Source organism: Vulpes lagopus, chromosome 2 (genome assembly GCF_018345385.1).
Source record: "Vulpes lagopus strain Blue_001 chromosome 2, ASM1834538v1, whole genome shotgun sequence".
NCBI classification, from domain to species: Eukaryota; Metazoa; Chordata; class Mammalia; order Carnivora; family Canidae; genus Vulpes; species Vulpes lagopus.
In genome coordinates, this window is record NC_054825.1 from 112,395,884 (window position 1) to 112,540,062 (window position 144,179).

The window sequence follows — 144,179 nt, forward strand, 5'->3', positions numbered from 1 at the left end:
TTTCTGGGCAGGCTCCAGTTTGGAAAGTGCCCCCCAAGAAGGCTCCAGACAGTCCTCAATTTTGCACCCAGTGCAGGAAGGGGGGACCTTATTCTTATTCTGGTGCGTTACTCTGAGGTCAAGTAGCTTGAGTCATGGTGTGGTTGCCACACCTGTTAACAGGAAAGGTGGCTGAAGTGGCTGGCACTGTCCCCCTCTTCAGACCACACACGTGGCCATAGGCCTGGAAGCCACAGCAGCAGGTGCACTGGCGGCCACTCCAAGTCTGCCCTCGGCCACCATGTCCCCCAGAACCCTGTTCCATCTTGTGCCCTCTGACCCCACTCTGCTCTCTCAGCCAGTCTCTGGTCTCTTGGTAAACTCACAATTGTCCAGGGGATTGGTGCTGTTTTGGGTTGACCTCCCATAGCACCTCCATGCCCTCCAGCACTGCCACCCTCCAGCTGCAAAGCACAAAACCTGACAAACCAAAGGCCAGTTCTCGTATTATCCAAAGGCGTGTCTTGGTTTCCGGGATTGGCTCCACTTTCTGACATGTGGATTTAGACATAACATAAAACTCACTTTCCTGAAAGGCTCTTTATCCAATATATTTTGGGGACGTCTGCTGAATTGGGTGCTTGGTGTGGTGGCAGAGATAGAGAGATCTATAAGACAGCCTTCAGAGGGCTCACAGCATGGTCAGGTCGGACCTTAGTGTCCACTTTCAGCAAGTCACAGGTTCCAGAACCTTCTGAGCAAGTGGATAGCAGCAATGACATATATGGCCTGTTGCAGATGAAAAGAAAGCAAGAAACACCATGCTGTGTTTGGAATTTTAAGGACAGGCTGTCAGGATCCCCGCTGTTTGAAGTAGTGGACTGCAGTAGGAGATGGAGAGAATTGCTCATCCTCGCAGCACGAACCTAAGCCAGGGGGTAGAGGGTGGTGGGAGCCAGGGGGTGGAGGTGCTACGGGGTTAGTGTGAAGAGAGTCCCTGGTGGCCTGTGTTAGGTGACCACTGAGCAAAGACCCGAAGGACGTGGAGAAGCAGGCCATGAAGAAGAGACCCGAGACCTCTGGATGGGTCTGTAAGTCCAGGCTCCACTGACACGGCAACGCTGCTTCCACGTACCTCTCACTGACCAGTGCTGGTCCTACAGCCGCACTCAGTCTGCACGCCGACTCCCCACTTCTCCCCTGGGATGCACAGGCCAAGCCACGAGACGATGGATGGGGAATTCTAATGCTATTACGGGAAGAAGCAATAGATGGTAACAGCAATCCCGTCTATCATGGCCCGTTTGAGATCCCCACTGGATGGACGATACGGGGCCGCACAGATGGCTTGGCCAAACTGCTGCCAGCAGGGCCCCCTGGGGAGCCTGTCAGGCCTCATGAGTCTGTGCGAGGGTCTCCTTCCTTGGGGACCCAGGGTCACAGGAGGCACCGTGGTGCTGCCAGGGGGTGATGGTCTGAAACCTGGGCCCACTCACCTGATGCCCAGTATCCTTCCCAAATTCCAGAATCGGCACAGATACATCCAAAAATGCCTCATAAAGCACCTTAGTATATGGGTTTCCAGCCTGCCTCCCTGGACCCCATGAGGCACGAAGCCGTGCCTGCTAGCTGCGAGTGCCTCTGGGTGTGCAGAACACGCTCACGCTTCCTTTTCCTTCAGGAGTTCCCTTGCAACACACGCGTGGCCCCTCCCTTATTTCTCTGAACAGAAATGCTCTTGGCTTGCCTGCGTGTGGATCCCCTCCTGGGAAACTCCTCACGGGTCGTGTGACCTCATGAACAGCTTCATTGTCTGGGTCATGGGGGAAGGTCGGGGAAAGGTCTCCTCCCCCTGCCCTGGGAGCCAGGCACATGGGGGTCAGCTGGCAGGTCAAGGCCCAGGTTTATTCTACGTCATACCCTTGACTCGGCACATCTCTGGGTGCACAGCCCTGTGACTCCTGGGGTCCCATGCATCCTTGAGGCCCCGTGCCCAGCAGAGAGGGGCAGAGGTGATGTTGCTGAACGTGAGCCCAAGAAACGAAGGACAGGAGTGTGTGGCAGGGGCACTGCTGACATCCACCTCACTCCCTCACTCAGCTCTTTCTGTAAAACCCTTCATTGACCCACATATTGATGCATCTGCTCTGGCACCCCTGACTGACCCTGAGAAACAGGGTCTCAAAGCTCCAGGTGTTGTCCACCTCTGGTCAGGACCAGCACCAAGAAATGAGAACCTGGGGACCTGGGGTGTCTGCATCTGAGCAATTGTCTCTGCTACCCACCCCCTTCATCAGTGGGTCCTGGGCCTGGTTTGGAACAGGAGAAAAGAAGAGTGGGTGAGGGCACCCTGCAAGGAAAAGGAGGTGGATCTTTGTACTCCAAGGGATTGGATCCTGAGCCAAAGTCAGCCAAGAGCCCAAGGTCACAGGACCCAACTGTGTAGAACTCCATCCCCGCTTCACCCACCCAGGTCCTGTGCGTGCTGGTCCCCCCTCCACCTGCCCAGGTCCTGTGTGTGCTTAGACGCCCTCCATATGCCCAGGTCCTATGTGTGCTGGGCCCTCCTGCACCCACCCAGGTCCTGTGCATGCTGGGCCCTCCTCCACCTGCCCGGGTCCTGAGACTATTCTTCTTCTGAAGGAGGCTGCTCTTTTGTGAGCCAGGGCGCGGCCCTCCTAAGAGAGCATCTTCTGTGTCTCCATTCAGTGAACATGTGGAGCAGTCTCAGAGATTTCCCCCTCCCAGGGAAGCATCAGGAGAGGTCAGAGGCTGGATGAGCACAGCTTTGCCTGCCTCAGAGCCAGAGCCAGTGAAGGGGCCATTGGAGGGCCTGAGAACAGCCAGGCCATGCTCCTGGAGCCAGGCCTGGTTAGGGCCCAAAGCTGTGAGCCCTGCTGCCGAGAGATAATGCTGCGTCTTCCAGGCATGCAAGGGAGCAGATAAGAGATGACATTGCCCCCGACAACTGCAGTGCATGTGTGCATGTGGTCCCTTGGATTTCCAGTGGGTTTCCTTGTTCTCACTATTTTTCTTATGACCTTAAGACTGCCTCTTTGTCAAGAAGTTCAGGCAGCCCCATGGCAACAGAGACCACTGCATAAATACATGATGGTGTCATTTGTTGGGGACCCTGTCTCTCTGCTTAACAGCAGGACAGCAGCCCGTGCCAGCTCTTGGGTAGAGGTGGGCTTTGGGCCCCAGCTATCAGGGCTCCTGTCCTGTAAGGGGGTGCTGGGGAAAAGGGCCCCCAGCTGCTCTGGGCCTTGTTAGGCCTCCTTGGGTCCCGCTAAGCTGCCGGGGAGCACCCTGGAGACCCTTGCCCCTTCTACTATGGCGAATTCCCCACTTACAGACAAAGGAAGCCTCGCTCCGGATTCTCACTGTGGCCTTGTCGCTGGGGGCTGTGACGTGTAGTCGGGGGCCCTGCAGACTTCGCATCCTGACCCTCCGCTGCAGGACACAGGCTGACATCATGATGTGGAGGGTGCCTGCCTCGAGGTGAGCCAGCGCGCCTGCGTTCTTTAAGTAAAGGGTAAACAAAGATGCTTCCTTAGACCAAACCATGCCAAGTAAACATGTATGTGTTTGCTTCCTTTGTTTGTAATCCAGGGCTTTGGTCCCATGGAGATCAAAGTGCTTCCTCGCCAGACCCCAGGTCCAGTCTTGAAATTGAAGGAAAGAGCCTCAAAGTGCACCACCTGCTTAGTTGCTTCTACTTGGGTTTGTCACCACCCCCACCCAAATCGCTGCGGGCAGAGGGAACCCTGGAGCCAGGCTTCACCCAGCACCGGGCAGCAGACTCTCCACCCCCATCTGTACAGCTGTGTCCCCACCACCTAAGGCTCCACCTGAACTCAGCCTCAAGTGTCTCACCCAAAATCCAGCCTCTGAGCACCTGGACCCTCCATGGAGCAGAATGCTATGTATCCCAGCAAAGCAGGTAGGTGTGACAGGACAGGACACGGTGGTGGCTGCTCAGCCACTCACCAGATCAGCCCGAAGGAGATCACATATGCAATGCTGAGCCTGGCACTGAGCAGCTGATGTGCAGACCTCCCCTGGCTGTGCTGGCAGCAGGTGGCACCTGCATGAGTGTCCCAAGGAGAACTGATGAATCCACCCAAACACGATTGAAGGGGACAGGGCAGTGGGCATAACACCTTTCGTGAAGTGGGCAGGGGCAACAAGGCCTCCCACATGGAGGGGAGGACGCACCTGTCTGCCCACGACCCAGCCCACCTTGTGGCCGTGAGACACCTGGCGCAGGATCCCGATGGGACAGGCTGAGCTCCTAGAGGGACACAGGGTGGTCTCGGCCTCAGTGGGCTCAGCCCGGGCAGGCTGCAGCTCCATCCTGGGCCCAGAAAGGTACTTCAACACAGGAAGCCACAGCAGCAACAGTGGACTGAGCACATGGGCTGCTGCTCCGCCAGGTGAACAATATGCTCACGTCTGGTGCCCAAACCCGCCAGGGCCCGGCTCCTATGTCTTGTCCTCACTGGGTGGTTCATGGCTGCTTCCCATCCTGTTCCCCCACCATCCCCTGCCCTGGGCTCACCTGAGGACTGCCCACCAGCCGGCGGCCCAGCCGCACACTCCCCGCAGCCACCCCTGCTGAGCGCCCTGGTTCCGCAAGGGCAGTGGGCCCCCATCCAGTGGTACATCAGTCCCCGCAGCTGCCTGGTGAGTAAATCATTGTCACCATTTCTGCTCCTAGAGGCGAGGGGCTGGGGCTCAGAGATCAGATGATGGATTCAAAGTGATTTCCAGGAGAAGGGAGCAGGTGGTGTGGCCGGGGCACCTCCCCAGAGCGAGGGGAGGACTTGGCTCTGAGTGGCCGCAGAGGTGGACAGTTTCCTGGGTTTGAGAGGCCGCTTCCAGGCTGAGCCATCACACATGTCTGGGCGTCAGGAGTGGCTTCATGGTCAAGGCAGTGTTTGCACGAGGGCCCGGACACTCCAGCGGAGTGTCCAGCGCAGGCAGAGAGCTCCTGCGTTCCCTGCGTGTGACCCCTCGTACCTGTGGTTGCGTCCAGCTTGCTAACATTCTGGTGAGAATTTTTCCCTCTGAATTTACAAGGGATGTTAGCATGGACTTTTCTTTTCACGTCTTCATCAGGGTGCTACCGTATGGAGCGAGCTGGAAAGCTCATCTTCTTCTTTTATTTTCTGGAAGAGTTTTTGGAGCCTTGGCGATTTCTCCTCTTTAAATGTTTCATTCAATTCTTTGGACCTGGCATTTCTCTCTGAGAAGATTTTTAATGGCTAATTTAATTTTTTTAACTTGTTATAGATCCTTTTGAATTTTCTATTTCTTCTTAAGTTTCTAGGGACTTGTCCACTTCAAGTCGTTGGGTTTGTTGGCATAAAGCTGTTTGCAGTCTTCCCTTGTAATCTTTTTAATTTCTGAGCCGTCAGTGGCAATTTCCTCTCCTTCGTTCATGGTTTCGGTGATCTGCGTCTTTCCTCACTTACTCTGTTTAATCTAGCTTGAGGTTTGCCAATTTTGCTGGTTTTCAGACAAATGGCTTTTGATTTCATTGATTTTCTCTTGTTTTCCTGTTTCAGTGTCACTGACTTTCACGCCAGTATTTATGATTTAATTTCTTCCGCTTGCCTCGGATTTAGTTTGCTCTTATTTTCCAAGATTCTCTTTGCGAACACTTAGGTTATTGATTTCATTTTTTTCTTTTTTTCTAAGATAAGCATTTAAAGCTATGAGTATCCTTCTAAGCTTTACCGTAGTTGCATCTGATATATTTCTGACTCGTTCTGCTTGCATTTTCACATGTAGATCCTCATCTCAGCTTAGGATGGGGTTTCATCTTGATAAACCTGCCATAAGCTGAAAACACTGGTAAGTCGCAAATGCATTTCCAACACCTAACCTAACATCCTAGGTTGGCCGAGCCACCCTCTGACATGCTCGGAGCATGTACATCAGCCCACGATCGGGCATCAGCCCATGGTCGGCCAAAGCCATCTCACTCGAAGCCCATCTTATGACATCTTGAACAGCTTACTGAGTGCTGTACTGAAAGTGAACACCAGTGTGGTTCTCGGGCTGTCACTGTGTCACCTGTTTTCCCTCGTGATTGCCTGACTGACAGGTGCTAAGGCCCTGGGGCCACTGGCCAGCATCACAAGAGGACCTGTTGCTAGCCCGGGACAAGATCCAGATTCAAAATTCCAGTACAGTTTGTACCGAAATACAAACATCATGAAGTCAAAAAATCATCCGTTAGAACATCGTCAGTTGGAGACCATCCCATGTAGTCCCCATCCCAAACTCCCCTGTGAATGGCATTCTGCTTTGGGGGAAAGGGGGTGTTTTCTCTGGGGCGTTCCTCCTCAGAGAGCGTCATGAATACAAACTAACAGTGAGAGATCCCAGAGTCGCTGGTGTTAGGAGTTCCGCCTCTGTTATAATTAGGATCTTCCCTCATTTTCCAACACCTCCCGGCTCCCTGCATACCCCAACCCCAAATCTGGTAACAGACAAAGTGCCGGGCACCATCCACTGAAGGCCCAGCTGGGACAAAATCCTTGTAAGGTGACCAACCACCTGCTTGAGAGGGGAGCGGGGTAAGTATTGGAGGCTTACCCGGGTTCAAACCTGGATCTAGAACCACGTTCAACACCAAGACTTCACCTTGCTCCCACACAGGATGAGCACCCAGGGAGCAGAGAGAAATCCCAGGCGTGTGCCTCATGAGGCCCCCCAATATCGCGGGGAGGAAGCCCGGCCTCGGCCCTGCTGAAGTCCATATGTTTCAGCTCAGGGAGATGCATGGGCTCCCGGTGCCCCGTGAGCGGGGGCGACTCTGGCAGCGGAGCCTGTGGCCTGCTCCCTCCGTGCTGCGCGTCCCAGCAGGAGGCGAGGCGTCTCGGGTGAACAGGCCCCCTGGCAGGCTCCGGCGGTGGGGCAGGCAGGGACGGCGGCGAGGACAGCTGTGGTCTCCCGGGAAGGCTTGCTGGCCACCTTTCGAGTCCCCATCACAAGCCTCGTCTGTGACATTTAGATGCCTCTTGCTGGCTCACGATGAGCTCTCCTGTGAGCATGCTTGTTGCCTGGTCAGAGGTAGCGAATGATTCATATTTCATCCTAAAAGAAAGAAGAAAATGCTTTTGCAAGTGTATTTGCGCTGTGATTAATTGTAACAATATATCTTTTGAAATGACCAAAAAAAAAAAAAATTGATAACACAGGGACACACAGCTCATGGGCAGGCTGATTCTAGCCAGCATCATAAATCAGCTGGGCGCCTGCCTTTGGGGGAAGTCAGGTTACTGTAGCTTTGGCTAATGACATGAGGGCTCCGGCTCCTGCCTCGGGGGTTCCAGCATGAGTAGAAAAGTGGAAAGAAGTCAGGCAGGCCCTGTCCACGGGACTTGGTCCTACGGAAGGAGGGCAACCGGATAAAGCCTGGCAAGCCCCTACCGTGGGAGAGGCCGAGACACACAGTGAGGCAAGGACCGACCTCATGGGTAGAGTCCGGGGGGACCCTTTCTCGGCAGCCGAGCCCAAGGTTGAAGTGGCAAGTGTCAGGCTCTGTACATTGAGAAGGAGATGGCCCAGCCTCCCCACTCCCCGCGACAGTGGCCAGCCTGGGTCAGCCTGAGCCACAGGTGGCCATCGCAGAGGAAGAGGAGGGCAGACAATGAAGTCACTTCCAGGCTCACATTTGGATGAAGCCTTGCAGGAAGAATGTGCCAGAAAGGCTCTGCGCCGCCTCGCCACCCGCCTCTCCTTCAGAGACTGCTCTCGCTCCTGGCTCACCAGGCCCTTCGGGGTTCTGGCTCTGTGTGGACAAACCTCTCCAGCTTGACCCCCGGGCACAGATCCAAGGTCCTCCTGCATCGCCCACACAGCACGGCCACAGCGGAGAACCTCCCGCGCTCGCCTGCCCTGGGGGACCCAGGAGTTACACACGCAGGGCATCAAAAGATGGCAATGGCTCAGTTGACACAGGGGGTCTGCCCTGAGCCCTGGGGAGTGGGACCTCCCTGTGCCCGCCACCCTCGCCCCTCCAGCCCCGGCCACCCACGGCCCACCAGGTGCAGGGTAAAGCCCGCACAGCCCCGGCCTCCTGCGCCGGCCCCTCAGCCAGAGCGAGTGGTGGTCAGTGACCAGGATGGAGCACTTGTTTGTCATTTGGGGTCTTACCTGTTCGGCTGCCAGGCCCCCAGCAGGTGGGGAGATGGGGAACCTGGAAGGACTGGCCAGTAGACAGTGGGCGTGTGTGGGCGAAGTGGTAGGAAGGGGCAGGTGCTGGGGCTGACAAGGAGGCCGGGGCTCTGAGGCTGTGGGAGGCCACATGAGGGATGCCGGAAACGGAACATGCTCCCAGGTACTACCTCCATGTACTCCTCCCCATCCTCCTCCCCACCCTCCTCCTCCTTCTTCCCCCTTTCCCTCCTCCCCATCCTCCTCTCCACCCTCCTCCTTCTTCCCCCTTTCCCTCCTCCTCCTCCTTCTCCTCCTCGCCCTCCTCTTCCCCTGCTCCTCCTCCGTCTCCCGAATAGCTCTTCATCATTCCTGTTTGTATGTCTGAGGCTTTGCCTCAGGGAAGAAAAAGTCATTTTCTTGACTTTTGAGATCTTGAATACTTTTGTACTTGTATGACTAAGGCATTAGTCTGAAAGCTGAAACGCTTTTGATTTATAAGATCTAGGCTCTGTTGAGTGAGAAAAGGTTTTTCTTGGAATTCTGAGGGCCGTACTTTGAGTATAAATAGTGAGGTCAGAGCCATGAGGTTGCATCAGGAAGCAGAGCAGCGGGAATAAAGGCGATGCCTTGTCAGCTGTGCTCCTTCCTAGAGAAGGGGGAGAAGCTAGCAGGTGGGCTCTGAGGGGGAGCCTGGGGGTGCTCCTGCTTCTGACCCCCCGCTAGGACCAAAGCCCTGGGGGCAGGGCCAGGGGCTCCAGGGAACACAACATTCACCTGGCTCCTCAAGGTGGGGTCCCAGAAACTATGAGCCTATGAGGGAGAAGTTGGATCCAGCCTGGGCCCTGAGAGGGAGATTAACAGGGTGGGTGGGGGTGCTGCAGGGGAGCACCCCAGGGAGCCAGCGGGGAAGTGAGGGGAAGAGCTGACAGTTCTCACCTCCCAGGACGTCTCCAGAAGGTGGCAAAACTTCCATGTCCAGATGGGAAGCAGACGGTGATAGGAGCAGGATAGGACCATACAGGAGCCCCAGGGCCCTCCCCCCGTGGAGCCAGTGTTGGAGGACCAGTGCTGGGACCTGCAAGCTGTCCACCTCTCAAGGCATTTCATCAGTGCTCTCCCCAGAGTCCACCCTAGTGCCCCAAGAGCTGGGGTGCCCCCCTACACCGCACAGAACAGGGTGGGGTCCCGAAGCAGCCCCTGAAGGGGCACCAGCAGCCTCTCCCTGGACCCCCACTTCTTCGTCCACAGGGCTGTGGGTCAAACGCCCTCCTTCCCTCTGCCTGTTGGAACTGGTGCCAGTTCTGCACCGTGTTTTGCAATAACAAAACCCACAGCCATTTGAACAGCACTGAGGTTCTGTGTCGGGAGCCAGGGCCTTTCCATGACCCCGTGTTCTCTGCTTGGTTTTCTTTCATATATTTTTTAGTAACTGGAGCCAAATTTCAATGAAGACAAATGATGAAAAATACACCATCTAACATTTGCCATCTTTGAAAAATAATTCCAGCCCTCCTTATTTATCTTGAGCGTGGACCTCTTCGCTTTCTGTGTTTTTCTGGCATTCTGATTGCCCTGAACTCTCCTTTCCCTTTATGGCTGAAAAAGAGAAAAGTTTTCCAGACTCTCCTACAGGATGAGGGGAACATAAGGCCGCTTATATTACAAACTAGATATCTTTTGCCTTCCTAAGTCTTTAGAAATGACTGCGCCCAAGACGGGCTGTGGTGGAGTGATTCTAAGTTGCACATTTTCTGCATGTTCAGGTGATACAAAACACAGCCCGAAGACAGTCCGTGCATGTGTGTTAGTTATCTATTGTTGTGGAACAAATCACCCCAAAACTTCATGGCTTCAAACAATGATAAGCATGCATTAGCTTTCCCAGTTTCTGGAGGTCAGGTATTTAGGAGCAACTTGATGCGGTGGCCCTCACCTGGGGTTTATCATGAGGCTTGAGGGCTGTAGTCATGGGATGGGTGTCCTGGGATTGAAAGACCCGCTTCCAAGATGGCACACTTAAAGGGTTCTGGACCTACCTGCAATGTGTGTGTGGTGGAGGGACCCCCACACCACCACCAACAAGCAATTCTCCAACACCTGCCGAGTGTCCTACAATTCAACCCAATTCTAACACTACCCAGAGGGAGCGTCAGATGCCACAGGCTAAGGGCTCAGTCACACAAGACTTCCCCCCACAATGCCTTCAGACCCCAGCCCCAGGTACAGATGATCACCTGTGTTTCTGACTGGCTGGCTCCAGAGTGGAGGCTCCCACAACCCTTACCTCGGATTTGCTTAACTTGCTAAAGCAGCTCACAGAACTCAGAGAAACATCTACTAGTTTATTAAAGGATATGATCAAGGGTAAAGATGGACATCCAGGTGGAAGAAATGTACAGGATGAGGCCTACGGGAAGGGGGGCAGGCTCCCATACCTTCTCTGGGTGTGCCACTCTCCCTGAATCTGCAAGAGAAACCCAGAAGCTCTCCAGACCCCGCACTACTGGCACTTTAAGGAGGCTTCCTCACATAGGCATGATGGGCCATTAACTCCATTTCCTGCCCTTGTGTCCCCTCTGGAAAATGAGATTGGGGCTGAAGACTCCAAGCTTCTAACCATGGGTGCTCTTTCTGGTGACCACACCTCATCCAGGAGCCATCCAGAGTTGCCTTAGTGAAATAAGAGATGCTTCTAGAACTCTTATCTCTATGAGATTCCAAGGATTTTAGGGTTCCTATGCCAGGGAGAGGGGTAGATATCAATACACATTTTTTACTGTCTGGCACTCACTCTTATGGCTGACAAGCAGTGCTGGCTGTTGGCAGGAGGCCTCTCCACATTGGCATCTCCACGGCACTACTTGAGAGTCCTCACACATGGCAGCTGCTTTCCCCTGGGCACCTGATCCAAGAGACCAAGGTGGGGCTCAGCATTCTTCATGATCTACCTTCCAAAGACACAGACTATTACTCCCCTACACTGTGTAGATCATCCCCATTGAGGCCATCCTCAATTCAGTGTGAGAGGAGGCTCTACAGGGCATGGATTCCAGAAGATAGAACCACCGGGGATCACCCTGGAAACTGCCCCCTACAAGGGTTCATTATTCAAAGATGTAGTGCATAGATAAAAAAAATAGTCTGTATAAATAACTACCATCATTTTTATTCATGATGGCCACACATTCAAGTCTTGGTTTGTGCTTTCATTTTCCACCTGCCTACTATAACGACAAAAACAACCTTCCCTTCCCTTTTAAACTCAACCATCATTTGGGAATTAAAAATGTTGATGTCTTTCTGGGATCTGGGATCTCAGATTTATACCAAATGGTGTCATAGTTTTACATGAATCCACAGAATCCAACACAGCTAGGAAAATGCAGAAGGATCCTCCATGGTGCCAACGGGTCATTGCTGGGTGGGGAAGGAGGAGCATGGGAATAAGAGAGAGTTGATTCAACCACCAGAAAGGGATCTGAGACTTCAGAGAAGCCGAGATTGGCTCAGGTGGTGGTCCAATTCTGAGAAGTAGCAAGAACTGTGATTCCAACTCATATAATAGTTAACAACAAATACCCACACTATACCAGGTACCATGTCAAGGACTTTGGGTATATTCACTCATTGCATCCTTGCAATGACTAATGACCTTGAAGTACATGCCATCATCACTTCCATTTTACAGACAGGGAAACTCAGGTACAGAGAGGTCAAAGGTCTCACGGAAGGTATGTGCTAGCAAATTTAGGGTTTGGATTCGGGCTGCTTACACACCCACAATCCTAGGTCTTTCAGCTTGTGGCACCTGAAACCTGGAAATAAGGAATGCAGAGGATATATACCCATGACATCAACAGTAGGTGAGGTCATAATTGCATGGAACTCCCAGGGCTTCTCAGTCCTCACAGTTTGTACACCCAGAAGTCAGAACATCCCAGCCAGAAATTGGGCAAGACCAGCCCAGGGCAGGAGAGGAGACACAGAGGCAGAACCCAGTTGTCACCATGGTGTCTTCCTTCTTGTCTTAAGAAGAGCCCATCCACACCATAATGGCCTAACATCAAATTCTGATAAAGCAAACCTCATAAAGTTCTGCTGCACTGCTGGTGCATAATCCAGCTACATCACACTTAGAAAACATCTCATTTTATTCCGGCTACAACTGGATTTTGTTTCCTGCTCCAGTGTTGAGCCTATGGAATGTTTCAACGAGATGAGTGAGACCATGGACACAACAGCATGAGGTTGTTTTGATCAAAACAACTGTTGAAGGCCTGGGATCTGAAGACAGACAGCCAACGGCCATATCTCCACTCTGGCATGTCCCAGCCTGGTGACACAGCAAAGAAGTTCCCTATCCTTCCCAGCCTGGGACTTCATCATCTGTAAAGTAGGGATAATAATAGAAGCCAGTGTGTAGGCTTGTGGTGAGGATTCAGTCCGTTAGAACACTTAGAACAACGCTTGACGTGCAAAATAAACACTCAGCAAGTGTGAGCAGTGACAGCATTTCATCGAGTCTCAAGCAGTCATCATTCCTATGACACATACTATCGTGGGTGCCATTAAAAAAGAAGAAAGAACAAACACTGGCAATTAAGCAATGCCACTCCATCAGCTGTAAGACACATCCCAATTCTGGAGATAGCAGATTGGGAGAAAATGTATGTGTTAGCATTGGTGAGACACAGCATCGTTGCTCTGAATCCATCTGCCAGAGGAACGAGGGTGGCAGATGCTGGCCCCACACCCTGGGCCGCTGAATGATGGCATAGGAGGTGTTTGGGAACATTCTAGAACATAACAGGACGGTGGTGCTGGGTGTGAGATGGTAGGAGGGACATGGAAAATAGAGTCTCACCTTCACGTGGTCACGCACTTGCTGAGGTGGTAAAGTCCGGTGACGAGAGCGGAAGGAAGAACCACGGTTGATGGTTTAGATGCGGACCTTAATTCCATTTAGTCTCACAGAAACTATTCGTCACAGTCTGTATACAAGGTCAAGCTCTCTGGATGAGAATGAGGCACCATTTCTGCCCTCAAGGAATTTTCATTTCAGCAAGAGATAAACACATAAATAAGGAGCTTGCAAGACTCACAATAATAGCAGTCTCTGGGATGTAAGGGGATTTTACCCAGTGTGGGAATCCTAGTAGAACTCAGGCATAACGCAGGTCTATTATTATTAAGAACCTGGTATTGGCCACTTGCTGTGTTTTATGATGATCCAGCCCCTGGCCTTGTCTTATTTCTCTGTCCCTATGTATCCTTTGCCCGAGCTTCCCCAAATTATTTATTCTTGTCTTGTTATAGTCCATGTATTTAGGTAAGCCTCTTTAACTCTTCCCTAGAACAATGTGGAGTATCAATACATAAGAAAACAAAATAACATATGCCACATGCATTATTTCAAGGTTTTTAAGGCTAGAAAAATTGTTTCTGTGTTACTAGCACTTCTATCTGTAAGAGCAAAGTGGTGGAGGGGTGGGGTGGGTAGAAAAACCTAGAAACAGGGAGAAGGAAATGTGCTGTGAGCCTCGAGTCCGTATTGCTTGCTAACAAGCTGCGACAATTGATTACTTCCTTGGGCTCTGTGGTCAGAGCTGACCTCCTGCCTCATGGGCTGTCCTTTCATGGCATTCTTTTAAGGGGTCTGCAGGGAAATTGAGAAGGCTGACCCCCTCCTCTGCGGCTTCACAACACAGGGGTCTCAGCTGTAAGACACACATGACATCATTTTGTCACAATCTGCTGGCAGCCAAACTGCAAGTGTGAGTGAATGTGGAGGAGAAAGACCCTTCAAGTAGGGGATAGCACAATCCTGCTGTCATATTTGTCATCTGCTTTGGGAGACAGTGGGAGGGCATATCAGTGGGCTAGAATCAGGTGAACACAGAGAATGAAAATAGTGATTTTCTCCTCTTGACATTCCTTTCAGTACTCTTGATAAATCATTTTTCTTAAAAAAAAAAAAAAAAGTTTTTCCCCCGAGACATAGTCTGTTGAAGTACTGTGTACCTGGCGCTCAGGCTTCTGGCTAAGGGTGTGCTGGTGAGCAGATGGTAGGGACGGGTATGGAGGAGAGCTGAGGGAGAGAAGGGAACAGGACTGCCCTTGGAGTGGGGCTACATGGTAGGCCCAGGAAAGAAGTAAGGGTCCACTTGTCACTAGTGTAGTGCAAAACCAATGTGACTTTTGTGATGGACCAGTTTGCACAGTGCTTTAATAGAGGTCACTTTTTAAAAAAATTATTTATTCATGAGAGAGATGGAGAGAGAGAGGCAGAGACACAGGCAGAGGGAGAAGCAGGCTCCATGCAGGGACTCAATCCCATGACCCCGGGGATCACTCCCTGAGCTGAAGGCAGATGCTCAACCGCTGAGCCACCCAGGCATCCCTGTAGAGGTCACTTCTGAAGGAGCCTCAATCAACCACAATAAGAAGGGCATGATCAAACAGGGGTTTGCAAGAGAAGGTTAGCTTCTGAAAATGCTGAGTCACACATGGGTCACACAGACTCTTTCAAAAGGAGCTCTCCTCCTCCACCTCTTCTATGGGGCCATTCAATACGCATGGATGCCCTCAAAATGGCCCAAGGTAAGGAGTATCTCTAGAGACTCTGGCTTGATAGGATTGAGAAAAATGAGAAAAGACAAGAGGCCTAAGGAAAATAGGGTTACAGTCAGTGCTGAAGTCTTTAACAATGACAACTATCCTATGCCAGCTATGTGCTGTGTACTTTAGAGGTGCAAAAATACACCTGCAAAGGTGGCTGATCCTCAAATCACTAGTTGGAAAAAGTTTATACTGATAAAACATTAGAAATCAATCATCACGATCACCACTATAATCACCACCATCACCATCATCATCACCATCACCACCATCATCATTACTGTCACCACCATCTTCATCAGCATCATCTTCATCACCATCATCACCATCACCATCATCATCACCATCACCATCATCATCACCACCATCATCATCATCACTGTCACCATCATCTTCATCACCATCATCTTCATCACCATCACCTCCATCCTTACCACCACCAGGACCCCACAGGGCTGAGCACCTCCTGTTGCCAGCCACTGTAGCATCTGGGCTTCACAAAGACCCAATACCTTCAACCTGACCTTTCATAGATAAGATGACAATGGCAAGGGAAGTCCACTACTGGACCAATATCACCAGCTGGTAGACATCATCAGATCTGGGACTTGAGCCAGGGTGGGCTCACTCCAGAGCCTGTGTTCCTCGCCATTCTGCTTCCCTTCTCTCTAGCATGCAGTGCCCTCAGGGGAGCTCCTTGCTCAGAGCTGGCAAAAAGAAAGCAACAGTAACAGTAGAAAACCTTTTTCTCCAAATATATAAATGGTGTACATCTACGGTGTTTTTTATTTGACCAATTCTTTAATTTTGGGCCAAAAAAAAAAATCAGTGTGCATCTAAACTATTTTTTAAAATCCTACCTTCTGATTTCCTAAGTGGCATGCACAAAGCTGAAATCAAAATCAATGAAACAATTCATAAAATACTTGAGAAAGATGAAAACAATCAGCTCTGACAAGCCTGGAATTCAAGATGCATTCGCCTGGGTCGCCTGCATAACACCATCCCACATAAATCATCCTCCTGTTCTGCCATCGTGGGCTTATCAGGGGCATCCTTGCCCCATAATTCATCCTGGACCCATCAGGTTTACCTTTGGAAAAGTAATTAAGCACCACCCAGCTAAAAGAGATAAAGATTTAGAATGCATTAGACATGGAGATTAGAATGTAAACACAGAAATCTCAATTAACCTTCTAATCTGTAGGTCAGAAGGAGGGTCTCTGAGCTACAAGGAAAATACAATGCCCATTTCCTGGAGACCCCAGCCAGCTGGGGACAGAATTCAGGTCACAGTGATTAGTTTTAATAACAGAAGGAAACTAAAGGTGCGGTGCATCTCTGAAGGCCAGTGAGATGCGCTGGGAGAGAGCCCTCTGGCCAGCTGCAACCTTGAGTCTGAGTCTGGCAGTAATTGCTTCTAGATGGAAGGAAGCACTGGGGGACGATGATGTCACCCAGCAGTGGCGCACGCTGAGCCTCCGAGAGTGCACAAGGGCGTGGTGCGGTTGCACCTCAAGCTGCACGGCCTGCCTGGCCGGGGCCATGGGAGGACAGAGGGTTGGCGGGCTTTCGGCTTCCAGCCTGTGCACGTACCCTGGGCAGCCAGGGAGGTCAGGGGTATCACAACGGCTTTCTCAAGGTCTGAGGGACGCTGGAGGACACACGGCCTCCTAGTAGGACTCAGGGCAGCCTTGGCACCTCCCTTTGCTGCAGCTCCTCCTTCCCCCCCGACCGAGCCAATCTTCTGAACAGAAGGTGAAAATTGTGGCCAACGCCTGAGGTTGGCTTGGAAATGTAGAGTCAAAAAAACAAAAACAAAACAAAACAAAACAAAAAAACACAAAAAAAACCCATCTTACATTTCCAGCTGTTTTTATGGAACTATGACCTATTTCTGTTCCTCTGTCCTTGAGGTGACCTCCCCCAGGAGAGCCCAGCAGGAGGCAGTCTATGTCTGTCCCCATCACTCACACCTGTGGCCTCAGCCCAGCTGGGAGGCTCTTTTCTGGGACCACGACCTGAGCTCTCTGCTGAAGTGAATTTCCACCATGTTCCTAAGCTTCGGTGACATCGTATTCACAGGTGCTAGCTGAGTAGTGTCCCTCCTGGAACCTCAGAGTGTGGCCTCTTGGTAATTAGGGTCATCACAGATTTAACTGGTCATAGTGGAGCGAAGAGGCCTCAGATCACACACGACTGGTGCTTTCATAAGAAAAGGGGGACAGACGCACATGGCAGACACGCACTGATGTGTCGACGCGGAGCAGAGCATTGGCTGCCACCTCTGGAAGCAGAAAGAGGCGAGGAAGGACTGTCTTCTTGACGGTGCTCTGTCACTCGCTGAATTCAGGGAACGTGTGCCCGTCCTGCCACCAAGGTGCCAAGACGGCTGTGGGAGTCACATCTCTCCCAGGCAGGGTCGCGATTTCCCACTCCACCGTGTCCTGAGCGCCTGTGGGGGTTAGATACGGAGGAGACGTAAGGGTGGCTGGGACTGCTTGTGTCACCTCGGGTCACCATGGCGGGAGGAGAACGTATGTGTTGTCGGCAGTGACAACAACATGAGCAGAAAGTGCTAATAAACACCACCAGTGAGCGAATGCTCAGCCCAGAGCCGAGGGGTCTGCGGGGGACCCCCGAACCGCAGAGGGCGTGACCGGTGCAGCCGTACAAGCGCTGTGGAAAGCCATGTCATCTGGGAGCAGCGAATGTTCCCCCAATCCCAGCAACCAGCGCACTGCCTGATGCCCCTGTGAGCCTTGCTCCTCGGAGGTGACTCCACAGACACGTGGGCCCTGTGGCGGGGGAAGCGCAGCCACTCACGCCCGGCGTTTGAGGGCTCTTGCCCAGGCGCGTGTCTTGAAAGGTGGCCGGGGCTCCACGGGGAGGGAACACAGGCAGGTGGCTGCCGGTGCAGGTGCAGACGTCAGGGCTGGAGTGCTTCCAAGAGACACGAGGAATGAAAAAGGGACGAGCAGGGACCCCGAGTCCTACTTCAGAATGCTTCCTGGGCCCGGCCTGCCTGCCCCCCACAGGGTCTCTGTCGGGGGCCCGCACGCGCCCTGAGTGTGCAGAGCTCCGTAACTCCTTGAGGAGGCAGGCCTGACCCGCAGCCATGAGGATACACACAGCTGGGGCACACCTGTTCCAGGCCCCTTGCCCCTCAGGGGGTCACACAAGCACAGCCCCTCCCCGTTGCCCCTGACCAGACTCTTCCCATTGAGTGACAACCTCAGGACCGCTGGTATCTGGGCCTCCATGTCTCTCAATGGCCTAATTCCCTTAGCCTCTCTGGTGGTTAATTTTATGTGTCGGCTTGCGTAGACGATGGGACCCAGTGATGGGTCAAACAGCAGTCCAGACGCCATGGGAATGTAGTCTTTCAACGTGATTAACATTTAAATCAGTGAAGTGAAGCAGATTGCTGCCTGTAATGTGGGTGGGCCTCATCCAATCAGTTGAAGGCCTTAACAGAAAAAGAAGTGAAGCGGCCAAAGGAGGGCTTCCGCAGACTCTAGGTGCAGCATCAGCGCCTCCCGGCCGATAGCGAGCCCGCCCACCCAGCAGAGTTCAGACTCACCAAGCACTCAGTCGCTTGTGTCAACTCCTTAAAATCTCCCTCTCCCTGTCCATACACACGGCGGGTTGTTCTGTTTCCCTGGGGAACCCTGACAATACGGTCTCCCGGCATTCATTTCCCCTCAGCACTGGCTCCCCTGGATGGTTTGGGGTGAAACTACTTCCCGTCTCTCTATTTGTTCAGCTGTAAAATGGGAATAATGTCTGCCTCACAGGCTAAGTAAGACGGAAGACACCACCGTACTCTGTGATCGACTCTCTCTGCAAAGCTACTATGTTCAACTTTCGACTTTGCCAGAACAAATGAGGGGCTGCGTTGACTTCCTTTGGGGTAGGGCCCAGGGACCTGCGGCTGCCTCCGGCAGCCTGGGGGCTGCTCTGCCCTGCTCCCCGCCACCTCCAGACCTGACACGCTCACGTCCTATTACTACCTGCCCCCCGGTATTGGCTCATTTCAAATCTGGAGAGACATTACTGCAGAAAGTCTTGTGTTCAAATAAAAACATTTCATAAAATGTAAATGAATAAAGCTCACAAAAGCACTTTGGAAAGTGCTGGTTGGAGGGCCCAGTTGAGGAGAGGAAGAAGGGAAGCGGGAACCCCATCAGCCTTGCCCCAAACTCCCACGGCAGCCCCGCGGGGTTCCACGGCACTGCCTTGGGGGAGCACAGTGTGCGAACCAGCCACCGGACCCGCAGGCGAAGGGCGAGGAGCCCGAGGCCCTCCAGCTAGCACAGGGTCACAGCGCTCACGTGCTAGGGCCGCAGACTGGCCCCCCATCACGGAGCCACCGTCAGCAGGACCCCGGCAAGTCTGATGTGCCCCACTTCGGTGCCTCCCCAGAAGAGGACGGGCATCAGCCCCCCCACGCGTGCCACCCCCGCTCCACCCCCATCTCTGGATGGTACCCAGCCCATCATGCCAACCGGAAGGTGTTCTGAGCCAACTCTCAACACAAGGAGAAAGCAGCCGGTTCACCCCTGAAGCCTCTCCTCCTGCTTTTCCCCGAGCTGCAGAGCTCGCTTGCAGGGAGCATCGCTAACCAGGTCACAGCACAAGATTTACAATCACAACAGTCTCAGCTCTACTACTTGTTGGCTCTCGGAGCATTGACACATCGCACAACCCCCTGCCTGCTAGTGTCCTCAGCCACACAGTCAGTGCACTCGTGATCCGTGTCTGCGTGTCACATGAGGACATTGACCACGGTCTCTGTCAGGAGCCCACTTGCGCCCTGAATGCAGTGGCAGCTGCTCAGCACCTGCGACCCTTCGTGCTGTCCCTCCTTCCCCTCTCTGGAGTCCCTGAGTTTATCCGCTCTTCCTCCCTGTTACCTGCCATTTCTTATTCTCTGCTATCTTGGCGGCCTGATCCTCCTGCAGCGTGCTCCTCCGGCAGCGTGCTCCTCCATCCCGGGCCAAGGCAAACGCTCTGTGACCGAGGGCCCTGGCTTCTAGCTGCTCCCCAGTCATTCTACCCCCTCACCATTCTAGACTTTCAAATGGCTCCTCGTCATCTACTGGTTAAAAGACCACTGCCCCACCAGGTATCTAAGAATTTCTAGAACTGGATTTGACCCTAGAGACCAAACCTACGTTTCCTTCTCCCCGACATTAACGCCTCCCCCACTATGCCAGCCTGTTTCCTCGGGAGCAGCCCCCTCCCCAATCCATGCCCATTCCCTGGCCTCCAGAGTCTGCTCTCGCTGATGTCCCTCCCACCTGACTGTAGACGGCTCCAGAGGAGGCCTCACCTGCCTTGCTTCAGAACCGTGATTTAGTCCCCAAAAAATGGGCCAACATCCAAATTCAAAATTGGTTCCTATCAGCAGCTAGCAGAGAACAGGGAAGGAATTCCAGTTCACTTTTCCAACAAGTGTCCTTTTCTATCCTGGCCAGTCCCTGCTCATCCTGAAGCCTCCTAGGGCCCCTGCCTCCAAACTCCTTCCAGAGACGCCAGCTGATCCCCAGGCAGGCACTTCTCCTTCCCTGCGAATTTGTCCACATCCCGAGCCACCCTGCCCCAGCCTGGAGTGACCAGGAATACCTGCCCTGGACCCACTAGAGGGCTGGTGGCCCTGAACCTGCTGATGCTTCTCGCTCTGCAGGTGGTGGGAGGTCCCTGGAAACTGGCTTCTATCACTACATAAGAAATTATCATGGATAATTTGCAGTAGATAAAATTCTCCACCTCATTACGAGTTTATTGTGTGTAATATCCCATAATTTCACACTGTCTTAAGATCACTTAACTGCTTCTTGCTCATGTCTTACGTTCCCAAGCCCATGACAAACTCCTGAGAGGAGCAGGATGGTCTTGTTTCTCTGAAGGCCCCTTCACAGCTTCGCCCTGCGCATCCCAGGGCTCCATCAATACCCACCGAATAGAACAAAAGAATGCAGTCTGCACTGCAGTCAGGCAGGAGGCATACCTCCTCTCCACCATGCCGTGCAACTTTATGAGATTTCCCTTTAAATCACATTATGGCGAGGCACAAATTATTTCCAGACCACAGAAGGATTCTGGCGCAATGTAACGGTGACCAGAATATGCTTTGTGATTCCTCTCGCTGTGGGATTCTCAGACTGTCATTAAACACATGAAACACGGTGCAATTCAGTGTGGCCCCAGACATCTGCTAAGAATCACACGCAGGAGTGTGAGTTATATCGGGTACCATCAGAGCGCACGTTGCGTGCACACACCGAGAGCAGGTTCTCAAGCAGCCCCGCCAACATCTGGTGTTGGAATGTGGCTTCTCCCCGGATGAGTAGGTTTTAAATACCAAGCTATGTTAGGTGCCTTGTGGGAGACAGGGCTATTGCAAATTAGAATTTTCTTCAAGGTCACTGTTGCGTTATGTATCATAGGCACTCAACAAATATGTCGCAGGAACATGTATAACTATCAAACATCTCAAATCAGTCACCTGCTCATGCTTATTATTTTAAAATACAGTCTTTCCAACATTCTTTTAAGGGAAGCTGATGTTATGCAATTAGATACAACATGACACAGTATCATGCGGATGTTTTCTGGGGAAAATTTTAACATGGTATAAAAGGAAAACATTCTGATTTGGCATAAGAGAGCAACGGATCCTTAAAATGATGTCTATCCTCCATTCTAAAGGCAAGTCCATGCATCTCTCTCCGAGTTTCTTGAGGTCAGTAAGCAAGGTTGTCGAAATAATTTTGGAAAAAGTGAATCGGCCCAGGAGGACCAAAACATCAAGAAAAGACTGAGTGGCCTTGCTCATTTGCTGGGATCGGCGGTGGGTCGGGAGGGGTGTGGAGAAATCATGAAGGAGAGAGTGGGCGTTCCAAGAATGTGCTCTAGGCTCCGTGTGCGAACAGGGAATACAGTCCTTGTGCAAGCGTGACCCTTGGGTGTGGGAGGCCGGCCTGTGCAGCGGGGAGGACAGGGAGCGAGAAGGGAGTCTCTTTGAGCTGCTGGAGGGAAGAGGACACAGGTTCTTAGGACTGAGCTGGCCCTCCCTCTTTGTCTTTTCAATGTAGTAAAACATTTCCCAAATATCTCAGTGTTTGATGAATTTGATCAAAATTCTTTACAAAACGGGGTCCCCATTGTTTACCCGACTTCCTGAGCCAGTGGCACGGCAGTCCCAGAGGCTGTTTGTTTAGGGGGTTGTCTGACACTCTTCAGCTCAGCCTCATAGCAGTCGCCGTGGGTTGGAAACCCACCGTGGTTTCTCATGCCTGATGTTTACCTGTTGACCCACAGACTGATCAGAGGAGTCCCAGAAGCTCCTCATCAAAAAACTTTGTTTGAGACGTAAGATGAGGCTTCTGTGCAGTTACATCTGTGTCAGTAAAAGCATAAGACTAGACTAGTATGGGCATTTTCAACAAAGATTTGTACAATATTTAAGAAAACTTTTAAAAATTAGAATGTTTGCTGCCCATATCGTTGGTGGCTTGATGTACTGTGGTGTTTCAAAACATTTTTAACAACCTGTCTACTTTTTTTTTTTTTTGTATGAACTTGCCAATGGCACTTAACCCTGAGTCCTAAGGAACTGTGGGTAAAATGGGAAAGCTTGCCCTCGGGTTCTAGGAGCTCCCGGGCTCGTGCTGCCCCATGCACAGAGTGGGATGTGCCCATCACTCCCTCGGGGAGGACTCGAGAGCCACAAACCCTCCTCTCCAGCTCCTGGACCTCCTGAGGATTTGTGGATCTTCTCCAACATAGGCAATGCTGAGGTGAGTCTTCCCAGCCCTCAGAGAGCCTCTCAGCACTGTGGTCCATCTAATCACAGAGATTTCCTGCAGGATGTTGCATGTTTCCAGTCTTGATTTCACAAATAGTTCACAATTGAGAAGGTTTTGTATTTTTATCAAGTTCAGATTTTATAGTTTAATTTTCCACTGTGTCCTTCTGCTTCTGGCACCATCCCCCCGCCTCCCCCGGCTAGTTATATTTTCCCAGATGCAGTGAGGACTCAGGAGAGAGTTAAGGGTTTAGCAGACCTCTGTTAGATGCTGTATCATCAGTTCCATCAGGAATACATTAAAAAAAAAAAAAAGAAAGAAAGAATTGTATTACACCTCCTCACTGTTGCCCTTATTTTTCCATGTAGACATTTCCTACCTCATTTTTATTATTTGGACACAGGGCTCTTCACATGCATAGTGATTGCCTTGATCATTCAGATGATTGATAATCAATTTTGAGGAAAAAGCCCCAGAGTGGACCCCAATGCTTCTCAGTTGGCATTATAATTCCTTCAGCCAGCTCTGAATTCACCTAAGTGTATTATTTCTAACCTCCTTCCTCCTCCTTATCTTTAAGGGTCATGAGTACCTGACCTGTTTCCCCACCTGGTAAGAGATCATACTCAGGATATAATGCAACCTTGGGGTGGCATTTTCTCCTGAGTAAGCCAATGCCTTTTTCTTTCTTCCCCGGGCATTCCCCAAACATCTTTTTACATCTAGACTAAAACTATCCACCAGTAACTAGCCAGTTCCCAGTTCATGTGTCTCCAAAATGACCCTCACCCAGTTTTGAAAATGAGAACATCACTCCATCCTGTTCCTCCTGGTATCTCCCTTGTTCTCAAGATCCCACCAAGATTTCCTCCAAGTGTCTCTCAATCTCATTTCCAAGATCCTTTAGATCATATGAGTCAGACAGCTCATATTCTCTTGTGGAAAGCAGGTGTTCTCATATTATTTTCTGACTATTTGGGATTTCAGTTCCCACAAGTTTACTCTGTCCTTTCTGTCTGAACACCATTTTCATATAAAGGAAGTAGAAAATAAAGTATAAACTGAGTCATTCTGGTTTCTTCTCCATCTGTTAACATTATACCATCTGCTCCTTGTTTCTTGCACCAAACAAAATGAAGCAAAACAAAAAGCCTGAGATGATTCTGGACTAAAGCATCATGGCCCTAAAATCAGACAAAAGGAAGATGACAGCAACTGAGGGATTTGTGGATTCCTAAGGGCAGAATATAGACTAGGGTGCTGGCTTAGACACAAGGAGGGCCTGCTGTTGCTCCCCAGCCCTTTCCCAGACTTGTACAGCCACCAGGTACTCCTAAGAGCAAATGAAAATGCCCCTCAAGGGGCACATTGTTGGGAAATCCCACCCAGTCCCCACTCCTTTATTCCATAAAAAATGTAAGCTGTCAACTTGTGAGTGGGTAGGAAGCCCCATAGGGCCTAAGTCCAAGCAAAGATTTGCTGTATCCAAGTGAAAAACCACTGCCTCTGTGAAATTACTAAAAAATTTCCAAAAGGTGTAACTGGTCAGCTGACAGGTTACATAGAAAAGAATTATAATAATATACTCAATCCAGGGGCACCTGGGTGGCTCAGTCAGTTAGGCATCTGACTTGATTTCGGCTCAGGTCATGATCTCAGGGTTGTGAGATCAAACCCTGGGTCAGGCTCTGTGCTGAGTGTGGATCTTGCTTGAGATTCTCTCTGTCTCCCTCTGCTCCTCCCCTTCTCATGTGCACTTTCTCTAAATAAATAAACACTTTTTAAAAATCTTTAAAAACTGTATACTCAATCCAAAAGTAGGCACACAAAAGAGGTGTGGGGGGGAAGAAAGGACAAATAGGACAAGTAAAAAGCATTAAGAAAGAGGACAGATTTAAGCCCAACCACATCCATAATCATTCAAAACTGAATGGTCTAAATGTTCCAATTAAAGTCAGAGACTATCAGACTAGATTAAAGAGAGTTAAGGCCACCAGTATCCTGCTTATCAGAAACCTGACTTGGAAAGCATCTTGGCAGCATCTCATATAGTTGGACATTATCTTCCTACAGTATGGCATTTCACACCTCAGCAATTATCCATGGGAAATGAGAACATATGTCCACACAAGTTCTGTATATAAATATATAAAGCAGTTTTATCCACAACAGGCAAAAACTAGAAAACATTGGAATGTCCAAAAGTTACTGAGTGGGAAAACGAATTGTGACATTCTTTTCAACATTGTACTTGAAGTCTTTGCCTATGTGATTAGACAAGAAAAGTAAATAAAAAGGTATATAGACTGGGAAGAAAGAAATAAAGCTGTCATTGTTTGCAGATGTGATCATCTATGCACAAAATCCAAAAGAATCAACAAATTCCTAGAACTAATCAGGAATCATAGAAAGTTTGTAGGACATAAAGCTAATGCACAAATCAATCACTTTTCTACATATCAACAATGCACAAGTGGAATTTGAAACTGAAGACACATTACCATTTACATTAACACCTCCAAAATGAAATACTTAGGTATTTCATTGATGTTTAGGTAACAAAAAATGGTCAGTATCTGTATGAGGAAAGCTACAATACTCTAATGAAAGAAATTAAAAAAGAACTAATTAAATATTGAGATGTTCTATTTTCATGGAAAGAAAAATTTAGTGTTGTCAAGATGTCAGTTCTTCCCAAACTGACCTATAGGTTCAGTGCAATCCCAATAAAAAAAAAAAAAAAAACAGCAAGTTATTTGTAGATATCAAAAAGCTAATTTAAAAATCTGTACGGAGAGGCAAAAGATTCAGAATAGCCAACACAATATAGAAGAAGAACGAAGTAGGAGAACTGACACTATTCAATGTTAGGACTTCCTATAAGGCTACAGTAAACACAACAGTGTGGTGTTGTAAAAGAATAGGCAAATATATCAATAGAACAGAATAGAATCCTTAAATAGACCCAAATAAATATAGACAACTGATCTTTGACAAAGGACAAAGGCAATACAACGGAACACATAGTGTTTTCAATAAATAGTGCTGGGTCAACTGAATATCCACATGTCAAAAAAGAAGAAAGAAAGAAAGAAAAAGAAAGAAAGAAAGAAAGAAAGAAAGAAAGAAAGAAAGAAAGAAAGAAAGAAAGAAAGAAAGAAAGAAACCTAGACATAGGCTTTACACTCTTTGCAAAAGTTAACTCAAAATCAATCACAGACCTACATGTAAAATATTAAACTATAAAACTCCTAGAAGATAACATAGTAGAAAATCTTGATGACCCTGGTATGGCCATGACTTTGTAAATAAAACACAAAAAGCACAATCTACAAAATAAATAATGGGCAAGACAGATTTCATTAAATTGAAACCTTCTGCTCTGTGAAATATACTGTCAAGAGAATGAGAAAACAAGCCACAGACTGGGGGAAAATATTTGTAAAAGGCACATCTGACAAAGGACTGCTATCCAAAATATATGAAGAACTCTTAAAATTCAACAATAAGAAAACAACCCAATTGAAAAATGGACCCAAGGCATTTCACTAAAGGTAATACAGATAGAAAATACACATATGAACAGATGCTTCATATCATGCGCCATTAGGGAAATGTAAGTTAAAAACAAAAGTGAGGAACACCTGGGTGGCTCACTGGTTGAGTGTCTGTCTTCAGCTCAGGGCGTGATCCTGGAGTCCCGGGGTCTAGTCCTGCATCAGGCTCCCTGCGGGAAGCCTGCTTCTCTCTCTGCCTGTGTCTCTGCCTCTCTCTGTGTGTCTCTCATGAATAAATAAATAAAATCTTTAAGAATATAAATCAATGAATCTATCAATAAATCAAAAGTGACATACTACTACACACCTATTAAAATAGCCAAAATCTAGAATACTCACAACACCAAGTGCTGATGAGGATACACAGCAGCAGGAACTCTCACTCATTGCTGGTGGGAATGCAAAAAGGTGCAGCCCCTTTGAAGACATTTTGGTTATCTCTTACAAAACAAAACATACTCTTACCATACCATCTACCAATTATACTTTTTTGGTGTTTACCCAAAGGAGTTGAAAACTTATGGCTACACAAAAACTTGCATGTGGATGTTTATAGCAGCTTTATTTCAACATTACCCAAACTTGGAAGCAATCAAGATATTCTTGATATAGTAGATGAATGGATAAATAAATCAATACATTCAGAGATTGGAATATTATTAAGTGCTGAAAAGAAATGAGCTATCAAGTCATGAAAAGACAGGGACGAACATTAAATACATCTTACGAAGTGAAAGAAACCAATCTGAAAAGTCTACATACTGTATGATTCCAACTGGGTGACATTCCAGAAAAGACAAAACTATATAGAGGCCATAAAAAGATCAGTGGTTACTTCAAGTTAGGTGGGAGGAATGAATGAGCAGAGTACGGAGGATTTTTAGGGCAGTGAGATGACTCTGTACAATGCTATGATGGTGGATAAATATCATCATACACTTGTCCAAATCCACAAAATGTACAAAAATGTACCCCAAGGTCAACTATGGACTTCGTTTGGGTGGTTGAGATGTGTCAGCGGTGGTTCATCAATTGCAATAAATGCACCACCCTAGTGGGAGTTGTTGCTGGTGGGGGAGGCTGTGCCTGTGGGGGGTAGACAGTGTATGGGAAATCATTGCACTTTCCTCTCAACTTTGCTATGAATTTAAAACTGCTCTGAAAAAATAGTCTTAATATATTTAATGTGATCTATTTTTTACTATCTTGCAGGTATTCAATAAACATCTTTTCTTGATTAACTATGTGATGGTCATTTGAAGGCACTAATCTTTCAAATTAGTATGTGCATGTTTCTTACTTTACCTTCCTCTGTGCAACAATCTTTCTGCAGAGAACTAAAAAAATCGAACTTTTGTCCGTGGCTCTTACCACCTGAGCCTCCTGAGGTAGTGTCCCCTTGGAATGAAAGCTGGGAATAAGAAGCAGCCTTTAATCACTTAGAAACTGTGTTTCTAGAAATTCTAGTCCTGAATATATTCACTGCCATTGGCTTCAGTGTGAAGTCAGGCTTGAGTAAGGATAAAAAGGAATCCTGTGGGTCACCCTGGAAGTTGTAGTTGCTAAGAGACCCATATCTGGGTATCCGGTGCTAGAGAAGCTGTCAATCACCTCAGGTGATACCTGATAACATGCCAGATGCCTTCACTCTCACCTGGGATATTCCCTTTTCCCTTCACCCGTCCTTCCTCAAATGACTTATCTATAGAAAAACTCTACTAACTCAAAGAGATAAACAAATAGAAGGAACTTAAGGAAGCAAGAAGCATCTGTTTTATACATATCAGCTATTCCAAGGTCAAACTTGATGGTCTGGCTTGTATGCTTTTAGAGAGAGAGAGAGAGAGACAATTTTTAAATGTCATCTGAGTTCCCAGACTCACGGATAAGCAGAGGTCTCAAAAAGTCCCTAAAGAAAGGTCAGTGCCTGCCACTTTCAGATAAAAAGTAAGGTACTGCCAAAATGCATCGTGTGGTTTAGAGAGATAATTTCCGAGGGAAGGCAATCAGGATCACATAGGGTATTCCCTATTTCCCCCTTCAAACCAGAAGATTTTTGTATAACTAATCACTCCTGACTAGAGCAGACATGCTCTTCTTCATACAGGGCCCGCCAGCTGCGTATCTGGTCTACCTCATTTCACAATATCATTTTCAAAGAAGAAGGAAAAAAAAAGTCCCAGACAGACCACAGAAGAAGTCAGTTCAATTTCAATCTCTATTTTCTTTGGACTGAAAAATCCATGATTCTAAAATCAACCCGATATTGTAGACAAGTGCTTTTCGCTAATTCTAGGCAATTTTCTGCTCACACAAAGCAAAAAAAAAAAAAAAAAAAAAAAAAGGGCGGGGGGGGGTTGGTGGTGGAGCGGGGATGCCTGGGTGGCTCAGTGGTTCAGCGTCAGCCTTCAGCTCCGGGTGTGATTCTGGAGTCCTGGGATCGAGTACTGCATCGGGCTCCCTGCATGGAGCCTGCTTCTCCTCTGCCTGTGTCTCTGCCTCTCTCTCTCTCTCTCTCTCTGTCTCTCATGAATAAATAAATAAGATCTTAAAAAAAAAAAAAAAAAAAGGAAGGCAAGCCTTATAAATTGACTGTGGCTGCATACACACTCTCCTAGGTCAGTGAGTGCATGCCAGAACTCAGGCAACAGTTACTCCCAATCTCCTCAATCCACAGTCTTCCTCACAATGACTGGCTCCCAGGAAACCAGTGCTTTGTGGCCCTTGAAGTCAGAGAGGGATGTAGCACTCACGAGTCATGGACTGCCAGCAGGAGCACACTGTGCCCTGAGGAGGTAAGCGCTCCAGACCAAAGTCCAGTCCCCCCACGCACCGCAGTGTGTTTTCCACTGGACGGTAGGTTTGCAACATGAGGCGGTGGAAATTGCTGTGCATCAGCTGTCTGGCCGCAGGTAACAGTGAGTCTCTGTGCTCAGCCTCCTCATCACAAAATAGGAGGCATCTGTCTATCCCACAGAGTTTGTACAAGAGGGTTTGGGGAAATAGGGCATAGAGCCTGTGATACGTACATGTTGAATGGATTATAGTTGAGTATAGATCAAACACCAATCACATTCATATTTGTATATGAGACTCTTGCTGTAGCAGATTCAAATAAAGCTTTTGTGGTTCCACAGACCTGGCCACCAGCCCAGTTGTGATAGTCATTACATGAGCATTCTCGGAAAAGCAAACTAACCTTTGTGTGTCTTATTTCTCCTTGTATAAAATGAGAATAACGACACCCACCATACTGGGGTTGGGAAAATTAAGTTTGATGATGAATGTAAAGCTTCAACATGGTACCTACCAAAGAGTAAAGGCCCTATGAATATGTGCTAGAATTAGAGGAGGACTGAGTTCTATCTGTAAGTACAGGTGTAGATACCCATACATAATCATAGTAACAGAATGAGACCCCAAAGTGGTGCTATTATGGGGCAGGACTCCATCTCTCAGGGAAGGTGGGAGAATCTGGGTCACCTGCCCGCTGGGCTGGTCGGTCCTCCAAGAGAGGCAGTTTACCCAGTACATTTCAAAGACAGAAAAATCTCTGAAAAATCTGAGCCATGACTTTCATCTCCAACAATATTGTGGATAAAATAAGCTGAACATACTACATAGTGACATCTAGAAATGCTGAATAAAATATGTTAATCATCCTCTTAAATATGTAAGAAGCAAATTCCACAGAGGTGGGAAGGAAGGCGCCTGGAGACCAGAGGGAGGTCTTGCGGCAGTCCTGGGGGTTGCTGTGCCAGGGAACCGTGCTCTTGGAGTCAGAGGCATCTGGGAGGGTGGGAATTAAAACCAAAACCCTAACAGAAGTGTGGGACCCTCGAAGAGTTCCCCTCAGTAAAAGCAGACTTAGAAAAATTCCTTTTTGCAAAGGGAGATGGCAAACGAGCTTATCTCTTTCCATGGGTTCTGATACAGGGACAAAAAAGGTTCCCCTGAAAGTTCCTTACCACAGGCCTGTTCTCACCTGGGGCTGGGGCTCAGATTTTGACTGTTTGACATGAATAACCAGCAGCCACACTTAATGAGGGACGTTCTTCATAAAAGAAATGCCAGCTGGTAATGAGAAGGAAGCGTGGAATGAGAAAGTCAGCTTTCTATAACACTATGGGAATTACTGATTCAAGCAAGGGCTACTGATTGTTAATAAAACCATTAGGTATAAGACTGAAGGAACCAGGAATCCACAGAGCCATCGTCCTCTCTAGTCAGATGGGGTGAGGAGGGTGTCGGGGAATAATGCCCAGCACCTGGACAGGGGCAGAGCACAACCACGAGTCCTGTGGACCATGCTGAGCACTGAGTCTTGTCCCCACCTCCAGGGATCTAATCCCCTGGGATGGGGGTAGGTGTATCTTTGTTGCTTCACAATTTGCTATTGATTAGGATATTTTCTAACTCTGTAAGGACAGATGTTAAGCTATAGAAATCGATTCAATGCCGATGATTCTTTTCTCATAGCAATGCAAATGATTTTTTTTTTTTTTCTGGTAGAGATGCAAAAGAAGCCTCTCTGGTAAAAAAGATACCCCTCACTTTACAGTTCCATCATCCTACAGGGCGTCCACCTGGGCTGTACCTTACTTAGCAATCTTACTATAACGTTATTTCTTTCAAAGACTATAGATACTTCTGTCTTTTCTATAGTCCTTTGAACAAAGAATATCAGACTCCTTGTTTCCTTATTAATGAGCTAAACAAATCTTTGTCACTTACTTTATATTTGTAAGAGTCATGTGTTTGGTTTTTGGAAAATTATATTTGACAAAGTGTAATTTTACGATGGAAACATCAAACAATCATCATCTTAATCCATCTTAAGTCATTCTTAGCATCCTGAATGATCCAGACCTTATGTGTACCTGGATTTGACATATCCTCAACAAATACGTATGCATTTTTGATGTGCCCTAAACAGATTTTGGAAGTAAACTCCAGTTTGAAGATAAAATGGGGACTATGTCAGATTAATTGGGTTTTAAGGACATAATGATCACATGCAGTTCCTGGCTCTGGATGAGATCCTGTTTTAAAGACACCAACTGCAAATAACATTTTGGAACAGTGGAGAAAATTCGAGATGGACAGTGCATGTGAAAAGATGAAAATGTCATTCTGTGGAAAGGTAGAGACAATTAAGCAAGAAGAGTTGTGTACATAATAAACCTATTACATTTATTATATTACATTATTTCATTATTTTATTATCTATCATTATATTATATCATCATAATTATATTACACATCATAATAAAATATTAAATAATATTATATAATTATATAATAATACAGATAACATAATATAATTATTATATTATAGTGTAATCATAATAACAAAAATATAATTCATGGCATAATAATTATCAATAAATGTTATTATGATCTTAATTTAATACAAAAAAGACAGAGAGAATGCACACCAAGAATACAGGTTGAGAGATAAAAAGGGACAATAGAAGGGGCTCAGTCAGTTAAGTATTTGACTCTTCATTTCAGCTCAGGTTGTGATCTCAGGGTCTGTGCTCAGCATGGCATCTGCTTGAGGTTCTCTCTCTCTCTCCCTCTGCCCACCCCCCGACAGGCACACATTCTCTCTCTAAAATAAATAAATAAATCTTTTTTTTAAATTTTTATTTATTTATGATAGTCACAGAGAGAGAGAGAGAGAGAGAGAGAGAGAGAGGCAGAGACACAGGCAGAGGGAGAAGCAGGCTCCATGCACCGGGAGCCCGACGTGGGATTCGATCCCAGGTCTCCAGGATTGCGCCCTGGGCCAAAGGCAAGCGCCAAACCACTGCGCCACCCAGGGATCCCCATCAGTCTTTTTTTTAAAAGGATGTTGGAAGAAGACAGATTATATATACTGAGATAATAGTAATAGTGGTGACTTCAGGACGGTAGAAATATAATATTTTCATTTTCTCATGTCTTATCTCATTTTCTATTTCTAAATAGATTTTTACTGTTGTAATAATAAATGTTTTAAAGATAAATTAAGAAACACAAAAACATTGATACTGAAAACTTTCAAGCTGAAAATTTTGTAAGATTATCTAAGGTTAATAAGACGATCTAAAATATCTAAGGATGATACCTCTGGGTCTTGTGGCAAAAGCAATCACAGGATTTTCTGGGTGGACACATCCTTACCAAACCTGCACAGACTTTCCTCAGATACATCCTCACAGGAGAGGGGCTCACAATCCAAAGTCATGAACAGACAGAGTTTTTAAAAGACACAAAAAAAAAATCTTAAAGCTGGAGAGAGAGTAATATACCTACATCAATAAAATAGTGATTGTCTCATTTACAATGATGGTTGTCAGAATAATTGATGAAAAGAACTGAAAATACATAAGTGTCATCATAGAATTCTAGGTTCTACCAAGCATCTTACAAGAGTGATAACAAAGTAAAGACATGCTCAAAAAAATAAAGACGAGCATTTGGGGCTATGAAAAGTGGGTGGAGAGTAGTCTGCAGGTGTGAGAGGTGGCTGGGGGGAAATGAAAAGGGTTTTTTGATGGCACTTAGCTTTGCTAACTTCAAAATGCACATTAATATTTTAAGAGTAAAAAGTTTTTTATTTTTATGGAAAATACATCTCCAGAGCAGTGCAAACATTAAAAAGAAATATAGAAAACTCAATCAAGCAAATTAGAAAAGAGGGAAAAAAACATGGGATCAGGGGTAGACGAAAAGCAAATAAGGAATAAATATAAACCCAAAATAAGATGATAGAAATACAGCCAAGTTTTTAGGAATTAAAAACGTGAATGTTCTACACTCATCAGTTGAAAGAGACTCTCATAACGGATTTTTGTTAAAAAAAAGAACAACAAATATAGCTATAGACTACAATAAATGCTCAAAAACATGAAAACACAGGTTGGAAATAAAATGCTAAGGGTGCCTGGTTGACTCATGTGGTTAAGCATCTCCCTTTGGCTCAGGTCAAGATCTCAGGGTCCTCCGATGGAGCCCTGCATCGGGCTCCCTGCTTGGTGGAGAGTCTGCTTCTTCTTCTCCCTCTCCCTTCCCTCTCATGCATGCTCTCTCTCTTAAATATAAAATATTTTTTAAAAAACTTAAAAAATACATATCAGTTAAATAATAAATAAGAAAGCCAGTCTAGCTATATTATTATCATAAAAAAACAGAAAATGCAGAATTTAAAGCAGTAGACGTTATTAAGGATAAATAGGGCATTATTATATCCATAATAATAAATATGTAAAACCTAAAATTATTTGTACATAATAATTTAGCATGAGAATTTTTAAAGCAGAAATTTGAAGAATTCAAGCAGAAGTGGAACCAGTCTAGAATCCTACTTGTTCATATTATGATATATAATTAGTATATATTCTATTATGTATTAGTTACATTATTTTCTATACTTTTCCATGGGCCTGAAATAATCACAACAAAGCAATCACGATTTTGGAAAGCGAGTGAGCAGGTGCATTCTACTCAGAATCGCGCGTGGCCCACATGGGGTGCCTCCAGGACACCTCAGCGCAACCAAGCCCCTCCTATAGGGGGCTGACAGGGTGGGGCAACTTCACCTCTCAGTGGGATCATTTATAGAGATGCCCCCAGATCAGGGTTGCATTTGATTCCCTAATGGGCATCTGCCCTTAAGAATTCTCCCTTCTGGGATCCCTGGGTGGCTCAGCGGTTTAGCGCCTGCCTTTGGTCCAGAGCGCGATCCTGGAGTCCTGGGATCGAGTCCTGCATTGGGCTCCCAGCGTGAAGCCTGCTTCTCCCTCTGCCTGTGTCTCTGCCTCCCTTTCTCTCTCTCTGTGTGTCTATCATCAACCAATAAATAAATAAATCTTAAAAAAAAAAAAAAAAAGGAATCCTTCCTTCTGGCCTTTGTACTGAGCCAGGCTTTCAAAACACCTTCAGATCACCTTGAAACTGTGACCCTCAAGAAGGAAAAAGAGTAAGAACACAACCAAGGAAAAAGCCAAGTTTAGACTTAGCAACTGGGATCTTCAGACCACTTCCTAAAGGAATTCTGGGCTTGCAGGTCATGCCCTGGGGAGATGGACGGTGCCTCGGAGCCCCCACCTGGCAGAGCCAACCAGCCCGCCCCATCCGTACTTCAGCACTGGTCTTCCTGCAGCTGAAAGCTGCTTTTTATTCCTTTCTTTTCATGGCAAAGCTGCCTTGAGATACAAGCAAAAGCCTTTGTTAATAATCTCCCCACTCCCCAGTCTCCATCAGGGATTACTTCCACCCTGGGGTCCGACAGAGGGACTTAACTGAGCCTCCTGGGGGCTGCAGAGCAGGACCGTCCAATGATTTCCTCTGTTCCCAACAAGAGAAAAAAAGAAATATAACAAAATCACACTTCTCCTTTTTTTTTGCCTGACAGAAAACATAGGTTTTAGATGGCCTAGTTTCAATTACTCATGCATCCTTGAAATCCGCCTAGACACCATTCACCGTTCCTGACTTCCCAGAGTTAAAACAAAAACAAAACGCTTTTAAATGAGTTCTTTCTTACTGTAGTATTATTTTGTAATAAACTGCATGATTGCACGATTGCAGGCATTAAGCAGAGGCTCGCCATGCACACGCCTGGAAGAGCCCAGGCCGCACGGTTGAGTCAGCCCCAGCATCTGGCCAGGTGACTGTGGGGCCTTTGCGGGGGACACAGTGGTCCTGAGGGGAGGCTCATCCTGATGTTACTGTAGTATCTACAGTTACCTTAGATGTTCTTCATTATAAACCCTGCTGGCAACTACACGGATTTCCTCTCTATCACACTCTTTGGGCTCTTGAGAAAAACAAATTCAATTTAAATTATAAATTAATGTTTATTATAAATACACATAAAGTATAGAAAATTTAAAAGAATATGGGAACCCCCACAATAACATGAGCTCTTAGAGGCAGTTATGATAGATGTATTTCTTAGATATATTTATCTATTTCTTAAAACATCTTCAAGCCCGTTTTCCCCTTCACGAAGCTGGGACGCTGCTCACTGGAGCTGTTTCTGTGTGTCGAGTGTCACATCCTCTGGTGACAGGGAGGCTGCACTGCCTGCTGTTGGTGAAGGGGGTCAAGGCCAGTGGCCAGGCCTCGGTCAGCGAGTTCCAGAGCAAGGGATGCCTGTCACTTCCATCGAAACCTTTACAACCTTAGTGCCATGACCGCATTCCCGCCCTTCTGCAGGGGAGACTAGGGGAGTTAAAAAGCTTAATTTTTAAAAATGGGGCAGAGGGAAGACTGTGAATTCCTAAGGTCACCTGGATCTCCAACGGGACCTACTGACACCCTAAGTAACGTGTCAAGGGGGAGCTGCTGTCAGCCGGGTACCTGTGGACGGTCACTGGACAGACATATGATATATAGAAAAGCCTGCGGAAACTTCCGCTGCTCTAAACACTAAGCTTTGGAGCATGTTCGTTACCGCAGCACATCTAACCCATCCTGACTACAACAACTGGAAATACATGATGTGTCTGGATGGTCAAACATACTTTAACAAAATATATGCATCCTGCTGTATTTGAAGTCCCATAAGACCACTCACATTTCCTCCTATCTTTTCTAGTCGTGGCTTAGCAGAAGCACCTGGAGCCCAGGTAACCATTTCTCCTGTAGGCAGACGGCAGTGTGCGCGCTTTAATCACTTCCCTAAAGCCAATCCACCTTTCCACTATACCCACTGTTGCTAATTGTAGTCCCCTCTGACCCGAAGCTCCTTTTCCCATAAGGCTGGGCTAGGGGCTAGGATCTAAGGATGGAAGCCGATAATGGTGGAGCCCAACCTAAGCTCTGCTGCCAGCCAAGTGACCACACCCCCAGCAGGCGGGCCCCATGACTGTCCATCTTTTGCAGGAACATGAGCAGTCCCTTTGCATGAGTCATCAGATTAGGAGGGCATTCGGGGCCAGCATGCTATGAGGATCTGCCAGGAGGCCAGTGCACTCTGCACCCCAGGTACCAGCACGCTCGTCTTGTGGGGCTGTCCATGCTCACAGGACTGATGCCTAGAGTTGGGGCAGAAGAAGAAAAGCCCTGGCTGCCAAGGATTGCTGTGCACCTACTTTGTTCTCTCAAATCACTTCATAAGTCCCCTGCTGGGCCTCAGAGCAGTTTTAATGTCTGATAATTGAGAAAACACACAGTAACAAAGTGATGGTGAGCTCGTGTGCTCACTTACATGAAATGTGCCCCCACAGGGGTTTGGGGGAGCTCGTAGGGAGGTGCATCCCTGGTTGACCAGTGTCAGGGTCGGGCCCGGGGGAATGGCTGAGGGTCACCAGGGCATCCATCCTAGAGGTCAGCATGGTCATTTCATAGGTGCTTTGCCTCCAGCCCATGCTCACGGCCCTCCACTGGAGGGGGCGCTTGGGTCCAGCCCAGGAGGTGGTACAACATCTGGGGGACAATCAAGGTCTGAGCAAGCCTGCATTTTCCTACTCAAGACAGGTGTTGGTTAAGGGTGAACTGCCCCCAGGCCCTAATGTCCACCTAACCTGGGATATAAATTGAGACTAAATTGATCCCCAAGCCTGAGAGCAGACCTGGTGTCATGATGGACAGGACTCTGTTTGCTTCCTGTAGGTTCTCAGGCCATGCTGGCCAGCATCAGGGCTGGGTCAAGGGTGAGCTCAGGGTCAGGGTCACAGCTAGGGTCAGAGCCAGGTGAGGGCTGGGATCAGGGTCAGGGCCAGGGTCAGGGTCAGGTCAAAGCTAGGATCAAGGTCAGGCCTGGGGTCAGGGATAGGGCTAGAGTCAGGGCCAGGTCAAGGCTGGGATCAGGGTCAAGGCCAGGTTAGGCCTGAAATCAGGGTCAGAGCTAGGATCAGAGACAAGGCAGGGGTAAGTGCCAGACTGAGAGCCAAGGTCAAGGTCAGGGTCTGGGTCATGGTCATTTTTAGGACCAGGTTTGGAATGGAGGAAAAGAGAGTGCAGAGCCTGGTGTATTTGGGGTTCATGGGGCACCCCTGTCAGGTCAGGTACTCAGCCAGGCAGGCCAACCAGCTGAGCCAAGAGAAAGCGCTGGATGCCCTCAGTCCTTGCGGCCACCTGGGTGACTCAGGCACCCGCTGAACCACTGACAGGGCGGGCTCTCCAGAGCAAACATCACCAGTGGGAGGAGGAAGTCGTTCAGCAGTGTCTGCTTGTCTGTTCAGAAGGTGGAGAAAGAAGTGCCGTGGGTGGCCAGAAACAACAAGAACCCTATTATACGCCACTCGTATTCCTTCCTTGAAGATCCTGCAAACGTAGGGAAGGAAGGTGGCACTGCTCCATGGCCACGGGGGCCTGAGAGGTGGGGAGCGGTGCTCGGGCCCATCCTCCTCTCCTGCCACCCCGACAGAGCCGCCGGCACCCTGGAGGGCCGCGGGAGTGCCACACAGGTGGGACCCTACCCACCTGGCCCCCCACAGGACAATGGGGCCGTTCTGCAATCCATGGGCCCCTCATCCCTCCAGGGGCCTTTCTACCCAGCAGACGACAGTCCTGGTTTCCTTTCAGGTTTGTGTTTGGGGGTTTTCCCACACTGTTGTGGCCACGAGGTGCTCTGAGCCAGTCCGCAGGCACCCTAACTGGGACACCCACTGCCGTGGCCCTCGTCTGGGACCAAAGCTCCGTCCAGGGGCACCGTCCTCCCTCACGCCCAGCCTCACTGAGTGGAGAGATAGGAAAGGCCCTGTGGGTAATTTAAGAAGGAGAAATGTTCACTTTAGATAAAACATGGCAAACCTTTCTCAGCTGAGTGAGAGTGAAAATACACCCCACCCTAAATCAAATACAAACACAGCAGCCAGGCGTGAGGCTTGTGGGGTGCACCAGAGCCCGGATGGGGCATTCCCATGGGGTGGCTTTCCATCCTCACCCAGGCTGACCTTGAACCCGGGCCTATAGGGCCCAATGACCCTGGCCTCGTGCCTGGGCACGAGCAGGTGCACTGTCAGCCGTGCTCTGAGTCACACTGAGGGCTGCACCCATGGGTGTCCGCCGCAGGGAGCCACAGGGAGCAAGAGCTCGGGCAGCGACACCTGAGACGCCCAGCCAACCTCCTCCCACGCCCCCACCCAGCTCCTCCTGTCCTGCTCGCACAGCCTCACGCCACGGCATCCTGTGGTTCAGCTTTTGAACTATTTTTCAGAACAGAGCTACATTCTGAATAAATTTTATCAACAATTAGAGAAAGTTCAAGCAAAATGAATACACTTTCAAGTTGCCGGCAGCTTTGAAAATTTCAAGCAAATGATCATATTTTTTCCCTGAAGAATGTGCCCCAGGAACCCAAGCAAACAGGGTGGCACTGGCGACCCCAAGGTGCTTACTACGTCTTACACCAGATCCTCGGTGGGCAATGCCTGACTTGCTGTGACCGGACAGCGGGGTCATGGGCTGCCCACTGCTCTTCTCGGCTCGATCACGTTTTCCCTATAATGGGCACCATAGAGATTATTGAGATTGTGCAAATTTTCATCAAAGTGATATTTGTGCAAAATACACAGTCTGAACAAAAGAATGACTTTTCCATGCTCCCTTTTCAGAGACATGGCGTCGAGTGAAGTCAGGTCAGAGGGCCCATTAGAGGAAGTGTCACATCTCCAATCCCTCGTATTCCAGTTGGGAAAAGTGGGTGGTCCCCAGGCCTTGTGTCCACGGCCATGTGGGTGGGGGCCTAGGCCATGCTACAGCTCGGCCACCCCGCCCCTGCCCTTCCTCTGCCCCCTGCTCCCCCAACGTGCAGGCATGGCACGGGGGGCCCTCCTGGCTTTCCCCGTACGATGTGCTGGTTTGAAGGCAAAGCACCATCCAAGTCCTGGCTGGTGGAAATGGAGTTAACATCAGCCAGAAGCCACTCACACTGGTTCAAAGCCATTGACCCGGGGCCACCCCGCTCCTCCCACTCCCAGGCAGGTGGGGAGGGACCTCTGAGCTTCGGCCCCTTGCACCGTGCCAGCATGTCCAGCTTTGGATGCACAGTGTGGGCAGAAAGCGGTGGGAGATGGACAACCTTGAGCTGATGTGATGTCCCTGGAGGATGCAGGCAGGGCCTCTGAAGCTACTGGTCTCCCCAGGTCACACCCATCGGCTGGGGTCCCCGGAGGAGGGGCTATTCCACCCCGGAGCTAAGTGGAGGACCTGGGACAGGGGTTGGCAACCATGGCCCCAGACTCTGCAGGTCCAGTCTCCAGTAAAAAATAGGTTTTATATTTCTTTAGGTTTCTGTGGAATGATAAGGAAGGAGGTGCAGGGCGCAGACTGCACAAAACTCAGCATTCTGGGCCGTGGGAGGCACCTGTTTTCCTTCATTGAACCTGGTCTTCCTGTTTCCTCCATCCACGTGGGGATGAGCAGGCTGTGTCTCTCTAAAGTTGAACGTGCTGATCCCGCTTGATTTCCTAGCAGGTGGCCTGGAAGGTCTTAGACTTTTAAGAGATTGAAAAATCAAAAGAAGAGTATTTCTTGATACATAAAACTTGTAAAAAAAAAAATACAAATTTCAGTGTCCAGAAATAAAGTTTTATTGGAACTCAGCTTCACCCCTTTGGCGTGGATTGTGTTTATGTGTTCGTGGGCACGTGGCAGTGGTGGAACTGCAAACAACAGGCTGGAAGGGGTGTAGCGGGGACCCCGAGGCCCAGCCAGCCCCATGGTTTGCTTGGTGCCAGGATGGGAGTCTGCAGCCCCCTGCCCTGCTGAAGCACCTCTGCTCGGGTTGTCTGCTGAGTCTTTGATCTTGTTACAGTTGTGACTGATTTCTGCTAAATAATTTGATTTTTTCTTTTCTTTTTTCATTTTATATTTTTAAAAGATTTTACTTATTTATTCATGAGAGACACACAGAGAAGGGCAGAGGCAGAGAGACACAGGCAGAGGGAGAAGCAGGCTCCATGCAGGGAGCCCCATGTGGGACTTGATCCCAGGACTCCAGGATCACGCCCTATGCCGAAAGCAGGCACCAAACCACTGAGCCACTCAGGCATCCCCTCTTTTTTCATTTTAAAAGTAATTCATCTTTGGGGCACCTGGGTGGCTGAGTCAGTTAAGCATCCGACTCTTGGTTTTGGCTCAGGTCTGTGATCTCAGGGTCGTGGGATTGAGTTCCGTGTCAGGCTCCATGCTTATTGGGGAGTCTGCCTGAGATTCTCTCTCTGCCCCCCAGCCTCTCTCTATCCCAAATAAATGAATAAACCTTTTTTTTAACCTTTTTAAAAATAAAATAAAATTTAAAAATAAAATAAAATTCAGCAGCTGTTTAAAAAACAATAATAATAATTTAACAGAATTCCTCCACTAAACCTCAAATGTTTAACTAGCCCGGCCTCACATTCTTGGGAAGGGCGGGAATAATAATAGTTGTATTTATTTTCTTTTTTTATAAAAAAGTAAAACTACAAAAACCTTAAGTGATCTTATTTCTCTTCAAAGAGCAAAACAGCTTTGCAGGCAGACTTTGGGGCCAGCTCTGAAGGAAGTCATAAAAAGCATTTATTTATTCCCCAAACATATCCCATACCTCTGGGCCTTTGCTCCTGCTGTAACCCAACCTGGAGGGCCCTCCCTCCCCGCCCGCTCTGTGCTGGCCTGGCTCATGGGTTGTCTGCACCAGCGAGCTGCCCGGGCTTCCCCACACCCAACTGGGGTCCCTGAGTCACAGGGTGCTGCCCCACTTTGTCCCCTTTCATTTCTTAAATCTTACTGTGCAAGGAATGCTTGGTAATTAAACAAAAGGCTGCCTGGCTTCAAGTAGAATTGTCTTTCAAATTTATCTTTTCCTCAGATTTCTAGTGAAGGAAACCAGAAGCGGCACTGATGAGGCTGTGCCAGATGATGGGGCGAGGGACGGGGAGCCAGGGCTTTTGCAGCGTGTTCCTGTGTGCTAGTGCACATACATATGTACACGCACACGTGTGCGCTCCAGTCTGACTCCCTACGGGGGGACCAAAGGGCCGCAGGTGGCCAGCCTGCCCTGGGCTCGGGTTCCTGGAGCAGGGTCGTGGGAGAGTTGGAGTCAGGTGGTGGCCAGCACAGAAGCAGCCACGTCCTGCGTGTACACATGCCACCTTCCAAGCACGTAACACAGCAGCAAGGCCACCGTTACACGCCCCATGGGAGGGGGCAGGCAGGAATCCTTTCCCAAGCCACCGAAACAGGCAGAAGAGGATTAAGAGGAAACCTGGCACTTGGGTGCTAGGGAAGGTTCCCACAATCCATGGGTTCTCCTATGATGCATGGTGGTGGCACACAAGAGCCTGCACACACGTGGAGAGCTCCCCCTTCCATGCCGGGCGCTGTGGGTGTGCCGAGTGGCAGGCACAGCCTTTCCAGGCGCCGTGGTGGGGCGGCCAAGTCCCTCCTGGGGATGACAGGGCCAGGTGTTCCTACACACAAGGCACCCCCCATTTCCAAGCTATCAGAGCTTTTCAAACCTTGTTTCGAATCCTTTGTCAAATGTGGTGAAGGATGAACTTCCCAGGTCGTGAGCCCTCCACCCCGCCCCTGAGGAACCAAGGAGCAAGCGAGAAGGGATTTTCCAACATGTCTTTCACGCTTCTTAAAATTAAAGTACATTCTAAAAAATAAAAGACATTGAGGTCACAAAGTAAGAAAAATGTAACTGTCTGTGGTCAACACCAAACTGCAGACTTGGCGCTGTTTAGGGGACATGCTCTTACGACGTACATACAGTGTTTTCTGAGAAAGCCCCTGACCCCAGCCTGACCTATGAACTTGCTGTGTTTCATTTTATTTCATGACACACACACTTGTTAGTGGCTTTGCAGTTGCGGATCAACTGATGGGAGCAGACAAAACTGCTCTGACCATTTGAGGTGGACAAACGTGACAATGATGGCCAGCCTTCTCTCTCTGGCTCTCGGGAGTGTCAGCTGTAGGTCGCTGCTGACACGCTGATAACAAAGGTCACTGGTCTTCTCTGTATAAAGAACATATGTCTGCATTTTATTTAACAACCTGAAAAATAGGGACAAACGTGACCACTATTCTTAAAATTATCTAGAGCATCTCCCTGGAAGATGACCTTTCTGTACAGTCCAGAGACTGGACGACAGAATGGCGCCTGCCAATTTGCCAGCAGGTTCCACCAACTCAAGAGAATCTAATGATGCTCCCTACCTCTACTTTTTCTGGTCAACGTATCAACTTTATAATTTTCATGCAACAAAATGCATTCGTGTGTAAGTGTGGAGTTTGATAGGTTTGGGCAAAGTCTTCACCTGGGTAACCACCACGATCAAGATATTCTGGAAAGTTCCTTGTTCCTCTTTGCCATGGGGTCCACACGTCACCACTGGTCTCATTTCTCTCACCGTAAGTTAGCTTTGCCTGCTCTGGAATCACATCACTGGAATCACACAGCAAACACTCTTCTGTGTCTGGCTTGTTTTGTGCAGCAAAACGTTTCTGAAATTGACTCATGTATCTGTTAATGGTTACTTCTCCTTATTGATGAACAAGCTTTCATTGTAAAGGTACACAATACACTGTCTGTGTGTTCCTCTCTTCTCGGACCATTGGGTTGTTTCCAGTTGGGAACTATCATAAAGTTGCTGTTAACATTTGTTTACAGAGTTTGTGTGGACGTATGTTTTCGTTTCTCTTGAGCAACCCACTAGGGGTAGGATTGTTGAATGTTTAATCTCATGAGAAGTAGATAAGCCCTTTCCCAAAGTGGTTGTGATGTTTTATATGCTCAGTAGTAGCATGTGAGTCCCACCTCTTCACCAGTGTTTGGAACTGCCTGCTTTTTTTTTTTTAATTTTTATTTTTTTATTTTTTTATTTTAGTTCTAGTGGGTGTGAGGTGGTATTTCACTGTGGTTTTAATTATCATTTCCCTGATAGCCAGTGATGTCAAGTACCTTTCATGTGCTTACAGACCATTCATAGACCTTCTTGTGAAGTTTCTGCTTAGATCGTTCGTCTGCTTATTATAGGGTTATTTGTCTTATTTTATTATTGATTTATTGGAGTTTTGATATATTTTGGTTACAAATCCTTTTCTTGGATAGATGTATTGCCAGTATTTCTTCAAATCTGTGACTTGACTTTTCATCTGAATAGTGCCTTTTGAAGAGTAAGTTTTTAATTTAAATGAAGTCAAATTCACCAATTCTTTTCTTTTAGGTTTAGTGAATTTTGTGTCCTACGGAAGTGTCAGCCTCTTCAATCTTGTAAAAAAAAAAATGTTTTCTTTAAACATTTTATGTAATTAGCTTTACATTTAGGTTTTTGACTCTTTTCAAGTTAATCTTTGTGTTTGGCATGAGGTGATGGCCAAGAAGACATGTGGAGATCTGGTTGTTCCAACAAGAGTGGTTGAAAAGAAACTATCCATCCATTGAAGTACCAGGACATCTTTATGTTAACCATATACATGCGGTGTATTTATTCTCTTCTATTAATCTATATTAATATCTCTGTTCACTAACAATATACGATTTGACTACAGCCGATTTGTAGTCAATCTTGAAATCAGGTAACGTGAGTCCTCCAACTTTGTTCTTTATCAAACTTGCTTTGGATAGTCTAAGTCCTTTGTGAGGTTTTTTTAATCATATAGATCCAACTTTTCAATTTCCACCAAAAATGCTTGATATTGTTTTGATTAGGATTGCATTGGTTATACAGATAAATCTGGGTAGAATTAACATCATAACATTATTGATTCTTTCAATCCATGAATATTGTATATTTCTATTTATTGAGGCTTTCTTTAATTTCTGTTAACAATGTTTTATAGTTTTCAGGGTGCAAGTTTTGTATACCTTTCATTACATTTATTCAAAACTACTTTATGTTTTTTTTTATAAATTTATTTTTTGTTGGCGTTCAATTTGCCAACATATAGAATAACACCCAGTGCTCATCCCATCAAGTGCCCCCCTCAGTGCCCGTCACCCAGCCACCCCCACCCCCTGCCCACCTCCCTTTCTACCACCCCTAGTTCGTTTCCCAGAGTTAGGAGTCTCTCATGTTCTGTCTCCCTTTCTGATATTTCCCACTTATTTTTTCTGTTTTCCCCTTTTGATACTATTATAAAATAGAAATATTTTTGTTTTATTTTCCAACCATTTATTTTAAGTGTATAGAAATAAATTAAATTTTTATATCTTGGTCTTGTGTCCTATGACATTATTAATTTCATTTATTGATTCCAATAGATTTTTGTGTGTATGGATTCATTAGGCTTTTTTATATACAGGATCATCTCATCTGAGAAAAAAAAAGACAGTTTTGTTTATTCTATGTATGCCTTCCATTTCTTGATTTTGCATTGACTAATATTTCCAGAATAATGTTCAATAGAAGTGGTAGGGACAAACATTCTTGCCTTGCTCCAGTCTTAGTGAAAAAGAATTAAATCTTTTACCATTAAATAGGATGTTCAGTACGAATACCCTTTAATAGGTTAGAGATGTTTCATTTATTTTTAGCTCAGAATTTTTGTCATGAATGGATTGTTGAAGGGTTACAAACATCTTTTTTGCATCTATTGAGATAATTATATGATTTTTCTCCTTTATCTTATGAAATAGTGAATTACATTGTTTAAATTTTTTATCAAGGTGTAATTTACATACAATAAAACTCACTCTGTTTTCGGTGTAAAGTTCTGTGATTTTGACAGACATACAGACGTGTAACTACTACCACAATCCAGAGAGAACCAAAAGAAATGCCCTCCTACTCCTTTTGTAATCAGCACCTTTCCCCCACTGGTTCCTCCAGCAACCCCTCAACCATGTGCTCTTCTCTAGCTTTTCCATTTCCCACCTATCCATATCCTATGCATAGAATCACACAGTGCACAGAGTTTGGCTACATTGACCTACCACAATGCATATGAAATGTATATTGTTGTGTACATTCCTGTCATTGCTGAGTAGAGTTCCATTTTATGGAGATACCAAATTTATCATTAACTAGTTGGGATCATTTTGTTTGTTTCCAGTTCACTGATTGATTTTTGAATGTTAGATCAGTCTTGAATTCCTGAGGTTGTCTCCATTTAGCATTATCCTTTTTATATACTGCTAAATTTTATTATCTAATATTTTCTAAATATTTTTACAAATATATTCATGAGGAATATATTCTTGTAGCTTTCTCATATGGTTATCAGTGATATGCTGACCTCATCAAACAAATTGGAAAATGCTTCTTCCTCTTTAATTTTCTTAAATTGATTGTGGAATTGATATTACTTTTACTCAGAAATCTGATGGAATTTTGAGGACTAACGTGAAGCCACCTGGGCCTAGAGTTTTCTTTGTGAGAAGGTTTATCGTTACGGATTTTATTTATTTAATAGATTTTAGTTCTTCGGGGCTTTTTAAATCTTTTCTTGACTTAGCTTTGAAAATTGTGTCTTTTAAGGGATTTACCCATTTTTATATTGTTATCATGGTAAAAAAAGACATGAAATTTACCATATTAACCATTTTTAAACACATAGTTCAATGATGTTCAGTATATTCATATTGTTGTACAGCAGATCTCTAGAACTTTTTCATCTTGTAACACTGAAACTCTCTACTAGTTAAACACTAATTTGCCTCCTTTCTCCTGGCCCCCAGCCCCTCATGACCAGCTTTCTTCTTTCAGTTTCTCTGATCTTGACTCCTTTAGATATTCCATATGCGTGGAACCATACGGTATTTGTCCCTTCTTAACTGGCTTATTTGGCTCAGTATAATGTCCTTCAGGTTCATCTGTGTTATAATGGGTGGGATTATATACATCACATTTGGTTTCTCCACTTATCAGTTGGTGAATACTTGGGTCACTTCTGCCTCTTGGTTATTGTGAATAATGCTGTGACCACATGGGTGTGTAAATCTCCCTCCAAGATCCTGCTTCAAATCCTTTTGAATTAGAGACCCAGAAGTTGGATTTCCATAATAGCAATTCAATTTTAATCTTTTAGGAAACTTCAAAACTGTTTTCCATAAAGTCTGTCCCATTTTCCTTGTTACTGTGCCAGGCTTCCAACTTCTCCGCATCCTCTTCAACACTTACTACTCTATGTCCTCTGCCAGTAGCTAGCATTGTAGGTGTGAGGTACCATTTCACTGTGGTGTGGATTTGCATTTCCCTGGTGATCAGTGATGTTGAGCATCTTAGCATGTGCTTATTGAGTATTTGTAGATCTTCTTTGGAGAAATGTCTACTCAAGTGTTTTGTTCATTTTGTAATTGGGTTATTTTGTTAAATTGTAGACATGGATGGTGGCAAATGAGACTTATGAATGAAATGTTTGAATATATTTTCAGTTTCATAGTTCATATTCAGTTTCATATTTCACAGTTTCATAAATGATAAAAGACCAAGAATATAGCACTCACTCATTCTTTGTTTCATTTATCACTCTTATTCATTAAATTATTCAGTGATTTTGTAATAATCATGTATTTACTGAGACTCTTCTATGAGCAGGAGTTGTTGTAGATAATATAGATGTTTTTGTAAACAAGACTGATGTGATCCTTCAAACAACATATTTAGAGTCAAGAAAGAAAAAAAAAAGAGAACAAAAAGGAAGTTGCTCTTTTCATATCCCAGACCCCAGATCTTAATGTTGGATTCCTTCTTGCTGGAGCACCTAAGGCCAATCCCCTTCCCTCTCTCTCCCTCCTCCCCACCCCTCCCTCCCTCTCCCTCTTTGCATCCCTTCCCCACTATAGAAAGGACACAGCAAACAGATGACCATCTGCAAACCATGAAGCGGGCCCTTACCAGACACCAACTCTGCAGGCACCCAAGCCTGGACTTCTGGCCGCCAGAACTTGGATCACCTGAGACACCTAATGAACTGGAAACACCTCACTACCTTATTAAGCAAAGCCACAAAGATATGAGTTTTCATACGGCTTAGGTTGAAATTAAATTTTTCAGCACCAAATCCCTACCCTGTGGCCAGCAATTAAATGGATCAAAGTAACACAGCCTGGTCTCTTGCCAGCCGCCCAGGCTCCCCTCCCTCCCAGCCTCTGTTCCCCCTGAGAGAGCACTGAGCACCATCCTGGAAACTATGCAGGACTCCTTCCCTTCTTCCCTCCTCAGTCACCAGGCCCCGCGAGGGTGGCTGGTCACCTCCTGTGTCCAGCTGTCAGGAGCTGAATTGCCAGGCCCTGGGCCATGTGATTATGAAGCAGGTGACCAGGGTCTGAGCACGGTCACAGGTGTGCATACTCTCAAACCTTGGCCTCCCAGGTGCGGGGTGCGCAGTAGGGCTGTCAAGGTGCTGGCCACATCCCAAGCATCCTGACCTAGATCACCCCACAGGTGTTTACACGCAGGACAGATGAGGGGCTTGTATCTACGATGTCAGGATTTGGGAAGACTGGAAGACCGCCTGGCTGGGGTCCTGGCGCCACCGCTTCCTGCCCCAGGGAGGCTGGCAAGTCCCCTCACCTTTTCCTTTTCTTTTCCCTGCCTCTGTTCTCTCTGCCGAGGAGTGGGGTCCACGTTCTTTCCGTCAGCCTGCCGTGGGCACGACACAGGGAACACGCCTTGGCTTGGCACAGCGCTGCCTCAACCATTCCCCGCACGCGCCAGCTCTACCCGTCCCTGTCACCTCTGAGGTGCTCCGGGTCTCCGGCCTGCCTCTTTGGGGCACAATGGGGATGTGATCACAATGGTCAAAGACAAGAAACAAGCGGCGGTGCTATTTTCCCTGGAGTCTGGAAGCGACACAAGGCGGGAAGAAGAGAGCGGAAGGGAAATGCAGAGGTCAGGGCCTGCCAACAGCCGCCCAGGAAAGTGGGGTGTCCCCCCGCCCCCGTGTGCACCTGCCTTCCCACGGCTGTGCCCACACGTCCAGGGAGCCTCATCGTCCATGCAAGTCCATCCACCCGCAACATGAACGGTGACTAAGGCTTTGGGCGAGATGACAGTGCAGCCCGACGGCAGCAAGCACGCCGTCCACGCCGGAGGACCCGCCGCCAGCGGCCTCGCAGAAAAACCCCTGCGGGAGAGTCAGGAAGGGCATCTGCAGACGGTGGCACGTTGGAAGTGCTCAGTGTTCCCTGGGCCTTGTGGGCCTGTGGTGGACATACGGACATATGGACATACAGACCGTAGCTAGGGACCCACAGCTCGCCATCTCCAACTGGACAGAGGCCACCAGGTCATGGTCAACGCCCACACCCTGCTCTGACCAGCTCTCTGTGGCTCGCTTTTTGCTTTTTCTTTCTCTTTCCTTCCTTCCTCCCCTCCCTCCCTCCCTACCCCTGCTTCCCCCTCCCCCTGCCCTCCCTCCTCCCCTCCCTCTCGCCCCCTCTCCCTTCCCCCATTTTTCCTTCATCTTCATCTTCCCCACCAGGTTCTGGACATCACACCAGCACCACCCCATCCCTCTTGGGAGCTTCAGTGTCTGACTCTGGTCAGATCTAACTGCTCAGAATCACCGGGACTCCTTTGATGTTTGAAAGAAACACCAAAAACCCAATTAAGAGAAAGCTGAATGTCACCATTTCCGTGTGGTTTGTGAGAGCGAGGTGTGTGGAACGGACAAGAGCAGAGGAGAGATTTCTAGGAAGGAGAATGATCTTTGGCTGAGGAAACACTAACAGACCTTCAGTCACAGGAAAGAAAAGTCTTAGACGAGTTTGGAAAACAGAGGGTTAAATAATGAATGTACACAATTTATGTATTTGTGTGCCTAATGTGCACACAGGTGTTAGTAAATATGTAATGTCTGCCGATAGAGCGTGGAGGCAAGAAGTCCCAGGGTGGGGACAGACCGCGAGGCCTCGGGCAGTGAGGGTGGCATCTGACCTCAGGGTCCCCCACCTGTTCCCTCCTCCATCTGCCTCAAGCCAGTGATGCAGCACATGGCCACAGGATGGGCCCGTGGAGACAGTGACTGGTCCCAAAGGCCACTGGGGGTGACGCACAGCCAGGAAGGAGAAGCCAGCATATCTCAGTTACCTGCAGAGATGCAGGAGATGGCTGCCCGCAGCCTCACGAGTGGGTCCTGAGCGGGATGGTGATGTCAGAGGACGGTGTGCATGGGGACAGAGTGGTCTGACTCCGATCTGCTCCCAGGGGCACGGACCACCAGACCCCCACCTCAGGAGCAGCACCGGCCCCTCTGCCCACGCAGGTGTCAGCCAGTGGTGCTGAGCCCCTCTGTGGGTGTCCAGGGCCGCAGACGGCAGGTGCTCCACCAGGCCGGGCTTCAGACCTGGCTCAGAGAAGGGCCTGAGGCCTCGATGGATGGATGAAAGCTCTGTAGCACATGCACCAGGGGAGAAATCTGGCGTCCCACTAGGCTCACATCTGGCAGGTGTCGCACTCTCAGCCTTCCTGTCCGAGCTTCGAGGGTTCCGAGGAGGAAGAGGTGGGTCTGGCCAGCACCCCTGAGCCCCCCACCAGCGAGGCACCTCATCATCCCTGTTCCCGGCCAGGGGGCTGTGCAGCTCTTCCCCAGGCTCCGGCAGGCAGGCGGCCAGGCCCCACCAGTGGGCATGCATCTTTTCTGGTTCAAAAGTACAGAGGTGACTCTGGAGTGGCCAGAGGGGAGCGCTAACCATCTCTGCTGGAGCTGGACTTGCAAACCGGGGAGATGTGAGCCGGGGCTGCCAGGAAGACCCTCGGGGTGCAGAGAGCCATGGGGCCTGCGAGAGGATGAGAGAACGAAGGGCGTCCCAGAGGCCCAAGAGACCCTCCCCTGCAACGATGCTCTCATGCCGGCCTCCCTTTGCTTCCCTGGGACCAGGCTGAGCTGGGTGTCATTCTGTGCAACTCAAAGCGTCCCACCCAGGATGGGAGGCTCAGGAAGCCAAGTAAACCAAGAGCAGTTTGGTTTTCTGAAAGCAAGTGTGTGTGACAAGGGCCTTAGGGGAAGTGCGCTGCCCACTGTGGTTAATGCCCTGTGGCCCTGCAAAGAGTCGGGGTAACACTGGAAGCCCCAGGCCCCTCCCAGCCCTTCCTCACTCCGGTGGCCCGATCCACTGCTGACAACCACTGAGGGACATGACACCTCCAATGTCCCCCCTCAGCCAGACCCCGAGGGGCAGCAAAGGGCCCCCGTCGAGCAGAAGTGAGCCCAACGGGGTGTCCACCAGCCCTGGGCGGGGGGGTCTCTCCAGGATGGCTTCGTCTAAAGATCTGCTTGACAGTGTTGAGACCAAGGGAAACCTGCAGCCACCTAGGAGTACGAGCCCTCCCACTTTGCCCACGGATCCCATCAGGGCAGGAAGGTGGCATCTATGGGAGAGCTCTGGGGCAGCGATCTGGGGCTGGGCAGTTGGACCCAGAAAGCAGGGACCTGGCAGTGCTCAGGGGCAGCTTCCTGGACATCTTGCCCCTGAGGGAAAGACAGACAGCCTCCCTGCCACTGTTCTGATGGTTCAGGCCACTCACCGATGTCAGTGGTTGGATGGTGGGGGGCCCTTCCCTGTGACTTTGGAGCCGCCCAAGCTGTTGGTGGGAGGATGGAAGGCACCTTCTGGAAACAGTGGCTCAGGTGCTGTTGTTTGCCAGGGACCATCGCAGGACAGGCCGAGAAGAGGAGGCAGCAGGACAGTGAGCCGTGAGCTGTCGGTGCAGGTGGGTGTCTTGAGCACCAGCTCTGTGCCAGGTGAACCCTGTGGATCCCCACAGCAGCCCTGCATGACCGGAAGATTGGCCGCATTTCACTGGTCAGGAAGCTGGTGCTTCACGAAGCCTGTGGTTCTCACTCATGACCCCGGAGGGTGGGTTCACACCACGTGGGACATGGAGTCTGGGCCCCGTCCCTGCCCACCCTGGGCCACCCTTGCCTTCAGTGTTTGGACCGGCCGTGGCTGTGGAAAAGACCTCATGAGGTCGGTAGCCTTGGCCCCAGCCAGACAAGCTCCCAGCGCATCCAAGGCACCTCGCTGCAGGCCGGGCGGCTCGCTCTCTCTCCAGCCCCATCACTTCTTACAGAGCGTCAGGCAGAGACATTGGGCCGAAACCAGGGGCTCCTCCGAACGAGGTACAAGTGATGCCAAATAAGCACGAGGCAATGCTCACGTTAGCCAGTGAACAGGCTCCCTGGCCCGTCCCCCACCTGAGTCTCGGGGTGCCCCCACCCCAGGTGCTGAGCTGGGAAGGCCTCTCCCACCTGCACCGACCGAGGCACAGCAATGCCAGGCTCCCTGAGCACCTGCTCTGTGACCCCGGGCAGCACGAACCCACGTCTACTCCATTCATCTATGGGCGCCGGAAGCTCTGGGCCTTTGCGGGGTGTGTGTGCGCAGTGCACGCTCCCTGGGGATGCACACACGGGGATGCTGCTTCCCTGGAGGGGCGGGAGCCCCTGCCACAGCCCTGAGGTCAGAGCGAGGCTGCACCCGGCCGTGGCGGATACAATTACCTTTTGTCCTGATGCACAGAATGATTGAATGAATGAGCCCGAGGACTTGCTCCCAAACACGCACACGCCAGGACGCCCCATCCAAAAGGCCTGCCCCAGTCACCTCTTGATGGCTGGATTCTTTCTGAGACCCTCAGTAAGAACTGAAATGGGCCCAGGTGACATAATATCCCCTGTGCCCTGAGGCGGGCATCCTTTCTCAAGGCGACGGAGAGATGGCTCTGCAGGGGCTCCTGCTCCACACTGAGCTACTGTGGACATGAGACACCCTCTCTGAGCCTCATCTGTGACGGCGACAGCAGCCTCCTCTGTGCAGTGGGACGTGTGGACCTGAGGAAGAGACAAAGAAGGGCTGAGATGTGCCGGCAGTCACATCGGCTGTCCCGCCTCCAGAAGAGCACCCTGTGAGCTGGGCTCTGCTGGGTGATGGGGTCGAGAGACCAAGCAGACTCTGCAGCTCCCCTCCCTGCACACAGGTGCTGGGTGCAGTCCAGAGCACCTGCTCTCAGGGTGCAGACGGAGGGCTGCAGAGAGGGTGAGGAAACACCACCACTGGGGCGACACGGGGCTCATGTCTTGAGAGGCCTCGGTGCCCCAAGGGTCACCTGGAAAAGAAGGGGAGGATTCATGGGAAAAACAAATAGAAAAAACAAAGGGCAGGGGTTGGAAAGTACAAGAATGTTCTAGAAACTGCATAGTCTAGCTGGACACGGTGTGGGCACCGCTGTTATCTCCGGGAACGTGGCACGAGGGTGGCCTGAGGAATGCCAGGAGGGACCAGGGGTGCTCCAGGAAGACATGGTGGCAAAGGCCAAACAGCAAAGGGCGTCTGGGAGTCCAGAAAGGGAAGGACTGCAGTCCTGGCCATTGATCCTGGTGGGACCTGAGAAAAGCCCAGGTCCCATGTGGTTCAATCTTTTTTTTTTTTTTTTTTTGGTATATTTTTTATTGGAGTTCGATTTGCCAACATATAGCATAACACTGAGTGCTCATCCCCGTCAAGTGCCCCCCTCAGTGCCCACCACCCAGTCACCCCAACCCCCTGCCCGCCTCCCTTTCCACTACCCCTTGCTGGTTTCCCAGAGTTAGGAGTCTTTGTTTAGAGTCACATTCAAGTTACAAAGGCTGGCTGCTGCGAAAGTTTTCAAGTGCATGAGCGGTGGATTTTTGTCTTTCTCGGTCTCCTGCCTCCTCCTGCTCCCGCCAACACACACAACACACCCGGGCGGAAATACAAGCCAGATTCCCACCAGCACTCCTTAAAATTCTTGGTTGACATCTCTGCCACTCCCCAAAATTCCACACTCACAGCAACTGCTAAAAAACCTTTATTTTTCTTTCTGCTCTTGGAACTCCTCACAGGTCATGGTGTGGCCACGACGCCCCCCACGTCACGCTCTGCTTGCCCCTCTGGCGGCTGCAGGGCCAGGGCCGACAGGCTGCCCCAAGCACGTTGCCCTGTGTTGCAGGATCCGAGGACCTTAAAGCTAGCACAGCGTGGGGACTCCCTTCAAGAAAAAGAACAAAAATACGGACCCAGAGGGAAGTACGGATGAGAAAAAATGTTTAGAATAGAAATCACAACACATTATAACTATTCAAAAGCTGGCAAATGCAATAAGCATAACGAGAGAAAAACGCACCCTTTTTGCTAATTAAGTGCCTAATGATGACTAGGGTTTTGAAGAACTTCCTGCAGAGAGAGCACAGAGATCATTAAGTCTTTCTTCCGCCCAGCTCTGAATTGGCTTCTTCTCTGTCTTAGAGAGCTTGTCACCTGACCGCATCCTGCGCCAGCAGGCTGTGGGCATGTCCCCGTGGGGGGCTCTGCATGGCGCTGGCCCGGGTCCACCTGGGGTCCCTCAGCCAGGCCTGCCCCGGGAGCCTGCAGCCGTGGCTCCAACCCTCACAATGGCCTGGAAGCTTTTCCAGATGTCCAGGCCTGGTCCCCCCCATGGAGGCGGCCTCTAGGATTTGAATGTCCATGGCTTAAACCATGAACCTTGGGAGCCAAGGGTCCAGCAAGGCCAACCTGCTCCCCAGGAGCCAAAAGGAGCATATGAGCTTAGAGACACATCGGCCCTCCGCAGTATTCATTCACCCCTGCGCGCCCAGGCTGCCAGGGCGGTTTCTCTTGCGTGGCACTGTGGGCCTCGGGGTAGGCATCCATTCCCGTGACCATGGCTCCTGGTGGCCATGGGCTCCCCATGGCCGTGGCTCTAGAGCCTCTACTCCGAAGGGCTTAGGCTGGGGGGCAGCCCTCCGACCGGAAGGCAGATGAAGGGGCCTGTCTTAAAACTGATTTTGCACAGCAGTTCATTTAGAGTGGATGATAAACATCAATTTAGGTGACAATGTTCCTAAATGTACTTTTATTCCCTGCTACAGAGGCCCCCCTTCTCACAACGGTTCGCCTTAACGATTTTGAACTTCACAGTGGTACAAAATCAATACATTTCACTGCACATTGTACTTGGACTTTTGCGTTTGGATCTTGTCCAGGCTAGAGACATGTGGTCTGACCCTCACTTGGAACGCGTGTCCACGGCAGGTCTGTGCCAGGTGCGTGGTCATGGGGGTTAAGGGCCAACACACGTTGGTCGGGAGGTAACCCCCTGGTCACTCAGAGAAGGTGTACAAGTCGGTTTCCTAAGGCAGCCGTGACACTTGCTGCAGACTGGGCTTAGATGGTAGGACAGTGTTCCAGGTGCTGGAGGCCAGGAGTCCAAGGCCCGGGGGGTCGGCAGGGACAAACGTGTTGGCCTTGCTGGGACCCACGGCAGGGTGCCAGGGGAAATGGGAGCTCGAGGGTTGTGCTATAGTCCCTCTAAAATAGACAAGTGGGGCAGCCCGGGTGGCTCAGCGATTTAGCGCCGCCTTCAGCCCAGGGTGTGATCCTGGAGACCCAGGATCGAGTCCCACGTCGGGCTCCCTGCATGGAGCCTGCTTCTCCCTCTGCCTGTGTCTCTGTCTCTCTCTGTGTGTTTCTCTCATGAATAAATAAATAAAATCTTTGGGGGAAAAAAAAAAACAGACAAGTGAAGTCAAGCACATATACCCTTAGACCTTCTTTCCAGGGAGCATGGGAAGGGCAGACGGGAAGGTCACGGCCACCTTGCTGTTCCTGCACCTACCCCACTTGCAAGCCCAGCCCGAGTCCAGGCCCCACAGAGGGGCCCGTGGAGGTGGAGGTGCTGGGCGTCCGCGCTGGGGAAGCATCACGTGACGGCTGGGGTGCAGCTCCTCGATGCCTGAGGGGTGAGATCTCTGCGGAGAAGCTTCGAAGCAGGTAAATATGCTTTTTCAGACGGGTTCCAGGCTCGCCCCCAGGGATCAGGGTGATAGAGACCCACTGGCCTGACCTCCGTGGCCTAAGACAGGTCCTCACAGGTGTTCTGGGAGGGCTCTCTGCGACGTGCACCTGGTGGGCATCAAAGAGCCTGCCTGCGAGGGCCGAGCGCTCGGCTGGGAGGATCTGCGGGCACACAGAGCAATGGGGGATGTGGGCTGAGAAGGCCCTCGCACAGACCCACCCTCTCGGCCCTGCACCCGCCACGGCGCCATCACCTCTCCCCTGTGCTGTCTCTGTCTCTGTGTCTCTCTCTGTCTCTGTCTCCCCTCCCTCCCGGTGAGGCCCTCCATCCTCTCGGTAGCTGGTCCTACCACCTGCCACATCATTCTTCCCCTTTCTGAGTCTATCTTTTCATCTGTGAAAATGATGGTACCAAAACCCTATCTGATAGAACTTCTGTGAATATAAACGACAAAATGGGAGAAAGGGGGGAGCCCCTGCTGGCGTGCAGCAGCTACCCAGTGAGGTGTCCAGTACTTTAGAAGGGATTGAGTTAATGTTGTCCGATCTGGAGAAATTTCCCCAGGGTGGGAGTGTTATTTAAAAACAAATATTTTTTTTTCCTTTTCAAATCCTAGCTTCCCAGTGCTTTTCAAGTGAAAAACGAGCAGAAAGGCCAACCTTTTTGTGTCCTTGGTATCTGGTTACAGACCAGGGGTGGGTAAAGGCCAAGAGAAACCCAGTCTTAGAAGAGGACCGTTCTGGACATGCGCCCCGGGCATCAGCAACTGACATTCCCCTGGACCTTCAACAAAGGGGATCGGGTTCCCACCGTCTCCCCAGCCCCGGACGTGGGCACACAGAGTGTGCATTCATCCCGGCAGCCCTGTGGGGCGCGCAGCTCAGGATGGGTGGGCCTGGCTCTGGGCTGACATCAACGTCCGCCTGGAAACGCGGGCATACCTGCCTCGAGGTGCACGTAGACCTTTTATCCAAGACCCAGACCTGCAAATTGGGGAACAGAAAGCTGGCATCGAATCACCCAAGTTTGCGTTAATGGGTGGATCTGCCAGAGATGGGCCTCAGGAGGGTCAGAGCTGAGCTTCTGGGGACACACGGTCTCCCTGCCTCTCCCAGGGGACTCAGCACGTTTGAAAGAAGGTTCTGGCCAGAATGAACTCTGGATGGGCCACGCTTTTCATCAGGAAACTTCTTTCCAGCCAAGATGGTCTGATTCCGAAGCAGAAAAGGTGGTTGAAAAAGAGCAAAGGGGTCACGCACATTGTTCTGCCAACAGCTCATGAAGGCAGCGGGATCCACCCCAAACCCCTTCAGCTTCCCAAGTGGCAGGACAGGGACAGCCCCCCAGGCCCAGGAGTGGTCCACGGCATGGGCCTGGAGAGGTCTGGGTCAGAGCTCCTCCAACCCGCCAGGGCCTGGTCACTGGCTGGCCCGGCATCGGTTAATGAGAGTCCACTGAGAACAAAGAGTTAACTCTGTAGGCCTGTGGTTTTTAAACTGGAGTATCAGCAGGAAGCTCCAAACAAAACAGATTCTAATTCTCTTTAATGTTACATGCACAGGGGCCACGTTAGGCCCTTTTCAGTTTTCTGTATTTCCAAAGCTGCTGATGAAAAACATCTAAAGCTGAGTCACCCTCACACCAGCCACAAGTTCAGGTTCATTTCAGTCCAGGATCTCACTGGCTGTAGGGTGTTGGATCGGTGTCCTGGTGCTGCCCAAACAAAGGACCACAGCCTGGGTGGCTTAAAACAACACAAACCAATCCCCTCCCAGTTCTGGAGGTCAAAGGTCTGGGTGTGGGCCGCACTCTCTGGGAGGGGCGCAGGGGAAAGTCCCCTCCCAGCCATCTGCGTTGTTCCTCCATCGCTGGCCTCCTCCTCCAGCTGCCCCACCCCGGGGCCTGCCTGGGTCACCCCGTGGGCGCTCACATGGCATTTCCCCTTCTCATAAGGACTCAGTCACTCTGGATGAGGACCCGCCTAATGGACCCATCCTAACTTGGTTATTCCCGGAAGACCCTAGGAATGAGGCCACTCCCAAGGTACAGGGCTCAGAACTTGCTCTGCCCCTAGAAATGACAAGCTTGAAGTTTGAGGTATTTTTAACAATAGATGCGCCCTGTGCCTCTTCCTTTGAGGACCACCGTCTCCTGGAACTTGTGTGTTCTCTGTTTATTATCTGACACCTGGTTAGTTCAAGTCCCTGGTGAGCACCGAGCAGGCATTTAACAAACAACAGTGGATCACCTTCTGCTTCCCAATGAGCTCAGGGTGCCTTAGCTTGATACTGAGAGCACTCGCTGGAGGGCCAGCCCACTGCCCCAAGCCCCGCGTTCAGCGTCTTTCTCTGGCTCATTCTCTCCCAGAACACTCTTAGAAGCCAGCGGGAAGCTCTCAGGGCCTTGTGAGCACACATGTCTCAGGGTTGAGCTGCCTCCCAGGAGCTGGGGAGGTGAGGACACAGGCTGGGTTTAGGGCCAGGGGGCTGTGTGCAGATGGACAGCTGGGTGGTGGGGGCCTGCTTGGGAAGGACAAAGAGTCTGAAAACCCAGTGTTTGCTTTTTGGGGTTGGAAGACCCCGGCCACTGACCACCCTGTATGTCAGATCTGGCCACAAAAGGGCCATCACTGGCCACCCTACAGGCTGAGAATTAGTGGGAGGGAGGAAGCCTGGCTTCTGCTCGACCTCAGCACTGAGCAAGAGAAGCCAATAAATATTCATGTGTTCTAATACTGACACAACCTTCATTTGCATGTCACTCATTAGAAATGCTGGTAAAAAACGCTCACCATGTAAAAAAAAAAAAAAGGAAAGGAAAGATTGCTTTAGTTGAAAATAAAGGGATTTGTCTCTGTGGGAGATGAAATATTCACATTAATTTCCAGGATTTTCCTGTGATCCTGTCGAGGTCTCAGATGCTTGCAGCAGCACGAGGCACACATTGCCATTTCAAACAAAGTCAATGTCAAAAATGACACTCTGCATTTTTTTCTCTTGAAAGCGAGAGATACAAGAGAGATTAATCTGCAAAAACATTGAATGCTAAAAAAAAAAAAAAATGCAAGCAGTCAATAGATGCAGATGAGAGAATTAAAAGAGTCATTTTCTCAGGTTGCTATTAAAATAAGCAGAGGGACCCACAGACTGGACACAGTAGGGGTGACAGCCTCCCCAGAGTGACAGGAGTGGAAAAGCAGGGACAAAGTTAGGGAGAAGGTAAGTAATCTCATGAATGACTATAGAAAATACTCCCCCCCACCAAGATTGCTGAATATATTCTTCTATTCAAAATAGTGATAAGGACAGAAATAGCCAATCAGATGCAGCTGAGAAAATACCCATTTTCCGTAGAGCAGCACACGTGCAGATGACCTCCCACCAGGCTGTCCTCTGCAGAGGTCCTGCCCTGGGGACGCCCACCCTGAGGCTGGGTGCCCAGCAAACCCCCTCCTTTGGGGTCTCTGAGTGCAACGCTCCATCAGTGCCTCGTGACTCTCCCTGGTTTATGGATTGGGAGTGGTCTGCTCACAGGTTTCTATTGAAGACGGGTATGTGTGGACATGGCTTAAAAGGCTGGTGAACAGGATGACAGAGATGAGGACAGTGTGGGAAAAGAGGTTGTTATAGATCCAACACGGACGATGGAGAACCCCTGCTTAAAGCACGTTTACGTAGCACCGTCCACAAGTTCTCCGCAGCGATAAAGCCCAGATGGGACCTACGAAGGAGCAAGCTGTATTGTTTGGGAATTTTCATCATTTTAAAAATAACTTAAAAAAAAACCCTGTAAGATTATTTTTTTAATAAAGTATATATGTTTAGATTTGAAAGGGTTCAAGGTTGGTCTTTAAATGAGGTAAGTTTTTTTTTAAGGTTTTATTTATTTATTTACTAGAGACACAGAGAGAGAGAGATAGAGGCAGAGATGTAGGCAGAGGGAGAAGCAGGCTCCATGCAGGGAACCCGACATGGGACTCGATCCTGGGTCTCCAGGATCACACCCTGGGCTGAAGGCAGCGCTAAACCACTGAGCCACCAGGGCTGCCCTAAATGAGGTAGTTTTAAAGGTTATTTGTAGATCTAAAACTTTGTTTGCATTTAGCACAGACTGTGATTTTACCTACTTCTGACACTGGGTTTTGACAGTATATAATAGATTCTCTGTTCAAAGACACCCCTTGACAGAGTTTGATGAGTGAGGCATTAGTGTTTCAGATCATTTGTCTGAAAGGAGGGGAAAATGTGATTTTGTACATTTGTCTGTTTGGTTTTTGAAGAATGGTTTTCTCGAGGGAGCGCAAACCCTGTTACAAGTCTTTGCTTCCTAAGTCAAGACCATGGGACTGGATTCTTAGAGCTAATCTTAGACTTCACGTTTCCCTGGGCTCTGCCGATAGGTGGGCGCTGGCACAGGACCACAGTCATTGCGCCAGCACAGCCCCTGGTTCCGACCACAGCTGGAACAAGGTGCAGCCTGCAGCCTGAAGCCCTCCCCTCAGCTCCCCGGGGGTGGGGGTGGGGGGACGACGCATCACTCACAGGTGCCTTCAAACTCGGTCTCTTGCACATCACTCAGGGTTTCTTTCTCCAGATCCCAGGACACTCCAGGTGGTGGTGGGCAGGGCACAAAATGCCCCAAACACCACTCACAATGCGTGTCTCTCTCTGGAATTTGATTTCAGACAAATAGTCTGAAAGCATTAATGTCTCACTCATCAACTTCTGTCAATGTGTGGCTCAGAATGGAGAATGCATTACATGCTGTCAAAAAGGCCGTGTTGGAAGCAGATGAAAATCACCCCTATGCTAATGCAAATCAAGTTTTAAGTCTATAAATGGGCCCTACCATGGGTCACTCCCTCCCACCCAGGGCTAGTGCCTTCTGGAAGCACCATTGCCCTCCAGCAAAGTTGAGCAGCAGAGGCCCAGCTACCCAGGGGTTCGTGAGTGTCCAAACCCCCAGGTGAGTCCAGTACAACAGCGGTCCCATGTTACACATGATGCTAAACTGAGGTCACCAGAGTCAGAAACAGTCAAGGCCTCCCCCTGCCAACCTGAGGCGCTGCTCCTGCAGGGGACTGGCAGCCTTGGGCTTAGGCGGTGAGCCGTGTCTCTATGGAATCCACTGTAGCTGGGACGGGAGGCTAGAGTTAAGAGACCCCAGGGCTCCGACACTATGACCTATGAATGGAGATGGAGTCTTAGTCAACGGCTCATATGCCCAGAGGTCGGGAGGTTGTCTAACTGCTTATCCAGCAAGGGGTCACTAAATCTGAATGAGATCATCACCATCAGAGTCTCCTTAGACCCTCCCCTTCACAAATGGTTACTAAGAGTTCTTTCACATTTTTCTTAAGAATCAAGGTGTCTTAAAGCATTAATTCATAGCTTAAAGGATTGTTCAGCCAACTCAGCACTTCCATCCAGAGGCATATGACCACGAATACCAGGCGCCACCCTGGCGATGGAATTTAGCAGCACGGAGCTCCTGAGCCCCAATGCCCTGATGAGTTTCTAATGGGTCATGGAGCTGGGAGCCTGGGAAGGGTGCAACATTAGGCTGCTTCTGCCTCTAATATGGTGAAGAGAGGGCTCCATTGAAATTCCGACGATTATCCTCTCTTCCTCTAGTGTGTAATCATCTGACGCTTTCAAAGAGTGTCATTACAGGCAATCACTTTCCATTAGTTATTGTTCCCAGTGTCCCTGCAGTACAGCATTACCGCCAGCCCACTTGCTCAGCTCAGCAAGGCAGTGCAAGAAAAGACTCCCTGACTTTCAAGAAAAACTGACAGAAATTGGAGTAAAAGAAAAAAATTCTCTTTCCACATTCCCAAAGCTGAACAGAACCCAGAGTTTAAAACCAATAGACCTTCCTGTGCTGCAAACAAACCACACTGTACCCTCCCTAATGGGGTCTCCAGAAGATCTCCATGGTGTGTGCATGTGCGCACACACATACACACACACATGCACATGCAAACACCATACTACTACTATCACCCCTCTCTACTCAGAGAACACACACACACATACAGTAACACCACCGTCACCATCATCACCATCACCATCATCACCACCATCATCGTCATCATCACCATCATCATCACCATCATCACCACCATCACCATCACCATCATCACTATGACCACTGCCTTGGTTTATTTTTTCATTCATTCATTCAGCACTGATTAAATACTTGCTTACATGCACTGGCCTTCTCCATTCATTCATTCAGCACTAATTAAGTGCTTCCTGCATATCCTCGTCATTTTGCCAGGCCTTAGAGAGACAGAAATAAATCATCCATAATCCCTGTTCTTAGGATCTCATAGGCTATAAGAGACACAGAAAATAAACTTTACCTTGCTGTATAAATGCCATCTCTTATACAAGTTGGACTCTAAAAAGCAGGGTAGGTAACGGAGGTCTAAAAAAAGCTTCGGTGTTTAGATAAGGAATGGTACTGCCTAAGGGAACCAAACCCAGCAAGCAAGCTGAGAAACATCCCTCATCACCACCCACCCTCCTCCATGGGTTTTGATGCCTCCACAGAACAGTTGTGGGGGGTGAGGTCTTATCACAGGGAAGGTGCACACGTTGGGATCGGGGCTGGTCGACACGTGTTCCTCAGACAGAGGTGTTTGTAAAGGTGCTACTCTACTGGGGCTGGTCACCAGGTCCCAGGAAGCTTACAGAATCTCCAAGAATAAACAGAATGTAGCTTATGACACATTCCCCCAGGAGCTAATGAGATACTCTAGTCTCACCACATCGTCATGAAATACCAGCCTCCCAACCACACTCAGCCTCCCTGCACAAGCGGTCATGCCTGGAGGAAAGGAAGTTCTGTGGGTTCATTAATCAGACTGTCCCAGAGACAGGTTGGAAATCGATCCGCAGACCAGTCTTCGGTGTTATGAACTTATATGCGGAGTATGTGTTACTCATGCAAACTTTAAAAAAAAAAAAAGAGTGTGCCCTTTTTGGTAGTTGGCCAATAATGTTTCACCTCTTATTGAAAACACAGCACACCCCATGCTCCGCTGTCCTCCTTCAGTCGCATGGGGTCACTGCAAAGTGAAAACCATTGTAAAACTTTCACAGCTGACAGAGAACAGTTTCAAAATACTGTGATGCTCCCAAGTAATGGTCAAGACACAGCAGGTGCCAGGAAATTAGAGCTCATCTCTCTAGGTGATTAAACCAAACTCCTGAGATGTTTCCCACACTAAACCCTCAACACTACGGTGCAAAACCGACATGTTTACATCTTCGTGATATGTGGTTGAATGAGAAAAGCCAGTTGTAGAGCAAATGAACTGTCTGAACCTACTGTATAAAACCGTGTGTGTGTGTGCGCGCGTGCACGCACAGAGGAAGAAACCAGAGGGTCCCACTCCGGTGCCGGCTGTGTCCCCCACAGGCTGCCCCAGGGTCACATCACTGATGACAGCACCCTGGCCGCTACCCCAGGGAGCAGGGCCTGTGGCTCGGACTCACCTCTGCCATCCTTCTTTCCCTGCCTCCTTCTCAGACCCTGGAACGTGTCCTTAGCGTCACCTACGCTGGGACTGGGCCCCATCATGGCTTACAAACCTCACACTTCAAGTTATTTATAGCTTTTCTATCACAGCCCTAAATAACACAGAAAATTATCACACATCACAGTTATTTGAAGCCACAAAAACGTTCTCTCAGCAGTTTTTATTTGCAGCGAGGCCTTCAGACTCGAAAGCCCATGTCCTGTGTGGGTGCATCCCTCTGGGGGAGAGCTGGCTTCCTCGGGGTGTCTGTTCTCTCCCCCCTCCCTGGTCCCCAGGCACTATCGCCCCTCCTGAGGCAGCCTCACAGGTCCCCAAACAAAGAAAATCCCAGGTGCTCAAATCAGAATTACCTCTGGTCACATGGTATAATTCTATTTCTTCCCAAGTAAACTGTGGGATTCTTCTGACTATAAAGATACCCCATGCTAACAGTGCCTAAAGCGCAAGCATTGCTTCTGTGCTGACAATTATTTTGATTTGAATAGTTTTTCTTTGAGTACTATTAGTGCGTGTTTCCAAATTTAGAGCTACAAAGGGGTCACGGGGGAAGTCTTCTCCCACCACCATCCCCAGCCACCTAATTTCCTTCTCGGGATGCAACCAGTGGAACCAGCTTCTTCTGCATCTTTCAAGAGATTTTTTGACATAAACAGGTATATTCACATAAATTTGGAAGAATGAGCTGGAAAGTACCCACAGCCTCGAGGTCTGGGAATGACTTTAGTGTGATGTGATCACCACTGGGCTCACCTGAAGGAGGAAGGGTTAGATCACAGGCATTCAGCTGCTTTGGAAACATGTTGGCAAATTTGAATGAGATATCTTGACAAGGAGCTATGCCTTGGGTGTTCATCTCATCATGGATAGCAGGGGCACAGGGGCCAAACCAAACACACACCACATTTAGAACTTATGAGGATGTCACAACAACTCCCATTCCATTGGCCAGAACAAGTCACAGGACCAAAGTCTGTAGGGAGACTTATATGCTGCCCCAAGGAGGGGCGGGTGTCTGCTGAACGCCACTCCATCTACCACAGGAGGGCTGTCACAGAAACGCTTCACTCATCATTGAATGTTGGACATTTCAACACAATGCAAAATGATTACACAATAAAATTACAAATTTTGCAGGAGGCGTTATCCCATGGAATCAATGAAAATAATGGGTGAGAGCTATTCATCTCTCGCACAAACACACAAGTACATGAAGATTGTCCTCAGCTGGTAGTTGAAGAAAAAAGCACATAGATCATGGAACAAGTAGGTGCAAATTCAAAAGGAAATTTTTGAATCACAGAGAGGCCTTTGCAAAACCGAGCTACACATTTGCAAAATTTACCTTCTCTATGATCCTGCTTCCAAATGTGGAAGGAGAGGTCATGCTAGATGGCATTCCACTGAGAGAAATTACACCAGAAATCCCCACAGAACATTTGATTCTTTCCTTGTTTGTAATAAGGATTAGTCACAATTGCAGTGAAAACCTAAATTTTGCAAAATATGGGCAAGAATAGCTATATTATTAGCCCACCTCCTGGCTTTATCTTTCAAGATAATGTCCCAACCCAAAACTGTTTATACTATTTATTTTGAATTTTTGGTGCCCACTTGAAGCAAATTCATTTTGAGTAGATAACGAGGACCCTCCGAACAGAGGCTCAGGGTTTAGGCTCTGAGACCAGGAGATTTAGGCTCGAGTGTCAGTGTGTCTGTGGCAGCCTTGTGACTTTTGGCATGTGAGTTAGTCTCCCTGAGGCTGAGTTCCCTCACCTACCCCTCACTGACACTAGCAAGTGAGGTAGTATATCCAGAGCAAACATAATACCTGGCGTGTAGTAGCTCTCAGTAAATGACAGGTATCACTATCAAGGTTTCCAGAATGCCCTATGCCTGTGTTCAAAATTGTACTTCTGGGATCCCTGGGTGGCGCAGCCGTTTGGCGCCTGCCTTTGGCCCAGGGCGCGATCCTGGAGACCCGGGATCGAATCCCACATCGGGCTCCCAGTGCATGGAGCCTGCTTCTTCCTCTGCCTGTGTCTCTGCCTCTCTCTCTCTCTGTGACTATCATAAATAAATAAAAATTTATAAAAAAAAAATTGTACTTCTTCTCTTTATAATTTTATGGATAATTTTAGGTTTTCTAACTATAGTAAAGTTCATATAAGTAAATTAAGCAAATGTGTTGAACTAAAACAGCCTACACATTTTAGATGATATTTCCACCTGTTCTGGAATCTATTATATATTACATAAGAAAAGGAGGATAAAAACTCAGAAGAATATAATATTTATGCAAAAAATTAACATGCACTGAAGGGATATAATTAACCTACTCAAATAGTTCCTAAGCAGCAGGGCATAAACTCATGTGCTCAGTGATAGTTCAAGAAGTATCAGGGGCTCTAGAGCTAAAATGAGATGCTGGAGATCACATCTATACACACACGTAGTAAAGTGTTTCTCCCAGCCTGCTCTGAACTGCATTCACCTTCCTGTCACCTCTGTCTGTGTGGAGAGGAGGAAGAGTCGTGGGTGAACAGATGTTGCTGTAAAAAAATAAAAAAAAGATAGAGAGAGAGAAAAGGAGAGAAGGAAGAAGGGAGAAAAGGAAGGAAGGGGGGAGGCAAGGAGAGGGGAAGGGGAAAAGAGGGAGGGAGAGAGGGAGGGAAGGAGGGAATGAAGGAAGGAAGAGCTCACTGCTTCTTAAAATTTTTATTGCAGAGATATTATGATATATTTGGTATTTTTCATTATTTGAAATCAAATAAATTAGTCAAAGTGTGAAGGCTATTTATTACAGCAGGTGACTGTCAACACTTCTCAGAGAGAGAAAATGTGTTTATAAGTCAAGCCAGCGGGTACAGCCAGGAAGGCACTGAGAAGATGTTCTGTATCTGAATTGAGAAACCAGCACGGGCAATAAAATATATAGACAATCCCCGTGTCAGGAAAGAAAACCAGGTCTGGGTAGAGGAAGCAGTCTGAACAAAGCCATGGAGACATGGCGGAGCACAGTGTGTGTGTGTGTACACGAATGCGCACGCATGTGGGCATGCATGTACGTAGGTGGAGTTGCAAGTGATGGATGTTGCCAGCACGCATAATACTAGATGGAAAGGCGTAGAAAATGAAATGGAGAACAGGGCAAAGTTCAAGCCACAGGAACTTTGCACATCATTCTAACGGATTGCAGAGATACCATCGAGGTATTAAAATAGTGTTAAAATATGGGGTGAGGACTGGCTCTTTCTGAATTGGATGAGAGCTGTGCACCCCTCCCCTGGAAAGTGCCCATATGCAAGCTCACACAGATGCACAATGCCCAGCACGCAAATGTGGATACTCCTATGTCCGCAAGTTGACACACGGTTTAAGAGTTGCACTAAGGTGGAGGGCCATGGGGAAAACAGCTCTATGAACCTCTCACTTGAGTGGGAGAGCCGAAGTGGAGTTGGGAGGGGAAAATTGGGAGGAAGACTTCATGATGGCCAAGAGATCACACACACACACACACACACACACACACACACACACACACAACTACTGCCAGGACAGTGGAATCCGCCCTTCATCCCCTGCCACCATACACTCCAGGACTTCAGACTACATAAAAGAGGAAAAACAGGAAACCCCAGTGCTTAAGCTGTAGCTCAAAGGAAACCTGAGCCATCTTAAGTAGAATGAAAGCAAAAGAAGTGCCATCTACCCTGTGTCAGAACAACCAGAAGGGCTGGACAGAGCAGATAAGAAATAATGTGGAGTCTGGTAAAACCAGACCCACAAATGGGAAAGAAGGAAGCATGGCACAGAAAGCCAGATTAAGACCAAGTCTGGGAAGAAGCAACTCTCAAGGAACAGAAGGAAATGCGCCCCCAGGATTTCTCATTCAAGGAGGCTGGTTGTTCCGACCAGGACAGAGCCATGGCCGGCAGCGGGGAGACACTGAATAATAGCAGTAGACGAGACATCCTTGCACAGAGGGCAATGGTATTGCCATGGTGGGAGGCGGCGCAGGCAGTGACGGGCTGTGGTCATGCAGAAGGGTGGCCCTGGTCAGCCGGTGACTCTGAGCAAAGATGCATTTATGAAATATGAAGGGGATATATGCTGTGCACGGGACAAAGACCTGTCATCCCTCCTCGCTCTCTGACCTCAGGGACATCTCTGGCCTCCTACTGTTTGCTTTCTTTCTGATTCATCTTCCTTGTCTGTTCAGTGCTAGAATTCCTGAATCTTGTCCCTACTCATCCTCCTCTTCACCCTCTACTCCTTTCCTGAGAAATCTCATCTATGACCATGCCTCCAGTTAGCCTTTAAATGAAGATGACTTTCAAATTCTTATTTCTAGCCATACTTCCTTGATGTGCTCAGGACCTATACATAGATGTATAGATGAGATGCTGCTCAGCATTTTCAATTGAACGTCATGACGTAAATTTGATATACTCAAGACAAAAGTAAAAAACTTCACCCTCACCATGGTCATCTTCTGGGCCCTCTGTGCTGGTCCATGGCACCACACCTGGTGGTCCAGTGCAGCCCTGCCAACCACACCAAGCCAACTCCAGGAACCTCATATCCAATCCAACCTCATAACTTAGTCATGCCTAAGTGCCCCTGGAATTCACCCATTTCTCTCCATCTGCACTGCCGTCCCTCTTATCCAAACTCCCTTTGCCCATCAGTCCTCCTCAAGGACACTGACCACCCTCCTGACTCCACACGGCTCTGCTCCCCTCTGAAGCATGCATGGTGCTGCAGCCGGAATGACAAAGGGGACTCCCTTCCTAACATCAGCCCAGATGCCCAGCCGCACTTTTGGATGCAATGGCCCCATAGAGTAACTTGCATAGCCCACAGGGATTCTTTCAAGGCAGGAACACATTCCAAGACAATCTGATCAAGATTATTTAAAGTAAATTCTGAGACTTTAAAAAACCTCTCAAGGAAGCAGACTTTTCTTCCCCACTGGCCAAGAAAATAGAGCCTGTACCCAGATGGCCATTTTGGAACAAGCCTCCCCACCTCCTGTTTCCATCAGGAAGGGAGAGCCTGTCTGATAACAGAAACCATTCCAAGAACCGGAGCCCAAAGTTAGAGACACAAACCAGGTCACAGTGTTTCCCTGGATCAAGCATCCCTGAAATTTATTTAGTGACATGGGCCAATAATCTCACCCACTTTGTTTTCCTAAACAAACTCCAATTCAAATCTATGCAAAATAAAGCAAAAGCATTCTAAATGTTACAGTTAACAACAGTTAACACGTGGGTGATCATACATCATTACCCTCCTATCAAAAATTCTCCAGGAGTGTCTGTTACTCATTGTTCTTAAGATAAAACCCAAAACTTTTTAATAGAGTCTCCATGGCCCTGATCTCACCCATTTACCTTTCCAATCACACCTCAAACTGCTTTGCACCTTGTTCTCCACATTCCAAATGCACAGAATTTATTTCAAGTCCCTCACCACACTGGTTTATGCTGTAACCTCTATATCTTTAATTTCTTGTCTGGAACACTATCACTTACCCATCACCCTCAAGGCAACTCATCTTTTCCCCCAGGGAGCTCGGCAAAGTTAGATTCCTATTACATGCTTTACAGAGTTGTGGTCCTAACCTCCAAAATACCTTCCACTGCTGATAATTAAATACTGCTTTAGTGTGACTATTTCATTGTCTGCTTCCTGCACTAGATGGCAAGCTGTGTGAGTCATCGGGGGTATCTACTGCTTACAGTTGCAGTCTGAACACTTACCACAGCAGCACACAGTAGGTGCTGAAAAGTGCCTGTTGGTGGATAGATGGATGGATGGATGGATGGATGGATGGATGGATGGATGAGTTGATGGATGGGTGGATAAGTGGATGGATGGATGGATGGATGGATGGATGGATGGATGGCAAAATGGATGGATGGATGGATGGATGGATGGATGGATGGATGGATGGACAAGTTGATGGACGGGTGGGTAAATGGATGGGTGGATGGATGGATGGATGGATGGATGGATGGGCAAGTTGATGGACAGGTGGGTAAATGGATGGATGGATGGATGGATGGGTGGATGGATGGATGGATGGATGGATGATGGATGGTTAAATGGATGGATGGATGGATGGATGGATGGATGGTTAAATGAATGGATGGATGGATGGATGGATGGATGGATGGATGGTTAAATGGATGGATGGATGGATGGATGGATGGATGGATGGATGGATGGTTAAATGGATGGATGGATGGATGGATGGTTAAATGGATGGTTAAATGGATGGATGGATGGATGGATGGATGGATGGATGGGCAATTTGATGGACAGGTGGGTAAATGGATGGGTGGATGGATGAATTGTCATTTAACTCTGGAGGTTGGAGACAAAGACAATGAGAGGTTTCTGGCTTGAATTACTAGGTAAACATGATACCTTTAACTGAGCTAGAGGAGGAGAAACTGGGCAAGGACTTGGTGTTTGCATGTTACCATTTAAATAGTGGGAGGGAGGAACTAGTGAAATTAAGTTTGCAAATACAGCCCATGTTCCCTACAACTACTGACTGAGTGAAATGTGTTGTATCCATCACAGTCAAGTAAGAAACATTCAGACAATTTCCACCAGCCACTGTCTTTGTTCCACAAACTGTAGATACCGTCCATATGCATATCTTAACCAGGTTCCTAAACGTGCCTCGTCCCAGGTGCATAGCCCACCTCCTGTCACTGTGTCTTCCTTTCTGAACACTCACTCAGCTTCAAAACACTTCATTCAGTTCTGACCATCATGGGCGACACTTTTCTGCACTAAGAACAATACTTCTATATAATAAAGGTAGTGTGAAAATCTAGCATGTTTCCCAGTGAGTAACTAAAAAGAGTGTTTTTGCTAAATGAAAGGACAAATTGTAAAGCTTTGGCACCCTTAAAACTGAGTGGGATCCCACGGAACTTGAGATGGTATATATTGCAGAGTGAAGGTGTAATTCAAAAATAAAATATCAAGGCTTAATTATAGTCGGTGGTGTTTACACTGTAACCTTAATTCAGATGGTTTAATTTCCCTTAGCAATATCTCTACAACTTATTGTTTCTGGTTATTCAGATATAAATGATTATAAAAACAGATTATTTCAAGTATTTCATATAATGAGAAAAAATGTTTGTGTGAATTTTTCCATTTTTGAGATTTTTTTTTCTAGTGGGATTTTCATCTCGTTATGCTGGCTTTTTTTTTTTTTAGCTTTATTTATTGATTTTGAGAGAGAGCTGGAGTGTGTGCACACAAGTGGGGAGAAAGGAGAGAGCAGATCCTGCAGTAGACTCCCCACTGAGCGTGGAGCTTGACACATCATGACCTGAGCCGAAACCAAGAGTCAGATGCTTAACTGACTGTACCACTCAGGTACCCTGGTTATGTTTGTTTTTAAACATAAAATACAAAATATTATGTGATGCACCATTATTCTTAAATATAGGTCACATGTTTGTTGAACACGGACAGAGAAAGTAGAAGTCTTTGACACATTAAAAAAATGAATACAGGAAAATAAAAAAAAAATAGCTCTTCAGAAACATTCAGTCACCTGTAATTAATTGCAATCAGCATAGTTGCATCAGGGTCCTGAAAACTGGACCTCCAATCCATCTCAATGAGTTCCCCTTAGCAGTCACACATCTAAACCAAGGGGGAAACTCCAATAGGTGAAATTCTACATGGGAGAGTATTTTGCACACTTACTTTTAGTTGGAGCCTAGGGAATAGAAATGGCCAAATAACTGAGTGAACCAGCAAGCCACTCCATTTGGCTCCAGAGGGGGAGAGAAATTGGGACCATGTACAGAGGCCACAGGGGAGGGGAGGCTGAGAGGGGAGCACAGCCGTGGGCCACAGCATGGGGATGACCGATGGTCGAGATTGCAAGTTTGAGTGGAGTCCTGCAGGAGCCCCCACACTCCCTTCTCTCTCAGTAACGACTATCCAGTGATGGCATTTCAGCTGAGCACAGGGCGTCCTGGACCAGAAGACTACGTTCCCAGCCTCCCTTGCAGCTCGGGGTGGTGTAGAACGTAAAATGATGAGAGACAACCTCAGGGGCCTCCTTGCAAGGGGGCATACAACTCTCCCCGCCCTTCCTTCCTCCTTTCCTTCCTTCCTTCCTCCCTCCCTCCCTCCCTCCCTTCCTCCCTCCCTCCCTTCCTTCCTTCCTTCCTTCCTTCCGGCTGGAATACTGGAATGTTGGCAGCTTGAGCACTCCCATAGGATGGGGGGAAGCTATGCACTGAGGTTGTCTGGGCAGCAGGAGAGAAGAATCCTACTGCCAGCACGGCAGCCCTGGGCTGCTGGCCTGTGACTATGTTTAAGAACCGTGGTGTGTGTGTGAGTGTGTGTGTGTGTACATGCACCAGCTGTAGTCACACCCAACCCTAGTAACACATGACCTAAAAGCTGGAGCACACCTGATTCCTGATGAGCTCAGCCCTCTAGGGTTTATCTGGGAAAGGGGCCCAGGACTTCATGCAGGTGAGCCCTCTCCTCGCTCCAATACACTGGGATTTCCAGGATAACAGAGTGACTGGGTGAATGGGCTGAGATACACACATGCCTGTGAGCACGGACACACAATACATATGTGTGGACACACAACATATGTGAACACAGTGCACACAATACACACGAACACACAACACATGTGAATACAAGACACATGAGCATAAGTGCATACATATGAGCACACATGCAAACATGTGCATATGTGATCACACAAACACATATGGTTACGCATGAACACATGCTTTTGAACATGCATGTACGTGTGTGTGCGTGTGTTGTTCCTTATACCAAGTCATCGTGAGTCTTAAGCACAAAGGTGACAAATGCCTACTCATTCCAAGGAACCAGATTTCATAACCAAAGGATTCTCACTCAGAGTCAGAAGCAAGTTGTAGAAACTCGGACTTCCAGTCATAAGAGGACGACGTGTTTACAGAGGAGGAAAAGACAGAAGCTTAAAATAGCCGCATGCGCTCCACGCATATTCTAAACTCATGGAACGGTCGGCGCGTCAGATGAATTCGGCTTGTGCGGAAAAAGAAATATTTAAATTCCTTTCTTATTCTGAGTGCTGTAGAGTTTCCTTTAATACAGAAAGATTAAAGCAAGTGAGAGAGCAGCTGGTTCTAACAGGAGTATTTATTGAGCGGGAGAACGACTTGCCCTGGATCCAAGGACCCCAGAGAGTTCTCTCTTCTCCGTGCACTGCAAGAACACCCGTCTCTCAGTGAATTATTGAGTCAAATGAGACCAAGAGCGACAAGGTGAATCTCTTTCTGACTGTCCCAAATTTGTCCCTGCGCTTCACAGGCCACCCACAGGTGTGTCCCGCACCTCCCTAGGCTAGGGGCAGGATGCGCTCAACATGTTGGATGCAGCCCAAGGTTTCCACGGGCCCCCAAAATTCTGACATCAGTGATGTGAGAGCTGAGAGAGGTTCCGCTTTAGCCAACACCGTTTGTGCAAGGCAAGAGTGAGAAACAATTTAAGAGTAGATGATGTGACAGGTGTAATAGTGACGCATTTACTGAGAAAAGTGGGCAAGGGAGGCAGCTCTGTTTGTCACATACTGGTTGAGCTGCACCCACAGGCTACCTGCAGACACAGGAGCATCAGGGTAGGCGGGCGGGCGGGCGGGCCGGGGGAGTGAGCACACTGGAAAGAGTACTGGATGTTCACACGTGTGATTGTGTGCCTCACATCTCTTCTGCCAGAAAGATTTTTTTTCATACACACATAGGCATACATATGTATGTACCCAAAGGTACACAGGCACATACACATGCACAGACACACAGGCACACATGCACACACATGCACACACATGCACACACATGAACACATGCCCGGACACATTGACATATGCACACACTTGCACAGAGACACACATACACAGGCACACACATGCATAGACACGCACAGACAGGCACACATACACAGGCATGCAGACACGCATGCAAACACACGCACAGACACACACAGGCACATACACAGGCGCACACATACACACACATAGACACACACACATGCATACACATGTACACACATATGCAGATGCGCATGCACAGACACATGCACATGCTCGCACAGAGACACACACACAGGCATGCACGCACAGACACACACACACATAGACAGATATACATGCACACACATGCACAGAGACACACATACACAGGCACACACAGGCACACATATACGTAGATGCGCATGCACAGACACACAGACACAGACACACATACACACATGCACACGCCCAGGCATTTATTGAGAGCCACTTGTTAATGATTTGCCAGCCGACTCCACCCACCCGCCCGCCCTCCCTCCATGTCTCCCACACACTTTTCCCTGCTCTAAAAATACATTTCCTGGTATCAGAGCAGGGAGTAATCCTATCCAAGTTTCGAGGATCTCGAGTGAAGGAGCCATTGTCTTGCCTGGGAAATCTTCCAGAGCCAGAGCCATACCTATTCACTCTTTTCAGAACGTGCCTTGGGGCTGGGAGGCCCGCTGGCTGGGGCTGCGGCTCTGTCTTAGGATTTCAGAGAGCAGTGATATTTCTGCATTCGTGGGTGCACGGGCGTGTCCGGGGACTACGGCAGCATCGCGCCATCTCCCTAATCGGCTCTCGTGACTTCACATCCAGCAAAGGCCTTCCTTACAAACACTTGCTCTGGAAGCCGCTCATGGATGCCCAAGCGTGAAATGTCTGGACCTGCCCTCAGATACTGCGTAAGGCAGTCTTACTTCCATGTTTCCCCCCAGACTGTATTCACTCTATTTACCCAAAACCTTCCCAATGAGTTCTGACTGTGCGTAGAAGGAAAATCCAATTTCAGAGCTAACGTGCACCACTGCGGACCAGGGCAGCATGGAATAAGGAGACAGAGGCCTTGTATCAAGGACGCAGCACCCCGGCCACACAGCTGAGATAAAACAAATTCTGGAGGAAATCTCAAAAAGACTTGCAAGCACCGTGGTGCAGAGTCCTAGTCCCCCGGATGAGCGTGGCCTCGCACGCTGACTGGGAGGTCTGGGAGGCACTGCCAGGGCACGTCGGAGCGCACGCCACGCGCAGCTCTCCCTCACCAGAGCTTCCCAGCTGGGGCCCAGATGAGGCCCCACCGGCCTTCGGGCTCCATCCTGCAAGGCAGGGCCAGGTCCAGCGGCTTCGCAACCCCGGCCCTCCTCTCTCCAGCTCGATGACCTCCCCTTCATCACGGCACCTCCCACAGGCCTCCAGTTGCCGCTGTTTTCCGAGCCAAGGGCTGCATCTCCACTGCGCCTTCTGCACGATGCCCCACACGGGCTGCCCGGGGCTGGGGTGCGACTGCAGCGAGGAGCCCGGTAGCAGGGAAGCCCCTGTCTGAGCGCCAGTGGGGGTGCCAGGCGGTGGGGGGACCAGCAAGCCACGGACAGGACACGGTAACCCCCAGCCTGGCCACATTCCTCCTCCTTGCCTCCGCAGGGCCCCCCTCCTGTAGCACCCTGGCCACCGTCTGACAGGTGCAGAGGTGGTCAGCGACTTGCTGTCTTCCCAGATGCCAGCAGTGCCCACTGTGCCCTCGGACCCCACCATGGACTTGGCAGGTGCTGGACCTACAGGGGAGGGAGGGCAGGCCCTCAGCCCTGGGCTCCTCAGGGCCTGGAGGGCCGCACTGACGTCATAAGAGCCCACGTCCTCCTCCTGCTTCCAGAATCCATCCCCAGGATCTTTCTCTGTGTGTAGGAACTGTGTGTAGAAGGAAAATCCAATTGGAAATTTGGAAAATCCAAAATCCAATCTAATCCAATTCAGAGAAAGTTAAGAATGTGCTCATGGGGTGTGGTGGGTGTTGGTTCCCCAACCCGCGGCCACATGTCCCCACGGGGCGGCCGGCCATGACCTTTTGTCTTCTCTTCACCTTCACGATGGGATGTCGCTCTAAGGTGTTACCTGTGGGGGAACCACACCACAGAGGCTCCATCGTGAGATTTTCTTGCAGGAACATCCTCTCCCTTGCTCGGCAAAGGTGTTCAGACACATGCTTCTGTGCTCATCCGGGGAGAGGTGAACGAGGCACTCAGCCCACCCACCCCCAGGTTGGCAGCTTCTCAGATCTGGGAGGCAGAACAGGGACGTGTCCTCGGTGGCCCGCCACCTCTGCGCCTCTGCTCACCGCGGGCAAGGGGAGGCCCCAGAGCCGTCATTGCACTCAGTGTCTTTGCTCAACGCAGTGGAAGGAATGGGAAATTCGATGATGCCAAACACAAAGTCATTTTGAATCCAAAAGTAGGTCACAGCGGTGCTAGCCCAGCTTGTTTTCTCCATTTGCACGCCTCACACTTGCCAGCCCAACAATGCTCAGGACACACCTGAAGCCGCTCTCCAAGACTTCTCGGTCTGGCACATGGGGATGAGGGCATTTCTTCTGCATTCAGAGTTTGTTTTTTTTTCCCCATCCTTCTTGATTCCTCTCATGGGTCCCAGGAGCGAGTTTAAGCCCTGGAATGGTTGGCTGGGGGATGGAGATGGTTCACCCCGAAACCAGAGGAAAAGAAAGGCTTGCAAGGTGTGGACGTCAACCCCATGAGCCGACCGATTGCTCCAGCCCAGCCTGAGTTCACAGAAACTCTGAATAACCTTGCCCCGAAGCGAAAAGAGACTTCAAAGTACCATCCTGAAAAAATGCCCAAGTGAAATTCAGAGCTGAGAAAAAGTTTTAGGGAAAGATACCATCTGTACTAGCGGAAAATTCATAAAATGAAGGCAGTATTTCAAATTATTACCTGGATGTTGGTCGGTCTAATGGGAATTTATAATTTAATTCAGCAATGCCAACCTTGAGGCGAGGACAACACAGCATCTGTGGTTTTGAAAGGAAATCCCACTAGAATAATGGAGCAGGGACCAGAAAGCCAGTGTCTGTAGCACCTGCTGTGTGTCAGGAGTGCGTGAAATCCTACAGAGTTGGAAACAACACGAAGCCATCAATGCCCAGAGGGGAGAACAGCCTGGTTGGAAACCGGGTGTGGAGGTCGCAGTAACATGACCAGCATCTGCTCGGGGACACCATCAGAGTGATGGTGGCAGCAGTGAGCCCGTGTGCATGCCCTGTGCTGGCTTCACCGACCGGGACTGGACGTGTAGTGGGGTTGGTGCTGGCGCGTGGTCAGTGCTGGTGTAGGGTCATGTGCTGGTGTAGGGTCATGTGCTAGTGTAAGATCATGTGCTGGTACAGGGTCATGTGCTGGTGCAGGGTCATGTGCTGGCACAGGGTCAGTGCTGGTGCAGGATTGGTACTGCTACAGGGTCATGTGCTGGTGCAGGGTCATGTGCTGGTGCAGGGTCATGTGCTGGCACAGGGTCAGTGCTGGTATAGGGTCATGTGCTCGTGCAGCATCATGTGTTGGTGCAATGCAGAGCACTGTGTGCGGTCTTCACTTGGTCACTGGGAGTTCATCCTGAATCACTGCTGAGTGGTCTCACATAGACTTGTATTTTCTTTTTTTTCTTTTCTTTCTTCATTTATTTGACAGAGAGAGAAAGCACAAGTAGGGGGAGCAGCAGGCAGAGGGAGAAGCAGACATCCTCCGGAGCAGGGAGCCCGACACGAGCTCCATCCCAGGACCCTGAGATCATGACCTGAGCTGAAGGCAGACGTTTCACCGACTGAGCCACCCATATTTTCAAGCTGGGTTTTTTCTTCTCTTTCTGTGACTTATTTATAAAATGTTTGTCATATTAGTCAGCTTGAACTACCACCACAAAATACCACAGACCAGGCACCGAACTAGCAGCGCCGATTCTCACATCCTGGAGGCTGCAAGTCCCCGACAGAGGTGCCCACGGATTCTGTTCCTGGCGAGGGCACGCTGATGGCGGTCCTGTCCCGACGCACCCAGGCACACGGGGACAGAGCTGCTCCTTGGGGTCTCCCTCTGTGAGGACAGTGGTGATGCCATGCCGGGCCCACCAGAGGCCTCATCTGCCTTTCATAACTTTGCCCCCCCAAAATCCAGCCACCATGGAGGCTGGGGCTTCAACGTATGAATGTGGGGGGACTCAGCTTTCGTCCATAAGACTGTGCAAAGCGAGTCACTTTTCTAAAGTCCTGAGTTGAAGAAGCCCTCCTAAGGCACGAGAGCACGGGGTTCCGACGATGGGCATGGCCAATGCCCACCCCGTGCTTCTCCTTGTAAACTTGCCCTACAACATTAATTTTTAATATTTGCATCTGGGCGTATCACGTATTACAATAAAAGTCGCAGTTGTATGATGGTTTGTGGTTTTAAGGGGGAATGTGTTTATATATTTTGACTCACGTAAAGCCTAGAACAGCCCTGGGTGCTCCTTCTTGCCCTTTCCCAGAAGGGAACTGAGGTGGGAAGCATATTTCTGAGAAAGCGAGTGCTTCAGCCCCGGGGTTGGCACCCAAATCCAGGCCCCAAACCCATGCTGGTTGTGCTCTGAGGTCTGGTGGCGTCGCAGGGACGGGGGCCGAGAGGCTGCATCAGGGTCTGTGGGGCGCCTGTTCGGGGCGGACGCTCCATCCCAGCAAATAAACGACCTTGTGTGCCCTAATCTGAGAGCCACTTGGAGTCGGGAGGCACCCACCATCCCACCTACCCTGCTCTTCCTCCTCCCACCTGCATGGCTGAGTGCCACCCCAGCGCCTGCCTTCCCGGCTGGACGTGTACCAGCTTCCCTGTTAACAAAGGGCCTTTCTTTGAGGATGGCTTGAAGACCCTGGATTCCTACCACATTCCCGAAGGATGAGACAACGCAGCTCCAAGACAGGCTGGAAAGGCTCACGTGAGAACGGCTCACTTAGAGCCCAGGTCCCCAGGTTTGTCCTTGGTGGCTCTGGCCTGGCCACCTGAGCTGGGCCACGGGTCCCCCAGGCTGCTCGGGGGCCTCTGCTGTATCCAGGTTGTACAGCAGCCCGATCACACACCCGGTCCTCCCGTGTCCCACATGCTCCACCTCCAGGGTCTTCCTGGGGGCCGGCCGTGTCATAGCTTCCATACCTTCTTCAAGCTGCTTTGGTCCCAAACCACACCCTCGATCCACACCTTTCTTGTACCCACCACGCTGCCTCCTGGACGTGTCCGCTGATGTTGGATTCCTCACCCCGCCCAGGAGGCACGCTCCACCAGCAGCCCACCTGTCTCGTCCTCTTCCTTGGCTCAAGAGCCTGGAGGCTTCGTGCATCCCCTTCTCTTACATCCTCCAGACCTGACCTCCAGCCCTGGGTGCCCACTGCCCACCACCCCTTCCTCCGCCCACACCACTGCCGCACCCTGAGCTCCATCACCTTGTGCTGGATGACCGCACTGTCTGCCACTGCTCTGCGTGCAGAGTATCCGCCCCATCGTGGCCCCGAGATGGGACACTTAGGTCAGACGCTGTCACCGCCCTGCTTGACAGGGAGGATTTCTTCTCCCCCATGGGATATACCCCTGCCCACCCTGCTGGCTCCACCAGCCAAGAATGTGATCCTGCCCCATGCGGCACGCCCACACCCGGTGTCCGTGGATGAGCCACACAAGCTGTTCCTGCCCTGCTGCTGTTGCTATGATTCGTTCCTGACATGCTTGTCCCACACATTCTCCCACCGGGGGCTCCTCGTCACCATGCACGTCTCAGCTCAAAGGAATCCTCCTCTCTGTGCCACCCTGTCCCCGTCGTGCGCTGCTCTTAGAGCTCACAGGTCAGTGAGACAGCAGAGTCGGGGGTGTGGAGGACCCAGGCTGGTATCAAAATACCACCCCGTGTCCATCTGCACCCTGCATAGTGCTCAACCTTGGAAGGGGCAGAGATTCCATCACAGGCCATGCCAAGGATGCACCTGGAGGACAGTGTGCCAACAGAAACACGCCAGACACAAAAAACAAACACTGTACGGTTCCAGTCCTATGAAGGACCTAGAGGAGTCAGGTCTGGAGACACAGGAGAACAGGGAGCGCCAGGGGCTGGGGGATGAGGAAGAAGGGGACTTGGTGTCTCACGGTGACAAGAGTTCCAATTCGGGAGGGTGAAGAGGTTCTGGAGATAGACAGTGGGGTGGCTGTGTGACATGTGTGACATGGCGCTTAGGACCACCCACCGGTGTGCCTGAAAATGGGTACATGGCAAAGTCGGTGTTGGGTGTATGGGTGTACTTGACCACGACACAATGGATACATGCACACGTGTGCACACACACGCACACACGCGCGCCCTGGGCAGCCACTGGGCCGGCCCACCCCTCGTCCACTCCAGCACGGTCCTGCCGTCCCTAGCTTGTTGGGCCTCCGCATTGCAGGACCCTATTGCTTCCCCCCAGGTCGGCCTCCGGCGATTCGAGTGAAGGCTTTGCTGAGCTGGTTGCCGTTCAGCGGAAGCAACATCTCCAGGTGACCGAGGCCTCTCCCAAAGCAGGATCCCGTGTTCACACTCCTGTTTCCATGGCATCCTGGCGGTGGCACTTCTGCACATGCACTGGCTGCAGCACCGAGACACGGAAACTGCAGCCGCCATCGTCCCCCAGGTCCCTGCCAAAGCCTCCCCAGACCCCTGGGGCCGACAACAGGCCGGAGTGTCCGCTCCAGGACTTAACATGCAAACATCTGCTCAGTGGCTGCAAAGGGCGCTTGTGGGGGTTGTTTAAGCAGAAGGAGACTTAAGTGTATCTGCTTGTTTATTTTGGAAACAATTGTTTATCTCATCCACTGAGGGTGAAATTGGTATTTTGCCTCCTCAGATCTTGTCAAAGAGCAGGGCGCCTTGGCCCCCGTTCCCTGAGCCGAGCTTCCAAGTAGCTCTAAATGATATTTTCTTTCACTGAATTTTTAGGCCAAGCCAGTTTATTACTTCTGCGTAGAGGAACCAGACAGCGGCATGCCACGGCCTTCTGGGGACAGGGCCTCCTTTGTCATCGTCACTTGTACTTGGCCTTTCTTGCTGCTTCCAGAGATGCAGCTTTTCCCAGAAGACTGTGTTTCTATTTGCTGCCTCTTGTGTGGCCCTTCCCACCCCTCACGCCTCTTGCTGTGGAAAGCTGGAATGGGAAAAAGAAAGAAAAATGGAACATACGAGTTCCATGCTTTTTGCCCATGTCCCGCATGGCAGCCCGTGCAGCGCGGTGGAGGTCACCGACCCAGAGAAAGGCAGGGTCCTGACCTCGGGGTTCGCAGGCAGTGGGGCCGGCGGGGAGCGGGGAGATCCAGGAGCAAACACAAGTCAAGGGCAGCAGGGACGCTGCTCTGAGGCCCCAGGAGACCTGCAGCTCCCAGGGAAATACAGATGCGCCGTCGATGGGGAGAGGCTGAGCGCCTGTCCAGGGGGTGCACGTGCCAAGTCGAATTTCCAAACGCAAGTGGACAAATGTCTGGCTGACCTGAAGCCATGACAAGGCCAGGGACGGCAAACATCCCTGCTGTCCTCAGGCCACGGCTCCCCTCCCCGGTCCCCTCGCTGGGCCAGAGTGGAAAGGACTGAGCTTGGTCACATGAGAAGTTGCTCTCCTGGGCACATTTTTCAAAAACGACATGTTTTCCAGAAAACACTTTCACGGGAATGTGTTGTCATGACAACCGTGAAGGCCAAGAGAGGAGGGGCTGAAGTAGGCAGAATGAGGGCCACTGTAGGGTCGTGGACACTACAGAGGCGCCTCTTTGGACCAGCTGGATAGCTGATAGGTTACTGCCCTGCAGGCGGACCCCCCAGGGCCCTGGGGTCAGCAGGAAGGGGACAGCACGAGGAAGGTCCTCCTGTCCTCCCTCCGTCTCCACAGAGAAAAGGCCGGCAGCGAATGACAGAACCAGGGAACCATTTCCATCGAGTTCAGGCCTGATGGTACAATAAACCCTCGGAAGCCAGGAGGCCTCCACCTGCCTCTGAAGGAACCAGGACCAGGACTGCCATGAGCACATGCTGAGCCCCCTTGCAGGTGTTGGCAGGGAGTCTAGAACCTTCCAGTGTCCCCTGAGCTGTGTGGGTCTCCTCAACCTAGGACATGTGCACACTAGGGACTGACACCTGAGGGCTGCCTGGCTGGGAAGTCCCAAACATTCTCTGCAACTCGTCTGCCCAAGGATGTGGCCCTCTCCCATGGACATGGAAAGGAGGAGATGCAGCGACCACAGCCCAAGGTGCAAGAAACTGCCCTCGACCCTCTCCTGAGAGATGGGGTGAAAAGCACCAGCCTCGGACACCTTGGTGCTTAAGATCCTCGGGTCCTGGGCCTGCCTCTGGGATGCCCAAACACCCAGACCCACTCCACAGGGCTGTGACCACGCGTGTCTTATTCCCATGCCCTGGGATGAGCAGCCAGTCCTCCTGCACCAATGAGATTCTAATCACACAACTGAAAGGCCTTGTTTTAGAGGCCACACTCCTTATGGTGTCCACCCCTCACGACCCCAACGTAAGAGAGACAGAGCACTCAGAGCCACTGCCCTGTCCTCAATGTTCAAAGTCAATGACAAAGCCCCAGGGCACATGGAAGCCATTACAGATGGACAGTGTCTTCAGTACAGGATGATCAGCATTTAGAACATCAAGTTGATCAGCCCAGTTAACTGCTGTTCTTCAGAATTAAACAAATGACAACATGCAAGTTGCTGCTCAAATTGGTAGAAAGCCCACATGTTGAGGTTTATGGCAATGATGAGTCTGCTCGGAAGTCACAGTTCATGTCAAAATAACCTCATAGATACAGGGCCAGAGTATTAGAGGTTTTCATTCAGTCACGAAGTCTAACGTACAGTTCATCTCATTCTCTGTTTAGTGTAATGTGAAGTCCTACTCAAATTTAAGGCACTGTAATCTCTTTACTATCATCATCACCATCATCATCACCTTCACCACCTTCATCATCACCAGCACCATCACCATTACCACCATCATCATCACCATCATCATCACCTTCACCACCTTCATCACCACCAGCATCATCGTCATTACCACCAGCATCATCATCACCATTACCATCATCATCACCACCTTCATCACCCCCGGCACCACCATCATTACCATCATCACCATCATCATCACCTCACCATCATCATCATCATTATCACCTTCACCACCTTCATCATCACCATCACCACCATCACCAACACTGTCATCATTATCACTGTCACCATCATCCTCACCACCATCATCATGTCATCACTTGAGCAGAGACTGCAAGACCTTCCAATGTCCTCCCATTTACCCTATCTCATATTTCCTTTTATGCCAAGCTGCCTTTCTGCATTAATGAGGTTCTCACATTATATCTCTACTTCGAAAAAATAGAAGAAAAACAAGCCTTAGCAGATACAATGTACTGACTCTCACTTCTGAGCAGCTCAAAGCACTCAGTATCCAAACAGAAGCCCATTCAACAGCTAACACTGAACCCTGACCATTTTTCTGACATGATCCTACCTCTGGGGGTTAGGGTTGAGATCAGAGTCTGTTTATACAGTTCTCTGGGGGTCCGTGGCATTATGGCATGTTCTGGGGTCACAGACCTAGATCCCAAGGGTAAAGGTACACTACGGTGAATGTTACTTCTAGCCTATACCACAAGTAGGAGAATAAAATTAACAATGAAAATAAGTGAATCTGCACAGTCTTGGATTTTCAGGGAGAAAAAAATGAAAGAATCCCAGACGCTGAGTTTCCAACTTGACTGGAAAAGAATTTGGAAAACAGCAAGGCAGTTCCTCTTCTTCTCGTCCATCCATTCATCCATCCATGCATGCACTCGATAAGCCCTTGCTCAACACCTTCCACGCACCAGAACTATGGAAACAGAGGAATAGGACAGAGGGCGTGCTCTCCCTAGGGAGACGGTCTGAGAGCTGGGGAGACAGGGATAAGCACGAAGACATTTCCAATATTAAACAAGATAGTAATGAATGCTCATTGAGCTTTAGAGTTTGCTCCCAGCTCTGTCCTAAGGACTTGACTTAGAATGTCCCATTTAATCCTCACAGCGTTAAAAGTATTACTAGACCCCACTGTACAGTGAGGAGCAAGGCACAGCCAGATGCGGTAACTGGACCTACACTGCATGTCTAGGAGCCCGAAGGGCTGAATCCAGTCCCCGGTGGCCTGGATCCAGCACCCATGTTCTTCTCTTATACCATCTTGTCTACATAACAAGTGTTTCTCAATTTGATAATTTTCGGGTGATTTATTGAGCTCTGGTTGTATAGGAATTGTAAAAGGGCCATGGTCCCTGTCTTTATTTTGCTTATAATTGGGATCTAAAGAGAGCCCCTAGAGATAAGGGCATGCACCCTAGAAGAAGACCCAGGCCCACTGCCTCCCATATCTTGCACCAAGCCTCCACTGGACACTGTTCAGATTTAGAAGATTTGGGGTTTAGGAGATCTCCTATCACTCGTAAATAGAGTTATCCATTAAGAGGTAAATCTGATTTTGGAAAAATTTGTCTTTTTTGGTGAAAGTAAAATTTCCCTGTAATTTCTCCTTTGTGTTCTTGCTAGCTCTGCCTCCAGGCCACCATAGACTCTATCTGTTCCTTCTTTCATACGATAACTGTGGAAATCTTTGGAAACAATTCTGAATTTATTACCCACCTGTTCTCTTTCCTCTCTGTGATAAACACCAGAAATGCCCTCCCCATTTCCTTTAAGAAGTGGTATCAGGATCTTTATCAGCTGAGCCAGCCTCTGAGGATGAGCTTGAGGCCAGTGATGTTCCCATAAAGTGCGGTTATGAACTTGGTTTGTGACTGCTTTGGGGAGGAAGTGAAACAACCACATGTCAAATATTGCGTGTATTTGCTTATGGACAATTTCCGGGGAGGCTTACTTAACGGGGTCCATGGTCAGTGAGAATTACTCCTCCAAAAAGGAGATGAGGGTTCCATATAATACTCCAGATATTGCCTGATTACTATGCAAGGTTTGACCTTATGCTTACTCTAGAGAAAGCTAAGCATTAGTATTAAGCAATATTTTTAAATGACTCAGGGCAGGCTGTGGAGTCAGATTGCCTGAGTTCCAAGCCCAGTGTGTGATCTGCAGCAGATGACTTCATCTCTCCAAGCCTGAGCCGCCTCCTTCGGAAGAATTAAGTGAAACGTGTGTGTGTGTGTGTGTGTGTGTGTGTGTGTGTGTTCAATGTATATGCTTTTTATTGCACATACACACCCATACACATATATAATGCTTGCACACATGCTTCACTAACAGTAAACACCCCACAAATTTTAGCCATTATTATGAGAGCACAAAGTCACTCTGAATTACGGTCACTTAAGAGCCCCAGATCTTGCTGCTTCACTGTGTTGTGTTTTATGCATTTTATTTTCTGAACTCCACTGCTCAGGTTCAAATTTAATGTATCTTATTGGAATCAGCTCATGGTTCCAGTCTTTTAAACTATGCTCAATCTTTTTTTTTTTTTTTTTAAGATTTTATTTACTTATTCATGAGAGACACAGAAAGAGAGGCAGAGACACAGGCAGAGGGAGAAGCAGGCTCCCTGCGAGGAGCCTGATGGAAGACTCGATCCCAGGACCTCAGGATCACACCCTAAACTGAAGCTAGACACTCAACTGCTGAGCCACACAGGTGCCCCTGTGCTCAATCTTAGTTTGTCGTTCAAGTATTGAATCTACCTTGAAGATACTCCTAATTTTGGAGAGGATGTATTATTCATCTTTATTTAAATATTCCATTTCCTTGATGCTTACATGTGCTTTTCCAGATTATAGTATTTCAGGGAAAGGGAGCATCCCATGTGCAACATGGGTAATCTGTTCCCCTGAAAACTGCGTGGTACGTCAATGCTACAGTTGACATCTAATGATATCTTAGCATATGAAAAAAACGCAGTGAGTTACGCATTGGACACGAAAGCTGAAGCTTCAATCAGATGGCATTTCTCCAGAGCAATAGTTCTCAATGGTGGCTACCCATTGGAACCACCTGGTGATTGTCAACAAAAGAACCCTGGTGCTCGGGGCCCACTCCAGGGAGATTCTGATTCACGGGCACTGGATGCTCATAAAACTCCCTGGGTGGTGCTGACTCTTGGTCAGAGCTGGGGCCCTCTTCTGCCGACTGAGCCAGCGCCCCAGCCCCAGCCCCACTCGCTTCCTCCAGAGCATTTACCATTGCCACGGGCACCTGCTGCCGGGATTCGCTGTGAGCCCATGTCCCTTGTTCATCGAGGACACAGATGTGTTGCCAGCTGCACGCTTTCTTTGTCCATGGAAAGCACCCAGTGCATGCTGCCTGGATGAGTCCATGTTGCTATCAACCCACCGAGCAGCACCCTCGGGCTAGGGTTTGCTCACACAGATCTGTATCTCTCGTGTTCCAGCCGTAGCGATGGCGGTAGGACTTCAGGATTTGCTTGAGTTTTCACTTTATCTCAGTGGAAATGAGCAGAGGAGGCAGCCCAGAGACTGCCTGTGAGGGAACTCAGAGCTGGAGGGGAGGTGGTGGTCTGAGTCTGGTGCTGCTGCCAGGTGAGGACCTTAGGATGTCACCTACCCTGCAGACCTCATTTGCAAGTGTGTAAGGTTATATTACCCAGGCAACAATTAAAGACCCTGTGGTTCCCAATCTTTTCCTCACACAAATCCAGGGCCGTGGAGTTACCATCCCCTTACAGCTTTCCAACGTGCTCAGTTTCGTTGCTCTGTGGCAACATCGACACAAAGGAAGTCATTTAAAATGTGGCACGGTGCCCCAGATGAAGCCCAGTGTCATTTCCCTATAGCAGGCACAGCCCCGGGAAAGCCCCGGGCACGTCAGCCCCCCAGGGAAGCCGGTCTGGTGTGGAACAAAAGGCAGGCTCCCTTGATCCCAGAGCCCTAGTGGCAAGTGAGGCCCTGGTCCCCGCTGGTTCCCTCCCCCGCCCCACCAGCGGCTCCCGCACAGCCACCAAGCCCCTCCTGCTTCACAGCAGCAGCAAGGCGACAAAGAGTGGCCTGCTCACCAGGGCGGAAACACAAAGGCTTGCCCCTACGTCATCACAGAAGCACCAGCTCTCCCCAGAACGGCGTGCAAATAAATTCACGGCACGGACGTGCCGCATGGAGCCCTGCTGGACCACACCTGCTGTCCCCATAACCCAGCGACTTGAAAATCATCACCACCTGCGTGCAGGCACATGCAACCGTAAGGTGTTTTGCTATATTCCTGCCAGCTCTGTGTCCTGGGGCTGCTCTCGTGTAGCCCCGATTTTTATGACAGGCAAGCATCTAGCATGTAAGATTCTGTGACGAGGATATAAAGGGGCAACCAGGGCCAGCGATGGCAGAGCCTCGCCCGACCAGCGTGCAGGAAGGCAAAGCCACGCACCTGCCACTTCCTCCGCTAACCGCTGTGGTCACGTTGCATTTAGATGTCATTTGTCACATTGGTAGCAACGTAGCTCGACAAACAAAGAGAATTTTTCTGAGTATTTAAGCTGTGTAAATGTGCAAACAACAGAGCACAGCAAGGCACGTAGCTGGCATGAAGCTGTGCACCTGCTCCGGCCTCCCCCACCACCCAAGCTCCACCTATGGGCCACCAGCCTCACCTCTTAGAAAGGTTTCACCAATTCCCTTTTAAGGAATTCCTACCAGGTGTGACTTTTTTGCTATAGAATTCATGGACCTTTCTTCAGAACAAAAACTGCAGAGAAATTCTAATCTGAGCCAGAAAAACAGTTTATTACAGGTTTGATAAACCAGATTATGTCACCTGTTTGTGAACATAATTTCCGTTACTTAGACTTATGCAGAAAGGATGCATGGCCGACCCTGGGGGGACTCTCTGCAAGTCTCCCAGCACCCAGGGGCCCCTCACTTTCCACCTACAGAGATAGTATGTTAAGTTCACCTGGCCTGGTCTGTGCCCAGGCTCTGCTTGGACTGGAAGCCGGGCCGAGGGCCCTCCCATTCCTTCCTCTGGCAGCTCGAGCAGGAAAGTGGCAAGTTACCCTACAGCTGGCATCTCCCCCCCTCCAACCCCCCAACCCTGCACGCTTCACTTCCTCAGGCAGGGAGCCAGCTGAGCCCAGATGCAAAGGGGAAGCAGGGGAGGGAGCATCTTGCCACCCACCCTGCCTTTCAGGTCCCACTCAGGTCCCAGAGGCCCTTTCCTCCACTTCCTTCTCCCTGGAAGGAGCCCATGTGTCATGATAACAGGTGCCTTCACACGTATCCACTCACACTCACTACGGGGTGAGAGCTGTCTTATTCTCGTGACACAGAGGAGGACACTGAGGCTCTCATGGGGCAGGTTGGGGAGTCAGGATTTTGCCCAGACTGATGGACTCCTTACCTCGTACTCTCCCTGTAACCCCACACCTTGTACCTGCAGCTCCCCACTGGCCTCTGGGCCCCTGCAGGCTGCATCTCCTCACACCTGCTCCTCCCAGGTTCCTGGGACCAGGACAGAGGCTGCTAGCCTGCTAGCCTGACGGGATCAGCCCGGCTACTGTCCATGCTCGCTCTCCCGCAGCAGGCCAGGCCTCTGTCTCCTCTCACACATTAAACCCTGATTTCATTCCCTTAGCATATGAAGCAAGTTTCCCTTCAGAATAGTGACTTAGAGGCTGGCCTGAGCAGCCCTTCTGTGGGGCCCTGGCCTCCCCTCTCCCCCAGAGCCCTGAGGCCAGGCTGCAGGGACTGCCCCTTTGCCTGCCAGCCTGGGCACTGTGTCCCCCTTCATCCAACAACCTTTGCCAGTCAGTGTCCATGGAGGCTTGCAGCTCTGCACCATCCCAATGTGTCTCAGATCCACACCCACCCAGGGAAAGGTGCCTTTGCTGGCATATCCAAAAAATGCAGGGGTTTAACCCATCATCCCTGGCACCCTTTGATTCAAAACTAAACAGGATGTGGGAAAAGATTTGCAGATTCATGTGGGTTGTGAGGCTGGAGACACTTCTCTATTAAATGCAGTGCCCCTTGGGTTTCCCTTTCTTGCTAAAAAACCCCATCGCTGATGCTTCTTCATGTCATTACTTCGGGAGATTAAAAAACGATCATCTTTTGCTGTTGCTCCATGAATACAGATGCTGTGGATTATTTTTTATAAAATGACTGAATATGTTCTGAAGGGAAGCAAGGCGGTACCCGCAGGGCAAGAAAACCTCACACTCCTTGGCAAGGAGCCTGGGCCCTTCTGATGGTCAGTCAATGTGGAAGGATGTGTTAGAGGCCGCGCTCGCCAAGGCTAGTCGGGTGTCCTACAAGCTCAGCTTCCTGTGAGCTAACCCTTGACGGAAATCCTTGACTACCCCCCTTTCAGAAACACAGGGCAGGGAGGACCGAGGGTCTCTGGGCCCAGAGGGATTCAGAATGAACCGCCGTCCCCACCACCGGGCAGGGCCTGTGTGCTGCGGGCATGAACGGTCCCCACCTGCCAGGGACCCTAGGGAGTGAGTCACAGCATCTGCCGGATAAGCCAGCGATCCACTGTGCTGACCTCTCTGGTGACAGAGCCTGTCTGCCCGAGGACAGCAGACCCCGCGTCAGGGACGCTTCTGCTGACGGCCGGCACCTTCTGCCAGAGGAGGGTGAAGTCGGCCACCGAAGCTGGCCCGCCGGGTCCACTCTACAGGTGGGGGTGCGCTCCGCTCAAGGACGCCAACAGTGCCGCCGCACACTGACCCCCGACGCACCTCAAACTCCACAGCTGGCGATTCCAGATGTGTCCACACAACCTGAAGAAGCCCAAGTAGATCAGCATGGCCATGGCCATGAGCCCCGCCAGCATCGCCCTGGACACCGTGTCTGCCACAGAGGCAGAGAGTTCCCAGCAGCAGCAGAGACATCAGCACCCATGGCCCGGGACCCCGGCTGGACGATTCGGGCAAGGCTCCCATGGGATGAGAAGCCTGGCGGTGGGGATCCGGCCAGTGCTCCCTCCACACAGCGCCCGAGAGGGGAGCCGCTCTGCCAGACGCGCAGGGCCCCTGGCTGCCTTTCCCCCCCCACCCTAGCAGGCAGGCACCAGTTAGTAACTTTGTAAGGAATGGATGGGCCTTGGCCCCTGGCGGTAAAGTCCTAGTGTGATAGGGGCCTGGGCGGCTCAGTGGGCTGAGTCTTGGTTTTGGCTCAGGTCGTGATCTCAGGGTCGTGGGATCGAGCCCCCTGGGCTCTGCGCTCAGAGGGAATCTGCTGGACATTCTTTCCTTCTGCCCTCCCTCTCTTCTCTCTTTCTCTAAAACAAATAAACAAACCCTACAAAAAAGAAATGTCCTAGTGTGATAAAGCAGGTTGGGAATGTGACAACCAGCTCAGCAGCCAGGCCAGGCTGCACTGGAGGGACCTTGGGGGCCCACGGGATGAACTCTCAAGAGCAAGGTCAGGTCACAGTTGGGGTTACAGTCTCAGGTGGGAGAGAGACGGGCCTGCCTGTTGGTTTGACAGCACAGCAGCTGAAGCCTGCATAACGGGAGCGGCAGGGAGAGATCACTGTGCTTTCGGGGCTTGTTCAGAGCTCCGTGGGGTGAGCCTCAGGACCAGAGAGGGTGCTGAGGCAAAGCTGGGAGTTCAGGGTTCAGCCATCTCCATGCTTCTGGCGGTGCGGCTCAGGGAACATGGCCCCTTCATGGGATGCACTTCTGGGGTTTACAAACCAACGGGCAGGCCCGTCTGGGAAGAGCCTCCTTGAGAGAAGCAAAGGAGTCTGCTCTGTGCAGGAATGCAGGACCAAGCACCCCAGTGGCTGCAGGGGAGACTGAGTCAGCAGCCGGAAGTGACAACCGGGAGGTGGGTCAAGGCCTGGAGAGAGGGGGTGAGGTCCAGGGAAGGGGGTGGGGACCTCAGGGTCAGAACGGCGGGGAGCAGGGCAGCGTACAGAAAGTGAGGTAAACCAAGGACCCGAGGTGGTTCCGGCATCCTGGCACCTGCTGCAGACCCGGCCCTGTCGGCCCTGTGTGGGGGAGGGGGGGTCCCCTGCAGGGAGAAGGAGGCAGAGTAACACCCACCTGTGACGCAGAAGGACGTGACACCTGAGGGCCCAGGCTCCGGGACCCAAAAGCCACCAAAGCTGGAGGTCAGATTAGGAACACAAGCGTCCTGTTCCCAACAACCCCCCTGACTCCCTTAAAACACATAAATCCTCAGGAGTACTTGGAAGGGCTCTGGTGTTCCCACAGTACAGAAGCTGGGGCTCAGGCTCAAGTACTGGCTCTCGAGCCACAGGGAGCCTGCGGGCCTGGGGAGGCCGGGGAGGGTTTGGGGGGCCTGTGCTGTGCACACGCATTCAGCCAGAGACGGGCAAAGCACAGACATGGCCCCAAGGGGCTCCTTGCCCCACGCCCTCAGGCTGCCAGGCTGAGCTGAGCAGCCCATTCAGCCTGCGGGGCTCCCAGAGGCTGGGAGGGGGGACCACAGGGGCGCCCACAGCTCCAGCTCAGAGAGGGCAAACGCCTCCTCCCTGCACGGTCCTGTCAGCACCCCAAGGGAGACCGAACGCCCCACCATTTCCTGGCCGTCCTGTTGTTTCTGGATGATGGCGTGAGCCACACGCTTAAGATGCTCCGTGATCCTTCTCCTTCAATGACAAATGTAAGCCAAAATCTGCCAAGCGCCTCCAGAGCTGTTTGGGACAAAGATGATGCCTATCGATTTTGTGTTATTAAGTACATGGGAAATACGGACTTGATTCACAAAATACTTAGTGATCATTCCATGAAGTGCTTCTGACTGGTACTGAGCTCAGCACCCTTGGAGCTGCTGTCTGAGGAGCTGCCCCAGGTCGGGGTGAGGGGACTTGGGGTGCGGTCCAGTCTGTGTGCTGGCGGGGCCGCTCGAGGTCCATCACTCCCACGTGCAACGGCCAAACCGAAGGCCCTGTCTTCGGCTGCTGCAGTCTGGAGCCAGCAGTGATTTGCATCGGTCAGCAGCAACCTCACAATCGGGGTGTGTTCGCGCGGCCGCTTCTTGGAGAGTGAGGACAAGAGAGCCTTGTTTCTTGTTTGGCCAGGAGGTCAAGGTCCACCACGGCGGCGTGTGGGTTTTCCCTTCTAGGACAACTCTCCCAGGCAAGTGAGTTCAGCGCCCGGCACTGTGCCCTCCCTCTGGGCGTCGTCGTGGGTGGGACGTGTGTCCTGCAGGGACCACGTACACGTCCCGCATCCCACCCGCGGGAGGAGGAGCTCTGGTACTGGGCACGCTCGCCCGGGCTCAAGAAGCTCCTCCTGCGGCGGGCCCTGCCTTCAGCCCCGGCCAGCGAGCATCTCCTGCTCCGGGACGCTTCTGAGCCTGGGAAACCGGGAGTCGCATGTACAGTGCTCAGCAGACACCACAGCCACACTTGCCCAAAGTGGAACCCACTGGGTACACACTGGTCGCTCCATCCTGACAGGGTGTCCCCTCATGAAAGCTGACTTGAGTTGGAGATATAAATTTGTCCCCTAGTCTTGATGCATTTGAAGCATTCGTGGTTGGCAAGAGAGAATCCATGGGAGAAGCAGGGGATGGTCACCTCGCAGCTGAATGTGTGGGAAACCAGGATCAGAGAGGGCCAGGGGCCACCAAGCTCAGTCCCACCACCACCAGACACCTGTCTTTCTCCGAAAGATCAATTCTCACAGCAGGTGAAGAACAGCCTCAGGTTCTTTTTTTTTTTTTTTTAAGATTTTATTTATTTATTCATGAGAGATAGAGACAGAGAGAGAGAGAGGCAGAGACACTGGCAGAGGGAGAAGCAGGCTCTATGCAGGGAGCCCGACGTGGGACTCTATCTGGAGTGTCCAGGATCACACCCTGGGCTGTAGGCGGCGCTAAACCGCTGAGCCACCCGGGCTGCCCACAGCCCCAGGTTCTAAAGTGTGTGGAAGCAAACCTGGCTATAAACCCAAATACCTGCTCCTGTTGCGACTAAACCACGCTGTTACTGCAACAGGACAATCAGCAACACTCACGCTTGTGTCTCTGAAATAAGGAAGTCCCGTCTGGAAACTGAGAATGCACCTGCCCGCGTTCAGGAGAGCTCTGATGGAAACAGACCCACACCCGAAGCTGGAGAAACACCTGGAAATAATACTCTGAAAATCTTACAAAGGAAGCACAAGGCCCTCACCCCACGCTGGGCGGCTAAGCAGGAGCGTGGAGACGCGGTGCAGAGTGGTTCTCACCGAGGTGCAGACTCGCCACCCAGAAGGGGCAGCTGTGATGACCGTGAATGGTGGGCTGCTGACCTCAGTGGACCTCGAGGGGCCACGCGGACCCCGTGAGCCTACAGTGACTGGGCTCCACCAGCCAGGGTGTTCCCGGGCCCTCAGCCATCCCCCAAGGAGGACGGGAAGGTGTTAGGAGGGGGTGAGCCAGCTCCCTTCCTGCCGACCATCCACTGACCATCCCACTGCGCTCACACCGCGGATCTGACAAATTTACTGGACTTTTCATCGTTTTGGCTTTTGTCTGAAACGGGACTTTCGTCCTCCCCGGGAAACGTAGCTTCGTGCTTCACCTGCCCATCCGCGTGCCGTGCTGCCCCCTGCAGCTTCTTCGTCCTCCCCGGCTTTCTCCAGCCCCCCGGGGTATTCCAGAAATGTGCACTGCCCGGCACGCGTGGCCCTCGCGCGGAGATTCCTCGTCGCCATCCCCCCCCCCCCCCCGGCCGCAATCCTCCTTCCCCTTCAGCAGGACGAGGTGGGAAAGAACGGGCCGCGGGCTCCGTGGAGGTGCCAGGAGCTTCAGGAAACTCCTTTCCCTGGAAGTCTGTCCAGCCGCCCCCGCTCTGACTCCGAGAGACAGGGACCTCTGTCTGGTCTCTCTGGAAGAATCGTGCCTTCCTGAGGGCAGGAGCCGCATCTCAGAGGGCCAACGGCCAGTACCGGGTATATGGTAGGGAACGTGTGTTACCTTGGTGGGCCAGCCCTCAACACCCGCCCCTCGCACCAGAGTCAGGCGTGGCTCTGGGGGGGGGGCGCCCAGGAAGCCAGTGGGACCTCCAGCCTCACACAGGTGCCGCCCACCCCCTCCCTGCATCAGACTCTTGGGACCTTGGCAGCAGGACAATCAGACACGACACAGAGAGGGGAGGTCCTCTCCACGTAGCTTCATTCCACTTACTTCCAGGAGCAGGAAAGGTCTCAGTCTCTGATCTGGGAAGTAACTTACAGAGTCGTGTATGTGTGTGTGTGTGCATATGAGTGTGCATGCGTTCGAGTGTGTACATGTGTTTGTGTGCATATACATGAGTTTCATGTATCCGTGCATGTATTTGCATGTATACACAAGGGCATGTGAACACAGGTGTGCACTGAGTGCACATGTGTGTGCCTGTGTGCAAGTGTGTTTGTATGTACACATACATGTGAGTGTCAGCGCGTACACGTGAGCTCTGATGGCTCAGCTGTCCATGTTCCCCAGGACGAGAGCAGGGAGTGGCCGCTAGTCTCCACTGACCCCGGACGAAGAGGAATTAAAACGACACCAACGTCCTGCTTCATTAGCATTTTGCTCCAGTCTGCTGGACTCTCGTGGAGAGCTCTTCTTGTCATAGTGGTGTGAGATCTGGGTGTCACCATTACATGAGAGGCAGCGAGCATCCTCAGTGAGCAGGACAAATGAGGGTGCGCTGCAGGACCACGGGGACCACGGGCTCTCGGTGGGGAGGCCACGGCAGGGTGGCACTCTGCTCCTCTCGGGCCAGCCTGGCCACTGTGAAAGCTGCCAGCTCGGCCAGAGGCCTCCTACGGAGGAGGGGGGCACACATGGCAGGTGCCCCGCAGATGAGAGCGCGGTTTCCAGGAGGAGGAAGGGGAGCCGGGAGAAAGCAGCAGATGGAGGCATGAGGTCATTGCTGCCAAGCACTCGAAGAACCAGGAAGACATTCAGAAAATCACATCAGCAGTCTGGAGAGCCAGCCTGGAACGAACCGTGTGTCATGTGTGCCCACGTGGCCCGGAGGCCACGCCGCCCCCTGGATTCCCGCTTCCAGCCTTGGGTGACGGCCAGGTAGATGCACATGTGCGGAGACCCTGCTCAGGACGTGGAGACTTTCCAGAAGGAAGATATCCCCCCACAAGCCCAGCACGTGCCTGCCTCTCCAGTGTCCACATAAAGACCCGGGTCTTCACATCCGAGTGGGGGAGTCTGTGTGGCTCTACGGCACATGCGCCCCTGCACGCTCTCTTAACGTTGAAATGGGCAGTTGGTCCCTCACTTGGTGATGTCAGCGGGCAAGTCTTGGCTGTCAGAGGAGGATGGGTCTCCTCTCCTGGCTCCCACAGCCCGTGGTGGAAGGACGGGTTCCACGCCTGGTGTGTGGCCTCCGTGAAACTCTCCTCTCCTACACAGGAGTAGGACTGTGCCCGGCCCGAGCTCCATGCCACCGTGGGCCATTTGCGAGTGACACCCAGCTCCCTCTCTCCCCGGCACTGGGCAGAGTGGTGGCTGAGCTTGGAAATGCACGTCCGCTGCGCGGTGTCAAATGCAGACGCTCAGACCACGCCACTGCTGGGGTCCTACAAAGAACGAAGTGGCTTTGGGTCTTGAGATGCTGCAATCAAGAAGCACTGAGGCTCCAGGTGAGCGGGCGGTGGGCGTCCTGGCAGGTAGTCAGCAACGTAGGGCTCTGTGAGGATGAGGGACAAGACTCTCCAACTCCCCTGAACCTTGTATAAGGTGCTGCCCACAGAGCTGCCTAAAGGAATGATAGAAGGCAAATGGGACTTAGAACAGAGAAGTGGGACTGCCTGTCACTTTCCTGTTGGACACGACCTTCTAGGGTTTGTCTCTTGTCACTTGATGGGTACCGCTGCCACTACGGGCTATGCACCCACATCTAATTATCCTAATATTTGGTTGAGTTTCCCTGAAAGCTTCCTTTTCCCTTCATTCAGGATCTGATCCTGGGACCTTCTCCTAAAAAGCAGAAATCAGAATTATGGAGCAATCTCCAGAAAGAGCATTTCCTCATTGACCCAGAGCTCCAGGGAGCCCCTCTGTCTCCCCGAGGGTGGCTGCAGCCCTAGGAACGCTGATGGTCCCCAGTGGAGTGGGGCCATTCTCGTCAGGCACCGACCTCCGTCTCCATGGCAACGGGGGCAGCCTGGGCGTCTCCATGAGGAAGGACACCGGCCATTACCCTAGAAGCGCTTGTGAAGATTTTACGGGCAAGGAGGCCAGGCCTCTATATCCCGCTTCCACTGGGCTCCAGGAAGACAGTGCTGCGACCAAGCCCGAGCTGACCCGACACCGCACAACAGGTAAGACGGCAAGTCCAGGCGGTATCCCACGGGCTCAGGCCAAGAGTCTGGAAGCAAGGAGCCGCTGCTCCCTCGATGTCTCATCGATAGTGAAAAACAGGTGGTGTTACCTTCTGAGTCTCTGGGCAATGTGCATAGAAACTAAGTCAGTCTCCGGGCCTCACTTCCTGTGGAAGATACCCAAGACCTGGCACCAGACTGCAGAGTCCCCAAGGGTCGAGGCACAGCCCTGGTGCCTGACAACTCCTCAGTCACGTGCAGTCACGTGAGGCCCCAGCTCCTGACCCCACAGGTCAGAAAACAGGAAAAGTCATCATTGGGCACCTGGAGTGTTTTCCCCGTTAGTGGGACCGCTTTGCACAAGCATCTCACGGATGCAGCTACGGACTGTTTGGCATCATCTAGGGACTTCATTGCTGCTGTCACCAGATGAGGACGTTTTTGCAAACCCGACTTTCATTGATCACTAAACCACCCACCAGACTTCCTGGGTCAATAGTGAATAAGAGTTTCAAAGGGGAAATCCCTTGCTATTGACTTTTGAAGGTATTTTGTTCGGCAGAGAGGAGACAGAGGGGGATGCCTCTTCGAGTGCTCTGTTTCCTGGCTCCCCACCCGACACTTCTTGATGTGTCTTGTTAGGTGGTAAATGGCTTGTCTGCTCCGAGTCAGGCTTGCTTCCCAGCCTCTGTTAGCGCCTTGTCTCATCCCAGCGCGCACTCTGGGGCCTCCCCACCGTGCACGGCAGTCTGCAACAGCAGAGGCCATCTGCGCCATCCAGGAATATATTTCAAGACCCAAAATAGACTGTCTGCCGTTTGCAGTGTCACGGTGTGCCCTCGAGACTGCCGTGTGCACTAAGCCGGGCCGTCATCTGAATGAAGTGTCAGATGGGAGCATCTTTATTTTCTTGCATTGGGTTTGCTGCCAAGGTCTCTAAAGGCCAAAGGTCAAGCTTAAAATACCACACGTACACTTGGTCTGAGATCATCTTAACAAAATTAATTCATATTCTTAGCCTTATAAAGACATGAATGCCAAACTATTCTAAATATAAGTCTCAGATACAGAGAGAGGACCTCATCCACAGATATGGACTGTCGTCCCCATGTCTGAGCTTGCGTGTTCTCTAGGATCTTACATCTTTGGGATGGCCTTCCAACATCAGGACAGCAAACTGTCTTAAATTGATAAAGCCTTTCCTGAAGCACTATCGCCCTAATCCTTGCTAGCAGTGAGAAACAAGGACCTCCAAGTCCACTCGCAGAAACCAGCAAGAATGACCCCCAGGAAGAGACACTAAATACAAACTACTCCGAGAAAGAACTGTGAGCCGTGGGGATTCGAGGAACTCAGACTTCCAGCACAGAGGGAGACGTCAGCCCACTGAGGGCCCCCGGCACACTCCCTCCAACAGTGGATTGAGGGGATCCCACAGAAAGCCCTTGGAGAAGGACCACCATGACCCAGCTCCCCACCTCAAGAAACCCCCACAGAGAGTGACACAAAGCACAGCTTACAAATCAGACAATCCAGCCAGGATCCTATAAAATGTCCTGGGGGTCGGGGTGTGGGGCAGAGAGAGAAGAAAGACAGGAGGAAAAACTCATAACAAACCATGAGAAATATGGGGGAATACAACCCAGTCCAGGAAAGAGAAAGTCTTCTTAAATAAAATAGAATCTGGGCACAAAAAACAGAAAGGAAAGGAAAAAGCCACATGTCTTCAGATTTGTCCCAAAGATGCTCAAAGGTAAAGACACGACTGGCACAGAGGAATGAGGGAAAGACCACGTGAGCTACATGACATGACGTCACCCGCCTGCCCGGGTCCTCGACACGTGGGCAGCAGAGTGGCTCCATCAGACACAGACCCCGGGGATAAGAGTGCTCAACGGCGCCCTTAAACATTGGCACCGTGTTCCCGTAGCCCCGTGAAGCCTGAATGAAAACCCAGAATGCACTTCTCTCCTCTGCTCTTTGATTTTCCTTAAAGGTAATCATCCATTGCCTTTCATCCTTTCCTTTTTCTTTCTCAAGATAGGGGACCCCAAGCTGGAACCTGTAGCACCAGCACCAAGAAGGTGATGGGGGCTGACCAGAAGGTTCCAGACTCACCAGGTCTGTGTGAAAGACTAGGCAACATAAAGGGAGTTCCATTTTTGGAGACGTGAGAGACGGCTGGCAAATCCAGTCCTCCTTCTGCCTCAGTAGGCTCCCCACGGAGCACATGACCCATGATGCGCCTACCGTAGTGGGTCCTGAGAGGGAAGCTCTCTACCTGCACTCGGGCCCTACCCCCGCCCCTGGAAGTCACACGCTGAAGGTGGGGGCGCCCCATACACCTGCTTGGCTGGCTGACTTCATGGAGCAGAGTTTACCTGCAGTTCTGGAGCGCTCACCTGGGACGGCTAACTGAGGTGTGCACGTGCTTGTGGCTGTTGTTCTTTCGGTCCTAATGGTGTTGGATCTTTGGGTGAGAGCAACTTAGCCTTTTTATCCTGTACAGATGGAGAGGTTAATGCCATGAACTACCCGACAAGAGATGCTTCTAGTGTTCTTGTCCTTTAGGAATTCACAAGGGTTTCAGGTCACAAACCAAGGTCAAAGACCAAATATTAGAACAACGGGAGACATACTACCACCAAAAATTCCCCTAATTCAACTGATAGTCGATTGGCACAAAATTTCTCAGGAAACTGTGCTGAGGAGAACTACAACTCAACAGCAAGAGAGAGAAAGGCATTTCCAGACAGAGACTGAGAGCCGACCACTTGTCACCACCTCTAAAATGACCAGAGACCTTCATCCAGGGAGGAGAGAATTAGAACCAAAAGGGATAATGGGGTTTGGTAAGAATGATGAACAACGAGATGTGCACAAGCAGCGACTAATGTGGTCGTTGACAGTGAACATCAAGAAGCATAACAACGATATGGAACTAGACCAGCCACGAGGAGGAGGGGCTGCAGAGGCAGATGCACAAGTGCTCCCACGTTCGCCTTCTCCAGAAGGGGATGGATACTATTTCAGGTCTGGTTGGGTGGAGCAGCCTTGCTAGGACGCTTAGCATAAGCGCGAAGAGCAGGTACGGGACCGTAACGTGAAAGGGTGACAAAGAAAACCCGACTGCTCCAAGAAAAGAAAACTAAATCTGAGCAGAAATACCAAAGCAGGATGGCCGTGCTAAGTCCTAACAGGTGAGGGAGGAGGAAAATACACGGAGCACGCCCACCCGTGACACTGGACCCCTGAGTCGGAATCTGTGTTCTCGACTCCGTGCATGGAGGAATCATCTGGAAACGGACTTGCAGGGCCTCGCCACAGGTCCACGGGCAGCAGATTGGATTTGCAAGCTGGGGAATTGGTGTCTGAGTTCTAATTTCAAGTGGTCCAAACAGCGCCTTGGGAAGCTGCCCAAAACACGGAAGAAGAGAGGACACCTCAGGTCTTGGTTGGCAGGGTCTCCTCGTGCTCCAGGTATGTATGTAGAAGAGCGCGCTCCTCTCGTGTTACTTCTCCCCTGCCCTCGGAGGGTGGGCCTGTGGGGAGCAGACGCCTCCCCGACGGGGCTACCATACCAGACGGAGCAAAGCCTTTGTTTCCTAGGAGCCCCTGGACACTGCCTGCCGTGCACCCTTCCATGGGGATGGGGGCTGTGGACCCACAGCTGCATGCACAGTGTCCAAGACATCATTAGGTGAAAGAGGGGGAACTGAGTCACCCGTATAACATGATCCAATTTTCATGAGAATTCACTTGTGGGCTCTGTTTCCAGTCAAGCACGGAGAAGGAGAAGCAAAACAAGAAGGTGGTTCTCCAGGCACTGATTGTGGCTCTCAGAACAGACATGGGCCAGGCCATGGATGTTACGGAAATTTGTATTTTCCCATCTTTTCACTCATTGTTTTTTTTTTGTTTTTTGTTTTTTGTTTTTTTTTTTTTTGACTAGCCTGTATGTATGCTACAGAGAGGAAAAAAAGCCAAAAACTGAGGGTAGGGTTTTTTAATGTAAATTTATCTTTATATGAGTTTTTAAATTGCTGTGGTTCTTTTTAATAAGAAAGGATTTGCCCTGACACCTCAGGTATTGGCTGGTGTGTTTAACCACCCAGAATCTTCAGGATTACCTCCACTACGACACAGCGAAACCGCGCCAAGTTCTTGCTTCCTGTTTTATTCTCTTTTTTTTTTTTTTTTTTTGGTCTTTCTTGGTGGGGAAGAGGGAGTGTAGGCCGTGAAAGTCACACTTGGCAAAGAATTCTCTTTGTGTTGGGAAGGAATTCGTTTTGAATGTACACTACAGGGTATTTTTATTCATATAATAGCACTCAGAAATCCAAAACTGATTGGATTATTCATAGTATTTAGGTACAAGTTGTTTTGACCATGACAGAGAAAACGAGTGAGATCATTTAACTTCTCCGCACCTGCCGCAGTCCTACGGGACATCCACCGTGGCCCCTGGGGAGGTGTGTGTAATGAGTGAACAACAGGGGACGGCCCCATGGTCATAAGCAGTCGGTACAAGGGATGGTGTGCTCGGGCGGCCGTCCTGCAGTCCCAGACGCCGTCTGCTGACGGACAGGCCTCTGCTCTGGGCCTTTGCTATAGAAATGCCCTGTCTTCTTTTCTCTCTGTCTCTCTGTCTCTGTCTCTGTCTCTCTGTCTCTGTCCCTCTCTCTTTTCACATTTAGGATTAATAGCCATTAATTTCCAGCAGGCTCGGGCACTGGGCCCCACGGAGCCTCTGATGCCCGCGGCCTCTCTGCAGGATCCCAGGGGCCCTCCCGGGCCTCTGCCCTGCGCCAGAGGAGGAAGAGAGGCTGCCCTGCATGGCGCACTGGCATGGCCCAAGCACATCGCAGTCACCACCGAAATCCATGCCTACTGTGCTACCTTCAGATAATGACTATTTTCCCCTTTTCCACATTACAGATTTGAGACTGGGAAGCTTCCCAAGGCCCCAGGGCCAGTCTGCACTGGGCTGAGGGGGGAACCGAGGCTGGGTCTGTTTCTGGAGACTGGCTGCGTCTGGGACGGGGCTACGAGCGGTGAGCGGTGTGCAGGGGACCCCTTAAAACACACCTCCTGCGGGACACTCCCCGACCGCCTGGCCAGATGCTCCCTGGAGTTGATGTAAGACGTGCTGGGACGTGCCAGGCGGCAGCCAAGAAGGACGTGAGTGGTGGGAGCCGCCACCTGGGAGCCAGGGAATGAGTCCAAGAGAGCCAGTGCGGATGAGTGGGAAGTTGGGGTAGGTGACAAAGGACACAGGACTCCAGGGACTTGCCCAGGACCGTCCTCCGGAAGTGCCACGCAGCAGCTTCCCGCAGTGTGGATGGAGTCACCTTCCTGTCTCCACCACCAGCAGCACCCGTTACTGGGATGCTCTGCTTCCCCTGTGAGGGCCGCCGGCAGGTGCGGGGGAAGCCCGGGCCCTGAGCACCTGAGGTCACCGGGCCCTGCGTCACTGGCAGGTGGCACGTCCCCTCCAGGACGGGGGCAGGGCGCTACTGCACCCCGCTTCCTGTGCCGGGGCAGGTGGCCTGGGGCCGGCAGCCCCCTGGGGCCCTGCTCTGCAGGATGCACACATGCACAAGCGGCCTGGAGGCCTTGGGGGAGACAGGCAGGAGACCCCCCACCCGGGGCGCCAGCTGGATTCCCAGGGCCTGCTTCCTGAAGCGCTGCTCTTTGGCCTCCCTGGAGCCTACTCTCAGGTCCCCACGCTGGGATCACGGAGGGGGTGGGAGCGATCTGCCCCCCACAATCACGGCCGGCTTCTCCCCTGCTGACACGGCTGAGATTTCATTCCCTTTCCGTCCTGTCTCATCATAACTTCGCCCTCCTGGGCTTCCTTCCCAGGCCAGGAGGTAGGCCGGGCAGCCGGGGCGGGGGTCTCTGCCTTGCTGTGCATCACGAACCCCCAGGGGCTTCGGGGAGCCGGGACTCTGGGCCTCGCCCTGGGCTTTGGATTCGGAACCACCTCGAAGGCCCTGGGCGCCGGCAGGTGCCTCTCCTGGGGACGGTGTGGGTGCGGCGGGGGCGGGACAGCCCGGCTGGGCGCAGAGGAGGATTAGCTGGCCTCAGCGTCTGACAACAGGGCAGAGCAGCCCTGGAGAAAGAGCGGAACCCAGTTAAACCACTGATTCACGGCATCCACGTCCACGCCCACCCTGCACTTCCCGTTTCCTGGTGTGTGAGGTAATACATTTCCTTTTTTCTTTTAAAGCCAGTTTGAGTCAGAGTTTCTGTTTCTTGTAGCTGAAAGCACCACCTATTTCCTTTCATGGCTAAAATCCACTTACCCATCCTCCTGGAACCATAAAATCAAGTACACAACAGCCAGGTGGGGCCCTAGGGGTCAACCGCTCGACCTTGCCCTGACCCTCACTGCGGCGGGAGCCCAGACGAGGGGCTCATCTCCTGGCTCTGCGTCACCTGTGGACAGAAAACCAAAGGACTCTGCTTAGACTGCAGTGTCTCTGTTTGAAATGTCTTTCCTAAGAACTATTAGCACATCAAAATGATATTTCTTAGGCCTATGAAAATATCCCATGTATGATCTTATCTCCATGGAGTTGAGATGAGGGTTTGGGAACAGCAGCAGGTGCATCACACCTCATCTTATCAAACCCCCCGGGTGGGGTAAGGAAACAGTCTAAGTGCTGTAAGTTCTCCAAAGAAAAAAAAAAATTGTGTGCCAGGAAAGGCAAGGTGAGCTCATCCTAGGGTCTGCACACAGCACTGAACGCCCAGGTACAACCAGGCAGCCTGGAGGGGGTTTCACTCGAAGGAGGGAAGCTGTGATCCTACAACCTCAAAGCCAGTCAGAGGTGATTCCTGTGTAAAGACGGGCTTGTATAAGTCTTAGTCTCGCCCTTTGGATTCTTTCTAAAAATTATGTTCTTATACCTACAATTCTTTTTTTTTTTTTTTTTAAGAATTTAGTTAAAAGCGACAGAAATCATGTCGAAGCTGCATGTGGTCCTAGGACACCCCCCAGCATGGCCAAAGTCGGTGGCTAAGAGCGCGGGTCACCTGCCCAGAGTGGGGGCGGGGCCAGGATGAGGCAGGCTTGGCGTGTGTGGATCCTGACCCATGAGAACCCACCACCCACCGTTCAGAAAAGTATGGGCTCCGCGCGTGCGTGGTCAGTGGAAGGAAGAGTGTGTGTGTGGCCCCTGCTCCGGCCACCCCAGCCCTCCCTCCCTCCACACCCCACTGCCCTGGCCTCCAGCTGCCACATGCTGAGCCCCTATATTGTGCTCCCACCACGTCACGTGAACACAGACTCACCCCCACTCCATCACGCTCCCACAGCAGGTGAACCACCTCGTCCTCGGGGACGCTGGCTGGTGGTCTCAGCCCACCCGCCACCCTGATCACTGGCTGGCTGCACCCCACCAGGCAGCGCTCACCATAGACCTGAGACCTGGACAAAATGCAATGAACACTCGTGACACCAAGATACGAAGGAGGAAACAAAAATGAACTTCTGGGTGTGAGATCAGGCCTGGGTGCGGCGTCTTCACATCACTGCTCTGTAGCCCTGGCAGTATGTTTGAGCAAAACTTTGTTTTCTTTACTTTAGTTGGTGACCTTTACATAAAATGCATGTTATGAAATGAAATAAAAAGGTGAGGGGCACCTGAGTGACTCAGTGGTTGAGCTTCCACCTTCAATTCGGGTCATGATCCCAGGGTCCTGGAATCGAGTCCCCCATCGGGCTCCCTGCATATGGATCCTGCTTCTCCCTCTCCCTGTGTCTCTGCCTCTCTCTGTCTCTGTGTGTCTCTCATGAATAAATAAATAAAATCTTGAAAAAAGAAAGTGAGTCAAATCAAAGAAAAAGGAAAGAAACAAACACCCTGGTGAGATAACAGGAGAATGAAGAGTCACACACTAGAGCAATCTGAGCAACTTTCTACTCTGTTCCCCAGGTTGGGCCAAAATTGTCCTCTGGAGCTTTCCAGGTCCCAAAGCAAGAGAGATCACAATGTTACTCCAGAGGATGATTGTTAATTATCAGATTTTCGCTTTCAATTTTGCTCTAAATACACTTACAAAAACTGTCTAGAGCATAGAGGTGTTCGTGACAGTTTTCTCTGCACAGCGAGTGGGCTTTTGGGTGTTTTTTTTTTCCACTTTGCACATTTTTATACCTTCCAGATACTCTAGCAATGAGCGTACTCGTCAGACGGTATTGTTTTCAGATTGCTTATCTATTGTCACAGCGACAACCGCAAGAGGCAACCACAAACCCTCAGCAGCAAGACACAAGGATGTGCTTTGCTCATGGATCTGGGCATTGTCTGGGCAGTTCTGGGGTGTGGACCGGGGGGGACGTTCATGTTTCGGGGTCAGCCGGGAGGGCAGGGTGGCCTCCCTGAGCACCGCCCCCCAGCCAAAACAAGTGGCAGGCGTGGCTCAGCATGTGGGGTCTCAGGCTCCAGCAGGTGTGCCCCGTGAGGGTACAGGGCTCTACGGAGATGGGCAAGGGTGAGAGAATGTTCAGGCCCAGGCTGCCCACACCCCACGGTCACAGCAAGTCAGAGGCCCCCTCGGATCCAAGGCCTGGAGAAGGAGCTCCCTGTCGATAGGTGTGCTGAGGGTGGGTGTGGTGGGGGGGGGCACCGGGCCTGTAGATGCCCGTGAGCCCCCTCGCCACACCAGCAGGGCACACCGGCAGGGCACAGCAGGGCACAACAGGGCTCAGCATCAGAACGGCCCAACTCAAACATGACCAAAACCTTAAAACATCTGGGCCGTCACCAGTGATGCATTGGGGAACACAGGCTCAAGAATCCCCCTTCCTCCAGGGAGCACACCAGGGGAGAACACCAGGCTGCCGGCCACCCGGAGCACCGCATCCTGCCCAGGTAGCCCCTCTCCCAGCTAACGGCGTGGAGAGCACAGGCTGGACTTCACTTTGACGTTTCTTTCCTTCCAGGATAACGATGTCTTCACCTTCTCCTGGGCCGTCCTTTTGTGGCTCCAGGAACAGACCAGGCAATAGGGCACTTGGCTTGTGCACAGCAATCTAGAAAAGCCTTTGCTTTTCCTGCTGCCCTGCAGGGTCAGGAAGTGGAGGGCAGGGTTTTTGCCTGATGTCCAAACTGCCCTGGGTCTGTCTTGACTTTCATGTTAAGACTTGAGGAAAGAAAGACAAAAGGAGGAAGGAATTAGGAAGGAAAGCAGGTCTTGGAGAAGCTAAGAAATTTGGCCAAAAGTCTGGGAGCTGGGACAGCAACCAGGTCATCCTGACCCCAAAGCCAGGGCCCTTTGCATCAGTGAGAGAAGTAAGGGAGAGGGTGGGGCGATTAGCTTTGGTCACTCTGATGTTGTAGGCCCTGACCTGGAAAAAACTGTGCAAACACCATGAGGTAGGCCCCCAGAACTTCCCGCGGCTCGGAGAGCGTCGCTCTGTATTCAGCACTGCAGGGGCATCACCCGGGGCAGGATATTGTGCAGCCCCGGTTATAAAAGCCTGGGAGCTCACAGAGAACCTAAACCAGGCATCTATGAAAAGTCCAGTCACCTAAAAGCGAAACAGATAGCAGGTGCCAGGCAAGTGGTACAGATGTGGTGACAATATCGGCTCATTAAAAATTGGGGCACCAGGCCTCACCAAGAGCCCTTTCTCTGCTGTGAGGTTTATTAATATGAAACCTCGTTCAAAGACATACACACGGCTTGCTTGTTTTACACACTGGGGACTGGCCTTCCTCCAGGATAGTGAGGTATGAGATGGAGGGCCCTAGTAGGAGGGCACGGGGAGGAGACCCAGGACTCGCAGGAGTACAACGGGGCATGGATAGCGTGGAGGCCGGGGATGGGGACCAGGAGACACGACCGTGTCCCATTCTGCCCCATATTCCAAGTGGCCAGTAGGGCCTCGGGCGCCTAGAAACCACCTTATGTGTTTCTCAAGGAAACGAAGTAGCCGTGTGGGGAGAGGCAGAGCATGGCACAGTCCTGGGACCGGGAAACACAAGGACATAGGAGCAGGCTTCAAACCCACTGGGTCTATACAGCAGGACCATCCCTTTGTCCATTTGTTCTGAAAGCATGCTCTTGGGACAAAGTCTTGAAATATCCTAACAGGCTAGCCCAGAACTAACCAATGACTACTTTTTTATACAAAAGAAAAAAGAAAAAAAATTCTTTTTTTTTAAGATTTAATTTATTTCTTTAGAGAGAGAGAAAGACAGAGAGAGAAATCTTGGGTAGGAGTAGAGGGAAAGGAAGCAAGAATCCTAACAGGACTTGCTCAGGACTCCACACTGAGCTTGAGCTTGACCCGGGCTCCATCCCATGACCCCAAGATCATGACCTGAGCTGAAATCAAGAATTGGATGCTTAACCGACTGAGCCACCCAATGCCCCACCACAAACTTTATTTTATTTTTTTAAAAGATTGTATTTAATTATTCATGAGAGAAACAGAGAGAGAGAGAGGCAGAGACAGAGGCAGAGGGAGAAGCAGGCTCCGTGCAGGGAGCCCGACATGGGACTCGATCCCCAGTCTCCAGGATCACACCCTGGGCTGAAGGCGGCGCTAAACCACTGAGCCACCCGGGCTGCCCAATAAACTTTATTTTAAAAAAGAATGTCCTTTGGATTAAAGGAAAGAAAAACTCTGAACCAGCCCATGGGTTATGCTACTATTTGGCTGGGAAGCCACCAGAACTGAGCAGGACGGCCATTTCCTGAGCACGTGGGAAGGGCATTCTCAGGAAACATAGAGGTCAGGAGGCTGTTCCCAGAGAACAGGTGGGTGGAGAGGCCATTCCTGAGGGGACAGGTAGGTGGGAAGACCATTCCTGAGGGGACAGGTGGGTTAGGAGGCCATTCTTGAGGGAACAGGTGGATGGAAAAGCCATTCTGGGGAAACAGGTGGGTCAGGAGCCCATTCCTGAGGGGGCAGGTGGGTGGAAAGGTCATCCCCAGGGAACGGGTAGCCCAGAGCAAACCTGCCCAGCCTGCTGTCCTGGCAGCATCGAGTGAGGGCTGAGGTTTTGAGTGTCCCTGTCAGCTTTCTGCTGGTGAGGCTTATGCTCAGCAGTCCTGGCCTCCTTGTGTTCCAGTCCATTCTCTGTCCAGCCAGAACGATGGAAATGTGCACTGGAGATTCCTCCCAATACAAGGTGTTCACACGCCAATGAGCTAGAACCACTGAAAGGGGCCACACTCCCAAGCTGATACACTAGCACCCCCACTTGCCTCCCCCGCTGCTGCCCCAGGACCTTTGCACCCAAGTGCTTCTAAGCTTGGGCTTTCCTCACAACCTCCACCACCTTCTTGCACCGCACTTGAGGCGCACAGCCAGCTGCCATGGAAGATGAGGAGGCTTTCTCTCCACATTTTGAGAAAAAGCTGTTAAAGGCCCATGTCAGGTCATAAAGTGCTCACCACTCGGAACTTACATAAAACCCAGGGGGAAAGGTAGGATTCTAGAGAGTTGGTTGTAAATTTCAGTATGATGACAGGTTTCCGGGGACTTGGGTGTTGTTCTGAACCCCTGTAATTGTCAGCGTGACGGCATGATTGCATGCTGGAAAAATCCACGTGTCCCAACTCAAACAGAAAAGTCAGCCTTCAACGCGCCAACTGCGTGACGTGCGCTGAGTCACGATCATTGAAATTTCCCAACAAAAGAGGGAATATTAAGTCTATTCAGTACATTTCGAAATTAAATCTTTTCAGTGCAAACTGTTGCAAGTGGGATGCCCCCCTTGGGCTGCCCAACATGGTCCTTGCACACAAGTTCAGGAAAAGGCAAGGAAGGGAAGAGTAGCTGACATTATGGGACAATCAGCTGAGAAGGTCATGGTTACTCATTGCAGGCGAGGGTGGCCGTGGCACAGGACAGACGGGAGTTCATGGAGAGGGGAGGCCACCTGTTTGGGGCCACCAGCCCCCCTCACCACGCAGGCTCCCAGCTGACACACATAGGTGGGTGCTCTCACCTCCCTGGGGGGGTTGAGGGTGCAGACGCTTCTCTTGTAACTCACTATGCAAGGACCTCCCTACTTCTGCTTATTTTCCCTCCTGGGTCACCCCTTGGTGCATGCAGGGGCTCTGAGGCCACATGTGGCCTCAGCCATTGCTATCGGGGGAGATCAGAGGCTCAAGTCACAGAGCTGTCACATCAATGGGAGACCTTAGGTTGGAACCCAGGCTTCTTTCTGTAAATCTGGAGCTTCTTTCCGTCATGATTTACCACCTGCATTTATATTTGTGAGTTCATTCGGTGCCTACTGTCTACTACATACCAGGCACAGTGGTGAACAAAATAGAAGAACCCCCACCCACGGGGTCTACACTCTCGGGAGAGCAGACAAGGATTGCAACACAAGCGCAAGGTCTCCGGTGCAGATGTGGCTCAGTCGGTAAAGCTGGAGGCCATGGGGGGCTCAGGAGGGCTGCAGTTTGAGGAGTCACTTGACTACTTTGGGGTGAATTCAGAGGAAAGTGTTCCATAGCTAGTTTAGATCCTATGTTCCTGTTGGAAAAGGTGAATCCAGAAACCCCCTCCATCGCCACCTTGAATCCAAACCTCTGAGAGCTGCTAATTTTTTTTTTTTTAAGATTTTATTTATTTATTCATGAGAGACACAGAGAGGGGGAGGCAGACATTCCAGTGGCTGGAATCAGGCAAAAAAGGTAGAAGTATCAGGTCTGGATCACTTGGATTTTGAAAGTGAGGTCAACAGAATTTACCGACAGGCTGGATATGAGTGGAGGGAAAGGGGGACCAGGCAGGTGTCCACCTGGGTGGCCGGTGGTGGTGCGCAGGCCTGGGGGTGGAAGACCAGGGGCTGGAGTGAGCCAAGGATGCCTTACGGAACTGGGAAGCCACCCCAGGGGAGATGCGGGAACATGGGAGGCCCCCCAGGCTAGAGTAGATCTGCCTCTGGAGGGGTTGAGGCCACACCAGGGAGGAGCATCCAGATGGGCAGCCACGTGGGGAAGGCTAGGGGGATCACCTAGGGTTCCAGGTGCCCCAAAGAGGAAGCCTAGGAGTTGACATTACAGAAATGATCTTAAATTTTAAATTATGTAGTTACATCAAGGGGCTTCCTCCAAGTAAACCAGGCCCCAGAAGCCTCAGCTTGTGCAGAGATGGTTGTGAGAGAGCTGCACACATGAAGAGAGGGAGGGAGGAATGGAAGGAAGCAGGGGATGAGGAGGGAATGGAGGGAGGGTTGGAGGAAGGAGGGATGAGGAAGGGATGAAGGGAGGGGTGGAGGAGGAAAGGATGGAGGGCAGGGTGGAGGGAAGAGGGATGAGGAAGGGACCAAGGAAGGTATAGAGGGAGGGGGAAGGGAGGGGGAAGGGAAGAGGGAGGGATGGCGACTATTTCACATCCAGCTATAAAGAAAAAAGAGGGATGCCTGGGTGGTTCAGCAGTTGAGCATCTGCCTTCAGCCCAGGGCGTGGTCCTGGAGAGCTGGGATCGAGTCCCACATCGGGCTCCCTGCATGGAGCCTGCTTCTCCCTCTGCCTGTGTCTCTGCCTCTCTCTCTCTCTCTGTGTCTCTCATGAATAAATAAAAGAAAAAAATTAAATAAATAAAATCTTTAAATAAAAGAAAAGAAAAAGAAGCAGGGAGAAGGAAATGGTATGAGAAATCAGAGGACATATTCTTAAAACATATTTCAAGAAATAGGAAAAAAAAGTTATAATAATCAGTCATTTGAAATGTAGCTTAAAATAAAGAGTAAGAAATCACGGAGAATTCAAGGATGAAAAGAGACAACAGAATAAAACGCAAAGTTGCAGAGACGTGGAAACAGATGGAGGCCAACAATCCATCCCCGGGGAAGGGAGGCCAGAGCCCCAAGCCACGGCGAACTGGGTGAACGCGGCCGAGCCCCGGCTACGCAGACAGCAGGTCCTGGCCGGTCTGAGACGTTCGTGCCTGAGAACTAGCACGTGAGCAACACCAAGAAAGAGTGTTCAGTTGAACATGAGAAAATGTCATGTTTGCACATTTAGAAGTGATCAAAACTGGCAATTTCATGTGGTTCTACTTAACTAGATACGGAGAGGAGCCAGACAGACCCAAGAATGAATAGACAAGAAATACGTATACGGGGTTGACACGGTCTTCCTGAAGTGAAGAGGAAACTGAGTCTGCAGATTAAAAGGACACTGTCTCTTGTTCTGGGAAACCCCGGTCACAGCGCTGGTCACGGAGACCCACCACAGGGACATCACGATTTCTAGGACCAACAGTGCCTCGTCTGTGTCCAGGCAGGAGGGCGGATGTCTGTGCCCTCCCAGCAGCACTAGGCACCAGAAGGTTCTGGAAGGTTCCCCTTGGGTCTGGTTACCTCAGAATCACACAGCCTCTCAACCATGAAAGAATTTGGCCAGCAGAGCACGGATGAGCCGTCTCGAAGGAAATATTTGACATCAAAAATTTAGCCATCCAAATCGAATCACAAGTGTTTTCAAAGTTAAGAGTGAGAAAGTTGAAATAAAGAGTTGGTGAACCTCCTTGAACACAGAAAGGCCCAGAACTGAGTGTTGGGGCCATGGCGGGTGCAGAACAAAGCACAGACGGCACATCACAGAAGTCTGCAAACCTGGAGTCACCCACAGAAGCTGGGGGTGGCGGCAGACGTGCAGAAGTGCAAAGGCACATCATTAGCCTGTTAATATTTCTATTTTAAGAAAGAAACTTGGGACGCCTGGGTGGCTCAGTGGTTGAACGTCTGCCTTCGGCCCAGGGTGTGATCCTGGGGTCCTGGGATCAAGTCCCACATGGGGCTCCCTGCATGGAGCCTGCTTCTCCCTCTGCCTCTGTCTCTGCCTCTCTCTGTGTGTCTCTCATAAATAAATAAATAAAATCTTTTTTAAATATTTTATTTATTTATTCATGATAGACAGAGAGAGAGAGAGGCAGAGACACAAGCAGAGGGAGAAGCAGGCTCCATGCCGGAGCCCGACGCAAGACTGGATCCCTGGTCTCTAGGATCGCGCCCTGGCCCAAAGGCAGGCGCCAAACCGCTGAGCCACCCAGGGATCCCCAATAAAATCTTTTTTAAAAAAATAAAAAAATAAAAACAAATAAAAAAGAAACTTGAACTTAACCACAAAGTTTTAGCTCCATTCTTTTAATCTTTTAGGTTTTTAGGAACTAATAATACCACCTATTTAAAAAAGAACACCTCAACATGTATTTTGTTTCTTTTAATTTTCTTTGGTTAATTACAAGTAATACAGAGTATTAAGTGACATATCTTAAAAGTCATTGATCGAATTTCTGTAGAGTGATTTCTACCTACTGTCCTACAAGAACAGCTGCCTTGAGAAATCTCTGAAGTGTCGAGCAAACGAGCAGTAGTCAGTATGAGGCAATGAGATTTGGGAAGAACTTTCACTTTTTCATACTTACCTCATAAACACAGTAGATATTCTAGAAAGAGGCGACCAGGGTGTGTTAATGGCATGGCCCTGGCCTGACCACCTTGCTCTGCCAGGCTTCTTCTCCGGCAGATACCATTTTGCTCATCCTGGTGTTGGCCGGTGGGGGCCACGGTTCTCCCTGCCGCACCTGTGTTTAAACACACAGCCTTGTCATCTCCACCCAATTAAAATCATCTCAGAAGATACGTTGTAGTCAAAAATATCCTTCTGTTAAGCAAAAGATGGTCATTACCCTGGTGGGATAGTCATCAGTAAAGAGGTAGACTGTCTAAATTATAGTGTTTTGAACAAAACAAAGCAAAACCAAAAAAAGGACTCCAGTAGCGTAATCACAATTTGCCCATAGCAGGCCGTCCCCCACCCGGGCCCCCTACTTCCCTCTGCCTTCACCCAGGTGACAGGCAAAGGCCAGCCTCATCACGGCATTGCAGGGGTGGCACTGTTTCATGCAGGTGACGCTGGCTGTTGGTACAGTGCACTGTCCCAGAGTTCTGTGGGGTCCCGGTTCATGCATCGCTGCGTGCCAGGGCAAACGAGCCAGTGTGGCTGGCAGGTAGCCAGACAGTGTGGAGACACAGGCCATGGCGCGTGAGTACCAAGCACAGCCATGGCTCCAGCTTCTCCTCTGGGGCGATCCAAGTGGAATCCACAAGGACGGTGGGCATGGGGTGGCAGCAGAGAAAGGGGAGACCCTGCAGAGGGGACAAGCAGGGGAGAGGCTCCGTATCTCACACAAGCCAAGAGCTCACCCCCATACCCATTACCATGACTCTAAGAGCCATTCTCAACTTCCCTGGAATCACACAACTTGTGTAGGTTGGGAGCAGAGAGGTGCCTTGTGTGACATGGTGCCCAGCCCTGAGTAGGGTTCTGAGCTGTAAGAAGCTGGCGGGTGGGGCTTCCAGGAAAGCCATCCAAGGAAGGCTGACTCAGCGGGACGGAATGTAGACTTGGTGGCCCAACTGCAACTGCCATTTTGCAACCATGAGGAAATTTGCAGCAGACCAAAAAAGCCTGGGTCCCGACTAACAGGGGAAGGGAGGTGTAACAAACCAACTCCAGACAGCCTACCTCCAGACTTATTTTAAGTAATTCATGTATTTCACTTTATATATTTTATGTGAAAGAAAAATATTTGTCTCTGTTACGTGGGTTTTCTGCTACATGCATCTGAATCTCATCCTAAGTGATAACAGCTAAAATGCTCTATTAAAAAGTTAGCTGCCTTTTACAGTCAACTCACGTTTGACAAGGGAGCCGAGAATACTCAATGGAGAGAAGACAGTCTTTTCAGTAAATGGTGCTGGGATGTTTGTGTATTCACATGTCAAAGAACGAAACTGGACATATATCTTACCCCACTCACAAAAAAACTTAAAGTGGATTCAAGACTGGAAACCCTAAAACTCCTGAAGGAAAACAGGAATAAGGCTCTTTGGCAAGTGTTGGCGGTGATGTCTGGATGTGATACCTACAGCACCAGCAGAATCAAAACTGAATGAGCAGGACTGGGCTGAACAAACAAGCTTCTGCACAGCTAAGGAAACCATCGACTAAGTAAAGAGACAACCTATGGACGGGAAGAGGTATTTGCAAACCAAGCATCTGAAAAGGGATTAATATCCAAAATACAGAGAGCACATACAACTCAATAGAAAAAAAAACAAAACCCAATTACAAAATGGGCAAAGGACTGAGATAGACATTTCTCCAAAGAAGACATCCAGATGGCCAATGGACACATGAAAAGACACTCAACATAACTGATCATTGGGGAAATGCAAATCAAAACCACAATGAGTTACCACCTCAAACCAGTTGGAATGGCTAAAATTAACAACACAGGAAACAACAAATGTTGGCGAGGATGTGGAGAAAGGAAAAACCTCTTACACTGTTGGTGGGAATGCAAACTGGTGCGGCCACCCTGGAGAACAGTATGGAGTTTCCTCAAAAAGTTAAAAATAGAGCTACCCTATGACCCAGCAATTGAGATACTGGGTATTTATTTACCCAAAGGAAATGAAAACACTAATTAGAAAAAATATCTGTACCCCTATGTTCACTGCAGCATTATTCACAGTAGCCAAGACATGGAAACAACCTAAGTGTCCGTAGATGATGCACAGATAAGGGGGGGGCGGTGTTCAGTGAAACAGTGCTCAGCTGTGAAGAGACAAAGAAATCTTCCCACTGGTGACAGCCTGGATGGGCCTGGAGGGCACGATGCCAAGCAGAGTGAGTCAGATTGAGAAAGACAAATATTATGTCATCTCACCTCGTTGCAAGGGAATTTTTTTTCCTTTTTTTTCCCCCCATTTTTTTGTTTGTACTGCATCTGTAGGAGGAGGTGGGTATTAGCTGGACCTGGGGTGGTGCTCTGCTCCTTTCGCTTGTACATCGTCCTGGAGATCCTGGCCTGTTCTGTAAGAAAGGAACAATGAGGATGGGAGAGTAAAAAATAAGTCCAGTTGTTTGTAGATGACATAACTTTCCACTCAGGAAATACAAAAAGAGTAGATCTAATATAATTTGAGTAAGAAGTCGATAGAGAAAACTTCAAAATGCTGCTAAAGCCAAGAGCCCTAAATAAGTGTGTGGTATTGGCGGGAGCCTTGAAACACAGACCGTGGAACAGAGACCCAGAAATGATCCACATGCTCTGGCTCTACATGGCAGCAGGAAAGGGGCTGTTTCTGTATGTGCTGCTGAACCATAAAGCACCTCAAAACATAGGGCTTAAGACAGGAGAGTATGAATCTTATTTCCTGTTGATGGCTCCTCTGTGCAGGGCCCCCAGCACCAAGCCTTGGCCATGCTGGAAGAGTCAAGGTGGTGACCCTACCCCACAGCGTGGACGCGGGCTGCTGGCCACTCACTCCCTCCATTCTCCTGCCCGTGACTGGGGTTCCTCACAACCTGCTGGGGAGCGATGAGCAAGAGCCCCCCACGTGCAGGATAGCAGGGCTGCTCAGGTCTCAGGGTGCACCTTAGATCTGCTGGTCAGAGCGAGTCACAGGGCTGTGCACGCTTCCATGTGTATTGAACACATCAGTGAAAGTCTAGTGGAAATAATTTAAGCAACAAAATTTTTTTTAATATTTATTTATTTATTTATTTATTTGAGACAGAGGGAGAGAGTGAGCACAAGCTGGGGGCAGGGTGGGGAAAGGCAAAGGGAGAGGGAGAAGTAGACTCCCCACTAAGCCGGGAGCCCGACACAGTACTCAATGCCAGGACCCCGGCAATCATGACCTGAGCAGAAGGCAGACGCTCAAGCAACTGATCCACCCAGGTGCCCGACAACAAAAATTTTTGTGGTCATTAATCAATCTTCCATTTCTTTATTTTGGATTCTTGCTTTAAGAAGGACTTTCTACTAATATAACACTATATTAACTGTATGGGAATAAGATAAAAATAAAATAAAATAAAATAAAATAAAATAAAATAAAATAAAATAAAATAAAATAAAATAAAATAAAATAAAATAAAATAAAATAAATAAATAAAATAAAATAATAACAGAAATAAAATCACCTAACCTCCTCAAGCCTTGGTTTCCCCATCATTAAAAGACAAATAACTGTATACTAGGGGAAGAGAGAGGCCTTTCCACCCTCAGCAACTGAAACCATCGGTCATTTATTTTTATTCATTAGTTTTAGAATTGATTTTGTAACATTCAGTTCCTTATCTGAACATTATTTTTGCAAATACTATGAATTGGGATCTTTTTTTCCCAAAAAATAAATAAATGATTGTCTCAATACCATTTATTAAATAACCCACAATTTCCCTTACTAACTGATCAGAACCTGGGGTCCCCATTCTGCACCATTAAAATGTTTTCTGACTCCTGATTCACAGAACCTCGCACTGCCTTTTGGTAGCTGACACGGTTAGTTTGTCCCCTTGGCAATTCTTGCAATGGCAGCGCACCTCGTTACGCGCTTTGGTTCTACTGATCTTTAACATTTATTCAGCAATAACACATCATGGCAACCTTCCACCGTAGTGACTTACCTACAGTTTACAAAGAGCGATTCCTGTGAAGTGTCTTAAAATCCATGGCCTTCCCGATTATGCCCACGAAGTGCCTTGTGACTATCCCCCTTTCTACAAATGGCAAGACACACAGAGAAGCTGCGGAAATTGCCTGTGGCCATAGAAATAAGACTGTCCCCGGAGGAGGGAATCAAGAGCTAGGGGCTTTGGGCCTTGGCCGTCGCAGCCTTTCCTGCCATCGTCCCATGTGGGTCAGCACAGTTGAACTCTGCTTCAGCAACCCATTATTTGAATGAGTTGTACTTGACTGAGGGCTGTGGACGGAATGGGCCTGGCCCCCTGCCGGCCTTCTCCCAGAGCCCCGGGAGCAGAGATGCTGTGCGCATCGCTTCCCCATCCACCGGGGTCTACCAGTTACGTTGCGGGCCATTGAGCCAAAAGTTGCTCAACCATTTAAAATCTGTCTGTCTCGATAGGAAATGCAAAGAGAAAATCCAGGATGATTGGCAGAGCAAATTGGAACCCTGCTTGCCAATTCTCTTCTCATTTGCAAATACACGAGCGAGAAGCCTGCCCGAAGCAGTCTGGGCCCGTTTTGTTAATCCAGCCTTACAAAGAGAGACCCTCATCTTTGGACAGAAATGAGAGATTCCAGATTTCACAGCTGTTGGTTTAGCTAGAATGAGTTAAAAAAAAAAAAAAATTCTCTCCTGACTTAGGAAAGGACCACACCTTTCTGATTGTGACAAGACGGGGCATCACTGCCTGATGGTGTCGAACACCCAGATGTTATTTGCTGCCGACACAAAGCTTTTGGCCCAGGGCAGGTCCTCGTTAAGGGTGTCTGGGAATAGAGAACATTCTCTGATCTTTTGTAAGTCTTTAGATCTTTCAGGTAATAATAATCACTCCCAGAACACATGTTTAAACGGGGCCTGTCAACCAGCACAGAGCTGGAGTCTGTGGGGATGCGGGGACTGGCGTGGAGAGGCTCCGCGGGATCAGTCTCCCCAGCTGGCGACAGGAAGCGGGCAGCCTGGGGCGGCTGCAGACATGAACCCTTTCATTCCCATCTCTTCCCCACTGTCCTCTTTCAAAGAAGAAATGCCACAGAAAGCATTCAAGGCTGTCTCCCATATGTTATGTCGAAAAGTTCCTGAATGTGGTAAGTGTGGTAAGCAGCCACGAGCTCCCAGCGCCAGGGACACTGAGGTGGCCTTGGAGACATGACGCCTCCAGGATTGATCGATCGCCAGGACGACACGCGGGGCAGGCCCTGATCCCCAGACCCTGCGCCCTCCCTCGAACCCCCTGGTTGACACTCTGCCTCCCCTCCCCAGCCCTCATGCCTCCCCTATAAGCAGCCCTCAAGGGGTTCAGGGCACCAGGCCCATGGTTACTCTACTGCAAATTGTGCAGGCTATGGCCACTCCCTGCGCCGCCAGGTCTTCATCCAGAGCTGGACCCACAGCATCATCCCCACTGCGTGCTGAGCGGAGCCTCTACGCACAGCCCACGTGAGGCACAGATGGACACCGTGTCTCTCCTCACCGTGCCCAGGGCTGCGTGGGAGCCAGCCAGGACCCAGAACTCACTTAGCAGGATAACGTTAGAGCACATGCCCTGTGCAGACAGGGAAACTGAGATTCAGTCATATTCATAACGTGCACACGGGTGTGTTCCTCTGTCACTGTCTGTCCAGTGTCACTCTGTTTAAGGAGCCCCTCCCTGCCCATGCTGACCTACTGTTCCTGCAGCTTTGAACCTCCCCTCCCCCAGGCGGGACCCCAGCAAGAGTCCTCTGGTTTGTCTGGTGCCCTGGGTGACCTTCGCCCCCGGATGAGCCTGCCTGAGAGCAAAGTCAACACGGGGGCAAGTGTGCAGGGGAGACGCCCCGCCTCCTTGTCCCAAACCAGCAGCTACACTAGGAGCTGGCTGGAGTTGACCTGTGTGCCCTGCATTTGAGCCCCCTTGCTGTGCAGCATGCAGGGCTGACAGGGAGCCAGCTGGAAGCGGCTCAGTCCATGCCATGTTCTGAGCGCCACCACCCCAAAGACCTCCTGGCTTGCAGGGACACTGATTATGTCTGCCCTCCCCCCCGCCCACATTACCCACTAACGACACTCAAGCAGCAGTGGTTAGCTTGTGTTTCTAGCCTTTCTCGGACAGATCTTCCAAAATCATCCAGCCAGTCTTCTGCAGGGCGTGACCTGGGACAGGGTGCTGCCCCCGGCCATCCCCTCAGCCGCAGGAGCTGGCCGGCCGGCTTGAGCAGCTTGTCCCGAGGCTGAGGGTGGGCTGCTGTGTGGACAGACCACTGCTGTTACCACCCTCACGGGGGTGGACCCTCCCCAACCATGTGCATCCCTCGGGCTGCTCCTCCTCGGACCCTCAAGAGCCATCCCTGCCTCACGGCCTCCACTCCCCTTTGAGGAACTACGATCTGAGCACTGCAGGATCTCAGGTGGCTCACTGGCCAGGCCTCTTCATGGGCATCACCCCCCAGACGCGCTTCCTAGCTTCCTCACCCACCCTGGGTCATTTCAAATTCCATAGGCCATCTCAAATTCCCACCGTGCTCCCCTCCAGCACCCGCTGCAGGAACCAGAAGCCAGGGAATCCATCTCCCCTCTCCCTGACCCCATCAGCATCAATTCCATCATTCTACCTCCTAAGACAAACCCAGCTCATTAGCTCCCCTTTCTCCCATACCCGCCTGCTGGGGACAGTCCACCGGCTCCTTGGTGCCGCCCGGGCCTCCTGTCCCCTATGAGGCCAGCCTCCCGGAGGTAGCCCCAGTGGAGAACCAGGGTGCACACGGCCGGTCCACGCAGGTGGAGGCTCATGGGACACTCTCCTGAGTGGAGCTACAGGTGCAGGGACGGCTGAGCTAGCGGGCGGTGTGGGCTCAAGAGAGCCTCATCCAGCCCCTGGGACCACGGAGAGCCCGACATTGGTTATGGAAGGATTCGCTGGCCTGGACTTTTGGACCCTCTTCTTCCTGATTGCGCTGTGGACCCCCACCCCTCCCCTCAGAGCTTAGACAAGTGTCAGGTTTCTGACCCAACAATTCATTTTAAACAAGGGCCTGAATTCATTCCTGGGAGACTGAAGCTCAGCCGACCATTTGCCCCTTACAGAATAGCACTGTGCCCTGCGATCCGGGTTGAATGGATCCTGCAGGAACGTGCCACCCCCCCCAAACCCCGAGGGAGAGGCCGCTGGCCAGGCAGGACCATGAGCCACCACACTCCTGGCCTCTCAGTGCCCGGCCCCTGAACTCCCCGGGCCCCTGGGTGATTTGGGTTTAATTACAGCCTTTTGGAAGACTGCTTGCCAGCCAGCCTCTGACCGCGGGGGCTGCCCTCCCTCCTGCAGCACAGCTGCCTCTTCAGATCCTGGGGAGCATAAGCCAAGAGGGTGCCAAGGGCGTGCCCGGGCGCCCTGGCTGCAGTGAGGGGGCTGGTGCTCGGCATGCAGCTGGAGCAGGATGAAGGCAGCCCTCCCGGGGCCCGAGCCACACTGAGCTCCTGCACACGCCCCGGCGCCAGTGCAGAGGAGCCCACCCACCTGCCTTCCGAGGAGGGCTGGGGTCTGATGCACGACCCCCCAAGAAGCAGCGCCTGACCCAGGTCCTGGAGGACGGGCAGGACCAGACCCCTCCACCTGGCTGCAGCTCTGTGTGCACGTGAGCCGTCCTGAAGCCAGCCTTCTGTCGTTTATTCCTGAGGCTTTAAGTGCCTACTGTGTACCAGTCAGTGTGCTAAGTACCAGGCACACTCCGATGGGTAAGAGACGTCCCTGGGGTTGTTTATTTAGCTGGAGCTAAGAGTGAGTTCCAGGTGGGTGCAGAGGGTGACGTGCCGTTCCCAGGGCACAGGAGGGCCTGGTGCCCAGGGCAGTGACACCCTATGTTCACCGGGCCCCTCCAGCCTCCTGCTGGACACAGGTCCTTGTGAAGCTGGCAAACATGACGTGTCCCCATTTCACAGACGGGGAAGCAAAGCCTGGAGAGTTTCCATGATTCTCAGGATCACGAGCTCAGCAAGAGGGACCCAGACGGGGTGGGCTCAGAGCCTTGTCACCATCCCAGCCCACCACCTCCCCTGTCCTCTGGGCTCCTGAGGAGCATAGTGGAAGCCCAGGGGCCCACCTCTATGGTGGCTGCTCTGCTTGTCCCAGGGGGCACCCCATCCCCACGTCTCCCCTGGGCCACAGAGCTGGCCAGGCCCGCTTGGGGGTGAATTCATGTCCCTCCCCTCTGTGATCATGCACACTCCTGGAATCCACTAAGGATAGTTCATGCAGCAGAGGGGATGGCCAGGCTCTGAGGTGAGCAAGCGTTGGCTCCTTCGGCCTCATCCTCCTGACCCTCTTCAGAGAATCCAACTCTGTAATGTTAAAAGCCATTTCTATTTTATGGTGCTGCTCCATGGGCTTTGTAGAAAGACCTGAACCCCCGTGTTCTCAGCAAAAAAACAGGCATTTCTAGAACTTGTTGGTAACAAGGGAACCCTCACCAAGATATCCCTTCTGAGGAAAACAACCTTTAAAACTTTTCACTGTGCATTAAAAAAAGAAAATACCAGCTTGCAGATCTGATCTATCTGCCTTTGATAATACAGGACGGCCCCAGCCTTGGGTGAGCAAGTGGAGCCCACGGTCCCCCGCATTGCACTGCCGAGTAGTCAGCAAAGGAGCAAAAGTAGAAAGCAGTGTCTTTATGTACCTACCATGTTCCACACACTTATTATGGTTCCTGAGCATCTTGTCGCAATTTAGTGATGGAGATACTACTTACACCTTCTGAGGGCAAGCAGCCAGGCTGCAGAGGGCAGAAACTCTGTGCCCAAGGTTAGCACAGTTGGCCAGAGCATGAGATCCTGGCACATGCCAGAAGTTTCATCCGGAGCCTGTGCCTTGTACCCTTTTGCTCCTCCCCTGGGATTCTCAGGGACCAGTCAGGAGTCTGATGAAAAAGCTCCAGTATACAGGTGTGACAGCCACAATGAGAAATAAAACCAGGCCAGTCGTTCCCGGGCACAGGGGTGACACAGGCCTGCCATCCTCCCTAACTCCACTGGCACACTCCCTGGAAGGGACCAGAGGCCCACCTGAAGGGAGGGAGGCTCAGAATGTGGGGAGAGACTGTGACAGGGCCCAAGGGGTCCTCTTCAACCCCAGGGCCGTGTCCCGAGCAGCCCTGCAGGACCCTGCATGGCAGAGCCTTGCAATCCTCCCAGTGGCTCCCACCACTGACCCCAGCCTGCAGCCCAGACCAGCCCCCGAGATCACACCCTGCCGCTACCAGGACCTTCTGTGCCAGGTGCTGGCTCATGAATTCTATTCAGAGAGGGCTGGAGGCATCTCCAGCAGCGCTGCTTCCCGTCCTGGGCGGGGGCACCGGGCTGCACACACAATGGAAACAGGGAGAGGCCACAGGCCTCCCGCCAGGCCTCCCCGCCAGGCCTCCCACAGGACTGGATGCTGAGCAGCAAGACTGGCAGGGCGGAAACATAGTCAGCGTAAAAGAGCCACCACCAGTCAGGGCTGTCTGCACCCCGCAGCTGGGGGGCCTCCGGGGGACCTCTTTTCCCCTCTGCGGCCTGTGGCGGCCACCTGCCCTGAGCCTGTCCCTGCACTGAGTGCTCCCTGAGGCAGGTGCCAAAATGCACCACTTCGGAGCAGGACAGAAGGGGGGCGGGCCTCTGCTTCCCTGGCCCCGGGGCCACATCGCTGTGGGCACGGAGCCCCCAGCACCCTCCTGTCGAGTAGACCCCTGCTTCCAGCCACTTCGCCCTGGCCCTCCTGCCCTGCTCCCTCCCATGGACGTTGGCCCTTAAGCAGGGCAGCAGTTGGAATCTGCATTGCAAAATAGTAACAGATCGCCCAGGGAATGTATTTCGCTCTGTGTTAAATGGAAAAGCCCTGACACAGTGTGTACAATATAATCAGAAGTTTTAGGGGGAAATATAGGCCTAGTAAAGGGGCTTGAAACTCCTGCAGTGACCGCTGGAGCTGTCTCAGAGTTCAGGGACCCGTGTAAGAGTGCACATCCATCTGTGCGTGTCCTTTCACGATGATTCTGTGCCGTTCAAAGACTGGAAATGTCTATAAAATGAGAGAGACATCACTGTCTGCCTGTCCTTCCGTCATGCCAGCTTCAGAATGTGAACCACATCTCCATACCCCGGGGGTCTGCAGGTGCAGCCAGGTGTACGCATTTGAACAAACATGTGCTGCCACAGGACATGAAATACGAGGAGGGGGTCTTACCTCCAATTAACACTGAAAGAAAAGTCTGGTTCCAAAATCCTTGCCCAAGTTCCTGGGGAGCAGAACCAGCAGGTTACAGAGGCTGGGCCCAAGGGTCTCTCCCGGGCAGGACGGGTGAGCCCCTCGAGGAAGAGAGAGGGTCAGGCCAGGGAGCACCAGGAGCTGAAGCTCTAATGCTTCCTCTCTCTTGTTCCTTTATATACATAAAACACTGATCTTATGTGTTCACACTTGGGTGCACCCATGTCATGCCACACAAAGCATGACCAGGAACACACTCTCCATCATCCCAGAAAGTTCCCTTCTGTGTCTTTCTTTTTCTTTCTTTCTTTCTTTCTTTCTTTCTTTCTTTCTTTCTTTCTTTCTTTCTTTCTTTCTTTCTTTCTTTCTTTTTTTTTTTAAGATTTCATTTATTTATTCATGAGAGACACACAGAGAGAGGCAGAGACATAAGCCAAAGGAGAAGCAGGCGCCCTGTGAGGATCCCTATGTGGGACTCCATCCCAGGACCCTGGGATCATGGCCTGAGCCAAAGGCAGGTGCTCAGCCACTGAGCCACCCAGGTGTCCCCCTTCTGTGCCTTTCCAACCAAATCCCCGATTCTGTCCCTACAGACTAATGGTTCCTGTTCAGGACTTGGTGGGAGTGCAATCAGCAGGGCGCTGTCCTTTGCCTTTGGCTCCTTTACTTGCCGTTTGTTCAAGATGCGCTGGTGCTGTTGTGGGTGTCTGGCATTATGGTGTGTGAACCCGGCGTGATGCGCATCTCCACATCCGTTAGAGGACCTTTGGTTCCAGTTTGAGATATTTTGCACATCCAAAAAGTCTTTCAATAAACACCTATTATCATTCACTTGGGTAAATACCCAGGAGTGGAATGCTAGATCACGGGAAAGATGTATGCTTCCCTCGCATGGAAACTGCAGAGTTTTCAACGTGACTGTCCCACCCTCCACGGCCACAGTACATCATTCATACCAACAAGTGTGAAATACATTCCATTGGTTTGATTTGACTTTCTGTGCTGATTCATGATGTTGAGCACCTTTCCATGCTCACTACTGATGTACACTGTTCAAGGCTTGTGTTGACTTTACATTGGCTCGTCCATCTTTTATTGTTGATTCGTAGGAGAACTTTATCTCTTCTGGACATAAGCCCATTGTCAGCTACGTCTGCTGCAAATGTTTTCTCCCATTTTATGGCTTGCCTGTTTATTTTCTTAAAGCTATTTTTTGATGAACAGAAAATTTTAATTTTCATGAAGTTCATTTTGTCATGTTTTTCTTTCATAGTTAGTGCTTTTAGCATCTTCCACAAGAAATCTTTGCTTACCTCAGAAACTTGCAGATTTTTTCTTCTAGAAGTCTTATGGTTCTGAAACTTATATTTAGGTCTATGTTCCATTTGAATTAACTTGTGTTTATACAGAAAGAAAGGAGTCAAGATTCTTTTTATTTATATAAAAAATAGAAACTAGGTAATTTACATTTCAACTCACTTAATATTTCATATTTCTATATAGATATGTAGTTGTTCCAACAACATTTATTTAAAGGGATTTTTCTTTCTCCATTTGATTTACTTGGCACTAGTTGAAAATCAATCCACCTTATAATGTGTGGATTTATTTATGGAATTTATTCTGTTACATGATCTATATGTGCATCTTTATGCCAATACCAAACTGTCTTGATAACTGTGGCTCTATAGTAAGTCATGATTCAGGTGGTATAAATCTTCTGTGTTCTTTTTTTTTAAGTGTTCTGACTATTCTACGTCCTTAGAATCTTCAGATAACTTTTAGAATCATGATACTAATTTCTACATTCAAAAAAGATGTTATAATGTTGATAAAGATTGCATTGAATCTGTATCAATTTGGGGAAATTGGCATTTTAGCAATATGGAGGGTCCCATTCATGAACATGGTACATCTCTCCATTTATTTAGACTTCTTTTAATGTCTATCAACAATGTATTCTATTTTTCAGTGGGAAGGTCTTATATATATTCCACTAGATTTATCCCTAGACATTTAATGATTTTGATGCTATTTTCAATAGTAGGATTGTTTTTTTTCCTTAATTTCCCAATTGTACATTGCTAATTGAAGGAAATGTATTTGATTTTAATTATTCACTTTATATCTTATGACTTTGCTAAATTCATCTGTTCTCAGAAGGTTTTTTTGTATATTTCATAGGGTTTTCTACATGTGTCATCAGTGTCATTTGTGAATAACAACAGTTTTATTTTGCTTCTAGCTTTATGCCATTTTTGTTCAGTGTCTTAATGAACTATCTGAAACTTCTAATAAAATGTTGAATAGAAATGGTAAGGACATCCTTGTTCCCAATCTCAAGAGAGAATAATTATTATTTTACAATAAACAGGATATTATAGATTTTTCATATATTCTCTCTATCAACTTGAGGGCATTCTCTTCTATTCCAAGATGGCCAAACATTTTTTTTTTATCATGAAGTTTTTCAAATACTTTTCCACATCTATAAGATTATATGGTTCCTCTCTTTTCTTTGTTTATATATATATATATATATATATATATATATATATATATATATTTTTTTTTTTTTTTTTTTTTTTTTTTTAATTTCAAGTATAAGGGTATGTTCTGGTTCTCAAGGAGCCAAAACAAGTTTTGGGAAACTTCTCAAATCCGAAGTTCTTCTCATGTTCCTAATGGAGAAAGGCTAACACACACCTCCAGTGAAGTATTATCATCATCATACTCTAACTTGCCCTCCTCTGGTGATGCATTGTCTTCCAAATAAAAGCAATTTGAGGCATTGCTAAGGGATGGTGGAGATCAAAGTTTCTTGTCCTTTCACTGTAAATTCTAGGGGTCAGGAACTTAGAAGCTACTTTCATAAAATGCACTTGATTGCAAACTTTCTGATGGCAGAAGTATTTTTATTGTCTTCACAGGGGCATGACCTGCACCTAGAACCAAGCTTGGCACATTGTTTTAGTTGATAAATATTTATTGAATAAATGAATGAGTAAATGAATGAATGTATGGGTGAATGAGTCAGTGAATAAGTGAATGAAATATTAAGTGAGTGAAATGTAAATTACCTAGTTGGGACACAGGCACTCAAGTGAATAGATTTGAGCACCATATGTATGGGTGGCTGGAAATAGGAGGAAAGCCGCTCTCACTGTTGAATACAGAAGGAGGAAAGCAGACATCCAAAGGGCTCTGGTTACTTTTTTTGGTTTTGGAATGCCCACGTATTTATTATTTTTAGTAAATCCCATCTGTTTCTGGCCTTCAAAAGAAAAGTTCAAATGTGTTTATCTTTATCAACAGCAAGAAAAAGAGGAAATTGCCCTATTTCACACCCTAGTGACCCACCGCAAAATATTTGCTTCCCATCCCCATAATCTTAGGGTCTACTAGTCTGGAGGTCTCAGTTCCAGAGAAACGCTTCTACTGGGAGACACAACAATGGTTTCACTGAGCTGGAAGTTTAGGCTGCCATCAGCCCTTTTGAGGTCCTCATGCCTTGACTCAACAGCCACAGAGGGAGTTCTTGGGCTGGCTGGGGTGAATGATCCTGATCATCAAGGGGACATTGAGCCACTACTCAATGGAAAACCACAACAACTCAATTCAAGGAGGACTAGTAATAGCCAAGACCCTTTAGGAATGAACCAGGAAAAGAACCACAATCAGCTAAGGTGTCTTCTGGGAGCAAAGGGAGCACAGAATGGGTAGAGGAAGAAGGGAGTTGCAAATGCCAGTTATGACTTGGTGACCTGTTGTAGAAGAGGACTGTAATTATCCTGAGAATTCATTCCTTTGTTTGTTATGAATGTGGTTGTATATGTATTGATGATATTTTTGTTTTCTTTCTTATTTCCTCTTCCATCATCTGACATAGATGAACCGATCATAACCAACTTTCTGTCACAGTAACAATACAGGATACCAACAGAGGAGTAAACGTCACAGAAGGACTTCACCTCTGCTTCTGGAGAAGGGGCTAGTGCATTTTTGGTTTTACATAGGAGAGCTGTGTCATGTTAGGCATTTGGAGACTAACCATGGCTAAGGAAATTAGATGGGTCCAAGCTGACAAAGGATAGACCGATAGTCCATTTTATTGTCAATCAGGCTAGGTTATAGTTGTCAGTGACTCAAACATCTATCTGGGTGTTGCTACAAATGTAAATGTGCTCATAAACTTGTGTGACTTTGCCTACGGAATGTGACTTCAATTCAGGAAGATCGTCCTCGCTAATCTAGGGAAGCCTGGCCCAACCCATTGGGAAGCCTGAAAAGAAGACCTAAAGCCTCCCAGACGAGGAAGAAAACCCAGTGAGTTCTGCTCCCCCACCACCAATGGCCTGCCCTAGATTCAGACTCACCTCCACCTCCAACCACACAGGCCGACTCCTTGCTCTGAATCTCCTGTTTCCTACTGACCTGTTTATCTGGTTGCACTCTGACTGATACAGATTTTGGAACCAGAAGTGTGGAGAAAAGCACACTGACCAGAAGCTGAGAACCAGGAGAGAAGAGGTAGGGGGACTCCAGCCCCATCTCACATCTGAGAAGTAATTCTGGGAGTCTAGAGCAGAAAGGGTGCTGGGACTCTCCCATAGCAGAATGATCTTATAATAATTGTACACATTTCTGTTATTGAGGAGGGTGGTGGTCAACAGCTTTGGTGTGTCAGATGGATTGAGGACACTGTTAATGGCAGTTGTCATGGTCACTTGTCTTTGCTATTATCCATACCTCTCCTGTACATGGAGACCTCCAGAGCAAGATTTCAGAACATCTGCAGGTCCAAGGACAGTGGCATCAGGCCCCTAAATTGGCCGTAATTTCACCCACATCTCCAGGAGAAAGAGCCATGCTGGGTTTACACAATATCACAGTAAGCCCCCACCCTACTCCCCAGGCAGCCTTCCGGTGGCTAACTGTTCCTGACTCCTCCTACTTAGAGAGGCATTCCAAAGCCACCAACACTCAGGAATGGGTTTCCCCAAGTCCACAAAACCTCCAGATTTGAATGCAGGATTTAGTGTACATATACATACGTGCCTTTTTCTAGGGACAGGTTAGACAGCTTCTATCAAATCCTCAAACCAGTCTATCAAGGTGCTCCCGCCCTCAGAGGGAAAAAAAAAAAGTTAAGAGCCATTGTTGTTGTTTGTTCTTAGAGGAAACATGATCACACCACCTCTCAGACTGTGAGTGCTCCAGACCAGAACATGGTTGCTACTTTAGGACACTCAAGTTTCCAGGCAAGCTCAGAGTTTCGTGGGCAGTGTAAAATCCCAAATTCTATGCATTCTGACTCTGTGTTAGATTGTAGACTTATTCTGCAAGCAGTTCTTATTTGGGGCAAGCACTGTGTTCACCAAAGATACCTTTTGGGGGCGTGGAGAGTCCATGGGAGGCACGGCCGCGTAATCTCAATGAGTCACAAGAGGCATGGCTCCCAGATAAGAAACTGAAGCCCAGAAAAGTTGCATAATCTACACAAGGTCACATGGCAGGCTGTGGGTCTGGGATTGGAAAACAGGCCTCTCAGATCCTGGAAACTGGAGAGACAACAGTCCAGCCTTCTTCTTTTAGAAATGAGAAAAGCTGAGGGCCAGAGATGCCTTATCCCAATGATGGCGATGGGGTGAGATGACAGCCCTCAGGGTAGCAGGCCCTCCCCCCAGGCTCCCTCCCCCCAGGCTCCCTCCCCCTAGCCTGGGCAGGTCAGAGCCCTTCCCTAGGACAGGCCCTGCAGATGGTAAATTCCAGACATTCTGCAGGATTCTTCTGACCCTCCTTATCAGAGGGTTTGTTGAGTTTACCTTATCTCTTTGCTAAGTATCAGTGAGAGAAGTCTTCCATCACCCCTGTCCTTATACCATTTGGAAGGAATCCCATGAGCATCTGGTGACATCTCCAGTGAAGGGGTGGGGACCATCTCTGGGGTGGTCCTATCCCCTCACACAGCCAACTGTATGCAATATTATACATATATGAATATTTTTTCATATATTTAAAGATGTATACATAAATATTCTTATGTTGAAGTCTTAGAGGCAATGAGCATTGGGGGTGGTGCTCCGGCTCGGCCACGGGCTGATCAGTCAGCATCTTTCCTCTCCAGGGAAGTGAGGTCCCCACGGGCTGAGAGAACCCCAGCTCCTTACCAGGTCAGAAGAGTTCTGGCCCCAGACCCACCACTAACCTCCTGCGGGACCTTGAATAAAGTCAGTCTGCTGCCTGTGACCTGGGACTGTGAGATGAGGGCTAGGCTCAGGGTGCAAGCTAGGAGTTCCATCCCACAGGCCCACTGGCTCCACAGTACATTAAAATTATGATATTTCATTTTAAATATTAAGTCTGGCTTCTGTTTAAAAGAAAGAAGGCGGAGCTTTGGCACACAAGTGCTTCCCTCCTGCTCCGCAGGCTGAGGGCCCAGCCCCGGCCCCCATCTCTCCCCACATTCGTACCCCGGATGCCCCGCAGGCAGCCCATGCCTGGTCCTTGCCCAGGTGGTCTCTGCGACCCCAGCCGTAGCTGCCATCCTGTGACCCTGACTGGGAACCAGGCTGCCACTGCCCCGCTCAACACTGACCCAACTTGGCTTTGGGGAAGCAGAATCCTCAGACTCAACTCAGAGGAGAAACTGCACTTTCCGAGAAAATATGTGTTCTTGCTTCTCCACAAGGAACTCAACCATAACAGCGTCTGGACATGCTGCACAGCTATGGGAACGAAACCAGGAATTTCTTGCACGACACAGGCCAGGAGGGCTGTCGGGTACAGGCTTTGCACTTCTGCACACTTTCACTGCCAAACGGCAGCCCGGACTCTCTCCTCCTGGTGCCCTTGACTCTCTCCTCCTGGTGGCCCGGACTCTCTCCTCCTGGTGGCCCGGACTCTCTCCTCCTGGCTCTGATGGAGGCAAGAAAGTCAGGTGCGCCGGGGCTGTGCTCTCTGCTGTGCCAGCTGCTCTGGCGTCCAGGCCCCGTGTCCTGCAGCAGGGCGACTCTGCAGACGTGCTCCATGCTCCAGCCGGTCACACCATGGCCCCGGTGGGATGGGGTCGGGAGGATGACATAGCCCTTTGAACCCGACGCTGCAAAGTAACTCTTAGTTATTTAGAATATGCCCATAATTGCATTTCACAGACTTGTGCTCTGGGACTTTTCCAGGAAAGAGCAACAATTTTAAGACAAACCTTAGAAACCTCTACATGGAAAAGACAGGAAACAGCTCTGCATCTACATTACGTTTCCATCCGCTTACGACCCAGTTTGGCAGGGATACTTTCTCCGTGACTGGAATTCCCAAGAGCACATGAAGATAGATTCATCCGGGAAAGATCCTAATCCCTTTTGAGATTGCTTTGCCAGCTTGAGACCTTCAAGAGCTGCGTCTTTGATGTATAGTATTTACTGCAGACGAGGCGTGTGGGACGCGGGGAACCCTGGGTGAGCCACGGCTGTCCTCGGCTGGCGAGGGGGCGCGGGGACACCTGCGGCTGACCTGCCCTCACTTCCCGGGGCGGGTCCTGAGAGCCGCTTGATTGCCCAGTGGAGAGTAGGGAAGGGGAGTCTGAGCCGGGTTTCGGTGCCTGGCGTAAAGTGAAATAACGTTCTCCAGTTGCATGCATTATTGATGGTGCATTGTAAATTTTTAAACAAAATAAATAATGTATTTAGAACAATGTCATTTTATGACTGTTTACCAACTGGATGGTTTAAAGGTACCAAAACAATGTGAATTTTTTTTTTTTAATTAATATACTAGGGGATGCCTGGGTGGCTCAGCGATTTAGCACCGCCTTCAGCCCAGGGAGTGATCCTGGACTCCTGGGATCGAGTCCCGCATTGGGCTGCCTGCGTGGAGCCTGCTTCTCCCTCTGCCTGTGTCTCTGCCTCAATCTCTCTCTCTCTCTTTCTGTCTCAATCTCTCTTTCTCTGTGTCGCTCATGAATAAATAAAATCTTTTTTAAAAAATAAACTAATTAACATACTAAAGAGAAAACAAATTTTGACTCTTAAGCCCCTCTCATTGCGCTGTGTTACCGTGCTGACTCATGTCCACGCTGTGGAAGAAGGGGGAAGGCAGGGAGGAAGCGAGACCTCAAGTCCTCCATGCCTACATCCGACGTGGTGGTGGTGATGAGTGTGCGTGCATGCGCGTGCACGAATTGGGAGGAACGGGACTGCAGGTACAAAAGAGAGGGCGCAGATCATGCCCCCAGGAAGGCGCCCATCTCCTCAGGTAGACAACAACCCCACACCCACGTCTGGCTCGGGAAAGACCCCGACTCCAGGAGCTCAGATCTTCTCTGCCTGCCTGGCTTTGTCCTGGGCAAGCAGAGTGTCGCCGATGCAGCTGGGGCCACAGCACACATTTATCAAGGTCTCAACACCATTTTCCGGACTTGATGATGTCATTTGATTTGATTCAGCTCACTGACCATCGACCGCACCAGCAGCCGTGCGCTGGGCTCTGGGTGCACAGGATGCCAGGCAGGTCTGGAGCTCCAGGGTAGAGGCCCAGGCAATGGGGAAGAGCTGCGCCCGTGACTTTTTGTGCACTTCTCTCCCAAACCACAATGGCTCCGGTGTCCCTGTGGAGTCCCCAGTCTGGGCTTGAGGCTGAGATGGCCTGAGAAAGGGTGCCCAGGCATTTCTGACCCAAAGTCCCCCTGCAGTCAGAGCCCTCGGACCTGGCGGATTGCCCCGGTGTGAGCATGCATCAGCGCCCATGTTCCAGACATAGGATGGTCCCCTGAGCGTGGCGTCACCACTGACTGTGCCGTCGATTCCCTTGTCCTGGGGCAAAGGCCCTCTCTCTCTGTCACCATTTCAGGCTGTTGTCCACCCAGGAAAAGTGGACACAGAGCTAGGGCACCACTGGAGCATGAACACTGGGAGGACAGTCTTGGCCCTGCCAGGCCCCCGGGGGGATCACCGCTGCAGCCGCTGTGACCAGATCGTCCCACAGGACAGTCCTTCCTCCACCTGGAGGGACCAGCCAGCCACTTCTAGGGCAGCGGAGAAGGAAGTGCTGGGGACGCTGGGCTCCGGCCCAGGACGGGCGGACCCCACAGAAGGCTTGAAAAGTGGGACTAAGCCACATGTTAAGGGAAGGTGACCGTGGGGTCTTGGACAGCTTTCATAGGCGACTATAAACCTCCTGGAATTTTATGCAAAATTATATGTTCTTGTGTTTGTGTGTTTCTGGGGAAAGGATCTGTGGCTTTTCATATTTTCAAAGGGCTTTGCTATTCCTCAGTCACGGAATATTTTCTAACATTTTATGCAAAGGGACTTTTTAATCTACGTTTTAAAACGTAGATTTATACTCTTCCGCCTAAAACCACTTCAGTGGGCCCTTCTAATACCTGTCGGGAGCAAGAGTGAGCCCAGCAGGCAGCATCTGGGAAGCAGAGGGTTATTTCTTCTTTTCTTCTTCTTCTGATTATTATTATTATTATTTTAGCAGAGGGTTATTTCTAAAAATTGGTCCCATCTTCTAAGACTTTGAAAGAAAAAGCTCACATTTTAATACTCTTCACAGAAAAAAAAAAGAAGAAGGATCAGTGGCATCAATGGCCAGGTGGTTTAATTTTTATCACCTTGGGATACCAAATCCATTAAAAGTTTCTATTTAGAACCGTCATCCCATCTTACAAATCACGGCAGCTCCCTGATTTGCAGACTCTCACGTATCCTTGTAGATAATTTGTACATTTCACTACATTTAAAGGAAATGCCATTTTGATGACCTGTAAAATCTTAGTACCATTTTTTTTAAGATTTTATTTATTTATTCATGAGAGACAGACAGACAGAGAGAGAGAGAGAGAGAGAGAGAAGCAGAGACACAGGCAGAGGGAAAAGCAGGCTCCATGCAGGGGCCCGCATAGGACTCGATCCCAGGACCCCAGGATCACACCTGGGCTGAAGGTGGTGTTAAACACCCTGAGCCCCCCGAGCTGTCCAGTACCGGTTTTATTAGAGATGCAACGTGAGCCACGATACACAAGTCACACAACCTGGGGCCGTGCCTTAACCTCACAGGTATGTTTCCCTACATGCAGGCTGAGAACGGGTGCTGCTCTCTGCCCCATGGGGTGGTTCTGGGACTCGAATAGGTGAGAGAACACAGGTGCCTAACACAGGACCCTAAAAGGACCCAAGACTCCTAGGTTTTCTTCATGAGCCTGGACGTCTGCCGCTGCTCACCAGGCTCTGAGCAACCCGCCGGCCAGCCTCACGGCTCTGCTCTGAGTGGCCTCGTATGAAGGACCCCGCCCCGTGGGCTCTCGCTCTCATCTCCCAGCTGGGGAGAAGCTCAGGCTGGGGAGCCGGTCCTGCCGCCCAGCGCGGGCAAGTGGGGCCCCGGGTGCTCCCGACCGGCTCTTCTGGAAGCACTTGGACAGAAAGGTCACACCTGCTTCCGGGAGTGTCGAGCTCACTGAATCCCCTGGAAAACTGGCCTAACCTGTGTGTCTGCCTCCGAGGTGAGCTGTGGGGAGGCAGTGACGTTTGTTATTTCAGGAGCCAGTTACATAAGCCGAGGCCGGTCAGAGCTCTGCAGCCTCTCCAACACCCCGCATGCACTCTGGGACCCTAACCACCCCCCAGCTTCAGGGAGGATCGCGGGAAGTGAAGACACAAAGCCTCACTCCAAAGTGTGCAGACGCAGGCTGTGTGAGCCAGGTCCCCCCGACGTGTCACCTGCACCCTCAGTGGACAGAGTCCCCTCCACACCCTCGCGTCCTCCGTCCTGACCACCACTGTTGCCGCCCTGGCCTCCGCCCTCAGCTGCCTCTCCTTGGAGAGCCTCACAGCACGCTCGACCTGGGTAATCTAAATTAGCCAGATGGTGCCGGTCCCATGTCCCTCACAGGCCCCCCAGATCTGAGCTGACTGCACTGTGCTCCTTGACCACCCTGCGGTGTGGGCAGCTCTTTCTCCTGGGAAGGAGGCTTGGAGAGTCCATTCAGAATCTGAAAGTCAGAAAGGATGCTCAAAATCATGTGTTTCCATGGTTTCTGCTCGTTCCTGGCTTTCAGGAGTTCTCCTCTGCTGTTCTGATAAAAGCTAGATGTGTGCTCACCAGGGAGAGAAGCCACAGATGCCCAGGCCCCTCACCTCCTCGGGCTCGTGGCCCATCCCCACTCCACCCCCCAGGTGTGTGGGCCCCCAGGGACCCTATGGGCACTGGAGGGTGTGTGTGCCTTGCAGGGCTCCAGCCTGCCACTGCTCCCCAGGACCTGTGCCTCATCTGTCAAGAGGGGAAGGGTCCTAACTAACTCTAGCTGCGTGTGAAAGGCCTCCACAGAGGGGGAAAGGTTAGGACCCCGTGGGGACAGCAGCCCCCATCATGCCCAGGCTTACAGACATGCAGCTGAAGGCATGACCTCCCCTCACCCTCCTCAACCCAGTGACTTTTCCTCCGGTGTTGGGTAAAAAGAGATGTTCACATTCCAGACAGTTATTACCAAACTTTCCAAACATTCCAGGTGATGTTAAGACAGTAGTAGATAAACTCGATGAGCACAGTCATCAAAAAGCAAGGTTTGAAGACATCGGTTGTTTCTGAAGCAAAAGATTAGAAAACCAGCGTGGATTCAAACACCTGACGGTGCCTTCCATGAATGCAAAGGCCCGGTGCCCGTGGAGAATCTGACCCATGCTCACGACACCGGGACGCTGCCCTTGCCCACTCCCAGCCCTGGGAGAAGCGTCGTGACGGCAGTCAGACCAGCCACGGTCACAGTTTGCCGCTGTCGTCTCGGCCACCCCTTCCCAGAACCACAGCTCACAGGGCCGAGAGAACACATTCCTCTTTTATGGATCCTTTTCCTCATGACAGGGTCGGTGGCTTCCGACAGACGGGCAAGCCCTCTCCCGACACCATACTTGAAAAGGTGAAAGATTTTGGGTTAAGATCTGATTTCTTGCCACCTGAACTTTGGATCGACTTCCCACGTTTCAGACTCTGTTTGGCCTAAGTGACTGTCTTGAGGTCCTTCCCTGGGACAGTAACACTTAGAGCTGTCGGGGGCTGGGCAGACGCCAGCTGTGCACTGGGGCTGGGAGCCCTCCCTGCAGGAGCTGGGCAGGCAGGCAGCTGGGAGAGCCAGCGCTCAGCCCAGGTCCAGGCAGTGGCTAGCTGCCACCCTGGAGTCTCCAAGGCTTTCTCACCGGACCCCCATCCTGGTCTTAGAGAGTCTGAAGGAGTCTAAAGGATCTTTAAAAGACCCTCCTTACATTAAAGGAGCCATCCTACAGCTTCTCCGGGGCAGGAGTTTCCAGAACCAGAGAGACAGAGCTGAGAAACATTCCAGCAGATGAAGCTGGGTTCCTCTGCGTCGCCAGTCAGCATGGGGCACCCTGCCTGTGTCCTCATCTCTCCCCAACTGTTGGCCACCAGACTGCTGGCCCCACTGAACCCTATGCTGACCCACAGCCCTATAGCAGTCCGTGCATCCAATCTCGGGAGCTTTGTCAGAGGCCAAGCCCCAGGCCCACCGCAGCATCACATCACACCCGGCCCCCCCTTGGTCCGGCCCAGGCACGTGGGTCTAGTCTCATTTCCCCAAAAGTTTTGTTCCTGAATAAACAACAGAGCTCTCTGTAAATAGTGATTGAGGAAAAACACAAATAAGATCCAAACCCATCTCAAGTATTAACTAACAAGGGGCGAAAACCGAGTGGCCAGGGCTCGTGCTCCAGGCTGGGCGTCAGCCAGAGTCAGAGGACAACCACGCTGCCAGCAGTTTCGCCGGCAGATTAACCGCCCAGCCTGGCTTCACTGGCCCCAGAATTTCAAAGAGACCATGAATCATAAAGCTTTAAGGCTTAGGAAAAGACCTCAGAAGCTGAGAGCATATCTCAGAGCAGGACCTCTCTGTCTGTGCCCGGGCCCCAGGGACCGCGGTGGTGCAGAGTCCGGGTCTGCGGGGGGCCTGCAACTGCATTCCCACCAGCTCCCGGCCCTGCCCGTGCCCGTGTCTGGAGAACAGCAACACGCTAGGCAACAGGGTGGCATGAGTGTGGGCTGGCGGTTCACGCCCCAGGACGGGAAAGTGTGGGAACTCACGGAGCTGTGCCTTCAGATTAGGGGCCTGGGGACCAGGACACACATAGGCGGCATGAGTTGTTATTGAGAGCTTCCATCCCAGCACCAGGCCTGAACCCTGAAAACTTTCTGACTCACGATCAGAAATGTTGAATTCTTAAAAATGACTTTAGGGTTTTTTATTCCTCTTCTTATTATTATTTTACAACTTTAAAGCAAAACTCCAGTATCTGATCAGAAGCGGTTTTTTTTTTTCCTCCCTTTGATAAAGGTTAACAAAATGCTTCAGATAAATAAACATTTCACTGGGATCAACCCACCAGTGGAAGAGACTGTGGTCTGTGCCACATACGCGCTGCGTGGCCCTGGGCCAGGTAGTGCCCTTTCCGTGTGTCACGCGCTCACCTGCAGGCGGCAGGTGGCAGTGGGAAGTGCTGGGGAACGACTCAGTGAGTCATACACACTGTCACACACTTAGCAGCGTGTGACGCTCAGAAAGCCCTCATCAAACATCAGTTGATAATATTCCTGTTATTAGTTCCTCTTTCACTGGCGCCTGGGTGGGGAGAGTCATACAAACGTGTTGAAATCCTCAGCGTGGATTGTAGACTTGTGAGTACGGAGAGTGGGTTGTTCCCTTTACCGTAATGGTGGCACGTTCAAGCTGCATGGCAGACTAGAAGAAACGGAGCTTACGTGACACCTGACCATCACACGGAACATGCCGATCCACTCAAGCCGGCCCCCGGGGCCCAGTGTGACACCTCGGCTCCGTGGACCCCCAGCCACGGCCCCCACGCACAGAGGGTGCTGAGCTACAACCCGGAAAACCCCTTCCTGCTCTGGAAGGTCAGAATTTCATGAGTCATTGGCAGCAAAGGGGTGACCACCAGAGCTGCCTTCACTCGCACCTGGAACTGACTCTGGTTTTATGGGGCCACACCTCACCCCTTAAGGGACCCCGGAGATGGGAAGGTGACGTGTGGCTCTTTACCTCAAGCTTGGGATCTCGGGGTGAAAGCTATGTCGGAATGCGAAGTGGCATTACTGGAAGGTCATGGCATCTTCTAGAAATAGCACTTGGCACAAACCACCCCTGGGATTAACCCTTCAATCCCCAGCAGGCCTGGGCCGCCGCCCAAGAACCTGCCCACTCAGCCGCTCGGCGCCTCCCGTGGGAAGGCCTCGTGTTCCCCAGCGAAGAGACATTCATCAGGTTAATCAAGTTTGGATCGAGTCGAATATCTCCTTAATTATCATTCTCACGTCTTATTCACGTCGGTGGAACATTACTTCTTTTCTCACCGGTGAAGGGGCCCCATCGTCTGGCGTCATGCAGCACACCCTCGAGGTCTGACCAAGTGAAGCGCAGAAGGAGTCTTTGCCCTCGTGCCGGGCGACAGAACTGCGTCCCCAAGTGTGGACTCTGCTGACCGATGGAGCCTGGCCCGTCCACGGCTCCCCGAGCTTGCACGGCACGCGGCTGCGGGAGGTCTGGGGCTCTCCATGGCCTCCCACGGCCAACCTGGAGCCCGGCCTTTGCTCCCCCAGGCCCCTGCCCCCCAGTTCATCCTGGGGAGACCCTCGCCACCGGCCGTGTTTCAGAACCACCTGACAGAGGCGCGAGCCTTCCTGGGGATCCCCTGGATTACCCAGTCATCAGCTACTGTTTGTCCAGTCACCCGCTCCGTGCGAAGTGCCGTGATGAGTAACGTACAGCTCCTTCCCCCCAGAGATATGTCATTTAGGGGAGACAGGCAGGTTAATTACTAACTTACGCAAGGCTGGCTGAAATAAACGCTTTAATAACCGTGCGGATGGCACGCTCTGGAGGTGCTGGGCCCAGCGATCAAACCTGAGTGGCGGCGTCAGGGCTGAGCTGGCGTTTGAACGGCCTCAAAGGGCTCCGTGGGCACAGACGGGCGACAGGAGCATGACCCAGATTGGGAGCTGCACCGAACCTCCCACGTTCTGTTCAGGCTGGTGGCCGCTTACATCCCTCAAACGTTAAAGTGAGATGTCAGGTGTGTGCACGACGGATCTGCCCCCGACTCACCCTCGCCCCAATCCTCTCACCCCTCATGGTGGATGCCGCGTTCTGTGTGCATGTAAATGAAAGCAAACGCTAATATATATCCTGATCCCCCTCTTCGTGCCCGGTGTTTTGCTTTTTCACCAAACATCATATTCTGAAGACCTTCCTTCCGGGTACCTGGAGATCTTCCTCATCCCTCTCTTCCGCCCGAGGGCTTCCCAACGGCTGCAGGTGGATTGATGTCTGGGTCCTTTCCAACCTTCCGCTCTCATAAACCGCCGCAATGAGCCACATTGTACGTGAGTCACGCTGCAGGTGCGCTGGTGTCGATCAGATTGACGAAGCTGGCTTCTGGCCAACATCCATGCGTCTGTAATTTTGGCAGATGATAGAGTCCCCTCCACAGGTGTCGGGCCTGTTCTGTAGCCACTGGCAGCGCTTGGTGTGTGACACCACCTGCGTCCACAGTGCAGCGTGAGTGTGCTCTCCAGGCTTCGGGCTGCCTGCCTGCCTAATAGATGAGAAGGGGAGTCTCGATTCCATTTCAGTAGCATTCCTCTTATTGGAAATGATGAATAGCCAGCTAAATGCGAGTTCTCAGAAGAAAGATCATTCAGTCTTTTGCTCCATGTGCACCTGCACCTCCCAGAACAACTTTAGGAAGTCAGAAGTGAGACCGTGCAACACATATCCCATTCTGTGGCTCTGGCTCATTTCCTCTCTGATACAAATTAACCTGATAAGTATGAGAAGACCCGTCCTGAGAGCACAGAGCTCTGTCTCTGTCGTATTTGGTATTTAGCACAGTGATGCCACAGCAGGCTACACTCAGCCGCTAGCCAAGACTGTTGTGGCAGAGGCCACATGTGGCCCAGGCCTGCTGGGAATGGAAGGGTTAACCCCAGGGGTGGTTTGTGCTAAGCGCTATTTCTAGAAGGGAAAAACAAAACACTAGGGACAGCCTGAGGAAGGGGTGAGCGCCTGGCTGGGCACAGCGGGGCCTCAGGATCGCTCTCCTCTGAGCCCGGGTCCTGGTGGGCATCCAGGCCCCTGGCCATGAGTGGCTGCTGGTGCCTGCAGAGGGAGGCCCACCTGCCCCATTTAGGGACCATGAGCCTCGGCCCTCTGTGCTCAGGAGCCGTCTCCATCGTAGACAGGCTCAGGCCCCAGGCTTCCTCAGGTGAGACCTGTGACAAGGGAAGGGGGAGCCCGAGGTTGTCTCTAATGCTGGAAATGGTTGCTGCATTGGAAAGCCATGATTCTTTTAATTTAATTTTATTTTATTTATTAAATTATTCGATTTATTTTAATTGAATCAAAATGGTGCAATAGGGCATGGCAGTGGGGACTTGACCTCAGTAGGGTCCAGTGGTGGGCCTCAGGCCAGGTCAGCCACCGAACTCCTGCCGAGCATGCCCAGTGGGGAGCTGAGATCATGGTAGAGTCCCCAGGCAGGCTGCTGGCCTGCTTGGTGCCAAGATCGCAGTCTGCCCTGGGCCCCGGCGCCCACCTGCCCATAGGGACGCCCCAGAGGGCAGAGCGCATGGCAGGGCTCCAGGAGGAATAGCTACTTATTTACACACCCAGTGAGGGAGCAGACAGCTGGGCAAAGGCCCCAGGGTCTCCTGGCCTCACTGGGTCCCACCTTCCTTCCTGGAGCAGCACCACATCCCTCCAAGCCTGGGACACAGTGCTCCCCGGAAAGTAATGTTTGGCTTGAATGAGTGGGCGAGCCAGCGTCCCTCCGAGCTGCTGCCCCACTCTGCAACACTGCCGATGATGTAGGGGAGTGATTCTGTGGTGGATGAGGGGTCCCCACGGCTTCCACGCCCCCACTGGGCAGGCGGCCTGGGCCACGTGTTCGTGAAACAGCCCTTCTTCCCCATCTCTGTGTCTGAGCCGTCTGGAGGCTGGACATACTGTGGCTGGAGCAAAGGCTGCCACTGACTGGCCCCCAACCTTGGCCCCAATCAGCCTCCTGGCCTCTTGCTTCATCTGTAAAACTGAGAAAAAAATCCACAGGACCTTGCAAAGATTAAATGCAACCATCAGTACAGAGAGCCAGCAGGTGACTGACCTCTGGATGGATTGTGAAGTGAGATGAACCGGATAGGGTGGGGGGTGGGGGGGGCGAGTGTGCAGACTGGTGCCCTCACCCCTGAAGGGGCAGGATCAGGGGTCTAGGGAAGGCTCCCAGCCGGGATCCAGAGCTCTGAGACATCCACTGGGCACCTAAGCGGAGAGGCCCTGGAGGCCGTGGCTATGAGAGTCTGGGGTTTAGCGGAGGACACCCCCCCGGAGCTGGACTGCAAGTGTGGGCACAAAGCTAATGGTGCAGGAAGAGAGGAGTCCAGGGAGGAGGGGCAGGGAGGAGAGGCAGGGACTGATCTCACCCTGTGGACAGCAAGAGGTCAGGGAAGGAACCAGAAGGGGCAGCCAGAGGGAGCAGCCCATGGAGGCGGGAGGGAAACAGGGGGCTCTGGAGGCAGGGCCGGCAGTTTGGAGAAAGACCAGAGCTAGGATGCAGTCAGGGGCAGTGGCCAGGCCTAAGAGGGACCAGACAGGGGCAGCTTGTCAAGGTTGCTGCAGGGGGTGAAGGACAGCCATCCCCTCCCCACCCCAGTACCCGGGACCGTGGGGCAGCCAGGAGAGGGTTGGGCCTTTGGGGTGCTCGGGGGACAGTGTGTGTTCCAGGCTTAGGCAGCGAAGGAGCAGAAGTGGGGCCACTGGGTACTGGGACCGTGGAGAAGCGTGGTCACCACTCGTTACCCACGGGACTCTGCTCCATTCCTGAAGTGCAGTGTGACAGATTATTTTCCAGTTTAATGTGCAATATATCTTTCCTACGTCCCGACCTCCAGAAATATCTGAGTTGCCCCATGGGCCCCAGTCCACTTTTACTTCTGCTCATCTGCTTTGGGAACAGAAATCACATCGGGCTCTGCCTGAGGAACAAAGCTCTCCAGGTCAGGCGGACCCTGCCCATGAGGCGTCCTGCCATGCTGCTTCTGATCCACGGGGGGTGGCGCGGTACTAGGATCCCCAGCAGAGGAGCTGGGTGGTCCACACAGGCCCAGTCCGCTCAAGCTTGTGTCCCACTGCCCAGAACTGCACACTTGCACACAGGAGGCAGTTAACGCACATCCGTGACTGGCCTGAATGGATAAAAGGAGGAGCTAAGCAGAGCCAGGAGAGCAGGAGCGGACCGTGCTGACCTCAGTCCTTGGGCTGTGGCGTATGGGAGCCACGGCGTCCGCGTGGGGAGGGCAGCTGGAGCATCTCCACAGACTCACTGGTGCTCGGCCAGGGAGCAGGCTCTGCAGCTTCCTGTCTGCCTCCAAGGGCCAAGGCCAAAGGTGAGGAATGAGGTGTTCTGGCCCTGGGCCTGGTCTCTCAACCTCTGTCCAGAGTCCGCATGATGTGTGCCCTGAATGGGGCTGGCACCGTCTGTCTCCAGCCTGGCCAGGGCCAGGAGGCCGAGGGGCTGGGAAATGCTGCCCCTTGGTTGATGGTGCTGATCACGATCGTCGTAAATAAGAAACAGACACTATTCCAAGCACTTCTCGCGTATTAACTCGTTTATCCTCAGAGCAGCCTTGTTCCCATCCACAAGTCACAGTTGAGAAGATGGGGTGGTCAAAGAGTCCCCCAGGGCCACATGCTGAGTGTCCTTCAAGGCAAGGGGCTTCAGACCCGGGGAGCATGGCTCCACAGACTGGCCCTCCATCAGCAGGCTGCACCATGTAAGCCTGGGCACCAGGTCGTGGAGACCCAGTCCAGGTGTCCCCATCCGTCCTCCCATCTGCCCACCCCTCCACCCTGTCTGTCCTTCCATCTGACTGCAGATCTATCACCTGCAAAGCTTAGGCTAGGCAGCAATCCACACGAGGGGCAAAGGAAGGGAAGAGATGAAGACACACATTCCCGTGTGCATGATTACACACATCACGCTCCTCACATGCGACACATGTCACATGTCACACGGGCTGAGCCTGGCTAACATCCCTCTCCTTCCACGTTTGGTCGATCTCACTGTTCCCCCTCCTGTGGGCCCTCCTAGGCCTCACCCTACCATCCATCCCACATCTAACCAGCACCCTCACACTCCCCCTGGAGAGCCTTTCTGCTCTTCCCCAAACTCCACCCGAGTTCCAACAATGCTGCACTTCCTGAGACATAAACTTCATTTACGGAAGGAAACTAATTGGGTTTTCTGTGATAAATTACCCAAACCAGAGACATAAGGAGTTGGTTGTATTGATTAGTGAAGTTACATCCAAGCTCGTCCAGTCTCCACAGCCATGGCCGGTGACCCTATGACGAGAGACACTCATGCTCCTGGCTCTAGTGTGAATACATGATGAACTATCAGCTATTTCTCACTTGTGTGACACCAGCGTAAATTCAAATGTCAGCACGCAAGCTACGGTCAGCTGATAGCATGAGCGCCGGTACACAATGGAGTCTTTGTGTTTGCATCTGGAGCAAAGAAAGGAAAACAGCCCTGATCGATAGACAATATGCACGATTCTTGGGGTTTTCAAACACACATAAACACAATCTTAAAAGTGAATTCCAAACAGCTACACTCACTGCGGCTTTCTTGTTATTGGATTCCTCCCTCTTTAAGCTCCCGTGAAGCTGCTGTGACAGGACGTAGAAGCAGACCCAAAATCGGATGAAAGGATTAAAGAGTAATCTTGATTTCCATTTGGATTTTAAAATAAAGACACCGTTGGTAGCATCCGTGCAACATTACACCCCTGCTCACCTTCCTTCTCCTTCCGGGTGAATGCTGGCTCGGCTGTGTGTATCTTCTTGTTTACCAAGCGTGTGATAGTGACGGCGGCCACGCGGCAGGATCAGGATGTCGAGTGGCCACTGTGGGTCCTGCCAGTCCTCATTGTTTTCCCCCGACCCCTGGATTTGCCAGTCCTGGACCAGAGGGGGAGACGCCCAAACCAGAGGACCCACTGTTGATGCACGAGAAAGGAGATGTCAGGGCAGCGCCAGGCAGGCACCCTAATAAAAGTGCCTATGACGTGCCAGCTGCTGTTGGAAAACCTTCTGCTGAAGCCACCCATTTTGTACCCAGAGCCACCCTCCGAGGTTGGTTCCACTTCTTCCCGGGCGACAGACGCAGAAACCGAAGGGCAAGTAGAGTAACACCAAATGGAACCTAAGTTTATGGCACCCTACACCTCAATGCTTTCATTAAACCAGATGTTTTACAGAGGCCAGATTCCATTTTCATGGCCTCAAATATGGTGTTTTATGTTCCCGATTTTGGGTAACAGCAGCAGGATGACTCCCCGGCTTCTGATAGTGCGGAGCTGTGGGGCTTGAGGAAGGAGGTGGCCTCGCTGGCTTGTGGTGGGAATGGGAAGCTGTGTGAGCTGTGCGCGCCTGGAGCAGCGGGAGAAGGACCTGGAGTCCAGGCCACCCCTCACCGTCGCGAGCTCCCGGCTGCGTCGTCCCCAGCCGGCCAGTTTTGGGAGGTGCTGGGCACAGAGTGCACTTCCCCGGCTGCCCACAGCCACCAGCTTCCTATGCCACCAGCGGGTCGGGCTGTGCTTCCAGAGACCCGTGGGTTCCACAGGACACACGAAGAAAAAGAAGCCCGCCCCCAGCACCCCAGAGCCCTCTGCTTCCCGGATTCCTGGTTGGATTTCTGTTTTCAGTCTGGTTGGAAGAAATACTTGCGTGGCCTTGGGAAGGAGCCCGAGCCTTGGAGTCACGCAGCCCTCGCCTCCCGCGCTGCCCGGAGTGGGGCGTGTTGTCAAAACTCCCCCTGCTCCTTCCCTCTCCGAGGGTACAAAGTGAGCCAGATGAGGATGGCGATGCCTGCCAGGTGCGTGGGGAAGCACCCATAGCCACAGGAACTGGGGGCCTGCCCCGTGGCCACCCCACCAGAGAGGCAGCGTCCTGTCGAAATTTGGAAGACTGCTCAGCAGGTGGCCCACATCACCTCTGCACGTGAACGGGAAGCAAAGTATGAGGTGGCTTCCATGTCTCATCACCTGGAAAAGACTTGCCTGCTTCACTTCTCCTATTTTTCTCCCTCGGCTTTGTGCAGAGCAGAGGGGAGTGTGGCCCTGCCACATGGACTTCTAATAGATATGCACTCAGTGCGGCAGGACTCATCTTGGTTTTTGGCTCCATCCTGATGGAGTTCTAATTCTGTATTAGTTACCTCAAATGTAGTCATCTTCAAAGAGATTCACCGGGCCCAGATATCTGAATTAATCATAAGCTCAGCCTCTTAGAGAAGATCTTGCACCCCGGGCTCTCCCTCCCGGCTCCAAACCTCTGCAAAAGCACTCGGACCGAAAACAAGATCTAAAAATATGCCCTGGCCTCAATTAAGAGAAATGGTTTGTGCAAAGAAACTGAGCCCAATGGGATCGGGAGCTCCTACCGGCCTTTTCACAGGGGCCGCAGGGGCCGCAGCGGGCAGAGCTTGATGACAAATACAGGTCCAAGAGCATCGTGCTGCTCGGGTCAGGTGCAGAGCTTCGTGCCCCCCGGAACTCAGCCCAGGTCTCCAGGGCTTTAGACAGGGCCAGCTAGAGCAGACTCACATCTCACCAAAGCAGAGGGGGAGCATAAAGTGTAGCAAGAATCCTAACACCTGCCGCAGGGGTTCTGCGGCCTTCCGCCTTGGCCCAGCAGAGGCAGGTGCTGGGGCCACTCAGAATGTGCTTCTGTGTCCCATCACCCAGAGGCACAGCTGGTCAGAAATGGGACAAGCGAGTCCATGAAGCAGCCTGAAAATCCTCCCCAAATCTGACCTTGGAAGATGATGGGTGTCACTCACTCCTCCCGAAGCCTGGACCTGGCTCCGCAGGGTGAGCTCTCCCAGTGCATGGTGGGGCCGCCCACCCTGGAATGCACTGGGCCACTCTACTTTTCACTGACGTGACTCCATCCTTCCTGGTGGCCTGGGCCCATTTCTGCGGTACAGGATCCACCTGACAGTGCAAGGCTAATATCTCTCAATTACTTTACACGAACTCTCCCTACCCTGGTGCCATCTGACCTCCAAGGGCAATGATGAAATATGTTCAGCCCCAGTGAACCGCACCCCTACCCCTGGCCCTATGCTTTTTTGCAGGGCCCCATGTGGGTGTTGTCCTTCCCACGCCCTGGGAGGTGGACAGCATGTTCTGGTTTGCAGGGCTCATGTTGTTCGAAATCAGGCGGACCAGCTTGGACCAGCTGCGTGAGCCCCCAGGACCTCAGGCCTTCACCCGTGGAGGGAATATCACCGCCCTTCCCCCCACTGTGGTTGCCATGTTTCCGTGCAAAACGGCAGTGCTACACGTAGGTGTTTTATTTATTACTATTTGGATTTTCCAACCAACTAACCAACATTTTTCCCACTTGTGTTTCGGCGGAGCTGTGAGGCTGCGGGGATGCATCGTGCTCAGGTTGTTGGTACCTGGAGGTTATAGGTGGGAATGAGAGGTGGCTCAGGAAGCCTGTCCCACCTGGCGGGCCTCCCTCCAGGGCTGGCATGCACCATGGCCCATGAGGGACCAGCCTGCAAGAGACAGTCCGTTCCCACTGGGGGCCTAGCGCTCTGTGTCCCCAGAATAGATCTGATCGGGTCAGGTTGTCACCAGCCAGCTCAGTTCACAGCGTGTCACCCAAGGCGCACAGCGTTCCCCCAGGGACAGCCCACACTCCTGACCTGGGTGCGGATCCTTGGTGTGATCAGATGGCGGGGTCGGCATATTCATGCACAAGGGGTCGTGTCAAGCGCCTTCCTTTGCATGTCCAAACCCGTCCGAGCTCCCTGGACTGCTCTCCAAAGCTATCACTGACGCCTGCATCGGGACAGGCCTCTCAACCATTCAACAGACCACTCAGGGTTGGGCGAGCAGAGGTTGGAATCGTCCTGGGGGTGCCTTTCCCCTGCCCCATGCGTACAGCTGGTGCAGGATGGATCTGGCTTCATCTGGTCCTGTGCCCAGAGTCCTACCTCGAGAAACGTTCCTGCAGCACCTGCCACATCCTATCTGGCTGATTAAAAACGGCCAAAAATGCACCTAGTATTTTTCCCAATTTCTTTCTTTTCCTCCTCAGGTTATGACTCTATACTTAGCACTTGGGTGTATTTGAAGTAATCCTAGGGAGTCTGTTGTCCTCCTTTTCTGTAAAACCATCTTGTTTCTCAAAAGATAGCATCTCTCTGCGCTCCACCTCCTCTGTGATAGTAAAAATAATACGCACCAAGGTTCTATTTAGTTTTGTATGAGGACCACGTTTTAGCTGAATAAACAGAACCAATGACCAAAGGCAGACTAGACAAATACAGTATCTGGCTTGTTGTTTTTTTTTTTAAAGACGTATTTATGTATCTGAGGGGGAGGGCCAGAGGGAGACAATCTTCAGCAGACTGACTCCCCACTGAGCACAGATTCCCCACACGAGGCTCCATCTCATGACCCCGGGATCACGACCTGAGCAGAAATCAAGAGTCGGACAGTCCACCAGCTGAGCCTCTCAGGCGCCCTCCAGAATCAGGCTCACTTGTAACAACCGGGTTGTAATGTAAGGAAGAAGTCTGGGGGGTCCCCTGCACCACGTTTTTCCTAAATACACTTGGGACTTCTTTCCCTCCATCTCAGTGAAACATTTTGCCCTAAAACAGCCAGTCTCAGCCAGTTTTCTCCCCATAACCTCACCAAAGACCCCCCTACACACACGTCCCTGGTCCTCACTGGAAGTGC